General features: G+C 47.3%; 2 protein-coding genes and 1 non-coding gene across 3 annotated transcripts in view; 2 read left to right on the top strand and 1 right to left on the bottom strand.

Moving 5' to 3' along the window:
* Positions 1-43,525: 43,525 nt before the first annotated feature.
* Positions 43,526-62,220, bottom strand: LOC119456688 (cholinesterase 1). Its single transcript, XM_037718515.1, has 6 exons — positions 62,181-62,220; positions 58,112-58,265; positions 54,611-54,847; positions 48,301-48,753; positions 44,751-45,518; positions 43,526-43,694 (listed from the first exon to the last, which is right to left on the bottom strand). Exons 1-6 carry the CDS (start codon positions 62,218-62,220, stop codon positions 43,526-43,528), a joined length of 1,821 nt encoding a protein of 606 aa, XP_037574443.1.
* Positions 62,221-95,523: 33,303 nt separating this feature from the next.
* On the top strand, positions 95,524-95,607 carry Trnal-cag (transfer RNA leucine (anticodon CAG)). The gene has a single exon. It is a non-coding gene; the product is annotated as a tRNA-Leu (tRNA).
* A 48,353-nt stretch (positions 95,608-143,960) lies between these two features.
* The window catches only part of LOC119456686 (neprilysin-1), a 65,131-nt gene continuing 64,912 nt past the window's right edge, over positions 143,961-144,179 (top strand). The window contains exon 1 of the mRNA XM_049669023.1: positions 143,961-144,111. The gene's annotated coding sequence lies outside the window, so the exon portion shown is untranslated. The remainder of the gene's footprint in view (positions 144,112-144,179) is intronic.

The following is a 144,179-nucleotide window of genomic DNA, read 5'->3' as shown; positions in this document are numbered from 1 at the left end:
CGCTTTTGAAAAATGTAACGAGCTCTATCGAAACTCATCTCATTGATTCCCGTTAAGGATAGCTAGGATACCTGAAACAGTCTAATGAATGGTTTTGCAGCGAGTCTCACACTAATCCAATAGTGTTCCATTTCTTTAGCGCGACTGCAATGCATATATATTTCTAACTCTTTGTCAAGTTGATTCGAATCTGTGATGCCTAGCAACTCTTGAATTGTGCCTTTCGGCGCTATTCCCAACCATCTAAATGTGTTTCCCCTTGTCGATAGGTGGCGCCGCTGTCGAAATCATACCGCTACATCCATCAAACTTCGGGTCGTCCGTCACATGCCTGAGCACGATCACCTCTAGGAATTCGAGGTGTTAATAGCCTGGGAACAATGTGGACAAGAGTTCGTTAGTGTCGCGAAGACGAAAGAATTCCTGCAGAACCCATGTTAAGATGATTATCGAAGTTAATGCGATTAACATTCACAGAATCTAGCGAACAAGAACTGACACACCGTGTTAGCTAAGACACCTTTATTTAGAATCCGTAGCGTTTCTCCTGATGTTTCAAGTGATTCGGCTATATGTGGCCATACACTGTCTCCCTGATTGACCCGCTTTGTTATGACCATCGCTCGCCAATGTTACCTCACGATCGTAGAACAAGGACCACAGGGCGACGGTGCATGCAGTGACGACGATGGAATTACGAGGTAGGAATGATGTCGATAGAACGACGAAGGCATATAAGGACGACTGCATGACGACGATGAGATGATTCTGAACTGATGACGATAAATAATTGCTACGGAATACGATGCCATGACGCCGGTGTTCTAATCTCGATTGATTGACAATAATAGCGCAATACTAGCGGAATGAAATAGAAATTATGCTAATGGAACGTAAGGTGGTATGACGACCAAAGTATTTAGTAATTTTTAGCCAACCAGACACACTTCTGAATAAAATACCAGCCTTCTCCCTTTCTTTTCTCCTATTCTTTCCCAAGACGCTTTACAAACATATCCTCGGCCGTTGAGCTCAGTACGCCGGTGCTCTAGCTCATTAGGCCACGATCACACGTTTACAAACGTATCTTGCCAACAAGTATATTATTTAAGCTCGAACTTAGGGGGAACATTGACCTTGGGGCCTCCTATCGAAATACATGGGAAATCGGCAATAGTTTCTCAGAGCAACCGATGCACCAAATCTGATGAGTTATGTTCAATTTAGAAAAAAGTGTTAAAGTGTAGTGATTGCAGAAAGGGATATTTTGTTATAGGCTGTCTACTTTTCTTACGCCAAATTTTAAAGAATTGCCAAATTCGAAAAAGAAAACTACGTATAGAGCTATGTACCTCAGCAGCTATAAATGATATCGGAATTCTGTAAACTGCACCTAATAATACATCCAAAGCGGATAGAAATCAAATATCATACACCATCGTGAAATATACCATTATGTTGTGAATGTTGCATTTGCAAAACCCTTCCAAACATTACAACAAATTCACGTAAGTTTTGAGATATAGCAAAAAAAATTGTTCGCTTTTGATGCTCCAACGGGTGCAGTTTATAGAAATGCCATATTTGTTTTTAATGGCTGAGTTGCGGATTTGGAAACTTTATGTTTCTATTTTTTTTCAAATTTACGAACATCCTGCGATTCTTTGAAAACATTACACTATATAAACGAAAATTCTATTTGCTGCAGTCTCTGCAATTTAACTTTCCCTCTTAATGCAACACATTTCATTCAAATCCGTTCAGCGGTTTTCTCATAAAAGCATTCCTGCATTTTACGTGTATTTTAGAATCCGGCATCGAAGATAGGGCCCGAGCTAAAGCTTCCTCTTAAACAATGGATCACTCCAGTTCTATAGGAAACCCATGAAACAGAACCATATAGAAAGAAATTCAACAAGAGGGGACACTCGGCAAAAACTGGCAACAGGAAACACGTCACCATACGTCACGCTATACTTTTGACACCGAACTTTAGCTGTCGCGAGCATCGAAAAAAAAAAGAAAGTGAACTTAAGTTAACAGGCACTCATTTATTTTTTTTAATTCTTTGCCGCGAAAACTAAAACGTTTTGCGTATAAATGAACTTAAGCTTTGCGACTTATTTTCCTTGCCTTAACTAGCCACAGGTCAATGACGCGCCAGATACATGCGTCATCCGCCAGACACTCCCCCGAAGCCAGCGAGGATGGCTGCGCGCGCGTTTGAGCGCTCGCGCGCGGCGACCCGTCTGTCTCATTCGTTTTTTTCTTTTTTAAATGTAACCTGGTTTATTGGGCTCTCGGCGTATTCTTGCGTTCCTTCTGCACTGGGACAAGACACCACTGCACTATTGGACTACGGCAAGGTGAGAAATCTTGTTTCACAGTCTACGACGCAATTAGGCTTACGGCACGGGACCGAGACTTAAGACGCAGTTAGCGAAAAACAGCTCGGCCATCCTGGCGCAGTTAATTTGAGTAAATGATTCGAGCTGAGACATGTTTCCGACGCTTCCTAGGGGACTATTGTAACTTATTTCGGTTTTTGTGCCACACTGGCCGCACAGGGCGCCGTGTCGCAGTTAGCGAGAACTCAGCCGTGGTGTGTAGTCTAGTGCATCTTGCTAGGAGAAGTTTGTGCCGCTTTCTCTGACGCCAGACATTACTGAAAAGTAATTTCGTTACTTTCTGAGGTACTTTTGAGGTACGCTGGCCGCACAGCGCGCTGTGACGCAGTTAGCGATAAGCAGCTCGGCTGTGGTGATAAAATTTGGCGTGTAATGAATCTTAGAGGGACAAGTCTGAGACGTTTTTTGTGGCTCCGCAACAACATATACCTTCTTTCGGTACTCACGCCTGTTGAAAACGCGATGGGTGATTGCCAAGAGTGATAACATGGGGTGTGGTGCTGGCGCCGGCAGAACGCGCGAACGATGAACATAGGCTCTATTCTGGACACGCATGGCGGCTGCACGGCCGCCATTATCCACCATCTTGGCTCTCTCATTGGCTGTCGAGAGGTCACATGTTTTGAAATTTGTGCCGGGAAACGGAAGTTTTGCAAAATGCAATTTTGCGTTTTCATCAGAATGACGAAACGTGACGTGGAGCTGCAAATTTTATCGACTAATACCTTTTTGTGGTCCTTGGCACCTATATTGCGACTTTAGCGCTTTAAAAAGAAAGTGGACGGTAGCGTGCAGAAGCCCGTGGAATGCATCTGCAATTTCGCGAATATGTGGTGGTGTTCCAAGATAGCCGGCATGTCAGTTGTTGATTGGCTGAAAGAATATCCCGTGTAGAGCGTCACAGGAGGGGCCGTTTCGTAAACGTCAATTTGACGTTGCGTGACGTTGCGCTGGGCCGCCATTTCACAGATTTTCCGCCATAATTTGTGGTGCGACGAGCTGCGCGAATTATGGTAATGAGCAGCCATATGCAGTGTCAGTCAAGAGGCATACGTATCGCCGCATTTTCCCTGTCATTTGGGGCCATGAAAATCTTTTGTTCACAACACGTGCTCATAGCATTTGCATCGCTCTCGGGTGGTGTTGGCATTTGTGTTTTGAACCATCATTTCTATTAAAACACGTTTATTTGAAATAATATTGGTTGAAACTAGCAAACTTCTTGCGACTCTTTGCACTTTTCGCTACTGCGTTTGTATTGTAATCAATATTAATGTCTTTTAGCGTCATCAAAGGCTATGACAACGGTGACTTTTTAATTTATAAAAATAATTGTACGCAAGGCGGCGTCTTGAAGTTTCATCTCGCGTTGCGAGTAAGCAGCGAAGTGAACAAAAGATGGCAGTGCCGGCGCTTGCGTCGCGCAAGCGGATAGCTGTGGCGCGCGCAACGCTATCGATGATATTCGGCCGCTACTCAGCCAGACGAGTCGGGCTGAGTCACTTGCGGTTCACGAGATAGCGATAACGCGGCCTAGAGCGTACGCTGATTATCACTGGCAGGTCGCGTATGTTGTCTCAAGCTAGAAAGCAAGCGCGTGGGCGCCAATATACGATGACTCATTCCGTTTCCCGAGGACACGCATCCTAGCTAATGAAGCAGACGACAGCCTGCGTGCACGCAGACGACGGAAGCGAGAAACGATTTTGATGGAATAATCGTACGCTTTGAGCTAGCTGCTTTATTTTTACTGGGAGGAAAACTGTTTTCCTTTATCGATAACGCTAGGTTCAATGCCTACATTACAGCTTCTTAGGCGAAACGTCAAATTTGCGTCACGTTACGAAAGCGAAACGGGGCTATCAGCGCCATTTTGTAAGCGTCGCGCCTACGTCACGCCTCGAAGAAAATGGCGGAATGTCCAGAATAGCGGCTCATACCAGAAACTTGTAATTCGAAAATTACGTCTTCTAAAGGACTGAAAAAAGGCATTGCATCCACGCATTTGTCTTGAGTGCCTGTTGCGTCCGTCTCTGTGTATGTCGCGTACCGTCGCGTCGCCCGAGGCCAAGTTTTGGAAACGCGAAGTCGCTCGTGTATTTGTGCTGCCTAAGTGCTGGAAATAATACCCGGACATTGGGGAACGCTTGGAAATCAGATGTTTTCATATTTTGTGGTATTGTTTGGGATGAGTCGGGTGTTTTCTACGCCATGTATGTAAAAGCGAATTGCTTTTGTTTGTAATGCCGCCCATTCACCGCTTTCGCACGTTTCGCCTAGCAGTATTCCTATGTCTAAATGCCAAAATGACTCATGCTTGTAACATGCTGTTACGTGCTTGCAAATGTAACATGCTTGTAATTTACTTTTCTTTCAGCTGGTACCGTCCGGTGGAGCTTCATACAGGAACTACTGCCTTACCTGCTGGTGTCACAACGTTGGATGACCGCACAAAAAGCGCTTAACGAGCTTTTATATAGAGCAAAATAAATATTTCCTCATTGCACAAAAGGTCTTGCGTCTACTTTGTGAAATTGCACGTGGCACAGATTCGATGGGACTTTACGAGATCGTTCGCAATCATTTTTACTAAATAATAAACCGATTCTGCACGAAGAGCAAAAAAAAAAGGAAAAGGGGGGGCGCAGCCGGCGTGCTAGCTTGCGTTCAAAATACGCGCGCCCAAAACCGAAACCGGAAGTGATGTAAGTGATCGACACTGACCGCTTGGCACGCTGCAGTCAATTCGGCCGCTGGGCCCTATGGGAGTGTCCCCTCTTGTTGAATTCCTTTCTCTATGACAGAACCCTGACGTATATGCAAGACCGTGGCCACAGCTGTGCACAAATAAAAAGTCTGCTTAAGGAAAAATATATTCAACGGAAGCTTCGCGGGAGCCTTTATCTCGGCCAGACATCTCTCCAGCAGAATGCGGACGAGCTTTCTGGCCAGGTGTCTAGCAAAACCGTCGATTCATTGTCAGTAGAGCAAGTAGGCAAGTAGCTGGGCGTCTTCGAGATAACGCTGATACATAAGCGCGCTCGTTTCCAAGCACCGACGTGAAGAGACAGCTTCAGGGAGTGTTTCTTTTTATTGCGCTTTCTTTAGTTGTGCGTCATAGCATACGTCATAGCGGGAATTTCGAATTCCATAAGGTCGATACGCCACGTGGTGGCGAAAAAAAGGAAACTACGAAATGTCCCCAATTTCTGGTATTGCTACTTTTAAAGGCTACTAGGATATTTCGCGTTTTCTGAGATCCCGTGGACCGCAACATTTTTTGGTCGGTAAACACGTGTTACGTACTCCGAGGTGAAAGACCCAGACATTCCCTCTCCTCTCGCTCCTAACTCCTCTCCAACTGGTTTTTTAACGCTAAAGCGTTAAGGGCCCCCTGTAGCAGAAAATCCGGCTTCGGCGTCGGCGTTAAGCGTCGGCGTCTGGCGGAAATAATCATGCCGAACCCCATCATCCCGAACCACCCCGACCCCACACTTTCACTAACAGAAATTCAATTTCTGTTCAATAACGCCTTGCGTGGCGCAAGGCATTAGTGAAAATAAAATGAATTTCTCAAAGTAAAATCCGTTAGAAAAATTGTAAAGTACAACTTAACCACAACCTACAGGTGTGATAGCATCGGATTGCAATTTGAATATACGAAAAAAAAGCCTGCTAAGCAGGCAGAGATCTTTGAATGCTATCGCGTTCCACTCTTAAAGGCGAAGCTTAAGCGTCCTCGAATTCTGATGGCGTTTCGTTGTAATTTGGTTCTAGGTAACATTGAGGGGAATTTTGAAAACCGAGCCTTTCTAAATTTTGCACACGCGTGCGCCTAACGGCAACAGCAAGCAATTATTAAATAATAATAATAAAAAAGGTCCTGGGGCTTTCACCTTTTCATATAAGACGGCTTAAATTGCTCCTGTAAAAATGTCTTCCCCAGCAGTGCATTTGTGTTTAAAAGTGAAGCCGACTTTTAGGGGAAGTGTAAGCTTGGTCTTTGTAAGCTGGCGTTCACACGTTGTGTTGCAATGACCCCTACTCATAGAAAAAATGTGATGCGAACGGAGCCCGATAACGCTCTCGCGTTTCACTCTTACAGGCGAAGTTTAAGCGTCCTCCATTTTTTTTTCGTGCATGTGCACGGTTCCTGCGAAGGGCCCTCCTGGGCACGGACGGACGTTTCGCCTAGGCATATACAGCTTGGCTGTAAGAACTTTCACCGACGGTTACGATACTCCCTAATGCAAAATTTGAGCGCAGCTATATGTATGTTTTGATTTCGCGATATATTGGCTGGCGCGGACAATCTGTCTCGTGCGGAACGTTGCAAATGGAGCGAAGTATGTCGCGACTGCCTCGCTAATCAGGAGATCGCGAGGCAGCGCGTGGATGACGCGTGGGCACGATATGCAGCAGCCACCGCCGACAGACTTCCGATCATGCAGCGCTTTTGTTTCCATACTGACGACGCGCGCTACTCTGGCGCCATCTCGTAGCCATCTAGCTGCAAAGCCCGTCTTGCGCGGCCCCGAAGCATTTCTGCTGACGCTTTCCCCATACCCTCCTCCTCTGCTTTCTTCCTGGCGCTCGCTTCGCTATCACCATCTTTCACCTCCCGCTGCGCTCCGCGTTCGCTTTCATCCTTCGGTGTGCTCGTTCGCTCAGTTACGAGGGACAACGTCGACGCTCGCCGCAGGTACCCAAGAGCGGCGCTCTAAAACGAGTGCTTCTGCTGCCAGATAGTGAGAGTCTCAAATGGCAGCAACACAGCTCTCTCGTGCATACTTTGTTGTGTTCACAAGTTGTACACTAACCACTGAAGTTACTTATTTCGATGAAAGCTTCTGGGCTATTATAAGGCCAAAAGCAGTTTTTTTCTTTAACCACATCTTTCCTGAAATGCAAACAATGAGAATCCTAAAGTAAATTCAACATGCTACAAAGACATGCATTTGCCAAGGTGCCAAGTCTCGCCGTGTTGTTAGCTGTTCAGTGTGTAGAGCCACATTTCATCCTAAGTGTGTGAAACTAAAACGCACTCCAGAATTGTGGGTTTGCACGAAACGCCAAACTGACAGCCAGTCTTCTGATGAGTGAATGGAAGCACTCTAATTCTCAGCTTTTCTGGTGCTATGTTTGCCTGACGTGTACAATGAATGCAGTAAAATCTCTGCAATGTAATGAAAGTCGTGTTTAAAATGCAAAATAGTTAAATGTGGTACCCTGCCATGTTGACAACTGTTATTTCAAAGTGAGACAATACCAATGCATATATAACCAAGGAAATAGTGGAATGAAATATCATTTGCCTGGTATGTGGGTACATGTTGATTCCAATGACTGGCATAATCATGTCACTGTGCAGTGCTTCTGCACGCCAAAAATGGTCCATCACACAAAGCCAGCTGCTCAGGCTGCGTAAACAGTGCGAAACGAAGACAGGGCAAGAAAGAGCACACTGCAACACAGATGCTGTATTGCTGTATGCCCATTCTTTCCCTGTACTGGTTTCACACTGTTCATGTCATCTCTACAACCAACTTGCTCAACAAGCTTCAGTCTAGGCGTCTCTCTACAATAGGAGTTTGTAGACTGAGAAGACATGGTGCACAGGAATGGCGTAAAATGTAAAAAAAACAAGGAATGACATTGTTGAATTTACACCTTTCTTTTAATCATGTAAAAAATGCGGAAGCACGCCTTCAACTGAAGCTTTCTGTCTGCCATAATGATTCTTCAGTGCAATAAACACATGTGATAAACGAGTGAAGGAAAAGGGCAATATTCAACATGTTTAACCAAAAGTGGAAAAGCGTACCAATGCAATAAAATTGAAGAACGAAGTGGCTTCAATGCTTCATTCTTGAGTTGTATTCGACATAGTCTTGGTTTCACTTGGCATGTGATGTAGACCCAGTGTGTGCCATAAAAATGTTACTTCTCTCAAATTCCCAGTCTCCTACTCACTGAAAAAACATCACACCACAGGTACTTTCCATCAGGGTCGCATAACATTCACGAGGAGAATGTAGCAAGTGTTCATTCTGCTTCATGATTCATGGCAATGTCTTTGTCAAGGTTGATGATAGGAGTTTGCAGATCGACCAGCCCACTGCAGAAGACTAGCATCTTGTCGATTCTTGCACAGTCCACGTGAATTGATCTTTTAACAAAGCTCACCGGTAGCGCACATTGAAGCGATCTGAAAAGCTTCAGTCGCTGAATAGCTCTTTGAACATGGTTGCGAACCCGAGAGAGCTTTCTTGATGTTGTTACCTCTCCTCCTGAGAGCTGTGGTCGTTTTTTTGTCAAGGAGGACATCAGTATAGTTGCACATCGAGCAGCGAACGTCTCACATCGGAAGCCTCTGTCGACCAGAAAGCAATCCTCTTCCTCAACCATACCTAGCACTCCACTACGCAATGCGATATCTTTGTCACACGAACTTCCACCCCATGCCTTGGACAGGAAAGTTATTGAACATGAAGGCGAAATTACAACAAGTACCTTCACGGTATTGTGCTTGTAATTGGAATAGGTCTGACTCCGAGCTTCCGGAGCAGTTGGGCGCTGAATAAATATTTCTGTGCAGTCAATTTGTGGGGGTCTTCCCCAACCCGTAGCGCGTATAATCGCAGCTACGTAAGGTTCGGGCGAATAAGGCAACAAGCGAGTCAACGCAAGAACGTTTATTGCTGTGGGCAATGAAACACACTTGCATAGGGTAGTCCGCTCTGTATAATAATTAATAAAATAGGCTTGCCTCGTCGCGTGTGATAGTCACGCAAACGAGGTCACTCACGGGTTGCAGCGGGTATATCCGTATGGGCAGGTAGGTGTAGCGAGGTCAGACAGCCCCGGGGGTCTCTCGGTTGCGCTCTTTTATACCTTTTTACCTTCTCGCGAGGGGAATGTCCTCCTCGCCCGTCGGATACTTTCCCTCTTCCCGCGCAGGTTCGCGCGTCGCGAGAGGCGAGCGAGAACCTAGAGAGGGCAAAGTGCATCTCTCCCGTGTACGCCCGGCTCCCGCTGCGCGCGCTGCGTGCGCACGAGAACCACCAAATCAGGGGGTACAGGGTGACATGGGATGGACGTCATTCGAGGGCAGGGAAGCCAGCAGCAAGATAGAATTTGAGGAGCGATTGAGAGAAATGGCAGAAAAGCGGTGGGCAAGGAGAGTTTTCAGCTATTTGTACATGAGGAATGTTGATACAAAATGGAGGAAGCTGACCAGAAAACTGTCAATCAAATATTTGGACTGCAGGAGGGGTGGAAACCAGGAAACAGCAGTTAAGAAAAAGGTTAAGGAAACAGAGAGGGGTCTGTGGAAAACAGGGATGCAGACGAAATCAGCACTGGGAACATACCGAACTTTCAAGCAAGAAATTGCCAAAGAAAATATCTACGATAATTCTAGGGTAAGCTCTTTGTTGTAAGAAGCCAGGACGGGAGTATTGCGGACTAAGATGTACCGAGTCAAGTACCAAGGTATAGACACGTTGTGCTGTGCGTGTGGAGAAGAAGAGCAAACGGCTGAACACCTCATACTTTTCTGTAAAGGGCTTAACCCTACAGTGCAAGGCAACGGGGCTGATTTTTTCAAAGCATTGGGGTTTAGGGACAGTGAAGGCAAAATAGACTTTAAGCGGGTAGAAATAACCAAACAGAGGTTATCTGATTGGTGGATAAAATCAAGGCAGGGGTGAAATTTCACCCACCACAAAGTACAAAATATGTTAATAGTCATGGCTAGGTGATGTATGCCACCGCCCGGTTTAAAGGGTTCAGCCTCATCCATCCATCCATCCATCCAAGATGTCCGCCGACCGAGTGCGCTACGTGCGCAAGCGACGGCGAGCGCCCGCGGGAGAAGGTTGCGGCGTGTGCTCCCCACAGCCTCCTCATCTTAAGAAGGCCCCCGTACGTTGAGGCTGGCACCAAGGGACGTCCGTGAAAACAGCGACGACAGTCGTGCCCTTTCTCTCTTCGGCAGGCTGTTGACCTCTGACAAAAGTGGGTGCGCTGCCCCTTGCAACATCGCGGCACAATATTGTGCCACCGTCTCTCCATTGATTTCATCGCCTTTACCGATTGCTGTTTGCTCGCTCGGCTGTGGCTGGGTGTGGCCCGCTCGCGCCGCGCCCGGAGACTGGCGTGTCTCCGCAGGCACGGGCCCTTTTGAGAAACGCTTCAAAGCACCCGTTCCGTTCTCTCGGTAACCTCCGCTGGCGATGTCTATCAAAATACTCGACTTGGCGAGAAAGTATCGACCTAAAATAACAGGCACTGACAGACCGGGAAGATGTACGAGGTGTTGTCGCCTGACGCGTCTGTCCCAACGAATAACTAGCCTAGCTGCACCGCTCGATTGTGCTGTTCCGGAAGCAAGGCGGAAAGTGGTGTCACTATCTCTTAAGCGGATATTGTTCTCGCGGAGATGACGCAACACCTCGTCACCAAATAAAGAAGCGCTTGCCCCAGTATCCAATATAGCGGCAAACTTCTTCCGGGCTATCGTTAGCTCGATGAATGGCGCCTGCTAGTCCGCGACATCTCCTACGCGACAAGCCAAAGGCGCAAGTAAATCGAAATCACCGGTTGTGTTCGAGATCGCCGCCGAGGACCCAAGGTGGATCCCCAGCGGCCTCGCCCGTTTCCCGAACCACGTGCTCGACCTTGGCCCGGCGTGCTTGCGCAGTCACGGGCGATGTGCCCCAGTCCGCCGCATTGGTAGCAACGGCCACCGAAGCCTCGGTGGCGTGGGCGCCCGTCGCTCCAATCCGGCGGGCCGTAGCTTCCACGCTCGGCGGTCGGCATGTGCCGCTCCTCTGTTCTCGCATTAGTCGCAAGTTCCTGCCGCGGCGCACTGCGTGCCGCGTTATGCTGTGCTGTTTTCAACGCGTAGGCGCACGGGTCCAACATGCGGTCTGATAATTCCCAACCACGCTGGACCTGCTCGTCGGCGAACGATGCTGACGCGTCGACCCTAGAGGAATGTGAAGCGATCCCGCCGCCGTTCCACGCGCAGCGAGGCTCGAGTGACAGCGCGGCGTGTGGAGGCGGACGGTATGCTCGTGCCGCAAGGATGTCCCCTTGGATGCGCTTTGCTTCGGCGGCGAGCTCGTCTAGGTCTTTGAACCTATATCCCCTGAAGTAAGCCGCGAAAGTCGGGTGCGCTTGCCGTGTGACGCGCTCGACTTTCTCGGCGTCGGTGGCGAGAGGGCTCGCGAGACGATAAAGTTCGTCCATCGCTCGAACCTACTCCAGCAGGGACTCGTCCCGATGCTGGGTACGCAACTCTAACTCTCTCCCCAAACGCCACTCGTAGTTGGCCGGAAGAAAATACTCGCGGAAGTTCGCGCGGAACTCTTCTACCGTGCGGGCTCTGTGTCCGGCCAGTCGCAACCAACGAGCCGCCTGCTCAGTCAGTGAAGCAGGGACCACGCGCGCGAGATGTTCGGCGTCTGAAAGCCCTGTTGCTTGCTGATAACACTGCAGACGGTCGAGGTACTCGTTTGCACTAGTGCGATCGTGGTGCCCACTATAGGTAGGCATGTCTACCCTAATTCGTGGTCGCTCGCTCTGCGGCGGGGCCTGCATTGTGTTCTGCAGGCAGGGGCGGATCCAGGTTTTTTCTGAGGGGGGGGTCAGCTTTTGTCGGTGATGATGATGATGATGATGATGATAGTAGCTTCTCATTTACCGAAATTCACCGTTTCTGCTCACGATAAACCCGCGTTTCATACGGCTAGAACAACACCTGTAGCCCGCCGTGGTGGCTCAGTCAGCTCAGGCGTTGCGCAGCTGAGCACGAGATCGTGGGATCGAATCGCGGCCGCGGCGGCCGCATTTCGATAGAGGCAAAATGCAAAAACGCCCGTGTGCTTGCGTTGTAGGGCACGTTATAGAACCCCAGGTGGTCAAAATTAATTCGGATCCTTCCATTACGGCGTGCCTCATATTCAGAACTGGTTTTGGCATGTAAAACCCCAGAAAGATGAAGAAGCCCTATAGCGAAGCCAGGTATCGGTTTCTCCGAGCTTATAGGAAAATGACATTACCCAATACAGCCATGCGCTTGGCGCCTGTGCCTGATAATACAGGGTGTTCAAAACTAAGCTTGATGCTTTTCTTAAAATTAGGCACTGGGAGGCACGCGAAGGCCACCTGTGCAAATAAGTTATGTGGCCAGGGGGGCACAAAGTGAGATAATTATCGCTGTGTCGCTGTGTCCCAATTAACTAAAATTGAACAAGAATTTTTGACGACTGCAGTAAGTGGTTATGTTTGTATTGAAAACTTAGAGGCAGTCGTGTGTCTACACAGCATCAGTCGGGAGAATTATTCTAGCCGTGTTCGTGCTCCGAGATATCCCACTCCAAATTTCAATTGTACTGCGCAGAGTTATCGAGTTGACGCGAGAGCGGTTTATGCTTTGCATTGCTGTGGAAGGGAGGCATTTTGAACATTTTTAGGGCATTGACATCTTGATGGGTGAATTGTTGTCATGAAATTTGTGCATGACAACACCAAATTTAAAGCGGCAGTATGAAATATTCGTTAGCATAGCTAAAAAGGTTTCTGCTGTTGATGGTACCGTTGTTGCTTTTGATTTCAATAAAACTTACAATACTTAGAAATCAGCAGTCACTTTATTTGCGTAGCCCAAGCAAGGACCATGCCCGGTCGTCTAGTCACCATTACGCACGCGCACTGCCCTCCGGCTTCTCTGCGCGCGCCATTATCTCGGCATGGCAGCTGCCGCCATTTTTACAGGCTGCGCGGTCGCGTGTTACGACAGCGGTTACGGGTTCTTCGATTTTTTTTTTCGCCAGCCGTGAGGGGAAGGGGGACAGTTATTATCTTGCCAATGCCTCCGCCGCGTTGTCAGACTAAGCGCCGTACCCAACAGCCGCGGCACATCAGGGAGGAGCTTTGCGCCGATCCTCACTCTCTTGCATGCGTAATCATGCAAACGACAATTACAATTTGTAGTTGGATATCTCGGAGCATAGACACGCTATACTCGCGGACAACTTTCTGTGGCAGTGAAGGGCAAGCTACGGGCGCGTGGATGCTGCACATGTGTTACCGCGCCAAGTAGTCCGGCAGCGTTTGACAGTGCTTTTGGTTGCTCGGAACAGACGCTGAATCGACGCAACTTCCACGTGCGACGATTTCGCGTTTGCCCAGACGCGGAAGGGAACAGCCGCAAAATGAGTAAACTTTTACACTCAGTGGTGTGTTCTGTCTTATTTAACTGTTGCTAATAAGCTGTTTATGTTTACTCTTCGCCAACATAAACCAACGTGGATTAAAACGCGGGACTCTTTTCAGAAGCACCCTCACTTGTGAGCGCTTTGCCTCCGTAGCTTTCCCTTCATTGCCACAGAAAGTTGTCCGCGAGTAAAGAAGGATTCTTCGAAGTGAAACTGTGTAGAAACACGACTGCCTCTAACTTTTGAATACAAACATACACACTTACTGCAGTCAATAAAAAGTTAATTATTCAATTTTAGTCAATTCGGCTGCTGACTAGCGATAATTATCATCTCACTTTGTGTCCCCCTGGCCACATAACTTATTTGCGCAGGTGGTTTTCACGTGCCTCCCAGTGCCTCATTTTAAGAAAACCATAAAGCTTAATTTTGAACACCCGGTATATCTAGCCTGTATTGTTTCTTAAAATAAAATTTGGGATCATCTGTCGCAGTTTCGTTATAAACGTGTAAGCACGGGTCCATCTTCGGAGTTCTGTTGGGACACCTTGTTTTCCTTAAGGAGATTCTTGGCGTTCGGCTGAGACACCTTCGTTTGCTTTGGAGCTCCAACGCGGCAACCACTACGCTGGTTGTTTACGATATGCGAATCACCGCGTATGAAGGCTCACGACGCCACCTACAAGAAGAACGATGTGGTGTAGTAGCCGAGAGGGCGAGCCAGCGTCTTCATGTTTTGTTTCCCACGCGACGTCATCCTTTTACACAAGGCGCGCATCTGCTCCCGTTTCTCTAATCACGCGACGCCATCCTATGCCCGCGCGCTGGCGTTGGCCGCTGACGTCACGCTCCCCCATTTCGCAGGCGCTGCTCGAGGTTTCGCCCCGCTCCGCGAGCACGGCCACTCAGATAAACGGATCCGGCGGCTTTGAGCCTCCTATGCTTAATGTACGACAACTGCGAAATTACAATGAAAAACTTGTAGCATACGAACGGTACTGTGCTCGTACTGGATATTGTCAACGTGTAACTGTGATCACAATTGGTGCTACAGTTAAAAAAAAGTCGCCTATGCGTAGTCCTTAGTTTAGCTGTTAGTTGTTATGGTTTATATATGAACACTTCAGCGACAGATCTCTTTCATTAAGCAGGTTGGTCGCGGAACCGATGACAGCCAATGAGGCAACCGATGACACCCCGAGGGGGAACTAAGTTGATCAGGCGCGAAGGCGCTCGCGCAGACATCGGCATGCTTGGCAAAAGGGACGTCCCCTCGTTCATTCGACGCCACCGACGGTACGAGTAAGGCACGGCCGGCGCCAGGAGGTCCAAGGTGTGCATGAGAAAAAATAACTACGGCAACCTCGCGACACCACACCCCTACGGAATACAACTAAGCTTGTGAGCGAGCTAGCTTTACTTCTACGTGGCTGTTACCACTGGTACTCGCGAAAAATAATTTTGAAAAATGCTGGTGGCCATATTTTTTTGCGACAGGGCCATCCCCTTGTCAGCGAGGGGGCGATGCAGAAATCTGAGGGGGGGGTCAGGACATCCGGACATCCCCCCTGGATCCGCGCCTGTCTGCAGGCCGCCGGCTAAGCTCTGCATGACTTGCAGCGCATTCTGCAGCATTATTTCGCTCGACGGAATACTACCGCCCGAAGGTTCGGACGCATCCGCAGCTTGCGTCGAACTATTTGGAGGCATATGTGCCTCTGTGTCCGCGGGACGAAGCGGCGAGGCGCTCGGCGCGTTACGCCTACTTTCAGGCCTAAACCCTGCCAACGTGGCATTTCCGCGATCCTGACTGTTCCGCGTGAAACACTCAAAATCAAAGCTACCGGTTTGTTCGGAAGCTGCCGCCGCGTTAGAACTAGGTCTCTGATTATCTGCCGCTACATCCGACATGAACAAATCTGGAAAGTCAGACAAGCCCATCGCCATTGTTTGCTGTAACTTCATTAGTCCCAGCTCCAAAAAAAAAAAAAAACAGAAAAAGACTCGCCTTGTTGCCGAATTCGAACCACGTTGGTAGCGCCAAATGTGGGGGTCTTCCCCAACCCGTAGCGCGTATAATTGCAGCTACGTAGGGTTTGGGCGAATAAGGCAACAAGCGAGTCAACTCAACAACGTTTATTGCTGTGGGTAATAAAACACACTTGCAGAGGGAAGTCCGCTCTGTATATCAAGTAATAAAATAGGCTTGCCTCGTCGCGTGTGATAGTCACGCAAACGAGGTCACTCACCGGTTGCAGCGGGTATATCGGTATGGGCAGCAGGGGCGTAGCCAGAACTTTTGTTCGGGGGGGGGGGGGGGGGGGGCTCAGGTTGCAGCGCGGCCTCCTCTTTATAGAATTTGTCGAGGGATCAAATGCATGAATAATAACTGCATTGCCAATTTCATTGTATATTAGAAGCTGCAAACGAATTATTGAACGCTATGCATTGTCCATTAAAATATGTATGTTTTCATAACAGCATATATTCGTATTCCCCAAAAATTGTGGCAGAAATAACTGATATCAATGCTTCCGTGTTTTTTTTGCCTAATTAATAAGTAAAGAAAACATCACATGAACTTTAGAACTATTGACCCTTTTCACGGAGCAGTTTGTTTTAGAGAAACGAGATGGCGCTCACGGAGGCGCGCCATACCTTTCCTCAGCGACCGCGCACGAATACGAAACCATTACCGATTCTACCTTGCTTCTGGGTGATCAGCTGTCGGAAATGCGACTGAGTTTTCGCTAACACACTCTGCTCTAATCATGCTAGATTGAATAATGTGGATTGAAGACGTGTGCAGTAGTTGGCTGCAAAAATAGTGACTGGCATGTTAAGGAATAGAATGAATCTGTGTGGCGAAGTTCGCGGACCGCTGCTGCAACTGTCCGAACGTGTTACCGGCACTTCGTGATGTACGGCTTTCCTCGAGGATACAGAAATTTGCTCATCCGCAGCCTTGTATCGCTAACTTTCAAAGAAAGGGTTTCATCCCCAGAACGTCGGCAACAGTGAGTACCACTCGTTAAACAATGACAAAGGGAGTAGCGCCGCTTCCTGTCATAGTAAGTTTCGCGCACGTTATCTATACACATCTGTTCAAATGGCAGGAAAACTTACGCCCACTCTATCGCCGACGTATCAAGAATAAGCGAATGGGCGCACACTTGAATATATGCGCACTGTATACACACAATAAATGACGGACTACGCCTACGGCGCACCAATGGTCGAAGCTGAATGTTTCGTGACGGTCCACAAGAGTAAGCAAGTTACTAGCTGTAATATATATTTGCTACAAGGTATTAAAATGTACAAAACAGCTACGTTTCAAGCCTTGTGCGCAGCAAGAACAAATCTATCGGAGTCACAACTGAGTACACCCGCGAGCGATTAGGCAGAAAATAATCAGATAGTGGCCGCACCGAGGAACTTCACTGAGTCAGAAACTGACAAGCCACTGCTTCAAAATATTTGGCGAATAAAGAACAAAGAGCAAAACACACTAATCCTGACTGAATTCATAATAGCAAAGCTTGGAATGCATATTTAGCCCCGCTTTTAGAAGAAGCACCATATAAACTGCCTGCGCCGTTTGGACATAGCTTAATCAGCTCCGAAAGCGTTTTTGCATGTTCTCTGAAGCTGTGATCAAAGCTTCGTGTCGTCCACCTAGTCACCCTCTACGATATTTCCGAAAACAGAGGTTTTCTAAGCCGCGCCGGCGTCATACACTTCCATTGTAAACAAGGAGGCAACGGAGGCAGTTCAGGCAAGCAATGGACGCGTCACCACGTGATCAAATATGGCAGCGCCCACGGGATCGCCGCGAAAAGGGTCAATACCAGTTCGAAACCAGCAAAGCAGTGCATGCAGCTTATATGGAAAACGTAAAGGCCATGAAATGAATAAGTTGAGGACACATATTTTGATGAATCTTTGTCATTCAAGAACCTTGTTTACATTTTCGTACATATGCAACGGCCAGGAAGAAACCTCAATGACGCTATCCCTCGTTGAAATCGATTGCGCAGGAGCAGCTGTAATTACACCGAGATAATACTCGCAGCAGTGAGTACAAATAAAAAGTGGGAGTTCTGCAAAGTATATATATATTAGAAATGCGAAGATAGAATGGAATATACAAATGCGAAGATACAACTCGCTAAAGGGCAAAAAAAAGGAGTCGCTGGAAACGAAGTTCACTGCTTGTATACACAAAATCTCGCAGTAAGATATTTAAAAATACGTATGAGTCTCCAATAAATCTACGTATTTAAGCAAACGTCAGTGTATATAATGCATCAAATACGACAAATAAACATGTTGCTCAGTCACAGATAGTATACTTTGCGCACAGAAAGACAGATGATCCTGGCAAGAACATAACTATGATCGCAGAAATCGTGATTTGTACTTGGGCCATATGCAGCGTAGAGCACTGCACGGGCCGATTTTTGCGGCCCGGGTCCGGCCCGGGCCCGTTTTCACATTGGGCGGCCCGCCCGAGCCCGATCAAAACTTTAATGGCGAGACCCGGGTCCGAAATAATCTACGTTACCCGCCCAGCCCGGCCCGCCACCCCTTTACCATAAGCCCGAGCCCGGCCCGAGCCCGACTCGAAACCGGCCCGAACCCGGCCCGAGACCGAAAAATACATGTTTTTCAGAGTTGAAAAGCCCGAGAATAACTCTCAGAAATCCCGAGCCCGGCCCGGGCCCGCGTCAGAAAACCCGAGCCCGGCCCGAGCCCGGGTCAAAAAGCACACGCTGTGCCCGAGCCCGGCCCGAGCCCGTGAAAAATCTCCTCTACCCGGCCCGGCCCGGCCCACGGGCCGGGCCGGGCCCGGGCTTTCGGGTAAGCCCGAGCCCGTGCAGTGCTCTAATGCAGCGGTCGCGACAGTGCCATGTGGGTAGAATAATAGAGGAATAATGCATAAATCAGTACGAAAATGTGTAATTTAACTGCCTGCACAACACCAACAATTATTCTGCACCCAAAATTAAAGGAGGGTATTCCTTCGTTTCAAAAAAGAAATAAAAGCAGGTAGCTGAAAAGGAAAGAAAAGGACAAACGAAGGCCACAGATGATGCGGTAAGTTGAACTACCCAATATCCGAGTGTTTTTGGCGAACGCCGCGTGGGCCGGGCTTTCAATGAGCAAGGTTGGTCCAAATTGGTTACTGGTATCCGCGTAACTTTTGTATTCGCGTGATAATTGTGATCATGATGTTAACTGCTAGAATAAACGGCGAAAATTTCTGCGGTTTTAAAAGCTAATGAGCGGTCATACGTTTTCATAATTAAGAACTTATGGACCTGAAGGAACAGTGCTTTTTACTTGCATTGATTTTTGCTGCTTCGCTATCTAAAGGACAAACTTCTCTCGGCGGGAAAGTTGAGCGAAGCGGTCAATGACTTCGGACACGTTGATGCCGACGTCTCTGTGGGTGTATAGAAGCGCCAGCCTAACCATGCGTTCCACAGACATTGTAGAGTGCAAGTTGTTCTTTAGTAAATTCTTGTTAAAAAATATTATCTCTGCGCTGGCAGTGGTCACTGCAAGGGTGACTAGAAGCTGCAGCAGTATTTACACATTTACATAGAACCTGCTGTCGTAGTGAAAGATGGGCATGTATTCCGGTGCTAAAACCTAATACACTCCCTTGATGTCGTTGGCATACTTGTTTACGTACCTTGCAGAAACAGTAGGCTGTTCGATTCCAGCGATGTCCGTCGTTTCGTCAGGAAGAATGGAGAAGCAGCCTGCTTTTGAATCTAAGCTTTCTTTGATAATGTCACCACAAATTTCTATAATTTGGTTTTGTGCGTCTGGGCTTAAATACGAGGCAATACTGGGACAACTTTACAAATGGTTCTTCAGATATGTATCTCCACAATCAGCTCGCATGCGAAGAAGCACTCTCAAAATGCCTGTATTTTCAGCAGGGGCATTGCTTAAATCCATAGGGCCCCTGTCCCTGTGGCCACGGAGAGCCAGACCTTGTCGTTCGCAAAAAAAAAAAGAAAAAAAAATCCTCAATAATAGGCCGTTCACTTTCTTCTGTTTTCTCATATTTTACTTTGCCTGCCCTGGTCCAGCTGATCAATCACATTGGGCAGGCTCCCTGATAATGTTTGGAGAAAATTATCAGCTGCTAGCTGACAGTCACGGTGATATTTAGTATTTTCGTGTGTGTGGGAGATTGCGAGCGCGCGCTTCCATTTATGGAATGGCTTGGACACAAGCGTTCCAGTGCGCGCATGGTGGCCCAAGTTTATAAGAACATTAGCCCCATAAAGTTCTAGAATTGAAAATATTTTAAAGCATGCCTTCGGAAATGTCAGCGCACCTTTCGCCTCAAAAGTTTATGAGAACTTTATATCCATACAGTTTCGTAATTAAAATCCATGCGCTCCGTGTATTCGGCGGCCACTGCGAGATGCCGCAACGCGCCCGCTCGCTATCGAAAAGCCGTTGAAAGTTTGTGCTCGGATGGGGCTCCTTGCGTTACGTGACTCCATGTGCAAGGGCGTTGTCACGAAATCCAGCCCGAGTTCGCAATGTTCGTGCCGAAATGTCTTTTCGAGCGTGAAAAGGACATTGTAGACAAAATCCAGAACGATTGCCGGCGTCGGTAGTAGTTTTGGTCGGCGGTGCATGCCAGCACGAAAAAATTTTGGGGGGGGGGGGCTGAAGCCCCATCAGCCCCCCCCCCCCCCCCCCCCCCTGGCTACGCGCCTGATGGGCAGGTAGGTGTAGCGAGGTGAGACAGCCCTGAGGGTCTCTCGGTCACGCTCTTTTATTCCTTTTCCCCTTTTCGCGAGGGGAATGTTCTCCTCGCCCGTCGGATACTTTCCGTCTTCCCGCGCGGGCACGCGCGTCGCGAGAGGCGAGAGAGAACCGGGAGAGGGCAAAGTGTATCTCTCCCGTGTACGCCCGGCTCCCGCTGCGCGCGCTGCGCGCGCACGAGAAGATGTCCGCCGGCCGACCGAGTGTGCTACGTGCGCAAGCGACGGTGAGCGCCCGCGGGAGAAGGTGGCCGCGTGTGCTCCCCACAAATTATACCTCTTAGGTTGTCAAATAATGTGTCCTCAAAAGCTGGCAGGCGGTGAGATCTTAGTGCCAGTCGGGATGGCCAAATGATGAACTTCTTAAAGTTCTTGGCTGGAACATCAAGCCATGAGTGGAAAATGCCACTCACGGAACCTACTGAAATGTCGAATTGGCATGCAATATCATTGGTGAGCAGCCACAGCCGCAGCCTTATGAGAACCAGAAGCAGCTGCTGCTCTGCATCGAGGCATGTCCTGCCTGATGGTGCCCAAACAGACAACACAAACTGCAGCAGAGCCCTGAACATTGTAGCATATACTAGCCCTGTGTAAAACTTCAAAGTTTTATCAGACTGCATCACCGCGGTTCTTGTAATTTCTGGAAGGTTGGTTGCTTCTTTCTTCCAGCTGATTCTTTTCAGCGGGTTCAGATATGTGTTCCATATCTCTCAGACTTCGCTTCATCGCCTCATTTTCTTGGAGCAGAACTGCAATGACCTTTGTGGTGAATTGTTTGTGTTTCACCATCACGCATCTCTGGACGGTCACAGAGGCCAATAGCGTCACTTGTGGACGTTGAAGGGTAGGAAATGGAATCAGCACCATTGTCTGCTCGTTCTAAAAGACCTTTTATTTTAGCACGCTGAAACTTTACAATCTTCTGCCCAGAGTTTCCTTGTGTTCTGTACGGAAACACTGTAGGGGTGTAGTCCGGGTGATTTGGATCACAGAAACGGCTGGCCTGCAAAACAGGTGGAGCATGCTAGTGAGGACATGCAATGAACGCAGACTGTTGTCTTCAAGGCACGTAATGGGACTGCCGAAAACTAGAAAAATTTTAATGGCACTTTTATTGCTTCAAGCTGGAGGATGAAGTGGTAAGCCGTGCATGTGTACATGTACATGTTTTCTGCGTCATATGCCTTGTTTCTGCTTTTCAATATGCATTCACAAATAACTGTACATTCTCAAAAGTCATTTAGTGCAATACACCTAGGTCGACTGAAATCCAACTAACTTTAATGGTCATGAATTTACCTCACGTCTCACAAAAAACCCATAGTGTTGAGCACGAGAGTGCAATCCATAATTGGCCTCCGTTAATTCGTAAATGCTTTTAGAACGTTGCAGAAACTTCCCACATGCATGCACGGAAATCGATAGATTTTCTGCGATTCTGAGCTGCGTAAAATACCACCGATACGAATGGTCACATGCCGCCGTGGTGGCTCGGTGGTTACGGCACCCGGATGCTGACCCGAGAGACGCAGGTTGGGTCCCGGCCGTCGCATTTCGATCGAGGTGAAATGCTAGAGGCGCGCGTCCTGTGCGATGTCAGTGCACGTTAAAGAACCACAGGTGGTCGAAATTATCCGGAGCCCTCCACTGCGGCGTCCGTCATAGCCTGAGTCGCTTTGGGATGTTAAACATGATAAACTAATGCGCACATGTAGCTAGGCTAGTAAATATGCCGAAGTGGACACGGGGGGGGGGGGGGGGGTAGGGGGCAGACACGAAAACAATAAAATAAAACGGCAGCAGCATGGTATCCGCTAACAATAATTGAATTTCATGTGCGTAGCATGGCGTTCCACGCAGAGGCAAGAAACTGGACGAGCGGGCAAGCTCGGGGCGAGATTCGAGCTGCTCACGTGTGACTTGCGACATACGGCCAGAACAATCGCGCAGTAGTACTTTTATTATTCCGCATGATATCACTCGGGCTACTCCACGTAGTAACGTACCTTGGATGAAGTGAGCAGAGCAAATCTGGGAGCTCTTGGTAGGCTGCCACTTGTCCCGACGCACTGCTTCTATCCAGGCGTTTCTCCTGTCAGCCTCGATAGGGAACTTAGACGTTCGCACTTCCGAAAGAAGGTTGGTTCCTGAGCGAAGGCTGCACCCTGGCACGACACAACACAACCCACCCTTGAACGTTTCACAGGTGATTGCTTAGAAGAAGTATTCAAGCTCCTAGACTGGGAAGGCTTAGGAGTGAGGATCAACGGCGAATATCTCAGCAATCTTCGGTTTGCAGGTCACATTGTCCTATTTAGCAACAATGGGGACGAAAAAAACAAATGATTGAGGACCTTAACCGAGAAAGTGTAAGAGTGGGGTTAAAAATTAATATGCAGAAGACAAACATCATGTTCAATAGCCTGGCAAGGGAACGGTATTTCAGGATTACCAGTCAGCCTCTAGAGTCTGTAAAGGAGTACGTTTATCTAGGTCAATTACTCACAGAGGACCCTGATTATGAGAAGGGCATTTACAGAAGAATAAAATTGGATTGGAGTGCACACGGCAGGCTTTGCCAAATCCTGACTGGGAGCTTACCACTGTCGTTGAAAAAAAAAGTTGTACAATCATTGCATTCTACCAGAGCTAACATATGGGGCAGAAACTTGGTGATTAACAAAGACGCTCGGGAACAAGTTAGGGACCGCACAAAGAGCGATGGAACGAAAAAAAAAAATTTAGGCCTAACGTTAAGAGAGAGGAAGAGAGCGGTGCGGATCAGAGAACAAGCGGGGATAGCCGATATTCTAGTCGACATTTATAAAAGGAAAATATGGAGCTGGGCAGGCCATGTAATGCGTAGGATGGATAACGGGTGGACCATTAGAGTTACAGAATGGATATCAAGAGAAGGGAAGTGCAGTCGAGGACGGCAGAGCACTAGGTCGGGTGATGAAATTAGGAAATTTGCAGGCACAAATTGGAATCAGCTAGCGCAAGATAGGGGTAAATGGAGATCACAGGGAGAGGCCTTCGTCCTACAGTGGACATAAATATAGGCTGATGATGATGAAATTCGGCTTTATGAGAGAAACAGTATATATATATATAGTCCTAGCGGCGCGAAAACAAACCGCCGATCTCAATAAGTGCGACAAAACATACCTAATTAATGTACGTCAGCTTGAGATGACACTTAGCGATGACGAATTTTGCCGCGTGTTTCTTGCTAACAGGGCAGAGAGCGCGAATTCTCTCTCTCTCTCTCTCTCTATATGTATATATATATATATATATAAGAAAGTGTACTTAGTGTAGCAAGTTGGCCTTGGTGCGCTTTGTTTGTTTTAAATCCTGTTTGACGAATAATGCGAGTGGGAAGGAGTGTGGCGACGGCGCCTGTGCAAATGGCCAGCGCTTGGTTGGTCACAACGTCCCGCGCGTCGGAGGTGCCGGCGCGGCTGCAGCAGAGGTTGCGGCAGATGCGTGGGAAGTGCGGTGACTGCGGCGGCGCTTGTGTCAGCGTAGTGTGGTGCCGTATAATTTCATAATGTATGCAGCCTGAACAGCTTCGCTGGTAATCCATCCCGATATGAATGTTGGGGCCCCACGAATTTACGACTTTACGTAAAAGGATGCCAAGTCTTCCCTGTTGTGTGGGGGTGAGGTTTTGATAGGGAGCGTGGAAGGTCATCCATCTTCCTATTATACCGACGTTGAATATACGTAGAACATCCTCCTACCAAAGTCCACACCACCGGTTAGTAATGCGACAGATGCCGTGCGTGGTGTGGGCAATTTGTAGTTCTAAGAGGTTAGTGGCGTGGGTTGCCTTCAGGCTCCTTGATCGCCTGCACCACGATGGAGACCTGAACCGGTGTCCTTTTCTCCACCAAATTAATACTTCTACATCCACCCTAATTCCAAGTGAACTGTCGTTGCGCGAGAAGTAGCAAACACAAAGCAATGAACAAGACGACCGAGCCATTTAAGGTGTCAAGAGTATCAAGACATTTCACAATAAAAATGTATGGACATTTTCCTGCGTTCTATCTTGTTTTCACACTACCTACGGAGCAAGATCTTGCATACGAAAGTCCGAATTATGTTGAGACTAACTATACGATAAACTACGGTACATTAGTCAATTTGTTTAAACAAAGAATGAAGAAATTATGAGGAATTATTCACCTAGCTCTCAACGAAGATCAAAGCAGAGACAAACAAGCATGCTTTATTGAATTCGTGTTCATGTTGCCTTCACTTAATGCTATGCACATTTCATTGGGTATACTGACAGCCTATAGCTAAAATTTTATAGCAACGCCTTTTTGCGTTCGTGAGTGGTCAGACCAACGCGCCGCCACTCTGACCACTCACAAATGCAAAAAGCCATTAGTATCGGAAAAGGCATCGCTACAAAATCGCAGCCCTGAACTGTAAATACTGCCACATTCCTGAGATTCTGCAGCACATATTTTGTGACTCCCCTGACTACTTGTGAGAGAAGCAGACGCTGCTCTCGCATGTAGCCAAATCAAGCAACAAAGGCAAATATTATCAGAAGCCACAATTCTGGATGCTTACCGTCACAGCATGGCAGCAAAAATAGCTATAACTGCTGTTCTAGATTATTTGCAGAACACATGACTATACTCGAGGCTTTATAGAGACCCCTGCGTTATGTTATTATTGTGCACCTATGATCCTTTTTCCCTCAACATCTTTCAAGACTGTTCTTTTGTCCCCTTTCCGCCTTCCCCTGTGCACAGTAGCGTACATAAACATACTAGTTCAGGCTCGCCTCTGCTTTTCATTCCTATATGAGGAAAAAATTCCTTCTCAGTTGTAAGCTATGATAACATCGTTATTTGGTACAAATATCTGTGCCTCTGTAGCAGCTGCTGTTCATGGTCATTTCGGGTGTGAGGCGATTAGTATATTACATTTGATATAAACTGTTGCTGCATACATTTCTGGTTCGTAAGGCACTGCAAATAGGGCAGGCGTATGAAAATTAATCTGCCAGTATTTTTTTTTCAAGTGCTCGTAAGATGACAATTGTACTTGAAGCAATTCCGACTTTACAAAGGACATCAGCAGCTTTTCTCTGAATTAAATCAGTGACCAAGGTAAACTGTAAATCATACAATAAAGCATGCATACATCAGCCGCGTATACACCTTCGCGTTGTTTACATGTCATTCAAGACACGAACTCGCGTTCACATCCAGCCCAGATGCGCTAGTACTGGGGCGTTTGAAAGCATATGTCAGCCCGCGGCGATTCGGTGTCGCGGAAGCTAAACAATGCCAGGGTCATATGAAGCCACCATCGCAGTCTCTACTTCAATCGCACGCCGCAAAAAAGTACGGGTCGCATTGCACATGAATTTGCAGCGTTAATAAGCGGTGGTTTTCCAACTCACCATTCGCGTCAGCATTTTCAGGGTCGAAGCAGCTTACGTATCTTGATAGTGAAATGGCAGGGCCCACGTCGCGCAACAGCTGGAGGACAAAGGTATAAAATTAAAAAAGAAAAAAATGAAAATGCCTAGCCGCGCCGCCTTATGTAAAAAAAAAAAAGCAGCTTCAGCAGAGGTACTTTGAGGTCGCTGTCTTTCGTGGTAGTGCAGTCCAACGTCGTTCCCACCGGGAAATCTTGTCGGCAGCGTCTCATGTCCGGACGCTCTCGCGCAACGAGCAGCTCGTGTTCGGCCAGTGGGTGCTTCTAGGCACGCAGTGACTGGGGACATGGTAGACATGGCCGAGGACTAATTCCCTAGCTACTTTAGAGCCTGTCTACGCTCCAGCTCACAAGCTGGTTGCAGCATCGTCGTTGGTGGCTTTCATCCTGGCGATCGCGTTGTTTTGGAACGTGGCCTTCTCGTTGTTGGCGTTGGCCAGCAGCTTGAGAAACACAATAATCCGGGTGTATCTTGTGTAGCTGTATATTGTTCTGGGCCTAACTGGCTGATTACTAGCTACACTGGACAGTTTCATTTTTGCTCACTACATAGGACGGTACAGCGATACGTGACATGTTAGGGCCTTTGCGCATGCACGTCGTATACCGAGAATTACTGTGGCAGTTGCCCCCGGTAGCCATAATAGCCACCCTATCCGTGGCAACATGTCAGCGCCAGTACAGCGCCGACCACGCGCTTCGATCCGAATTCGCGCTCTCTGCCCTGTTAGCACGAAACACGCGGCAAAATTCGTCATCGCTAAGTGTCATCTCAAGCTGAGGTAAAATAATTAGGAATGTTTTGTCGCAATTATTGAGATCGGCTGTTTGTTTTCGCGCCGCTAGGACTACAGACACGGCACCGAGCAGTAAAACTGGTTTGATTTCTAGTTCGCAGATGGCGCCACAGCATTAGCATTGGTGATGCGTTGACAATGTCGAACACTATAAATTTACTACCCCGCTCTAGCATCGTACTTGATGACGGTAGACGGCGAGCGGACGCTGCATATCAGGTGAACATTTGGAAGCGCATTCGCCCGTACTACTTGCTAAGGAGGCTTCAAGGTAACTGCAAGGAAAGCGCACAGGTAAAGCGAAGCCCTGCTGTCGCAGGCATGTAAACGCAGCTTATGCTTACGGCGTCAAAACATTTTTTTTTGCGTCAACTTACCAACCATGGAGCATGTAGCAGGATGGCGAGCAGACGCTGAGCAGACGACGCGGCGCGGATGAGCACATCTCGAGAAGCATTCGGCCTTCCTATTGGCTAAGGATTCGTGTAGCTTCCACAGTGCAGCAACCAGCTTGCGAAATGAAGTATCTGACCCCACGTGATATGCGGTTTCGAGCCAAACCGGTGACAGCCGGCCTGCGTTGCGACCGTTGTGTCGCAGCCCGAGCATTGTCCGGTATTCCGGTAACCACAGGCGAGATCGGCGTCTTTACGGATGGGCGGAGGCTTAAACTAGAGCCCCTCCATACTACTACCGCTGTGACGAAGGAACTTTAGCGTGACGTACGTACTCGAGCGGCATGATCGGCCTGCGCGGTCCATGTCACCTGGTGGCGCAGAGCTTAACCAGCCAAACACGGAGCTAATATTTCTGTAGCCAAGTGTAAAACATCTAAAACATTTAAAAAGACAACGTCGCAGCTTGACGTGTCATCGATCGCTACATTTACAGCACACAACGTAACAAGGGCGATCCATGGTGCTCGCGAAAAGAAAGCTCGAGACCTAGAGTGACCGTGCAGCTCGCGTCAACATGGAGAACGTTGCAACACAAGCAGACGGCACTTGCTGTGTACCGGAGGCGCTTGAGTGTAGTAATAAATTGTCGGTGTGTATATTCTTTTTCAATTACTTATTTTTTATAGAAACCAATTAACCAACATTTCAACTATTACGAACAACATTTGTTTGCCATAAAGTTGGAAAATATCATCGATGGTGCGACCTCGGTAGCCAATCGGATAACTCGCCCAATTGACGTCATTCGGGCCAAACCTGTCAAATGGGATGTGACAGCTAAAAACTCAGGGGAGCGATGCTGCTGCAATTGGTAGCGATGCACAGTTTTAAATCCTTATAATAAATTACACGCTTTACGCGGAGCGCTTAAATGTGTCACCTAATGATCAGAAGGACCTTCCCTAATGGCTCAGTACGTTTGTACAGTATCATCAAAATCGTTTCAGGCTCCCTTTAAGAGGACGCTCAAGTTCTGGGGCTCCTATCTAAATACATGGTAGAGGAGAAACCGTTTTTCTCGGCAACCACTGCACCATATATTTGGCGAAGTGTGTTGTACTTACAAGAAAAAGTTAAAATCTAGCGACTGTTGGTAGCGAGCTTCTGATTTAGGTCGTCAATTTTTCAATACAAGTTGCCAGAAATCGCACATTTTCAGAAGCAAATTATGTTTACGACTCGTAACTCGGCAGTGAAAAGCGATATCACAATTCTGTGAATGGACCCTAATAGTATGGGTAAAGCGGAAAAATGGAAATATTATACATGGATTTTCAATAAACCACTAATATGTGAATAGAGCTTTTTAAGAACCTGTGTAAACAATGCAAAAAGTTCACGTAAGATGTAAATTGACATCTCAAATTTGTCCCACTTGATTGCTGTGATGGATGCAGCCTACACAACTTCGATATCTGTTCTTGGTACAGAGCTACAAATACGTAAACTTCGTGCTTCTATTTTTTATACTTACAAGTTTTTGAATATTGCTTTTAAAAAAATACGGACCTTAAATAGCAATGCTGCTTCCAACAGTCACTACATTTTAACTTTCTCTCTCACATGCAACAAATTCTCAGCAATTCTCAAATGCAACAATCTCAGAAAGGAGTTTCTGCGTTTTACATCTATTTAAACAGGCGGATCGGAGTTGGGCCTGAGTTAAAGCGTCCTTTAAGGGGACTTTGCCTCGTGAAATAGCTCCGGTGAAATACATACAAAAATGTTGCAGTGGCTTAGCTCGGCTATGCCAGGATATACATAGCGTTAGCAAAGGTTCAGCTGATTATTCTTAGCTTTCCTGGTTGTCTAGATTGTCAAGGATTAGCTTGATTGTCATGCTTACTGCTGCTCCAATGACACACACAAACGCCAGTCAGAAGCGCAGCGGCTCCAGCGCAGTGTCAGACGGCGACTGCACAGCGAGCGCGCGCCGGCGCCAGTGCGTCTACCACGGCTACGACGTCACTCCTCGAGAGGTGCCGGCTCCGGTGGCTCCGGTGCGCAAGCCGTGTGACATCACTGATCCTTGCGCATGCGCAGCACGGCTCTTGATGTGCCGCGCGAAACGGGCTTGGCTAGGCCAGTGTAGCTAACGCTACAAAATTCAGCACAGAATGGCAACAGGAACCGGCGCTTCGAGACTGGTTGATGGAAATTCCAGGTGACGCGACACAAGCTAAGTGCCGCTATCGCAAAGCAGAACGTTGTGCAAAGCACGATAATTTAGTCGTTCACGTTGCTACGGAGAAACACATGACGGCTGCTCAACTATTTTCGTCCGGTAGGCAAACAATACTGCAAGTGCCACAAAATAGGTCTCCGATGTCATGCGCTGCTGAAGGATCATGCTTTTGTGTCCACTCTGAAATTGTGACTTCCGACCACCTAAGTGATGAACTTTAAATGCTGCTTCAGTTACACGCTGGCCGGGCACGTTGTTGTGCCACGAGATGGGCACGATGGAGAAGTCGACGGGGCCAGCGATGGCAACGACCATAGACGTAGCCGCTCCCGCGAACAAATACACACAGAGGACGCGCGACCATACCAAAATAAGACAGGTGCCATTTTTCTCTCATTTTAATCACCCGGTAGTTCAACCTCCTTTCTGGCCAGTGATTGCTTCTTTTCTTTTAGTTTTATTTCGCTATACGTTTGCGCACATCACAGTCGAGTAAAAAGGCGCTCATGAATATTGATAATTAATATATTTTATTCCATTATGGGCGAACAGAAGCATACTTTTCTGCTGAGTTTAATTTCTTTCAACTCTGTTTTACGTAGACGCAATTAAATATATTTTGAACGTGATTCTATTTGTTGTCACTATTTAGCGGGTTTTCAGCGGCTTTTGGGGTCTCGTGTCGCGGATTTTAGAGCTTTTTTTTTGGCCGTTCATTTCAGGCGTGTAACTGAAGTAGCATTTATCGTTCAGAACTCAGGTGGCCCGAAGTCACAACCGCAGAGTGGGTGCACACGAGCATGCCGAGGCATCAGCGCATGACATCTGAGACTTATTTTGTGGTTTTTGAGACTATTAGATGGAAATTTCAGGTGAAATGAAGTGCGGAATTTCTATTTTGCGGTTATTTTTTAAAATTTCCAGTTAATAAGACTGGACTCGTGCCCTTTCCTGGCCGTCGCCGCAGAGGGCGAACGAACAAAGCGCGTTGTCTCTGCGCCTGGCGCTCCACATTCATTGTCACGGTGAAACGCAGCACGTCGAATGCAGTAGTTGATGAGATGCCACGTCTTGAACACACTTGCTAAGAAATGAACAAAAACTCGGACAAACCACCGCCTTCATGTGAGCAACGGCATTCCGCCCGAAATAATCTGTGCAGGCATAGCATATAGTCAGTGAGTTTCCCACTATAATGCCTAGAGGGAAATCTGGGGCCGCTGCGCAGTTGCAGACATGGGAATGCCGGGCTTCGGATTGGCATCGTTCTCGGGGAGCCAGGACACCTTGATGATGCGCCTGGCTTGAACCATTCTATTGGTCACAATGGTTCATTTTCTGAGTGATTGATGATTGGGTCTTTATGGCGCTAGGGCCAGTTCTGGCAAAAGAGCGCCAAACACATGATGCAATGAGTTGACAATGGTTCATGAAGTCACGGATGTAACATGGTTGTAAAGGTGCTCAAAGTCAGTCCCTTTATAACTGCGTATAAAAATTGGCTGTGGTTTAGCTCTGGGTAAACCTAGTCGAGTAGCGATAGCTACAGACCCCCGGCTGCGCTTAGGCTTCGCTTGAAGTTAGACATGTTGTTATTAAACTTAGTGGTTTTCCACTAGACTAAGATCCCGTGGTTTGTCGAGTCGTTCGGTACGCTCCTCCTCGGTCTCTTCGGCACGACGTTTCTTCAAAGTTTCAGCTGAAAATCGAGCAGAATTCATCATCAGAGGTCGGCGCTGTAGATTCATCGTTAGAGGCTAAGCGAGCCCGTATAGCGGCATCGCTTTCACGGCGTTTGGCCAACCGTTCGGCAGGCTCCTCTTGAGTCTCTTCAGCGCGCTGTCTCCTCTTCATTTCTACGGCGATCCCTGGGCTCCTTCAGGCTGGCCGACTTATCACCATCCATACTGCGGCCTCGACTACGGCTGCGGCGACGCGAGCTCTCCCCTTCTTTACTCCCGGTTATCAAAGCTGCGGAGCGCGGGGTGTGACGTCATACAGAGGGCGCCGCGAGCGCCCAACGGCTAAAGCCCCTTGATGTTAGAAAGTAGCGACACTCTCCCCCCCCCCGCGCGCTTTCCTCCTCAATTCTCCTCGGATTTCTCCCCCTCACCGGGCCGGCGCGGCGCTGAACCCTCCAGTTTCTCGCTGCAGCCGCATTAGAATCAATGCGCGCGCTGGTTTATTCGGCCCTTTGAAGCATTGTATGGGAATTTATCCCTTGTGAAACTGTCATGACGAAAGTATGTTTCCGATAGAACGTCGTGCCATTTTTTAGGACGCTTCGATAAATACAAGCGGAAGCGCTCCGAAAAAATGAGTACCAAGCAGTGGCTGAGCTGTTTACCTCTACGTCGCCACTTGGGTTGTCCGTAACGCGGAGGTGTATTGGGTGCATACAATATAAGCAGCGTAGAGTATAAACGAGAATTCGGTTCACAATCTTCGCTCTTAAAAGGCTCAGAGAAGGTAACCAAGAAGAAATGTGATAGTCTACTTAAAGTGAATTCGCCAAAATGAGTGGGCCAAAAGCCTTTGTACCAATGCCACTGTGCGAAATACGTGCTGTGTTTGCGAAACAGCCAACATAGAACTTTACACACGCGCCTGTATTCCGTCACTATGAAACGACGAGAAATTACATTCCATCACCTCTGGGAGTAACCTAAGTCTCTATCTCAAAAAAAGAAAGGGCTGATTGCTTACACGGAAACTGCTAAGACTGGCACTTGATAATCAACTTACAGACTTCTAGATGTCAAGTTTATCAGAATTGAGGGAGATTATCAGAAGCGCGTGGCTTGTACTTAATGAGCATGCGCGAATAATACATAATACCACTTATCTACCTATATATTGTGGTTATATATGCCTTCGCAACATAAAGTACATAAAGAAAAAAAATTCTCGCAGTATTGAACCTTTGCAAAGATACAATAAGCACGCAATAAGAGTAAAATAGTTCCTTGGCTTCACAAGTATCAGGCGCAAGAATCACACGCACACACACACGCGCGCACACACATACAAGCACACACATACACGCACACACGCACGCACACACACACGCACACAACTACAAAATATGAGTTACAGGCATTAACTCACAAATTACATACATTTGAAAACTGACGCACGCGCGAAAACACAAAAAGCTTTGTCACGGCTCGAAGAGTCAACGAAAATTTCAGTAGACTCACTTTTTAAAAAAAGTATATGCACAGTTATCAGTGCTCTGTATTAAACTGAACGAAGAGTCCGGCTATGCGAAGAGCATTGAAATCTCCATGCAACTTCATCCACAAATATGAGGAAAGCTGCAACATTCACCTCGCAAAGAACGGCGTGCTTAGAAGGCGCGAAATCCCTTCTCCCTATGTTATGGAGCCACTGCTTCCGACGCACGACATTCCGTTCCCCTCGGGGGATATAAAATAAGGCTTGCCCTTTCTCTGGCCTGCTGCTGCATTGAAACGCGCTGCAGCAAGACATTTTCACGGAGAACGAATCTCAGATTCCTACGAAAGGATGGAAAAACTTGGGAAACACACGTTCGGAGCGGCAGGGCGACCACCACTTGGACTGCTCATGGCGAGCGAGAGAAACTAAAGGCGCGCGAAAGTAAGTTTCGCGCCGTTTTCGTGACGTCAGTGTCACCTGACGGGGTAGTCTCGAGCGCCGCAGCCATTCAGCGTGGCGGATGCGCTGCCTCCGCGAAAGAGGGGGAGAAAAAGAGGAGGTTGACCGCGCCGGCGAGGGCGTTGCGGCGTAGATCAAAGCGTGTCGCTACTTTCTAACATCAAGGGGTTTTACCAACGGCTACCAACGCCAGGAGCGGTAGCCGCGCGGCGACCGCGACGAGCCGAGTTGCTGGAGAATCGAGGACCGTGATCTGACGTCACAGTGCGGCCACTGCTCAAAGTGCGGCGATGGCGAAGAGGCGAAAACCTGGCGTAACGTAGCTATCGCTACAATATATCGCTACGTTGCGGAAGTCACATGTAAATTGTATTTAAAATATTTACAAGCAAGGCAACAATGCACAAACAAGATGGCTGTCGAGACCAGTTTCACCTCAACGCGTCAAATCGTCTTCTTCAGATTTTCGCGTCAGTCTTTGTTGCGCCGTAGCCTAACCGCTGCCTGTAAAGGTGCCGTCTCGGTGGAGGAGAACTCGCGGCAAAGTAAGGCTTCAGCCGAGAGAGATGCACAACGTCAGTGCGGACACGCGGGTCAAGCGGAGCGATCTCGTTGTTAACATCGCCAAGCTGACGGAATATCGTGTAGGGCCCTGTGTAGCGCGACAACAGCTTTTCAGGCAAGGCGACGGGGCGACATGATGTCCATAGGAGGACAACGGAGCCATATGTAACGTACGTCCCGATTACAGTGCGCTGCCAATTCTCAATATTATTGCGATAGCAATTATATGGACACTCCAAGCGCATTTCTGCCGTCGGCGTCGCCATCATCGTCGCTGTCGCCGTGAGGTTCCGTATAAAGTCCAAGGGCGATAAAATCGTCGCCGCGCTCCGTATGTGCGAGTAAAAGCGCGCGAGGGACGCGCGCTTTCACTGGAGGCTAGCGGTAGCTCGCATCATGTTGGGCCCTCGCCTCAGCCGACTGCTCCTGCCCGACATACTCGGCAGTCGCCCTGCAGACGGCGTCTTCCAGCTAGCTAGGCCTGCTGCTTCGGCTGCCTTCGGAGCGCCTGCCAAGATGGCAGTCCTTGGTGGGGCTGCGGCTGCTGGGAGGGCACCTGCGCAATACTTTTTACCTCCAACTGTACACACATCGCTGTCGGCGAAGAACTGGGGGCGGGGAGGGGGAGGAGGGGAGACGAGAACGCCGCCCGTCCTGCCGAGGCCGTCGAGGACGCGGCCGTCAATGCCGCCCACTTTCCCGCCTCCCGTAGCCCTGGAAACACGTCAACAACAACAACAACAACAATGTGAAATGACGTTACTGTCAGAGCTCACCTCTTCCCGATCGCTGCCCTGGCAGCCTCTTTTTTGGCTTTGTGGGCCATCTTGGGCCAGTTATTCCACCAGCAGCTTGTTGTTTTCACCGCTGGCCCCTGTTCATTCAGAACTGCCGCTATCTCTCCTCATATACGTGGCAAGAGCTCTGTAGGCGCTCTCGCCATGTATGGATGCTGCTCGAGAATAGTGTACGATTAAGGGTTCTGACAGAGGCTAGCCGCGTCTACCCAAGTGACTCAGAGGCTAGTTGACCGAACGAATGCGCACACTTATTCGGTAACACCATATATATATATATATATATATATATATATATATATATATATAGAACGCATGGCGCGTAGCGCCCTCTACATCTATCCCCTGAGATATGCACACAAGAAACACCAAACACTTCCCAAGTCAAGTGTTCTCGGAGTCTTGACTCGACGCCCAAACCTGGTGACTCTCACGCCGCGATCATTGGAGACTTGGGGTGTCACTGTTACTGTGGCGTCCGTTACCGTGGTCGGCGCTTCGTGCTCCTCGCGGTTTTCACTCTGAGCTGGCTCATCGCTGGGTCTGCATAGGGCACTAGATGCATCCTATTACGCACAAGCACTGCGTTGGGTGTTTCCACAACGTACGAGCTGGGCTTGGAGGCTGGGCTAAGAACACATGCCATATCCTTGATGTCTCGAACCCAGACCATATCTCCTGGCTGCAGCGGAGGAAGGACGGTCGCGGCATGGCGGCGATCGAAGTCCTTCTTCTGCTGCCTTCTCACCTATTCGTCTTGGCACCTGACATCGTCTGGCGCCGGTCACTTCGGTTCCAGGCGATCCACTGTCTTGAGAAGCCTGGTTCGCAGACTGCGACCCAACAGAAGCAGCGCTGGGCTGAACCCTGTGACGCCTGAAGTGTCTCTGTACGACAGAAGAGCCAGAAAAGGATCGTCTGCTTTCGCAAACAATTCTTTGATCGCACGCACCATCCTTCCACTTCCCCAGTTGACTGCGGGTAGTTTCGACTTGAGGTGATGTGTTGGAACCCATAGCGCTTCGCAAAAGCTCCAAAGGCATGTGAAGCAATCTGCGGTCCATTATCACTTCGTACTACTGCGGGAATGACAAAACAAGCAAAAATGCTTTTGATTGCATTGATCGTTCGTGCTTCAGAGTTCGTGCTTCGCATGTAGATGACTTCAGGGTAGCGAGAACGATAATCAACTATTAGTAGGTAGTTGTGTCTGTTGTAACTAAACAAGTCCATTCCTACTTCTTGACACGGTTGCGCTAGAGTCTTCGTTACCACCAATGGCTCACTTCTTTGTGCTCATGTGACTGCATACTGCCAGCAGTGAGTGACTCTGTCCCGTGTTTGCTGCAAAAGTCCGTGCCACCACACGGAATCTTGGGCCCTTAGGCGGCAGTCGGTTAATTCCCTGGTGGCCTTCATGGATAAGTTCCAGCGTATTCTTTTGCAGCGAAGCCGGGATGACAGAGCGATTACCTTTTAGCAAGATGCCGTGGCACAGAGAAAGATCACCTCAATGGCTCCAGTACTTCTTGATGCGCTCCGGAAGCCTGTCTGGATGACGCCAGCCCTGAGTGCATTATTTGACGAGCTGGTTACATTCCCAGTCCAGCTCTTGGTGCCTGCGAACATCATCTACAGTAACCAGCTTCGTGTCTGTGACCGTAGCAACTTGAAATTTCATAAACTCCTCTACCACATTCAACAGACTGATTGACGGCTTCTCATCCGGAGCCCTTGAAAGAGTATCCGCAGTGGCTAGCTGTTTGCCAGGAACGTAGACCAGGCTAAATTGGTAGGCAATAAGTTTGATGTGAAACCTTTGAATACGTGGGGGCCACGTGTCCAAGTCAGGGTTACCAAGTAGTGTTAACAGCGACTGGTGATCGGTTTCTACCGTGAAATTTAAGCCACGCACGTATTGGTCAAAACGGTGCACTGCCCATGCTACCGCCAGCGCCTCTTTCTCTGGCTGTAGCGCTGTTCCGCTTCCGTAAGTGACCTGGATGCGAACGCTACCGCACGTCGCTCGCCGTATGGTTGTTCCTGCAGAAGAACGGTTCCCATCCTAATGAGCTCGCGTCGCATGAGACAATGGTATTACGACTGGGATGATATTTTGCGACGCACAGGTCTGATGTGAGCATCGCCTTTACTCGATTAAAAGCAGTCTCTTGAAGCGGTCCCCATTGCCATGCATTTTGCTCGCCTAGCAATGCGCGAATAGGGGTGGTTTGCCTGCGAAAGGTTGGGCAGGAAGCGAACAATATGATTAGCCATGCCGAGGAATCGCCTTACCCCAGGAACGTCCTTGAGTGGTTCCAAGTTGCACAGTGCTTCGAATTTGCTGGGATTTGGCGAGATACCGTTGGCGTCGATGACCACACCCAGAAACTCTACTTTGTCTTGACCGAAGCAGCATTTTGACTTGTGGAGTTTAACTCCGGCTCTCCTCAGACGTTCAAGAACCCCCACAAGTCGCTTGTCGTGCTCTTCTCGGTCTTTGACAAAAACCAGGATGTCGTCTATCAAGTTGACGACGTTCGGTTGCCCCTCCAGAATTCGAGCCATTTCTCTCTGAAAATACTCCGGTGCTTGTATCGAGCGTAATGCACACCGTGATCACCACACGAAGAAGCGTTTATTGAAGACACGGGAACGCATATATAGCCGCGCTTGCGCACAGCGTTGCTCTCCTTGTTCGCCCAGTGTTGCTGCCTTGGCTGGCCGTTGCATCCTCCTTTCTTTGAAGAATGAAAACACTGAAAACACAGATAGGACTGAAAGCATTGAAAGCACTGAAAGCACTGAAAGCACTCAACATCGATGCGTAGCAGTCGACACTCCTAGGCTGTTTCAGTCTGCTGGAACCCGTGCGTGTAGGCCAGGCGGTCTGGGGGTCTTCGCGGTCTGGTAGATCGTCGCAGTGAATCTGCAATGTTGGGCACTCCTGGTGTGCCATGCTGGTGGTCGGTCCTGTGTGGCCTGCGGAGGTTCTTGCCTCTGCTGTGTGACAGCGCTCGGAGATGAATCAGGGGCGTCGTCGCAGTCGTCCGCCTGGTAATGGATGGTTCGATAGAACGCTTCTGGTGTTTTGCGAAGGTGCTGTCTATTTCGACGGAAAATCCGGCCATCCTCAGTCAGAACGGTGTACGATCTCGGGGCCACGAGATCTTGGACTTGCGCTTTGATATCCCATCTACCATTTCGGAGGATTCGGACGACGTCTCCCTTCTGTAGCGGAGCTAGTGGTCTTCCTGAGGTCCTTGCCTGAACATGTTTTTGAACGAGACCTGAGGATGACGCTGAAAAATTTGGAAGTAGCGTTCTTAGACTTCGTCCCATTAGCAGTTCCGATGGTGAACGGCCATCTTCGAGAGGACACACCCTGTAGTTGAGAAGGCCCAAATAGAAGTCCTCTTTCTTGGTCTCAGTCTTGCCCAGAAGCCGCTTGACCACTTGTACGCCCTTCTCGGCGAGCCCATTGGACCTGGGAAAACGTGGACTTGAAATCGTATGCACAAAGTCATAACGAGCCGCAAAATCTTTAAACTCTTTTGACGCAAACTGCGGGCCGCCATCACTGCAAACTTCTAGTGGTATTCCATGCCTTGCAAAGATCTGACGTAGTTTATGAATGACAGTTGTTGCAGAGGTCTCCTTCAGGTGCTCGACTTCTGGAAAATTAGAGTAGGCATCATAGACAACCAAAAAATGCTTTCCGGCGTGTTGAAAAAGATCTGTACCAACTCTGGCCCATGGCATGTCTGGAACGGTGCGCTGGCACAGGGGCTCGTCAGGCTGTCGATAAGCAAACTTCTTGCAAACGTCACACCTGTCAATGAACTGGGCAATATCTGTTGACATTCCTGGCCAATACATCAACTTGCGAGCCCTCGATTTGCATTTTCCTAAGCCGAGATGCCCTTGGTGCACTCGTCGCAGCATCTCTGTTCGCATGCTTGCAGGCACGACTACTTTGGTTCCCTTGAGGAGTACTCCGTTGACTACAGAAAGTTCTTGTGTGAAGGACTTTAGCTCACCTTCTATAGGCATTGATGACTGCAGCCTGGAGATGACGTCTTGCGCCGTTGCATCACTGGCAGTTGCTACCTGCAGACGGGATAGGGTGGCTGGTCCGACGACGGCAGTCAGGGCGCCCACGGCATGAACTTCAACGTCCGTTGTGCCTTTTTCTGGTTGTTCCCGTGATGGGATTCGTGACAATGTGTCAGCAACAACCAATTTGCTGCCTGGAACATACTGCAACTCAAACTCGTACTTCAGCAGTCGAAGAAATAGTCGTTGCAGACGCGGTGGCATGTCGCCTATTTCCTTCTTTGAAATTGCCAATAATGGGTTGTGGTCGGTTTCGATAACGATATGTCTTCCTATGACATAATCATTGAACTTTTCACAGCCGAATGTTATGCCCAGGGCCTCTTTTTCTATTTGGGCGTACCTTCGCTCGGTTTCTGTGAGTGCACGCGACGCGTAGCCTACCGGGCGCCAGTCTCCTCCATGTTGTTGGAAAAGCACTGATCCGAGTGCAAATGCTGACGCATCCGTCGACAGTTTTGTGGGAAGCTCGGGATTAAAGATAGCCAGGACGGGCGCTTCCGTCAGCATCATCTTGAGCTGCGCCCACTCACGCTCGTGAACATGCGTCCATTCGAAAACTGTGTCCTTTCTAATCAGGCTGCGCAAGGCCTCAGTATGGGCTGACAACAGTGGCAAGTACTTGCCGAAATAGTTCACGGTACCAAGCAAGCGTTGAACGTCTTTCTTGGTCGTTGGCGGAGGGTGGTTTAAAACGCACTTTATCAGGTCGGGATCGGGCTCAATACCTTTGGAACTAATCTTATCACCCAAGAAGCTGATTTCAGTGCGTCCGAAAATGCACTTTTCTGCATTCAAAGTTAGGCCCTCTGCCTGTGCCCTTTCCAGCGCTTTGAACAGGCGTTCATCATGTTCCTTTTGCGTAGAACCCCACACTAGCACATCGTCAATGTACACACGTGTTCCCGGGAGGTCGTCAAATATCTGGCTCATTGTACGCTGGAAAACTTCGGGTGCAGATGCAATACCGAACGGCAGTCTGAGATACCGATACCGGCCAAACGGCGAACTGAATGTGCAGATTTCTGATGTGTTTTTGTCGAGAGGAATTTGATGAAAACCACTGTTGGCATCGAGTCTGCTGAAATACTTTGCATGCGCTAGATACCCTTCGATTTCTTCCCGACATGGCAACTGAAAGTGCTCTCTCTTCACCGCCCTATTAATTGCTCGCGGGTCCATGCATACTCTTAAGTCCCCATTTTTCTTCCTCACGATAACCAGGGGACTTACCCAGTCTGATGGTTCTTCCACCTTCTCGATGATGTTTGCAGCATTCATCCGGTCAAGTTCTTTCTTAAGTGGCTTCTTGAGGGCGAAAGTTACACGCCGGGTTGGCTGTACCACAGGGACAGCGTCCTCTCGAAGCACCATTTTGTACTCGCACCGCGTCCTGCCAATGCCGGTGAATAACCTCGGGAATGCCTGCTTTAGGCTTCCATATGCCTCGCTGCTGTCCACCGCGTTCACTCTGTTGACCAGACCAAGTTGCTCACTTGCCCCGAGGCCCAGAATGGCTTGCTTCTTCTTTACTATGAAGAACTCAAGTAGCACACGCCGTTTGTCTAACTGCACGGCGAGGCGAACCTTGCCACTGTGTGGTATTTCGCCACCCCCATAATGGCGCAGGATGCTCCTCGTGGGGTACGGCTGCTGCTTAGTTCCGAGCCTTTTGAACAGCGAACGCGGCAACAAGTTAGCCTGCGCTCCCGTATCGACCTTCAGCTGCACATCAGTTCCTTCAATGTTCGTTGTTATAATCCAGTCGCGACTTTCGGGGCCACGCTTACTTTCCGTCGTGTTGATCTCCAGAACGTCGAAGTCACTGTCACTCTCCGCTCCTTCGAACACGTCATCAACGGCTGCTCGCTTGCTTGTACAGCAGGCGGCGAAGTGATTAGGCTTCGTGCACTTGAACTTGTTGCATGTCTTGCCGAACGCCGGACACTTCCTTGGCGCGTGCGAGAAGTTGCAGTACCGGCATTTTTGGCGTCCGCGTTTCGCTTGCGTTCGTGAAACAGGTTCAATCTTGTTTTCCTCCATCCACGCCCTATTTTGCGATTCGGCAAGTTCCTCAGCTTTGCAGCATTCTACTGCTGTAACCAGCGTCAGGACTTTCTTTCGAAGAAGTTTTTCTCGCAGGGAAGTGCAGCAAATGCCATACACGATTTGGTCCCGCAGCATGGAATCTCGCAAATCCCCAAAGTTGCACGTTCTTGCTTTTAGTTGCAGATCCCGAAAGAACTGTTCAAATGGCTCTCCGTGTGCCTGACGACGCGAGCGGAACACATAGCGTTCGTAAGTCTCATTACGCTTAGGCAAGCAGTAGTTTTCAAACGCTTTAACCAACGCGTCGTAGTCATTAGCTTCCTCCGGTGATAGGTTCAGGGTATTAAACACGTCAATAGCTTCTTGACCCGCAACATGCAAAAAAATTGCAGCTTTCTGCTCCTTACTGCGTGGCTTCGTGGGCTCCGTTGCTATCAGGTACAGCTCGATGCGTTGCTTGAATGTCTGCCAGGACGCCGCTGCGTTGTCGCCCACTTGCAGTGGCTCAGGCGGGGGTAGGTCGGTCATGGTCCCGTGAGCGAGCTACACTTCTGACACCATGTATCGAGCGTAATGCACACAGTGATCACCACAAGAAGAAGCGTTTATTGAAAACACGGGAACGCATATATAGCCGCGCTTGCGCACAGCGTTGCTCTCCTTGTTCGCCCAGTATTGCTGCCTTGGCTGGCCGTTGCAGTAGTCAACACCTTGCGATAGCCAATCGATTGTCAATAAATAACTAATCAATAATCGATCAATAATCAATAAATTCCGAAAATGCTGCAGATGACATGGTGGTGCTTCATCATCATCCTAAATTTATGTCCACTGCAGGACGAAGGCCTCTCCCTGTGGTCTCCAATTACCCCTGCCTTGCGCTAGCTCATTCCAACTTGCGCCTGCAAATTTCCTAACTTCATCACCCCACCTAGTTTGCTGCCGTCCTCGACTGCGCCTCCCTTCTCTTGGTATCCATTCTGTAACTCTAATGGTCCACCGGTTATCCATCCTATGCATTACATAGCCTGCCCAGCTCCATTTTTTCCTCTTAATGTCAACTAGAATATCGGCTATCCCCGTTTGCTCTCTGATCCACACCGCTCTCTTCCTGTTCTTTAACGTTACGCCTAACATTTGTCGTTCATCGCTCTTTGTGCTGTCCTTAACTTGTTCTCGAGCTTCTTTGTTAACCTCCAAGTTTCTGCACCATATGTTAGCACCGGTAGAATGCAATGATTGTACACTTTTCTTTTCAACGACAGTGGTAAGCTCCCAGTCAGGATTTGGCAATGGCTGCCGTATGCACTCCAACCCAATTTTATTCTTATGTAGATTTCTTTCTCATGATCAGGGTCCCCTGTGAGTAATTGATGTAGATAAACGTACTCCTTTACAGATTCTGGTGGTGCTTAGTCTACCCCAAATACGTAGCCAATACCTTGCGACAGCCAATCGATAGCCAGTCAATAGCTAATCGATAATAGATCAACAATCAATAAATTCCGTAAAATGCTGGGGATGACTTGGTAGTGCTTAGCCTAGCCCGAAAGCCAGGACTAGCTAGGTGCCCATCAGCTTCGGTGTCTCTTAAGCATTGCGCCTCCAGTGCAAGCTACGCAAATTTTTTTAAGTACACTGGAGGAATAAGGCCTCTCCCTGCAATCTCCAATTGCCCCTGTCTTGCGCTACCTGATTCCAAGTTTTACCTAGTACGTGTACATATTATGTTGCCGCGGGCAATCCGCCGCGCCATTGTTTGGCATAAACCTGTACATTAGAATTGCGTGCGTATTTTTAAAGGTGCGCAAATTACTTTGCATACGTATGCTATTCAAAATGAGCGTAATAGAGAGGCCTGCTTCGAACATTCCGGATGACGTTAAGTGGGAAGCCAATCAAATCACTCGCCCGAGCGACATTATACTCGCCATTACTACACAAAATGTGCTAAGGCGGCTGAAAACGCGCCGCTGCAGTCATTCGCGATGCGGATTTTTTAATTTCTGTAGTAAATCACACACTTTACGCGAAGTACTTGAATCTGTCTGTTCATGATCAGGAGTACCATATATAGCCTACCGACTCAGTGAATTTGTACACAACCAGCAAAATCATTTCTCTGTCCCTTTAGGGTGATTAAAACCGGGATAACATATGTACCAGATATCTCTTGCGGGTAGTCTATTTTATTGAATTGAGTTCTGGAATTTTACGCGCCAAAACCGAGATTTGATTATAAGGCACGCCGTAGTGGGGGACTCCGAATCAATTTTGATCACCTGGGGATCTTTAACGTGCCCACAATGCACGGGACACAGGCGTTTTTGCATTTCGCCCCCGTCGAAATGCAGCGCTGCAGCCGCGATTTGGTCCCACGATCTCGTGCTTAGCAGCACAACACCATAGTCGCTAAACCACTATGGCAGGTAGTCTATTTTATTCCATTCTACATATGCACATCCCCCCTCATGTGAGCGTGCCTACTTGTGGCAAGAGTTCTGTAAATCGAGAAACGTCACTTAAATGAGACCGCAGCATTTATCGTGCCCCGCATTCGGTGCAATAATTCCGTTCAAACTAGTACTAAACACTTCATAATTGTGTTTCGGATATTGTGCAATATACCGCGCTTGTCAAATGAGCCATGTTTCATGACGTGACTATCTTACAATCGTTTCATAGATTTCAGGCACTTGTGCAGACATGACATCAAGTGTTAATGCAGGGGTGGTATATCTTTTAGATACTATAAGGTAGCTTCGTGCATGATCAAAATAAAGGAATATGACATTTCTGCCCCGAGCCATGGCTAATTAGTTAGCAGTCTAGCTAGAATGCTCACAGACCGTGTAGATTATAATGGTGAAGTCAAGCAAAGCAAGGGAAAAACAATCGTAGTACACCAGCAAACGATTCATATGGTCGAAATGTTTTGCCAAGTGACGTTACTCGTTACTTGTCTGCAACGTTAAAGCTGTAGAAAATTATCGCTCCTATCTGTCGCTTTGAAAACGTTCAAGCCGCCATGGCGAGCTCGCGCCAGCGACTGTGGGCCATCATAAAATTGCAGTGGCCGTCCTCCTCAATTCTCGCGGTGGAGACGTCGTCCATGGTGAAGCGCAGCAGGGATTTGCTCTGCGTGTCGTATTTGGGCCACGGCTCGTCGTCCCGGCTGGTCGGAGTCCTGCGCGAGAGGAGCGATGCGGTGACGTATCGCCGCAGTTCTGTCGTGCGCAACTTGTTAGTCCCATCAAAACTAAATATTTTTATCAGTAATGAATTTCAAGAACCTGCTTATACGCGCGAGCCCTTGCATTATGGGCGTTGGCATAGCTTGTATGAAGAATGCAAAATGATTCATTGATGCGTTGTTTATTTGATTCACATGAATCGGGGATAGGCTTGTGCTTCGCCGAATGAAGCGCGACAGAAGTTAAAAGAAGTGAACCCATAACTCCTGCATTATATCAAATGCGTTCCAGTAGTGTTTCCAATAGCGTTTTCTGCTCCTCAGAAACTGTCAATGTTGTGCAGCCGTATTTCTAAAACAAGTAAAAAACCAGATGCTGAAAAGAACCACGTGAAGGTTGTAGATTGTAGCGTCAGTGGTATATAAGATTCCGCTTTCATGTGGCAAAGTGTATGTAAGGCAGTCGGGCCACTGTGTTAACGAGCGCCTTAAACAACACGAGCGATCAATACCGACAGGTACAGGTTCCCATTTAGCGCAACATTGTATAAAATATGCAATGTGCAAGTACAAAGCTATGTTTCATGATACTACGATTTTGAAAAAGAGGCATGATACCACCACCCGAGAATTATCGGAAGCTTTTTTTCATACAGTCACTGGGTTCGCAGTGCATTATTTTGCCTTCTTTAGGCTTGTACAGCGCTGAATATTGTTCTCTTTTTTTGGATTCTGTGAGATGAGTGCGCTCTGGTGATCGGATGTTTAGGTGGGTGCTACGCATGGTGCTCACTGCGCATGTTCTTCTGGATTCTGCTCTCTGTAAAGGAGTGACGCAATAAAATGATGTCAGTTGAGAGTAGCGCCTTGTCCTGTCTAGTGTCCGTCATTTTGCGCTTAACAAAGTAATTATGGATCATCCCATGTCTTTAGAGCGAATGGTTCTCGCGATCCTCCTGGCCTCATGAAACCTGACACTGAGTAAAAAAAAAAAAAAATGCGCCGTTTCGCTTCCCGGACACGTACCCTGTTTTTGCGAACGTCGCCCACCTCCGCATCAGCCGCCTGCTTTGGGCCAGCACTTTTTCGGGCATCTTGCGGTCGCCGGCGAGCGCGCCACCCAGCGTCACGAAGGCGTCGAAGTAGTGCGTCGGGTGGCGGTAGAACCCGGTGGTGGTAGTGTTCTGCTGCTCGTCTTCGACGCGTGCCGTCCCGTTGGCCTCACCGTGCGGCAGCACGTCGTTCGCGGTGGCTTCGAGGACGTACCGGTACACGGTGCCCCCACGCCTCGTCACAAGGTCCGCCATTACCCCGGAAGGGCACGCCACTTTGACGTCGGCAAGGAACTCGGCCGCCTGGACGTAGCGATCGGCGCTGGAGTACCCGTTGCCGCTGAAGTAGAGCCTCCAGACGGGACCCAGCCTCGGTCTGGCGAAGAACTGTAGCACAAGGCGCTCGAGAAAGATGCGCACGAAGCCCCTGGGCCAGCGACCGACTTGAGCCAGGGACCAGTCCTTGAAGAATTGGGCCAGGTAGAATTCGCCTTCGTTCGTCGTGTGTCCGATCAGAAGTTGGGTCCCGTTCAGGGCAGGCAGCAGCTCTCGCGAGGGGTCGGCTTTCTGCGTGCCTTCTTCGGTGGCCGTTGGCATGCCGGCCACGAGCAGAGATCCCTTGCCCCAGGGCTCGTACATGGGGCCCAATTGTTTGCCGTTGATGCCGTCGAACGCTTCGAGGTCGTGAAGAAGAGCGAATGGCGAGGCCGCTCGCAGGCACTCGATCAGGGAGCCTGCGATGTCTTCGTCGTCCATGGAGTTGTTCCTGCGAATCGCCATGTTGGCCAAAAGGATGGCTGTCATGAAATTATGCGTGGTTAATATGAATGCAGAACTTTTGAGTAGAGATGTTGTGGTGTGAAACTTAAGAGTTTGTCTCAACACTTCAGAACTATTCGCACGCTAGTGATATCTCTTCGTATCTCGTTTTTCTTTTTTTTTTTGGGGGGGGGGGGCGAGGGGGGGGGGCGGGAGCGAGGTTGCTTTTTGGTAGGATGGTTTCATTTCCGTTGTAGATCTCTCGTAAACTAGAAACTAGAGACACGTACAAAATATTTCGCGAAAAGTGTCCGCACATGTGCAGCTGTCGCCATTACCTATGAAAACCAAATATGTTACGCCATGTACGACTTATTAAAAGGCTTTACTAAGTGCGTCACTAAATATCAGGTCATTACTTCCCGCAAGTGCTCTGACATAGGTTATTTACAGCCGGTGTGGTTTTTATATACGCAAATACACAAATGACTCCAGAGTACCAGAACCTTAAGTATAAAACATGTTCTGCGTATTTTAAGGCAAAAACGGTGTCTTTGAGTAACTGAGTGTTTCATTTTCAAACGAAGTGGGTGACACTGCTTGCCATTTACCCGCCACGGTGGCTCAGTTAGGTAAGGCGTTGCGCTGCTGAGCGCGTAAACGCGGGATCGAATCCCGGCCGCGGCAGGCGCATTTCGATGGGGCCGTGTGCTTGCGTTGTAGTGCACGTTAAAGAACCCCAGGTGGTCAAAATTATTCCAGAGCCCTCCACTACGGCGTGCCTCATAACCATAACTGGTTTGGCACGTAAAGCCCCAGAAAGAATTGCAACGAGAGACCACTTCCGCTAATTTCAAGCGGGAATTGCGGCGTTGAATGCCCAAAAGCAACACATGTATAAAAGACACCATAGTCGAAGGCTTCGGTAGAACTTCGACAAAGCGAGTTCTTTAAAGGGGCCCTGAACCACATTTTATCGAAGTGGAGAAAGACATTTAAAGTGAAAATATGCTATTTCAGAAATACTTTGCCGCAAAAAAGAACTTCAGTGCGTTCAGCAGAAGCGGTGTTATTGGCATTCAAACACGGCCTCCCCTTCTTCCTGCAATGCCTTGCACTGCGAAGGCTACGGCGGAGTGGGGCGGGGCCACAACGCTCCGCCTTCGTAATGTCACCGTGGAAAAGTCAATAGAAAATGTGTATTAGGAACCACCGGTACCTTGTAACATAATAAAACTTCTTCTTGGACAAGTTCGTGCGATTTGGAAAACATTTTAGGGCGCTAAGAAGACGCATGCAAGCTAGAAACACATACAGGGCGTCTGTGTGTCTGCGAGTGTTTCTCCCTTGCGTGTGTATTTTTAGCACCCTCAAATCATGTTTTCCAATCTACATCGTAACAATCCACTTCATTTTTATTTTCATGTTTAGTTATTCGCTCGGACTTTGTCGTGCCGCTGTTATCTGAGGTATCAGCTAGTCGGTATGACCGGTTAAAATAAAATTAAATTAACTAGATTGTCACAAGAATTACTAATAAATATGTCAATTTATAAGTACTTACATTGGATGGTCTACGAGCCCAAACCACGATCTGGTTATGAGGGACGCCGTAGTGGGGGGCTCCGGAATAATTTTGACCACCAGCGTTCTATACAGTCTTAAAACGTTTTGCACCCTTTGGGGCTCATCTTGTCCCACAAAAATTATCATCATCTATCTTGCGCGCCTCTCCTTTCTGCAAAGCTGCGCGCCCGACACTTCCAGGTCCTGAACGGAATGCGCGTTATGAACGTGATATAGCATTCCCGACAGGTAAGTAGTAGCGCAGAGATTTCAAAAAAATGAACGCCAGCAAGGCAAATTATGATTACGGTGGTCGGACAAGATAAGCCCCAGTGGGTGCAAACTTTTTTAAGAGTGTAACATGCACCCAATTAATTGTACGCTTGTGTTTCTTGCATTCCGGCCTCATCGGAATGCGGCCACCGTAGCCGCGATCCACGAGCCATATCCCCTGGGCTATCATGGCGTGGATTATGGGAAATCCAACGCACATGTTGGCACCTACGATAAGCGCAGCTTTCTTGAATCATTTCAATGAAATGCTGTGGAAGGAGGCACATGATGCGTGCTACGTACTGGATCTATTGATAACCTATGCAATTGTTTAACCGCGGCGCAGGTGCATGGGATACCCCCCGTTACCTGTATACTTGGCGACAGACACCAACGTCGAATCAGGAAGAAGACTAAAAATAACTATAGGTCCACATGCTACACCTGAGCGACTGTAATGCGCTAACATTATCAAGAACACCAGGGTTTCAGTGTTTCCAGGATTAGCGCGGGTTATAAACCACATTGAAACCCTCGCGAGAACATATAACTTCACTACGACTACGGGGTCCACCGAGATAACTCGGCAAAGCCCCACTACGTCAATCTCTGGGGTGGTATAATATAGGCAAAAAAAAAAAGTTTGCTCTCATTTTTCTTCTGGTGTATTACGTGGCGTTGATTATGAGGCACGCCGTATAGTGCGGGACAGCGGATTAATTTTGACCAATTGAGGTTCTTTAATGTGCACCCAACGCACGGTACACGGGCATATTTGCACTTCACGCCTATCTAAATGCAGCAGCCGCGACGGGGATTTGATCCCGTGAACTCGTGCTTAGCACCGCAAGGTCATAGCGGCCATAGCCCCTAAGCCACCACGGCCGTTCGCTCTAATACAGTCCGTGGACTCGGACGATATTTCACAGCAACTGCTAATAGATACTGACGTGCTGGCAGTTCTCCTTGCGTGAGCGCAGACAGCAGCCGCGTACTCTCGTATCTCCGGGGGGCCCGCGAACGGTACTCGCTCGGTCGCCTCGAACGGGCTTCCGCCCTGCATGACGACGCGGTGGAACAGCCGTTGGCTCGCCGGCATCAGCAGGTGCAGGCCGGCACTCACGGCGCCGCTATCCACTCCGACGAGCGTGACGGAGGCGTTGTTGCCGCCGAAAGCGGCCGCGTTCTTCGAGACCCACTCGAGCGCGGCGTGCTGGTCGCGCAAGCCCTGGTTTCCGGGCACGCTGAAGAACGGTGTTGTCAGGAAGCCGAACACGTTGAGCCGGTAGTTGGGTACGAACACCACGACGTCCTCGGTGGCCGCCATGTAGCGGGCGTCGTACAGCGCGTCGTCGTTCGAGCCCCGCTGGAACTCGCCGCCGTGCAGGATCACCAGCACCGACCTGGGAGATCGAGGTACCCCAGTCGAATCAGCTCACGCCGTTTATCGCTTGATGTGATCGTGCCAGTACAGCTTTTCTCAGGTTTAATTTTCTTCTAGGAATGGGGAAATGAAATGCGATGGCAGTTGTTCAAGTAATAGGTGATCCTGTTTTATTTTACCCTTTGTATTTTTACGACAGCTCCGACGGGCTCACTCTTCTATTGTTTTGATGTCCACCGCGCTGTCCGCCGGCGAGCAACGCAAAAATTTCAGTCGCCTATATTCCAAACTGGGCTACCGCCTGTGCGACATGCATTTACTGGACAGTATGGATAACAGGGCTGGGTGATTGATCGGTTAACCTTCCGGTTAATCGATTAAAGCTTTAAATTATTCGTGGCTTACTTATTTTGATCGCGTTTAATCGGTTAAGCTGACATGACCACAAAAAAGGCAACTTCCGGCATTGATGTCCCTGCTTATCGTGCTTCACAGAGAGGAAGGGAACGAGTTCCGGCTGCGCCCACACATGCGCACGGCACTTGCGGCAATACGTGATGAAATATTTTTAGTTTTCCTATCCCTCTTTGTGTGATGTAGCACACGTGTGTGCGTATTCTTTTCTTAGCCAGAAAATTAAAGATAACCACCGGCATCTCACTTTCCTTCGGTGCTTGAAGGCGGCAGGAGGCGGAGCGCAGAACGAAAACAGACGCCGCCTCTTCTGACTTTTTGACAAAGAGAGTTGATGAGGAGTTGACGCGCTAAAGGCGCCGGCAAAACGCAAGCCTGAACTCTTCCCGACGCTTGCAAGTTGTCTGTGTTCCTGTGTTGTAAGTTTCCAGCTAGGCTCAAGCTTGCAAAATCAAACAAATATAAAAGTAAATCTCGAAGGAAAGTTTGGATTCAAATTTGACTCTATAGGGGGGAAGTTAGTAGTCCTAGGCAAGTTCACTGCCTTATACGCAAAAAGGCATTTTTCGTGCCCAGTGGCACCACTGCACTTCACTATCACATGCGAGCGAAATATCCAGTTTTGTCGACGCAACAAGGGTTACCTGAGAAGAAAGCAGGCGACCAGATTGCTTTAGAGTCGGGAATTGATCAGAAAGTGGACGCCCTCTGCTCAGATAACGCGCGCAACATCTGCCCTGGAAGTGGAAAAGCCAACTTCCAGAACCTGAAACGTGGGGTGCACACGCTCCGAGTGTGGGTTCGCAAGCCGCTTCACCTGACTGGTGTGGACAGGTTGTTGGCTATCTGTCGGTGCGTTGTATCCCACTTTAAGCACAGCTCGAATCATCAGTCGTTCCTCGTTCCTTGCAAAGCAGGCAGCGGAGACTAGGTGCATCTAAAAAGAAGCTCCAGCAAGACGTTGTCACATGGTGGAACAGCACTAAGTGAATAATCGTAAACAGCCTGTTTGAACTTATGAAGTCATTGCGCCGCCTCATGGGTTAACAGAGTGGCAGCAAGCCTCCAAGCCTCACTGATGAGCAGCGGGACATGTTAGAGAAGCTGTGGGATGCTTCTGCTTGATGTGACGGAGCTCCTTGTGGAAGAAGCATATGTAACTCAGCTCGTTTTCATCCCGGCCTTAAAGCTACTCGAAAATTAGATGACGGGGAACGACTGCGATCCGGTGTTAATGTGCCGCTTCAAGGCGATGCTGGAAGATTTCGTTGATGCTAAAGTTGTCGCTTGAAAAATTACGATGTTAGCGAGCCGGCTGCTTGCCTCGATCCAACATTCAAGAGCCTGGCGTGCCTCGACAACTACCACCGGGAAAACATGTGGGAACGGCTTTTGAGGCTAGCGAATGGATGATCGGTCAAGCAGATCTCGTATAACCAGATGAAAGAACACAAGTACTCCTTTTCAGCGGAAAACGACGAGGAAACAGCTACAAGCCAGGTATTGTATCGCTCAATGATAAAAAGAAATGACGACTGGGACCCCTTGTAGCAGTCGCGAGCGCAGGGCTCCCTTCCACCGGACATAAGGCCGGTTGTAAAGACGGTCATGTGCCGTGTGCCTCCCGGAAACATCAGTGTCATGCGAGCTCAGCTTCTCTCCAGCTGGCATGACTGTTAATAAGCAAAGAAACTCAGGACGGTAACAAGCTTCTTTGCCTCCGCAACTGGACCTGAGATTGCGTTCAACTGAGCTTGGCATGCTTCAATGGCCATTTGCGCAATGTGTCGTTCAAGCAATAATAAAGGCAACTGGCCATTCCAATAGCACTGTTTACTTTAACACGAAAGTGTTTTATGCCGGAGTTCGCGATGAACTTCCTTTAGAGGATGTAACGGATGTGACGTTCGGTGCCAACGAGTAGATAAGTTTTAAGGCGAATGCCTTAGATCTCCGTTAGCGTTGTGAGGTACAGAATATATCACGTGACGATTAGCAAAGTAATTTAATCATTGATTAGTGATTGGATTGTATTATTGATTGATTGTATTAGGGTTGATTAAGGTGCACTAAGGAAGATTAAGGTGGATAGGCTGATTTAAGCTGGATTAGAGTGGATTCAGGTGGATTGAGGTAGATTAAGGTCTATGATTTAGTATTAAGGAGAATTAGGGGGGATTAGAGCAGAATAGGATAAATTAAGGTGAATTAAGGAGGATTAAGGTTGATTGGGGTGCATTACGGTGGATAAAGGTTGATTAAGGTGTATTTAGGTGGGTGAATCAATACGTTTATCGAGGTCAATTACTAAAAGGGACTCTCATCATGAGAAGGAAATTTACAGAAGAACAAAACTGGGTTGGAGTGCGTACGGCAGGTATTGCCAAATCCTGACTGCCAGCTTACCACTGTCGTCGAAAAGAAAAGTGTACAATCATTGCATTCTACCGGTGCTTACATATGGGGCAGAAACTTGGAGGTTAACAATAAAGCTCGACAACAAGTTAAGGACCGCGCAAAGAGGGATGGAACGAAAAATATTAGGCCTAACGTAAAGAGACAAGAACAGAGCGGTGTGGATCACAGAGCAAACGGGGATAGCCGATATTCTAATTGACATCAATATTTTAAAAATGGAGCTGGTCAGGCCGTGTAATGCGTAGGATGAATAACTGGTGGACCATTAGAGTTACAGAATGGGTACCAAGGGAAGGGAAGCGCAGTCGAGGACGACAGAAAACTAGGTGGGGTGATGAAGTTAGGAAATTTGCAGGCGCAAGTTGGAATCCGCTAGCGCAAGACAGGGATAAATGGAGATCGCAGGGAGAGGCCTTCGTCCTGCTTCGTCCTGCAGTGGTCATAAATATAGGGCGATGATGTATAATGATGATGAACGTGGGTGAAGGTGAATTAAGGTTGATTAGGGGGTATTAAGGGGGATTAAGGTGGGTTAAGGTGAATTACAGTAGGCTTTACGAGGCTTTCGCCTTCGCGTCTCTTAGGCAATAGCTAAGGACACTTTTGGCGTTTGTTTACAGGGATGGCGCCGCCATCTAGGAGTGGTGAAGCGAAGTACTGTATCGTGACAATAACGAGCGCCGATAGGGACCGCTACGGTAGTCACAGTGCAGCGGAGGCTCCAACGCGGTATAGCGTGGTCTCGGCACTTTGCACACATGGTTTGTCTTTCGCGTCGGATTAGCCTGTGGCACCTCGTCGCCTACGGAGTGTTGCTTCGACATGCATCAGCAGGGATTACACGTCGCCTACTGCTTCCCTTGTGATGCCAACAACTAAGAAAACTGCTGCGGTAAGCGGTGAAGAAAGGTAACGGCGTAGACGAGCGATTCTCGCTTTGGTCTAGCGAGAGACACATCAGCGTAAAGCAGAACGCCTTCGCGCGTTCGTGGCGCACGCTGCGAAGTCTGCCACCTGCATTCCTAAAGCTGAGCCCGTTGCAACTCAACCGGCTGCCTAAGACACTATGGAGTCGGACCAAAATGCTCGTACCGCCGCCGAAGCGATTCGGCAGCTGAGCGCCGCTCGCCAAAACGACGCCGCGCGCCACGCAAACCTGCCACACAGTCGCCGGCCCGCAAGTCATGCGCCTTTCGTTGCAGCGGACCGTGAGTTCACGAAGCAAACATGCAACAGCTTCTGTGAAGACACGTTTCACTTTCGTGTTGTACTGATTCCTTTGGAAGAGGGATCACCATAACCTTTTTGTTTCTTCAAAGTGTCTGTATCGGGACAAATCCCCAGCTTAGATTTTAGATTTTTTTCGCTTGTTTGAATAAATGGACAAATCTAATTGATGAATTAATGAATTAAAAGGTACCCAGTAATCGGCTTGAAATTTTTAATACACGCCCAGCCATAACGAATAACGTTCGAGAAGCTTCCGATACACTAGGCACGTCATCCGCCAAGCTTTAAGACAACAGCGAGCGTACACAGGAAAGAGGTCACCGGCAAAGACTTAAAACAAGTAAACGCATGCGAGGAAATATGCAAGCCTGTGCTGACTAATTGGATAATTAGATGTAGCAACCCAGAGCAACACTGATACGAGTGATATCACAGTCACTCGTAGTGAGAGGCTCCCGAAAATTTTCGACCACCTGCAGTCTGTCATCACACATTTAAAAAATGGTACATTAACATTTCTGCACTCCGCCGTGGCTGGGAATGAAATCTGCGACCGCGTCCTCCGCCGCAGAGCGCTGTAACCGCTGAGCTACAACGGCAGCTTTTAGCGTGTGTACTACGGTCAAAATCTTATGCACTATTAGTCGGAGACAACCTGAGAATAAAAAGTTAGGCGTACGCTGTCCAACTCAAACAAAATTATGCGCCAGCCAATTAGCTTTGCTTATTTTTCTGACTTCAAAGAGTTCTTCGTGTATAAGCGTGCATTTTTTTTTCATTCAGAACTTAGTTTTAGAGAGATAGCTCTACTACTCTAGGTACAAACCCAGAAAACGCATGGTTCCGTAAAACTGAACTTCAAGCTCAGCCAAGGCCAAGCTGATACTCAGCCTGCCACTACCGGTGGTTGCTGCATAGGCGGCGTGGGCGCCCATATCTTCAAAGCGATTTGCGATGTCAACAAAGTGCGCGGTCGCGCGGGCCTAATCTTCAAAGCGATCTGCGATGTGTACAAAGTGCGCTTAGTGCTTGTAGCTTCGTATGCGCTGTGCTTTCGACGCTTAGTTCGCGTTGAAGCGAGACACAGCATGAAAGTCAATTCGCTCGCTGCTGCCGCGCCGAGCAGCGTCCGTGTGTTGTCTTGTGGTGCAATTGTAGGTGCGGTAGTTGCTGACGACGCCGAGCAGCGTCTGTGTCTATTCGCAAAGCAAGCAAAGTCGTGCTATCGCTCGAAAAACTTGGTATGAACCGCGTTCAACCACGGCAATTTGTTTTTCTTGTTACTGGGTTTAGCATCAAACCTGAACGTCTGTGCAAATTCCTTGTGTGATTATCGATATCAGTGCTCAGCCAAAGCTAATATCGTAGTTTGAAACAATGACATTTCAGTTTCTAATTAGCCTAGCATTCCCATTAGCAGAGCCAAGTCATTAAGGTGCTAGTGGACTCCAGTTGGCTCGGCTATCTTTCAGAGGTGAAGGGCAGGTACGCTGCGATTTTGTGGGTGGAGATCGTACTGCGTCCTTAAGTTGTCACCGACTATAGACTATTTTACGGAAGCATTTAGGTGCCTCCGTCTTGGACTGTTAACGCTGTTGTTTTCTATCTTTAACGACCAAGTGTATGTTACAACAGTTGATTTGCAAGCATGAAAGTAGTTTTATAAATGCGCTCAGCGTTTCATGACCACGTTACGTGACTTCACTTCTCATAAAACTTGGAAATTGTTTGTGTAACAGCCCAAGATGGCGGCGCCCATGAATCGAATGTGAAATCACATACAGCTTCGCTTTGAAAGGAACCGCAGTCTTAACCTGTTCGTGGCTCCCTCCGGCGCGAACACGTTCACGTGAAGGCAGTTCTCGGCGCCGACGAATCCCTGCGGGTTGTTGTCGACCAGCGAGGGCAGGGCTGGCTGCACGCAGCGGTCGCGCACCCTCTCGGAGGCGTCGCGGTAGCCGCTCCATGGGGTGCCGGGAGACGGAGGCGAGAAGCGGTCGGCGCCCACTGGAGCGTCCGCGAACGGAATGCCGTAGAACACGGCCACGTCCCTGCGGGGGAGTCCCGGCACCCCCTTTATCGTTTGCCAGCGAATAGCGTCTAGGTTTCTTGAAATCAGCGGCATGCAAATTAGACAATAGGCGACGACTGAGAGAAAGAGAGACAGCCTCTCGTCTAACCTGATGCAACCAAAAATACCAGGAGGGAGGCGAACGAAACCGAAGGATGTACTTCGCATAATCTGCCAAGGAAATGACTTCGGAACATTACGCCTCCACGCATCTTGATTGAAATCTCGGGTAATGAGGAAGCTTTAGCTCGTAGACAAATAGCAGTCGAGCCCGGATATATGGAACCCGCACATAACGAATTATTGTGTATATGGAAAAGCTGTAAAATTCGCTTGATAATTCCTGTATAAAATTTTGATTTTATATATCGAATTACCTATATATCGAACTTTTTGTGATCCCCCTCAGATTCGATATATCCAGGATTCGAATGTAATATTTTCTAATAAGATTATGTGTAATACGCAGAAAGGCTCTCGTGAGACAACTGAAGCAACTGGAGGAAGCATAATGTTTGATATGTTTAGCAAAACTGACGAAAACAGGCAAGTAAAGACGAATAATTGAAGCACGAAGTTTACAAATCGGTAACGCTGCACCGAAAACAAATATCGCAATTCAGTCAGCCGCATTTGTAAGTTCACCTAAAGCTGACAAATTTGATGTAGGGTTGTAAAAGTGATGTACAGCTTGCGGGAAATTGTTGCAATGCTTACGAGGGTGTTGCTCAACTCCCACTCGCAGATTAGTGGCATACTTGAGAGCGGTGAATATCATAAGTGAATTTTCCCGCCTTAAATCTGTTAATAGAGGCAATTTACGAAATTTTCATATTGGTGTTATTACTGAGACTGGACACTGGCACTGGAAGCACGGCACTGGAGCTTTTTCTCACTTTAGAAATTTTCAACAATTTCTGTTGAAAATCATAATAAAGTCACAGCGTAAATAAAAACCCGCTTGCTGCGGTCACTAGATTTTGGCATTCTCGTGTAAATGCGACAAACCTCAACAAATTTGTGGTGCTGGGTGCATTGCGAAGCGCTTTCTCCCGTTCTCGGCAGTTTAGGGGCTCCCAAGGTTTAAGCTTCCTCTGAAGTGTATGAGCTTGACATGTACTCAGGTGTTTTAGCAAGGAATTTCGCCTATTTTTATTTGTATGGTATCTGGGCCGAAATAATTTTTGCTGGATTTGCCGATGCTCTCAGAGGCCTACAGAGTACAAAAGCCACTTTTTTCGTGCACCACCCTTGTTTGCATTCGATCCTCTCACGGTTATGCGAAGGTGAGACGAGGGCGTAAGACAGGATGAACACTGCTCGGTTTCTCATGAGTGTTCTACCACTACCGCTAAATAATAATAAAAAAAAGTTTCTGTTCTTTCTTTTTTTATATAGAGCGATAGTGCTTCTACACTCTGTAGCACGGTTTTCAATGTTCCCAGTGAGATCAAAGTTATTACCATCCTCGGAGATATTGTACCGTGCCTCTTTAACGGACAAAACTGCTGACTTATGCAGACTAGAATGGGACATTACCTCTAGCGTGATACTCGGTCCAAAAACCGAAGGGTGCCCAAACAAGTTCCATTAAACAATTAAACTCATTAAAAAAATCAAGAGGCTTGGCACGTGCCCAAGCACTGCAATTGTATCTTTACACACTCTCTATCGTTATAATACTCTTAATTTTGCAAAAAAGAAAAACGCAATGCACAGCGTACGGCATTGTATATGGCAAACACATTTTTCTGCAAATTTATTATACAGTGATTGATTTAAAAAATGTTCCGAAGGTATATCGAAATCACGTGCCCACAAGAAAAATGCACAATCTTTCTTAAAACCATGGAGGAAGGAAACCCCAGGAAAGGCCCTGGCCAGCACGAACGTATTGGAAAAGCTGTGGCGGAAGTCACGTGCTGTTTCTCGCAAAGCAGCACTGGGACGGGTACCCCAAATGTGAACGTTGCCATGGCAACCGCGCTCCTGAAGCTTTCGCTGCTGCTCGCGGTCTCTGAAAAGTGAGATACGATTTTTCCGCCGGTGTCTTTCCCGCAGCACCTTTTGTTCGCGAGAAAAGCCGACTTTGGAGTGCGGTGTGTAAGCTTGAAAGCTGTGTTTTGGGTCTGTGAGTGTGAGTGTTGGCCAGCAACAGATACACTCAAGCAATCACGGCGCGGATCTTCGTTGTCTTCTTCAATGTGCCACGGGAAAACACAGGAGCGCGTCTGCTTCACTAAACCTGCTACAGAAGTTTTGTAGGCTTTGTTTTGACGCGCGTCAGGAGCACACACTTCCGGCGGCTCGTAACAATGCAAGTTCAAAGTTCGCGCCCATCTGCTCCGGCGAGCTGCAGAACCCCTGATTGGAGGCGCATAGAAAGGTGGCACACCAACATGGCTGCACTTCCGGCTTCAAAAAAGTGACGTCAGGGCCTCTCCTGTTTTGTTTCCTTCCTCCATGCTTAAAACGGACAGGCTCATATTAGTAGCCTCGATCTTACATGCTTATTATAGTCCGCGGTACCTTCATTTCTTTAACGATAGTGCGTATGTGGGCGTTCATTTCGTAACATGAGTGGGCTCAAGTTCAGCTGCAGGTAAGCGCACATCAGGAACAATTTAGGCAGGACTGAAGGCGCAATACCAGGCCCTAATTGTACTCTATTCGAGTATTAAGCTTGCTTCAGCTCTTGAACCAGGACATGCTTGTCCGCCTCTACTTCCTCCGTTGCACCGAACCGCAAGAAATAATGGCAACAATACACCATAAAACCAAGTTTCGTACTTACACTGTGCCAATCGCCTGTCGTGTTCTTCCGTATATTACGGGGAAATGGTAAAGAGATATTCTTTATTTCATTTTTTTTTTTTGCGACAAGTCTAATTAGGGAAGCGCTTTCGGAAGGCACTTATGTAAGAAATATATTCGCTATTTTACTCCCCTAAAAGCATACTCTTATTTCTCAGCGCTAAATCTTAAAAAGGGGGAAAATGCAGATAGTGTATATGTTGAATACAGATTGCGTAGACATTAAACACAACTCCCGGGATCCGCATTAGCCACTAAGGATTAACTTTAGACGAGTACACTCGGTGTCCGCCTGCCTCAATAACACTTCTGTACAGAGGAAATCGAATTCCACAAACTTTCATTTCTAGAGAATGTAATAAACATTAAGATAAGGTCACGCGTGCTCTGCGCAGCCACAGGCACCTCAAGCCGCGTCATTAGAGCCTACCTGCCAAGCACAGAGACGCGTAGTCCAGTCACCGCTCCCAGGCTGGTCACCGCAGTCACTTCCCGGGGCCTTGTCAGCCGGTGGAACATGGCAGGAGGCGATGCGCTTAGCCAGTAGGCTACCAGAAGCGCCGCGCCTATAACCAACACGGCACCTGCATGAAGAACCAAGCACGCACGAAGTGAAATGATAGTGGCACATCGAGCGTCCTTCGTAACGTGATTGAATGAAAAAAAGGACAACCAATGATGTCTAGCTGTACGAACAATCTACCCTTGTGAACCACGGGACCTAAAGCACTGCACGGGCTCGGGCTTACCCGAAAGCCGTGCAGCTAGTTATCCTCGCGCGTCTCGACTCTGAAAAACACGTCTTTTTCGGTCTCGGGCCGGGTTCGGGCCGGTTTCGAGCCCGGCTCGGGCTGGGCTCGGGCCTAAGGTAAAGGGGTGGCGCGCCGGGCCGGGCGGGTGACGTAGATTATTTCCGGGCCCGGGCCGGGCCCGGGTCTCACCATAAAACTTTTGGTCGGGCTCGGGCGGGCAGCCCAACGTAAAAACGGGCCCGGGCCGGGCCCGGGCTGAAAACATTGGCCCGTGCGGTGCTCTAACGGGAGCTAAGCCACACTGGCCTTCGCCGCTGCTTTCAAAGAAGCAGCGGCGAAGGCCAGAACTAGTCAAACTACAGAACTAGTCAAACTTGCTGATTGGTTTGCTGCTAACAAGCTTATCATAAATCCCAATAAAACAAAATATATGGTATTCCACTCCCGAACTAAAACTACTCCACATAATGGCATGCTATTACGTATTAATAATTGTCCTATCGAACGTACTGGCTCTTTCTCTTACCTTGGTGTCCTTCTAGATAGCTGCTTAAATTGGCAGCTTCAGATAGATGCTGTCTGTTCTAAATTAGCTTCAAGCTGTTATGCCCTCGTGCAAGCCCGTGAATATTTTGACGCTTCAGTACTCCGCATTTTGTACTTTACTCTAGTGAACTGCCGCCTTTTGTACTGTGTAGAATCCTGGGGTTTGACATATAATTCCTACCTTGAACAAGTAAGACGTTTGCAAAAACGAGCTATACGTACGATAACTTTCTCGCGATACTATGAACCAAGCAAACCACTGTTCTCTATGCTAAAAATCCTGCCTCTTGATTTTGTACGGGAATTAAGATTAGCCACATGTATTAACAATGTTATAAGACACAACGAGCCGTTCCCCATTTCGTTACTCTGCACCCCACTACGCTACACCAGGAACCAAACTTTTGGTAACCTAATAATTCCGCCAATAAGAAACGCCTATGGCAAACGACTGCTACAGTACGCTGGTGAGAAAGTCTGGAATGGTATTCCGCACTATATAAAAAACTCGCAGAACTTGCTGAGAGCAATGAAAAATTACTACTTTGAAGTAATTCTCTCTGCTTCCTAAACTGATAGATATTTATGTTCTATTTTTGTTAGACCATGTATAACTATTATTTATCAAGGTTTTCATGTGTTTATTACGTAGTGACGTGATTTTCCTGTTCTCGTTGTTAACCTGTCGAATAGATTAATACTAATACCTACACAACATGTTCTTATTTCCGTGCTCACGTTGGTTTCGACGGGAATTCAGGGCGCAGGCTCCTTTCCCAAGCGTATCACCCCTGAAGGAAGCCGAACGCCAGGCCGGGGTACGCTTGTACCCTTTTGAACCAGTGGGTGCCCGGCGGCGGTGGGAATCGAACCCACAGCCTCCCGCAGCCGAGGCGGGCGTTCTACCACTAGGCTTTTTGTATATTTTGCGAAGTGTTGTATTTTCTTGTATTTTTTGTTAATCAAATTGACTATATCTATACCAAATTGTATGACAGTTTCTTATATGTATATTTCTAAATGGGCCCCGTACTAGCCATTGGCTATGGGACCATGCAGATTGTGCGTATCTTGTAAAATGGAAAGTATATGCGTAATAAAGAAAGAAAGAAAGAAAGAAAGAAAGAAAGAAAGAAAGAAAGAAAGAAAGAAAGAAAGAAAGAAAGAAAGAAAGAAAGGACTACCTGAAGAATTTGATCATAACCCCACCTATGCCTTAGCCAGTAATCACGTGTCCAGATTGAGCGCTCCAAGTTCTGTGTACAAGGCAGCTGACCCCCTCCTATCACCTCTAATGGGAAACTAAAGAGAACCTCTAGTTAAGTTTAGTGTAATAAACTACTCTCGTAGGAGAAGAAACATGTCATTAGAACTGCAGAATTTCTAAATTTTAACGAAGCGGAATGCAAAAACGTTCGTGTACCGTGCATTAGGTGCACGGGAAAGAACTCCACGTGGTCAAAATTAATCCAAAGTACCCCACTACCGCGTCCTCATTATCCACTGTGCATTTCCTGAACTTAAAAAGGCCAACTGCAATGAAATTTGACTTTGGCTAAGTTGGTTGTAAATGAGTGGTATATACATCTGAAGCAATCTTGGCAAACCCGCGAAGCTGATAATTGTATCATTTTCTTATTAGCAGCTTGTGACCAGCAGCTAAGCAGGCGAAGCGTGCATGTGGCAGTTAGCGATTATGACGTAAGGCCCAAGCACGTGGCCTCCGAGATTTTACTGCGCGCCGCGGGCAGGCATGTGCGTCGCTTTATTCTCTGAGGCTATGCCGAGGAGCCGCGCTTCTAGGTAGTGCGTCATTTCCGATGAGCGGTAATGGCAGCATTTCCTCCTGTTTCGGTATCAAAAACGGCCATTTTTCCTATCTTTTCTGGATGCTTCCACTCATATTTCAAAAGTAAATTTTTTGCGCCGAAGCTCCTTATACCTACACTATCTTACACTAGGCTTCTTACAAAGTCTAAAAATTTCGTTGTAGATGATCGTTAACCATTTCTGGCGCGAATTACGATGTACTACCGAAAAAAATTATCTCAAAGTCGCATCTTTTCAATGATGGTGCAGCAGAGTCTCTTGAATCAAAGCAAACATGGTAGGAGGATCCTCTCTGCATTTACTAGTGCATCCTCGCAATTTAAGAATATTTAAATTTTGACTTAGTGTAAGATCGGTAATGTCACATATCTTTCTTTTTTTTAATTAATCGTTGGCACAAACAACATGTAGAAGTCCATTATTGGCTGCATGTATAACGAATAAAAAGAAACTTACTAATTCGGCCAACACTGCACGTCGGGCTTCCCGTAAAATATTGTGGGGCCTCTAGTGAAACGGTCACGTGTAGCAATACTCTGCCTTCTGCAAACGAGTGACAACGTGGAGAAAAATACCGTGCGTTGCGACGGGGCGTTGGAGCGCTCCACTCTGCATGTACAGCCGTCAGCACGCTTAACACGAACGCTCCGCAGCGTGGCCTGGACCGGCTTAGACTGACGCCAGCGCCGCGAAGTGGTGTGCTCTGTTATCTCGGTATGTTTGCGGCGGCTTACGATAGCTGGAGCGCAGCTCGATTTGACGGCTGTACTGTTGTCGAAATCGATGCCCTTGAGCTTCGTAAGACATTATTGTCAACGCATGCTATTGATAACTTTCACGTGACGTCACGCACTCACCTTATCACCGTGTCGGAGCACCAGCATGGCGACTACGAGCACTTCAGTCAAATACATCTTTATTGAAAGCTTTCACGTGAAGCTTATCATCGTTTCGGTGCACCAACATGGCGGCTACAATGACGTCAGTGCAGGCCATCTATACTTTTTCAGCTGAGGTTCTCTACCCATATGTGAGAAAATGGGATATCCGTGCAGACATTTCCTGCCTTCAGTGAAACATTTTTAGTGAAGAAATGTTTTGCTTTGGGAGATTGGTGCGACACTGTGCTATGAATTAAAGTATACGAAATTCCCCTGACAAAATGTATTTAGGTGCTACGGTTTCGCATATGATATATGCACATGCATTGCGAGTGTACACGGTAGCAACGCTCTTCGATCCGGCGCTGTTAGGCCTCGCCAAGCGATGTCAGAAGAGCGATATCATGACTGTTCTCAGAGACGATGCAGAACCTATTTTTATCATTGTCTCACTGCACATGGCAAAGAAAAATAAAAATATAAAACTTACACACTAGAAAAATGATGATCTTCACGCTGGGGTCGGCCATGCTGGTTCCTTGTTCCTGGTGACTTTCCCGACCTGCGTAGCTTGCTTGCTTGCTTGCTTGCTTGCTTGCTTTCAAAAGTGGCTCGTGCCCACTATGGGGGATTGGCCAAGAATCGGGTGATTGAAGGAAAATAATTATTCGAGTCTAATAAGGATCACTTGTGAAAATTTTTGAATGACGAAAGGAATTTATTCATATAAAATTTAATAACTGAGTTCTTCTTTGTTATCGTCACTTTAACTCGATGATTATGATGATGATGATGCCTCAGTCAATGGCACAATCCACTGTGGGGGATAGGCAACGAGCCGGGTGGTATTATGACTGAAACTTAAAATAAATTAATTTAGAAATAAATAAGTAATAAAAAAGGAACATAAATGAATAATTGAAGATGAGAAGTGAACCGATAATAAAAGCAATAAAGTAGTCTATACTAAGTTAGTGAGCCCTGCCTAGATAGGAATAGTAATATGAACTTAATAATAAATTAAATACAGTAAAGGATAGACATAAATTTTGAATAATAATAGTAATAACATTATAAATTTGATTTTGGGACTTCACTTCTTGAATTTTCTAATTTATAATTTATTGAAGGATAAATCAATCAATCATGAAAAATGGGGAAATATTAATAAGGCAATCTTTTTGGGTCACAGAAAATTATACATGGCTCGGCAAACATTCCCGTGACTATATCCTAACACCGTGGCTGCAAGTGAGAGTATAACTGAACTGCTTAACGGCAGTCCTAGATATTGCGCAGTGGAATTTCCAAACATCGTTGTCAATTATGAGAAAACCACCGACACGATAATAAAAGTGGTCGATTGATTCTGGTTCATTGCAGAGGTAGCATAATGGGTATGCCGCCAGACCACATCTGTGCAAGTAAAAGTTAAGTTGTGGAACACCGCAGCACAGCCTTGTAAATGTTACTTCGAATTGCCGGTTAGGACACCACTGTCGGTTCCAAGAATAATTTAGATGTATAAAGTCTGTAGATTTTGCTAATGCGACGCTTTTGTTGTCTTTGGTCAAAGAAAACTGTCTATATATCTGGCTGCAGTGATATGCGCAGTTGCCGGCAGCACAGATATCGCCGGACTTTTTAAAGAAGCTCGCGCTAAACAATCAGCTATTTCATTAAGATTATTATCTCGGTGGCTGGGTACCTACACGAAATGAACTAAGCTTAAGTGGGGTGGATCTAATGTATAAAACGTGTTCAAAGCTGTCGAATATGTAGATGCTAGTGCGCCAAATTGAAACGGCCGGTCGTTCTTGTTCTTGCATCCAAACAATGGTTCATACCCACTTCGGAAGATTGACTAAGAAAGTGAATCGTTTACATGAGTTTTGATTCAAGTTGTAACCAAAATGAAATTTTGCATAGGGGAGAGAGCATGGCTGAAAGAAAAATAAATGTAGAAATGAGAAGAAAGGCGCAAAAATATTGAGATACAATAATTCAACATCAAGGAATAAAATGAAATAAATGGTTGACAATTTTATAAATTTACCAAGGTAAAATCGCTTTGTGTCCCCAATGTCGTAGTGTACTCATGTTCCCCTCTTTGTTTTCGAGTAAAACGACACTACTATGTTGGGGAATCATCGACAGTACGGCATGTAAATAAATGCACGAATGAACTTGACCAACTTTGGCAGTTTTTCCCGAAAGGCTAAGCAATGAAGGCGATAGCAATATGTATCGTTCATGACTCCCAGCCCTTGCGTTCAAGGGCCCTGTTGAGGCGCCAGTGCTTCTTTCGCTCGCACGTTTAGTACATCATCCCTTCGTAACGAAACATTTGTGGGCATAGCACACATCTACAGTCAATGTCATCACCTTAATACTTAAATATTTTACGCAAGATGCAGCGACCGATTTTAGGCCTTTCTACAGCAATGCTTCATCTATCATGTGCAGGTCATTTCTCCATTTCATACACGAAGCATTGACAACTAATCACGACGCGCATGTTACTCCTTGGCCATATCTGGCCCGTGCGCCATAAAACCCCACACGTAATCATTAAGGTGTACCGTTGTGCTGAAACTCCCTCTGACTATGTTCTAACAAAACGTGACGACATCATGTTGGCGCTACGCAGGACGCCGTAACTAGCATTTCATTAGAAGTTTCTATCATCTCGACGTTGCTAGCTGAAAGTTGTCGAAAGCGGGGCGGCATTTTGAAATATCATTTTAAAAATGATGCCCATTGAGTAACGCTGGTGCATTGCGGTGAAATTAGACGGCGGCAGGGACAATGTTCAAAGTTCATGGATATGGGTGCCATGTATAAACGCTTTATAGCAGTTTCGTGTCGAACGGGCTTCGCGAAGTGCTATCTTGTGTATTGCCTGGGGGTGCTTATATGAACAGAAATATTGCCATTGCTGCTTTATAAACGTATCACAGGAACGGAATGCTACTGTTGAGGAGTACTTCTTCTATACATTTTACTTAATTACTTCTTAATTACAAAACGCGCACTCGGGTGCGTTTTCGTCGTTAGCGCCGCCACTGCCGTCATGCTGTCACGTGATCGACGCGCATGCGCAGTCCGCGCGCGGAGAGTTAGGTCTCCACAGACCCGAAGTGCGTTTGACGGTAACTGTGACAAAGCCACGTCGACGCACCGTCAAGCTCTGCTCGATCGGCTCTGCCTGACAGCGAGGGCAGCGCTCAGGCGTGAGCGTTGTGTGCACACACATTTACGTTAACGCTGTACAGCTGTGTACATGCCCCACCGTGGTGCGTATACTTGTCCCAGTGAACCGGACGGTGAACGTCAAGTTAAACCTACCTAATCATTTCATTTGGCGCCGACAAACACTAACGTTTTTCTTACCGTCTCATCTCGTGCACTGGTCGACGAGCGACGCAGGTAACACCGCTTGACGGCATTCTTCATTAGTCAGCGTTGTGGCAGGCCTGGTATCATCCAGCTGTTTCTTCGGCGCAGCAACAGTTGTCCCTCGCACTGCGTTGCGCCATGTTGTCTCCGCGTACTGTTATACACCATTTCACGGAACCGTTTAGGTGCCGCCACATTGGGCTGATAACGCTTCTGTTTTCTGTCTTTAACAGCGAAGTTTACTGTACTACAATTGTTTCGCAAGCACGAAAACAGTTGTATAAATGCATTCAGCGTTTCATGACCATGTTACGTGACTTAACTTCTCATAAAACTAAGAAATTGTTGGTGTAACAGCCCAAGATGGCGGCGCCCATGAATAGAATATAAAATCGTCTATAGAACACTGGGCGAGGAGCTCGAGCGCAACGCTATACCACGCCGCTCTTTTCCTGTCTATTAACGCTACGCCTAACATTTTTCATTTCGTAGCTCACTGCGCTGCCCTTAACCTCTTCTCGAGTTTGTTTCTTAACCTCCAAGTTTCTAAGCCCCATATGTTAGCACCGGCAGAATGCAATGATAGTGCACTTTTCTTTCATCGACAGTAGTAATTTGCTTCCAGTCAGGATTTGATAACGACTGCTCCATGCAATCCAATCCATTTTTATTCTTCTCTAAATTTTCTTCTCATGATCAGGATCCCTTGTGAGTATTTGACCTAAATAAACGTAATCCTGCACAGACTCTAGAGGCTGACTGGCGATCATGAATTCTTGTTCCCTTGCCAGGCTATTTAACGTTATCTTTGTCTTTTGCATATTAATGCCTAACCTTACTATTACACTTTCCGGTTGAGATCTTCATCATTTGTTGTAATTCATCCCCGGTGTGGCTGAATAGGACAATGTCATCTGCAAACCGATGGCTGTTGAGAGATTCGCCTTTTATGCTGATCATATATATCACTTGTGGAATGTCCGCAATCCAATATATTACATGCCTAGTGATGCAAAATCAGTATGCTCCGCAGGAATTCGACTCGTATCTAAAAACGGGAAATGAACATTACGCCCGTCAAGATGAGGAAGCCGACGTTCTATCATATATAGCTTTCAAGCAGGTATGCGTGTACTACGAACGACCCACATTTGTTGTGGATGCGCCCGCCGCTGTTTGTTTGTCATATAGGTGCTGCCGCGTGGAATGGCACTGCACGTGACGCCCGCATTCCTGATTGCGCGCCTTCAATCGCCGCATTCAATCTCGACATTTCGCCTCGGGCCCACAGGCACGGCGACTGCCGCTTCGATCCACGCTAGCCCAGCACAGGCCGTGTGACAACGCTGCCGGAGACGGCTGTCTCTCGATCAAAGCGGGCACCGTTCGTCATTGCCTACGCAGCTTGACCTTTTAATCAACGAAGACGGGACGCCATTCAGTTGGACGAAAGCAAAGATCGAAAACGAGACCAGCGGGACAGGGAGTGGTCGTTGTTGTTGTTTCCTATCAAGTATGTGGCGGTGATCCCATTTTTAGCATCCAGGCGCGTTTCGATCTCGTCTTCATCAGAAGCTTGACAGCGACCCGGCCCACGAGTAGAAGTTGAACTGTGCCTCACTCGCGTGCCAAGGTTCCTCGCACCCTTCCAAGTGCAGGAGGATGTCTCTAAGGACATGCGCCCGGCTCCGGGGCAGTGTCGTTCTATTGCATGACACCAGGCCACGGTTTGGCTATGAGAACCGCATTTCGACGGAGGTGACCTGCAATAGCGACCCCTACGTACGCTTCGATTTTGGTGCAGGTTATATAAATTTAGGGGGTTAATAATAATGTGAAGCTCACCCGCTACGGTGCTTCTGATAGCCCCTCAGTCGTCTTTGGTCGTTAAACTACGCGTCGGGCAGTCGGACTGAAAGTAGTGAAACTGATTTTTATGACACGTAATTAAGCTCTTCACCATTGAAACTTTTAACTGATCGATGAAAGTATAGTTTACCAGTGCCATGTAATAAGTATTTCTATTTAGTTTCAGTTTGAAAGTAGCCATCCACTTGCAAAAATGATAACATATAAGAAGTCAGGAAGGCCCCCAAGAAAGCTGAGGTTTGACTGACTCACTCCATTATTATTCTGGTGAAGAAATTGGGACATCCGGGCCAAAAAGAAAGTCAATGTAGGCACAACGCGAAAGAAGTTGTGCTATATGTTGGATGCAAACGACGACCGCGACTTGCTCTTGGGTTTGATTGATTCATGGAGTTTAATGTCCAAAAGCACCAATGGGGCTTGGAATCACGCCGTAGTCGAGGACTCCAGATTAATTTTGACCAGCTGGGGTTATCGTTAATTAACGCGCACCTTTGTCTATGAACACGAGCGTTTTTGCATTTCGCGCCCATCGAAATGCGGCCACCCCGGTCTGGAATCGAACCCCCGAGCTTGTGCTCAGCAGCACTACGGTAATCAACAGGTGATTCCTCTTGGAAGAGTGAGAAATTTTTGTCTTTTGTCACACCTGGAGCCTCAGCTTGTAGTGCCCGTAAGGATTGTGCATCGCATGGAAGCCATTGCGCTGGCCCGATAGAGAGATAGAAAAAGGAGAGAGGAAAAGCAGCAAAGGGGACGTGCAGCATAAATACCGTTTAATTCTGCACCTACCGTATTTAATACATCAAGGAACTCTTGCACCAAATATGTTGATTGGCATAACTTTTATTGGGTGTTCTTCAGTTGACCTGGATATAACCTCGCTGTAGATCATAACATGTGCCCCGAGCAACGCATCGTCGTCACAATTCACATGGTACCAAAACTATGCAACTTAAAACCCGCTAGAGGAGTGAAAGAAGAGCCCAGTACCCAACGACGGCTCAATTTCACGACGTCACAACACGACAACATTAATGTCACCGCATTCTTCTAAGCCGGCATCGCACGACGCCCCCTTCCGTCTACGCAGGGCGCTCGAATCGACCTGCCACGAAGGCGCGGTCGGGCCCTTTTCGCGCTGGTCAGTCTTTGTCCCTCCACTCCGCCCAACGTCTCCTATGGTGATATGGCCGTGAACAAAAAAAGGCGCTCGCCCTTATGCCCGTTACTTGCTACATCTGCTTTCTTTCTTCCCTCTACCGCCTTCCCTCGCCTCGCATATTCTTGGTCCAAGTACTGTGGAGCCTCGAAATAGCTCACCTTGGCGGTACTCATCCGCAGAATCGCTGTAGTGCCTGCTTGATCGTTGAGAGTGAGGTGGGTGGGGAGGAATGAGGGGGGAAGAGAGAGGGGGAAGCCTGCCTAAAAGGTCGTCTTTTGCGATACAGTCATCTGCACCGAGGTATATTTATGAAGAGTAGCCGCTTCTTACTAGGCTCAGAATAAGAAGGAAACATAAACACAGGATATCCAAAGGAGGCAAGTTTTCGCTTGCCTGTCCGAGAACAATAGTGCGAAGATATTTTCCTTGCTTTATTTTCTCAACTCTCTCCACTACTTCGTCACCGCGGTAGCTGCCAACACATTTCGCTCTCTTTTGCACCCTTTATCCTCGCATGCGTATTGTTCTAGCCTAGCTCAGGCTTCTAGAAGAAATGTCACTGAATTGTTGACAGCTTGACATCGCCACTCTTTGGGTGGCCTCTCGCTACAAGGAACTGCTCTTGAACATGGGAAGCGCTGCGACAAACACTAACACAGAGGTCAGCTCGGGCCTATAACGCTGCTGGGAAAACATGCAGATAGGGGGACCGTGCTCCGGAAAAGCGTTGAACAAGGCATGCTGAACTCTGTCACTTCGACTTCCTCTGTGCCTTTCGTTTTAACTTTCTTTTTTGTACGCGTGTTTGGATGTTTGTATGGAGAGAGATAGAGATAGAACTGAGGAAAGAAAGCCGAGACAGGGTCGGCGCCGACAAGGGATCTTTGTGTACTTCCTCCTCGGCGTATTTCGCCTCCCCTTTTCTCACGCGGTCGGAAGGATACGGGGCGGTCGGAAGAACGCCCTACGGCAATCGCATACAGGCGCCCGGGGCAAGCGGAGCTGCCAATGCACGCCGCCACCCCTGCGGCAACCGGTCGAACACGCCTCGCTCCGCTGAGCAGCTTTCACTGTACCCTTTCCCTATCCATTGCTCTCTCTCCTTTTTCCTCTCTCTCTCTCTCTCCATACCGATCCCCTTGGCCGTGTGCTAACAAAGCCGAGGCGCGCTTAGCGCCAGGGGCTGTTTACAGAGCGTCCTTCCTGTACACTTGGCCTACCGTCAAATTCCTCGTTTTCTTTCTTTTTGTCATTCGGGGTTTACGCCTATGAACAAACAGAGGCACGGCGGGCAGCGCAGAGATGCCTGCCGGTAGCTTTGCGGCAAGCGATGGCTCAGCCCTCTACAGGAGCGACGCACGCGCTCATTTCGTATGCGGCGGATCCACCATTGCGTGGGCTTTCACGCGTTCGCACTCGGCTCACGGCTTCTGCGGGAAGATGGTTGCGCCGGACGAAACCAGAATATGTTGAGCTCAGAACATGGCGGCAGGCACCTGCGCTCCTCCCTCCCTGAGCTGCCGGAACGTTGCAACGGTTGAGTTTGATATGGGCGAGTTTGCTTTTATCTTGGCACTCTGGATGTGCCTGCTTGCTTCTTTAGCAGCACTTGGAGATGGGCATAGTGATTTTTTCGATTACTGTTGCTGTTGATGTACTCGAGCATAACTTTTTTTCTCTCTCTCTTTATGAAATGTCGTACGGGGGAAAACATTGCCATTTGGTTTATGTTTAAGCTAGTGGTCGTCATAGTTCTACCCTCACGTGGTTACTCCATGGCTATGAAGTACTAGCGTACCGAAAGCCGTGGGTTCGATTTTTGGCGGCCGCGTGCCGGCCGCATTGCGGTAGGGGGGGAATGAGAGAATATCCGCGTGCTTTGATTTAATATACACAGGCATTGCTCAAGAAATAAAGTGGAACAAAATGGGTTGCAATATAAAGCACGCCACCGCACACATCAATTGTCTGCATTTTTTCTCGAACATCTTTGTGCGCTATGTAGGTTTAAAACGTATTAGCAACTCGGGGGTGGGGGTGAGTACACGCCTTCTACGTACACGATAAAAGTACCGCACCGAGTTAACATTATTACCGACTTCTCGGCTACGGCCTCTCTGATACTTCAGGGGTTGATAGGGACCTTTCACCCTACAAATCATCAATCAGTCCTAAATAAACAGGCGCAATATTCCAAATAAAACAATTTATTCGGCCGTTATATGCTTCGCGATTTTTCTGTTTTCTTATCTAGAGAGAGAGTGAGAGAAATGGGGAGGGGGGAGGCAGCGTGTATGTGTGGAACACCGTGAGCAAGTTAGAGGTACTCTTTTTCACACAAACAGGTTTTTATATTCATTTATTCCACATACAACGAGCGACTGGAACCACCTTCTTGATGCTATCGTGTCAATCGAAGACAGCGCACTTTTCCGGCGAACCTTGTTTGCTTTTTTTTCAACTGTGATCATGCACGTGGCCACATGCGCTGTAATTGAGCAAGCGCTGACGTGCCATATTTTTTATTTTGTCCAGTTCATAAGTCGCTAGGTTTATATAATTTGAATATCATAGTATTCTTGCTATTTGATTTCTTAGTGATTCCGTCCACTGCACATGTCGTTTGCATTATATAAATTTGTAGTAATCGTTGTTATTGTTTTTCGCATGTACCCCACTTCCCTCTATAATGCCTTGGCGCTTGTGGGTATGTGAAATAAATAAATAAATAAATAAATAAATAAATAAATAAATAAATAATAATACTAATTAATAATAAATAAATAAGATACGTGTAAATGTATTCTCTGTAGCCGCACCACTAGGTATAGTGAGATGAAGGTGTCATTGTAAACTTGAAACACATTGTGTCGCTCTCTCGAAAGCGGGTTGTATGTGCTAGCTAAATATAAAAGAAATAAAAATAAGAAATGGAGGGTCTTTTTGTAGTATTGGACTCTTCACTCCTAAATGTTATTTCTTAATAAGTTGGCCTCTAATCAGATATTTTTAATAGTGACCGGAAGCCTACCCAAAATATAAATAGATATATGAAGGTGCATTGAAATGGGAAGTAGGCTCCCTTAACACCAGTCGTAACACCAGTCACCATATAATAGGCGCTCTGAGCTCTGATGACGTCAGAATAAACAAATGCAGTGAATGGTACCGTGTGATCCTAAGAAACTAATACACATTTTCTTCCCCGTTATGGCGGAGGAAGAGGAGCAGGAATAAACTTTATTTTAGTACAGCAGATTTGTGAGACCTAGGGGTCACTACCTAGATGACGGCATCGAGCCCTTGGGCTGTGGCGGCATCTTGGGCCTGCTGCATTGCCTTAAGTTGGTCTTCCAGTGCAGAGCTGAGCAGCGCGGTCTCCCACTGCTCTCTTGTCTTGTGTTTCTATTCAGTGGGTGTCCCAGGACAAGCCCAAACCATATGTTGTAAGTCCGCCCTTTGTTGACAGAATCTGCATCTATCGGTGTAAAGTTCTGGATAGTAACGGTGGTAGGCCACCTGGGTTCGGATATGAATATGTTTGTAACAAGCGACGTGCCGTAGCTTGCCGTCTACATAGTGAGGAGTGTGCCGGGGGAACCGGGCCCTTCCGAATTTATAGTGTTTTGTGATCTCGGTAAAGCTGGCCATCTGGTCTCTCTCCGTTCCCACTATTTGCGTGTCACCTGCTCGGTCCGTCAGTTCTCGAGTCAGGTTGTGCGCTATTTCATTTTCGGGAAGGGAGGAGTGTGCAGCTGCCAATATAATGTAAACATCTTGATCTTCACGAAAGTTGGCTAAAATTCTTAGCGCTTTCGGCGAGACTCTTCCTTTGGCATAGTTCTTCACGGCGGTCTTGGAGTCGCTGACTATGATGTTGGCCTCCGTGAAGGCCAACAACTGGATTCTACCTTCCGGTTAACCTCCCTGCCTTTTCCATCTCATTTATGTTTCTCTCTCTCTCCGTGGAGGCTGAAAGGTCTTCAATAACTAAATCCTTCCGTGATTCTCTTAAAACACTCCCGGATTGTTGTGATAGCGGCTGCTGGCTGAGTGCTGCTGCATATGCCCGAATAGCCCGCACCCAGGACAGCACTATACGTTCTTTTCTGCCCTTAAAGGTGTCGCGGCTGCTGGCCTTGTTTGCTACCGAATTACTCAGTGATGAAACAAATGATACCAACTTATTCTCATCTCAACAAGCATGCGTCATCAAGAGCACAATTTATTTAATAAAACAAGTCTTCCTAACTTTTATATGCCTACTTTCCGAACCATTCGGCCAGAATCGCGCCAACGCCAACTATCTATTTGAGAGGCTCGCCGCTTGTATTTGATGATGATGATAATGATGATGATGATGATGATGGTGGTGGTGGTGGTGATGGTGGTGGTGGTGGTGGTGGTGGTGGGTGTGGGTGATTCCCATTCTACGACAACGGGGGATGCCTAGAAGCGGGCAGTACATCTGAAATAATACAAAGACTGGGGAATCCCATTCTACGACAACGTGGGATGCCTAGAAGCGGGCAGTACATCTGAAATAAATAACAAAGACTGGGGAAATACTAGGCAATAGAAGAGTTGTCATAGCACGGCTGCACGAGAGCAAGCCAGTTCACTTTAGGCTAAAGACGCAGGAACAAAATGCGTCAATTTATAGCATTTCATTAACCACCTCACGAAAGCTTCACTTCACACATATTCCAAAATGTGCGCGGGATCTGCATATTTATTTTTCTTTCCGTCGTCAAAGTAAAATAGCAAATTTGCGATGACTATAACTGGGACCGCATTGACGAACCTCTTCGTTCGTAAGTTCTCTTTGCCATTGGCCGACCACATCCGCTAATCCGATGTCCAGCTTCCGGATTGGCAGTAATTCGCTCTTACGAACAATTCTAGCGTGATAGGGTTCTTGTGAATACGGCCCTGAAGAACAGGGAGTTGAGAATATCCAACATTCAAGATAGCAATCGCTCAATTATCATCCGTATATAATTGATCAAAAGTGTGCGAACAAGTCGCGTGCCGGAGCCAGCATTTCCATAAGCGGTTTTCCACCATTGTCGCCGGAAACGCAACTCCTCTTGTCAAAACGTTGGTTCCGTGTTGGGGAATCCTTTGGTCTCCGAACTCTTGATAACTCAACTGTTCCTCTTCTTCTGCCCGCTTTGTCTTGCTTGTCCATTCGTATAAGTATTCTGCTCGACAATTCGACATTACACTTTATTTTTTTCAATGCTGCGGTCGTCCTTGTTATACCGGCTTTCTGGAGTAATAAGAAGGTGCTCACACCATTGGGGAAAGCATCAATTGGTTTGGCTACCTGCGGGCCACTTAACGGGACACTGAAGGCAAAGATTAAATAAACATATTGTTAAAATACAATTTAGGAAATCTCGGCGCGCTATAGTTTCGTGCCAAGAAAACACTTATTCCCAGAAAAAATCGCTACCGAGTGGGCCGCAGTGCCCTAGCACAATTCCAATCGCCCGCCTCGAGTGAGCTGCTGTGACGCTGCATACGTCTTCACCGGCCATTACTGCCGTCGATATGAGTAAAGCGGCGCCCGAGAGCCGGCGCTAAGGTTCTTTCTCTCTCTCTCTATTCATTATTTCGTAAAATGCGAAAGCGCGACCAGAAACCTGCCAGAAACGTGACATGGACGCGGTATTTTCCACTGCTTGCAATTACTATTATCTTCGCGAGCCAGAAAATGCATTGCCGCACTCCACGATATCAAAACTACCTGAACGTGAGAGCGCGAGCGGAGCGGGCTCGAGCAATAACAAAATTCTTTGATCATCCGTGTCGTTGTCAAGTGTAACGTCAATGAGTTGTTTATTCTAAGAATCGAATAGAAGTGGTAAAGTAGCAGTTACTTCGTATTACAATAAAACGCAATGCTCTTTTTAGTATTAGTGGTTGAGTTCTTGGGATGCAATTATAATGAGGTGTTACGACGTCATCGTCCTAATACTAGAATGTCCCGGTAGAGTCTCAAATCGTGTCCTACATTTACCTCAATTTCTCGCTTACTAATACTCTGTAATCGGTAACATTGACGCCTTAACCGTTCTCTAGCTTGAATCTATTACTTTCGCTTGACCTAATACACGGTGTTTCATTTTAGCCCCACCAAATTTTTAAATATTGCCTGTGGAAGATAGCTCAATTACTATCCTTGATCTAAACTACTCGATGAGGCGGCCATTACTTCCACGAGAAATAGAAGCGCCTAATTTAAAAATTAACCTAATTACGGTAATTAACTTTTTAATTAATTATTTTACGGCACATCTTTCAATCTACGAATTATAGCCGCTGAGTTCGCAAGGTGTATCCACTTAGAACGAATTCTCAGGACTGAACCAGTTTCCGAGATATTAATTTTCAGTGTGTCCGACGAAATGCATGAGCGTTCCAGTTAACTTTGTGCTTCAATGCATAAAACAGCGTTTGCCTCAAAAAGTTAACTGAAACGCCCATGCATTTTGCCGGACACTTTGAAAATTAATATCTCGAAACTGGTTCAGCCCTGTGAATTCGTTCCAAGTGGATACGCCTTGCGAACTCAGCGGCTATAATTCGTAGATTGAAAGATGTGCGTAAAATAATTATTGAAACAGTTAATTAGCATAATTATCCTAATTATTCAATTAGGCGTTTTGATTTCTTGTGGAAGTAATGGCCGCCTCATCAAGTAGTTTAGATCAAGGATTTTAATTGTGCTATTTGCCACAAGCAATTTTCAAAGATTTCGTGCAGCTTAATGCACCCGCTGTATATCAACTGGTTGCGTACACCCGTAATATCAAATTCACAACAATTTCTTAGTAACTGCTATTAGAGGCATTGTAACTATAAGCGGCAGTTTCCGACCAGTACGTTTTCTCCAATATATTCGATGCCCCCATCCTCGTTATTTTTGTATTAGTTCATTTCCCGTATGCATTTCTCAGACTTTATTGTCTGTTTGCTGCATTTGGTTGTAAAGAAAAAAAAATCAAGCCTTTCGGTTACACTTACTTTCAAAATCATGTGTAGTTTTATCAAAGTTTCTCCCACTCGTTCTCTTCCCTGTGTATCCGAAATAGATAAGGCGCATTCAGTATACTATTGAATATTCGAAGGCAGCCTTTTCCGAACATCCTTCTTTCATCGAAAAATGGCACTATTTACGCATGCTTACAAAAGCAAACTAGTGATACCGTGCCATGCTTCTCTTGACTAGGGAAATTTTGGTCAAGGTAAAGCAAGCGGCCAGTCCGTGTCACAAGCCGAGCTCCTTTTCAAAGCCGGCCCCGCGCGCCTGAGGCTCCAAAGCATCTGCGTGAGAGTGAGGGACCGAGAGAGAGAGAGAAAGGCTCAAAAAGAAAGAAGGGGAGCAGATCCTACACAACCACAAAAGCCACTGGAACGCGAAGGTCTCTACTCTCTGTTTTGAGCCCCGGCAAGAGAGTCCAGGCCTCAAGCGGGAGCAGCAGCAGAAAGAACATCTCTGGGGTTCGATATCGATTCGCGCGTTCACGGGCTCCCACGAGCCGAGGGGAAGGCCACCGATGAGAGGACGCGCGCGAGCGGTATCTGCTCTGCAGCTCGGCGGTCAGGAAACGAGGTCACGTCGGCAGCCTCGGCAGCAGCACGGCGGCGAGAAAACAGATGCCGCCACCAACACTGGCGTGCACCCCGTACTCCTCCTCCCTCCAACCCTCCCTTCTCCGCACCGCCTCTTCCTCCTCCAACAGTCGTTCTCACCAGCGAGCTGTACCGTACGATCCGGGAGAGGCGGCTCCGTGCGCGCCAGTGCCGCTCCTCGTTTACGACCGGGGGTGGCTGAGGCATAGAAGGTGGTGCGGGAGCAGGGGGGGAGCGTTCGGTCAGGGCTCGGGCGTTGGATCGATATGTAGGGCGCGGGAGGGTTTGTGCTCGGAGAAGAAGAGTTGAGCAGGGCCGCGCCCGCGTAGGCTTACAGCACGTGGCCTCCAGTTTTTACAAGCGAGACCTCGAGTCGGGTGCGCTCCGCGTCCGGGTCGTAAAGCCAGCGACGACGACGCCTTCTCCTTTTCTCGCCCGCTCTCTCTCGCTTTCTCGCTGCTCTCAGCGGGGTTTATGGGCGAGCGAGCAGAGGCGGCACTTGGAATTGGCGCCCTTCCCCTACACTTTCACCCCTTTTCGCCCTTTCCGAGTACACCGAAGGCGCGTGCGGCTGCTGTTCTGGGCTTGCATGCAAAAGAGCTCGCTCGGGAACGTGCGTCCGACCGTCTCGATTTACGCGGGCCCTCTCGTGAGGCCCGCCAACCGGCGAGCTTTAGCTCGTTCTTTCGGATGCATTTTTTTTTTCACACGCATTTTGAGCTCGCAGCACACTCGGAACTCTGTCATCTCGCTTCTCCCCGAGCGCGGTCGTTTGCGCTCTGGATGCGTGTTCCGTTTCGGTTTGGCGAGTGTAAGGTAGAAAAAGCGTGATCAGAAAACAAAGGACAAAAGCAAATACATGGGATGGCCAAGCGTAGATCTATAACCATCGTTTCGGAATGCACGTGATTATGAAAGAAAGACTTTACTATTACTTTCTAATTATTTCCTATTTTCTTTAGCTTGATTAACACTGCGTGCGCTTCAAGTTCGTGTACGTAGACACACATCGCTCAAAACCTCGCTATTTTCATGGTCACAGTGCAGTGTTAGTGGTTGTTATGATGGTCGTGGCCCTTCCTACGCACGCTACCATTTTTCCGTGCCACCATTTCTCACGAATTTCCCGCACTTTTTCCTGACAGGAAGGTGTCGTCAGATACATATGGAAGTTCAAGATATTCAATATAACTGCCCCTTGGAATGATAACGGAAGAGAGACGACTCTTGCGGCCAATGTTTTAGTTTTGTAAGACACCCCTTACGTCACTGTGTAACAATCTCTAAAATTGATTCCATGACGAAAGCGACTGATCGGCATTGCCTTTATTTAGCGATACATTTTGTTATCATAGTCGAGCTGTGCATTAACGTAAAGGGCTTTTGGAGAGGATCCCGAGAGTAGTGTGAGCTATTGCATGCAATTTTACCTTCTAACTGTTTCCGCAGCATTGAGTGCAAGCGGTTCGCTGTGAGGCTCCACTGCTGTTAAAGCGCACATTCGTTCGTCAGATGCGGACCTCATAGAGCATCTTAAATGACGCCTTAACTTATTTAGTACAGCGTGAAACATTATAGAGAAAGCCCAGTCAATACATCTTATAAGATCTTAATCTTCAACTATAGAAAGGCATGCATGGGGCACGAAAAACCTGCCGGTCTAATTGCAACTGTCCAAAGGTGAGAAGCCCTTCACGTGCCCCAGTGCAAGTGCACAGCTCGCACTTGTGTCTCTGAAAGTGAAATATTTTCCGAGGAAACGAAACGAACCTGGAAGACACCCAGGCCTGCGAGGAAAACAGACTCAAAACATGATAAACTCAAAAATATTAAGCATACCCAAACAATAAAAACCAACTCAAACAATAAAAGCTTCCCATTACTTCATTTCAATGTTACTTACGGTAAACGCAGACGCAAAAAAAAAGCACCCGTTTCTTTCGTCCTTTACAGAATAAGCTAGACAAGCCAAATCGTCATCTATCAGCTATAGGTGCATCAGGTCATAAGAAGAAATTCATTTATGCACTACCTGTTCAAGAATTCACTTGATCGGCTCCATTTATAGGTTAAAGCCGCTGTACATTTAAATGACAGACTGAGAGCTTACCACTGCCGTTGAAAAGAAAGGTGTGCCATCACTGCATTCTACCGGCGTGAACGTATGGGGCATAAAGTTGGAGGTTTACAAAGAAGCTCGAGAATAACTGAAGGACGGGGCAAAGCGCGATGCAGCAAAAAGTGTTAGGCGTGAGGTTAATAGACGGGAAGATAGCGGTGAGGATCACAGAGCAAACGGGGATAGCCGATATTCTAATTGACATTGAGAGAAAGAAAAAAATGGAGCTGGGCAGGCCATGTAATGCGTAGCGTAGATACGCGGTGGACCATTAGTCTTACAGAATGGGTGCCAAGGGGAGGGAAGCGCACTCGAGGACGGCAGAAAACTAGGTGGGGTGATCAAGTTAGTAAATAGGGAGTTTTAGTATAGCGGAAAACGCTTACGTTAGCGTTAGCCTGCGACGCAACGCTAACGCAAAGAAATGCTGCACTGCGCGGTACAAGGTAGTGTTTTAGAATAGCGGAACGGATCAAAACGCTAACGCAAATACACTTGGGCGCCATCTCTAGGCGGATACAGCAAACATGAGCAAACATGAGAAAGCCCTCTCGTTAAGCCTACTCCGCCGCTAATCGAGAACGTTTATCGAAAAGAACGGTCACCTGTACGCCGCTGTCCGAAGCATCATCACACAAACCTAAAGCAGACACGAGCACTAGTGGGGAACGAATGAGCCGAACAGTGCAGGCTGACGACTCGATAGATCCGAAGTGGACGGCTCTCGCTTCAACAGGCGCCGCCATCTTGCCCTACGTACGGAATCCCTTGCGTGCGTTAGCGTTGAACGCTATAGACGTTTTCACGAGGGCGCTTCCGACGGTCTGGCGTGGAGAGTATGTGTCAGTGTTGCCTGTTCGGTCTGGACTGTGAGCTTGCCTTGCGCTTGCATTGCGGAGTGGTAGCTTTCCTTCGATGTTTCCGTTTATTTTTGTCACGAATGACTTACGCTCGTAAATAATGGCATATATACTCATCAAAAGGCTACAGGCCAGCACTGTGCAGTTTATGGGTGCACAAACAACCAGCGGAAAATAACGATTTAACGAAATAACAACACAGCACTCCGCGAGACCACTGCCGATGTGATATGTTCACGCTTCGCCGGTTTCCTGCATCACCTGAGGACTTGGCATTTCAGTCTAATGTGAACCAATGCACACATCAGTAAAATAACGCATTTTGGTAAACCTTTTTTGGCAAATTTCCCAATAGGTTGCGAGAATTGTCAGCTCTTCGATGCAATATTTTCTCGTATGTAGTGGCAGAGGCTACATTTGTTATTCTTTCAAACACGACTTCATTCCAGTGCCTAATACAGGGGTCCCACGGCGCACTTTTGATGGTGATCGAGGCCGATCTGGGTCGAATTTTTTGGTCGCGATTGGCTTCTTTGCTCAATGTGCGGAAGGGAGCAAATCGCGGTCGAACATTCTCGATCCAGATCGGTCTCGATCGCTATCAAAAGTGGCCGTGTGACACCGGTATAAGTTAAATTGAAGCACTCTGCGAGAGAACTAGTCGGTAAATACACTTCGCAACGAACTGGAAAAATCGTGTCCAATGGAAGATGTATGCAGACCCTGTGTCCACCAAAACATTGTCTCTGCGTTCACACGCACCCTGCGTGGCCCTGCCCATAAAGTTAATAACTTCAACAGTGCGGTGCTGCATCGCGCTCACCCATCTTTGAGCGTTGTCTATGTGCTTGGGCAGCAAGAGAATGCAAAAACTCACGTGTCAACCTCATCAGCGCGGCCTAGCTCCAGTGCTACAGTTCGAGAACCGTAATGCGCTATCTGTGCGTGGCGTAGAAACGCGCTAAATGAGCCCGCGCAAGTAAGAACGTAAAAAACGATATTCGCATGGTTACGCGGGCAATAGCATCATGCTTGCAAGAATAACAGTAACGAAAAAAATAAATTATTCGCACAGTCGATCAAGTGAAATACTTACGTGCGTGCAGTGACCGCTTCGCTGACCACTAAGCGCTTTTCGCTCACGGTCAGTAGTGGTTTACAGTCATATGCACATGTATTTATTCGACAATTTTTAAGACTCGACATTACTTTATTACGAACATAGCACAGTGAGACGGTGTAAGGGAAACAAGAGAAAGAGCAGAGATGGCCCTAACGCTGCAATATTATTGGCTTATTTCGCTTCAGAGATAGCGCACACGAACCATTCTTGCCGTACGCGATATCTTCAATACAAACTTCGCGCATGATCTACGTTAAAGTTAACCGTGAGCGAAGCTTGTTTCAAATTCAGACATTCGAAAGAAAAGCCATTCCAGGTAAACAAATATATCTTTATAACAAGTCCTGTTATAATCCCTATTGGGATTGACAGTATGTATAAATAAATAAATACTAAAAATAAAAATCTAGCACCTGGGCTGTATCAGTTGCGCTGGCATCTGTGATCACTGTCGCGCGTCGGTTCGCTGCAGGTACCGCGCTGCTCGATCGCCATGCTTATGCTTTCACATTTGGTTATAAGCACCCTGCACTGCACCAGATCCAATAAATTTTGCATGATTGAGCTGTTCAGTTGCGTCGGAAGCGTATGGAGTAACCACCGCATATCTCCAACCACTGACACGCGTCGTCGGGCCGCCGGCGTCTGGTTCCAAGCATTGCCCGACATCTACGTACGCGCCTGCTTTCGCTAAATGAGGCAACCCTCAACCGCGACACGTAATGGTGATCAGATTCAATCGACGATACGGTCACATGTGCCCAGCAATAACAATGTAATATACCGCTTATTAGCACGCCAGGTCTCGACGAAGCAGACGCGGCTGCCGCCGCTACCGACGACGAAACACCACATCCACTGGCTGGGCTTGCTGTTGCCATGGCACACCCCACTGAGCGCTCACGCGAGCACGTGAAACATGTAACAACTCAAGCGACACAAGACAAGCGAAGCGGAAGAAAACAATCGAAATAATGCGCGGTGAAGATCACACAACCGAAGTGCGGCCGGCCTGCTCTCACAAGGCTCACAGTCCAAAAGGGCGGCATAACATGTTCTGACGCTAGACGTCGCCCGTGTCGGGCAATGGCGGTACTCAAACGTCGGTTTGTGAAAAGGTCTGTAATCCTGAAATTATAACGCTATTATCCTGAAACGCTATCATCCTGAAACGCTATAATCCTGAACGTAAGAGTTCTGGCTACGTTTACTTTCTGCGCACGCGCAGTTTGCAGTACGCAAGCTAACGCTAAATCCTTGCGTTTGCTGTTTTCGGCTATGCTAAAGCTCCCTAATTTGCAGGCGCAAGTTGGAATTAGCTAGCGCAAGACAGGGGTAATTGGAGACAGGCCTTAGTCCTGCAGTGGACATAAAAATAGGCTGATAGTGATGATATATAAATCGGACCTCACCAGGATTCGTCACTGCAAACAGAAAGGCAGAGGGCGTAGACCATGAAGGAGCAATCGTTTCTGCAGAGTATTACACCCGTGTATGTCACGAATGCAGCTGAAAACTGAGGTCAGTGTTCACGTGCCCTCAGCAGATAAGATCCTATATGTCAAAATAACGATGACGACCATTACGACGATCATCATAACTGCAGAGTGGCCGAGAACAACTGACATATCATGATTTAAGGTGTGATGGTTGCGGTGGTGGTCGTGTTGTAAATGAGGGATCAGCCATCGCGACTTATGCATCTTTAGAAATTAATATTCTTATGGATCAGTTCATGTGGCTGTAGAAGCCGTTATTGTTCAGCTCTCCTCTTAGAAATTCTGCATTTAATTATTCTTCGGACATTTCTTTCTTTTCTCCCTCTGGCTCCTGACCTACATGTGTATGTATTACTTAGCTGGAGCCAGAGCAAACTAACGCTCAAGCCGACCTCTCTGCCTTTCTGCAAATAAACCTCTCTCTCTTAACTTGTTTCGTTCAAGCTCATTTTTTACGCCTGTGTTGATTCTTTTATTTTGTAGCGAGAGCTACACTGGCCGCATTCTCGCCGTTTCGCTGTGGCCGGTGGCCGCACCGCGAGCTGAGCCGTTGTCTAGCAACCGTCGCAGCTGGCAGCGCCGCTCGCCGCGCCATCTGGCGTCGTCTGCTCGAGTTACCATGGCGCGGCGACGAGCAGCCGCCGCCGCAGTTGTGTTGCAAGCGTTCGCCGCTTGCATCTGGCATGACGTCAGAGGAGTTGGTGAAACCGCGTTGCAACAACAGAGGAGGAGCCGGTGTTGCATCGTATATATAGAAGGGACGGCTCGATTGGATTCGTCGGTAGATATGGAAAGTGAGTAGGAGAGACTGAAAGAAGCCAGGCTTCGCCGTCGGAACGAAACCAAGCGGAGGCAGCGAGCCGAGGAGACGGGGTAGAACGAGCCGCACGCCTTGAGAAGCGTCGTAAGTACGAAGCGGCCAGGCGAGTGGATTCAGATGAGGATAGCACCCGAAACGTGTTCAAGTCACTGGACGACAACCCCTTATCCTCCCGCCTTACCAACCATCGGGCCGTCTTTGTGGCAATTGAGAAACAACAAGATGAAGCTACTCATAATGCCATTGATTGCCTCGTTACTGCTGCACCCTGATAAGAAGTGCTGGTATCGTTTCCGAGATTGCAAGGCGTGTTAGCTCGTGAAAGCTATATATAGTGCAGCAGAATCTAACACGAAAGAGCCCACGTATTTAGACCAGAGCAAAGAGTGAGTCTCAGCCAATATAGCCTTTCACGAAACCAGAGAAGAATCGCACGCACTCTGGCAACCTTTCATGAGATAATAATCGCGATCTACATAAGCGAGAACAATTTATGCGATCCACACATGTGATAAGAATCGAATGTTTTAATGAAGGGTGAAGTAAGGATCGCAAAAGAAATCGTGAGCAACTGCACGTGAAATTGCCATTTTATGAAGTATCTGAACCCCAACTTTCACTGAAAAGCACGATAAACCGGCGTTTCCAAATCACGCAGCAGAAGCTTTTACATATCCTCTTCTTTAAACACATCTTGTTCCGCTAGGCAGTTTCCCGTTCGTTTCGGGCGGTCTCTATTAAATCACGACGGAGATCTCAGGATAAAATGGATCTTTGTTCACGCATGCAAACACTACAGGCTTGGACGTCAAGGAAACTCACCTCCAGAGTTCTTCCTACTAGCTTATGCGCTTGTTCTACGCAGTCCAGACACTAAGTTTTCCATAGGAGAAGTGCGGGCGCGCATACAATCCAAAGAAACTTAGTAGCAACATCTTAAAGCACCCGCCTTTGTGATGAGCCGCCGTCGTACTTTTTCGTTACATTGATATACTTTAGAGAGTAGCTAAATTAAGAAAACAACCTGACATGTTTTTCAAGCTGACTAAGGTAGCTCTGCTGTTCTGCTTTCCTGACCCCGTGACCACAAGAACTAAAAGCGAACAAAGATGTAAGAAGAAAGAAAGAGACAGCGAGAGAATCAGTACACATATTCTGTTCCTGCTATCCCGACGCCGTAGAGGCCATCGCAGGGTGTAGACTTAATTTCGGAAACTCGCGCCACTTTAAAATTCAGAACGATGCGCGCAGAGGCAACCTTGATGACGTCTTCCTTTTCATGGTTGAGCGACGCGTCCCGCGTCAGGACGTTGAGAGGAGAAACGCGGCGGACATCTTTAGCCACGCACGTCCGAAACGTCTTCGCCGGGGGTTTCCCTCTCAGCGAGCGCGTCAGCTTGAGAGACAGGCAAGCCGAGACAGAAAAAAAGTAACAAAAAATGAAATAAAGTGGCTGCACGGCTTGTCGGTGTCCGTATCCCCTTTGCCCCGAATGAAGGCCTCCAGGAAACTAATTACAAAGCGTCCAGGGGATACTCTTCCGCTATTGCCTACCCAAGTCTTTCTCTTCTTTTTTTCTACATCCCTCCTTGCGCTTGTTTTGCGTATTTTATTCTATCTGCTAATGGCGTCCTGGTTCGGCGGTGCTTACGAAGACGTGATCGAGGCATCTCGTTTTGCTTCTTCTTGTTGTTGTGATTGTTTTCACATCATCGCCCAGTTTCGTCTGTCAATCTTCGATCGACGTCGTTCGCGCACGCCTGCCATTTGGCCTGTTCGCAACATTTGGGCGTACGGTAAAGAGCGCGCGTTTGCGGGCACCCTTCGCATTCGCGAACGACGTCGCGAATGCGATGAATGATGCACTTTTTGAGTCACACTTTTTCGTCGTTTGCTTTCGGGAACGACGAAAAAAAAAGTGTCTCGGTTACACTTCATGCATAACGAGCTGTTGGTATACACGGTAAATATCCTTAGGAATATTATAAATAATATTCGTAATAACTATAATAATAATAACAATAAAAGAAGATATAGTGTGGCGGAGCATCTTAAGCTGGCGTTTCTGTACTAGTCCTGCTGCCCTGTTTACAATAAGAAAGATTGCCTTCTGCATGATATCATTTTAAAATATTTTCGTCTACGAAATAAACCTGTATATATAGTTAACTTGAGGACATGACATATTATTTTGACGTTCAACTGAACAATGAAGCCACTTTTTTTTCATCGTTATTAACTCTCCGGACGGCACAGCTACAGCACATGAACCTTTCATAATACAGAAACCAGCTGGTATTAATTGTGACAAGTGGAGAGCACTTGTCACAACTGTTTGTGGGAAATGATACTTAGTATATTGTTGCGTGCTTTTTTGGCGTGATCAATTCAAGAAAGTCATCACACAAAAAAAAGAAAAATGGAGAGTGATTTATGGTGTGTGTTATTTGTACGCTGCATTTGTGAAAAAAAAGGGGGTAACATTTGGCAGCGAAACGCAGTTATGAAACAGCACAGCTAGTAATTGTTGAGCGTCGAGCCAGTCAAAGATTCACACTGATTTCTTTCTTTTTTTCGTCATCTCGTTTCGTTATGACGACAACGCACTGTCTTGCTTGTTGGTCCTTACGTGGTACATGCAGCACCCAACTGCGCCAAGAATAGCAGTTTTCAACCAGTAAGGCCTATCATTCACATTAGGCTCCCACCGTCCCGCTTTTCTTTTCTGAAAGTTCTCTTAGAAAAGAAGATATTGAGAGGATTCGGTAAACCAGAGAAGCCGTGAACTTGCAACTGAGCAGTGTTTAGGCTCACGGATGCAAATATCGTGTTGGTAATGTCTTAGAGCAATGTAGACTGAAAACATTGCAGAAGATAACTACGTTGACGTTGCAAATATTTACCACACCACGTTTGTCTCTCCCAGACGCCGCCGCGGGTCCTGCAGTTATACACGCGGTGGCAGGTGTAACTATACATGCATATGTCAATACGTCAGTCACTATACAGGGCGTTCTCGCCTTCAGCGCAAGTTCATTGGTCCCCTGTCCAGCTGCACCGCCTGCGTCACGATGGTGAAGGAAAGTAATTGGTTGCGCAAAAAGTAATAATACGCATCTCCACATTACGACGTCCTTCTTTGCCCTGGTGAGGGTTTCGCACAATAAAGCCACTGCGAAATTTGCTTTGTTCTTGCATGGCGTAAAGGACACTTTCTCGTAAAGAAATGCACGTGCTTCACTTCTTAAAACTGAGTGCGAGAAAATAAAAGAAGCATGACGATAGTTTTTTGTACAACTGACGGTAAAGTGGCAGGGGCAACAGCTGCTAATAGAAGCAGGCAGATTTGACATCCGGGCATCTAGGTGCAAATGCTGTAACACTTGCGTCGCCGACGTCTGGGAATAAATTTGAGCAGATAGGACATGCATGCCATGCAGAGCCCTCATGTTCTTAGTTATTGTATGCATTAACAGTTACCCAACTCCCTCGACGCAATAAATGTATTGGTCCTAGCAGAGGAAAACTGCGTCATTTCCTTCTTACCATGAACAATGCGCTGCGACCAAAGCGCTTGTCTTAGCTTCATGTGAGATTCTGTTCTCATACTGTCATATGCAGTAACATTGTAAACATGTGTTTTGTACAGTGAAAATTATTCATAGTTGGCAGTAGCGATACTTCCTGGTACCTACGCTCTTTGTCCTGAGAAGGTACGTACGGAATGATTACCAAAGTTCATCAACTAATCGCAAGCCTGGCACAGTGCTCTGTCAGGGTACTTAAAAAGTCTCTTAGCTCTCCCGTTTCCAAATTCAGGTATTTTTGAATCAGTTGAGGAGAGGTGCTGAAGTTTAAAATAGGAATGGAGATGCGATTGCCGGTGACAGTCACGAGGGTGTTAGGCACAGCGACGTTCTGCGCGAGCAGGACGTCTGTTACCGGGGATAGCACGTAATTGCCATCAGCGACAGGAGGGCGCGAGACCATGGAGATATACATGGCGGCATGCGGGGGCATGCGCACCTAATCGAGAGAGCAGAGATGGGCCGAAGGCGTGGTTGGAGCATCGGCTAGGTGAGGTATAGTTCGAGCTGCCGGAGGCCAGTCGCACAGTCAATTAGGGCAGAATGAGTTGTTAGAAAGTCCAGACCAAGTGTCACGTCATAAGGACATTGCTCAAGAACGGAAAATAAAACAGAAGTTGGGTAACCGGCGATGGTGATGTGGGTGGTGCACATTCCAAGGACGGTGGGAGTTCCTGCATCGGCCACTCGTACAACGCGGCATACAGCAGGTGTGACCACTTTCTTTAGGCGACGGGGAAGACCTGAGCTCATGACAGAAATATGAGCCCTGGTGTCGACAAGTGCCGAGACCATCACGCCATCAACGTCAACGCCCTGCATACATCGTCCAATCGGTTGAGTAACCAGAGGGTTTTGGGGCGGAGTCGTGGATGCAGCGGTACCTCCGGGCACTGAGTGAGTGAGACAACTTTAATAAATATCCTGCAAAATGATAGCCTGGGTCTAGGCCGCGCCGGGGGCAGCAGAGAGACTCTGTCTCTCGGTAGCTTCCCGGGCTTGCTGGATGGCCCAAAGTTGGTCCTGATGATCAGAGCTAGTCAGTGCGGTTCTCCACCGCGCCCTTAGTTCATCCGGGGGGACTGCAATTCTCCCCTGAACTATTTCGCAATCCTAGAGTATGTGTTCTAGGGTGGCTCCTCTATTATTACATATGTTAAATTTGACCTCAGGGTATAAATCCGGAAACATGCGGTTAAGATGTGCTGGGTTCGTGTAAGTTCTGGTTTGAAGTCACCTCCAGTCATCCACTTGAGACCTGTTTAATTTTGGGTTAGGAGGTGGACATATACACCTCGACTTTCTGTAGAATTGGGTAATGTCACTGAATGAGAAAAGTCTAGCCCTATCCATCCGTTCCATCTCCTCCTTCCACCATAGCCCCCCCCCCCCCCCTCCCTACTCGGGCGCGGTTAGTGAGTCCTCGCGCAACACGATAGGCAGACTCGTGAAGGTTTGGGTTGGCGGTGGATTCACAGTCTGTATGGGCTGGGAACCAGACGATTTCCTTGTTGTAACATTCCTCAGATGATATAAGTGTGGTTTCACTGTTTAGAATTTTTGCAGCTTCAACTGATATGCGTGCCTCTGACATAATTTCGTATAGCCGATTGAGAGTCGCTAACAATGTATCTATGTTTGGGAGAAGCGATAGCCAGAGCAATGGTAACCTCCTCCGCAACCTCAGAGACACCAACCTCAGAGTTTTGATTGAAGACGTGCGTACGCTTTCTTGCTTTGTATTAATTGCTACTGCTGTAAATGCTTGGTGATTTGAATATTCCGCGGCGTCCACGCCGCGGAATATTCAAATCACCAAGCATTTACAGCAGTAGCATTTAAACGATGCAGCGCCGGTCAGGGCAGGAGAACGAACAGAGCTAAAACTCTTCTCAAAGCCTATGGCAATGCTGAGCGCTTCCTTCAGCATTGCCATAGGCTTTGAGAAGAGTTTTAGCTCTGTTCGTTCTCCTGCCCTGATCGGAGCGCTGCATCGTTTAGTTTTCCGGAGTGAAGGAGCCATGGCGGCTCGGCGACGTCGTGCGGCGAGGTGGCGGGGAGGAGCGGGAGGACGGACGGCGGAATGGTTGCGAACGCGACTGGTGACCTCTAGGTGACGGCGACCGGCTGCACCACGTCGTGACAGCGTCAGGGTTGTAGGGGTGTGCCGCAGATAGTGGCTCAAAAGGGCTGCGATCAAGGCGGCGAGCATGGCCAAAGGATGGAGTACGTGGCGGGAACGACGAGCGGTTGTTACAGTAGTGAGCAACGTGCCCGACACGGTGACAGTTAAAGCAGATAGGCCTATCGTCTTCAGTTCTCCAATCAGTGGGGTTCCGAGATCGTAGAGTAAACCTTGGATACCGAGGGAACGATGTCGGGGCCCCAGAAGCGGACGTAGGACGGACCATGGCGCAAGCAGCGGGAACCCCGAGATTCGCGAGTTCGTTTCGCCCGATGGCGTGGATGAGTTAAACCGCTGATGTAATCGAGTCGCCGGCGTTATATCTGGTAAAAACGCTAGCTGGAGCCATTGCTTCGATTTCGCGGCGGACAATCATCGTCAATTCGGCCGAAGGTGGGGGAAGGTGAGACTGCGGCCGCTCTTCACACGAAGATATAGCCGCGATGTTGGGAATCCAATACGGCAATACGGAAGTTCAATACGGCGGCTCTTAGCCTGTTCGAAGCGCTGGCACTCCTCGATCATGGCATCGAGAGTAGCACAATTTATGCACATGAGCAGATTGAATGCGTCGTGGGGCAATCCCCTTCAGGACGTGGCCAACCTTGTCAGACTCTGACATTTCACTGTCAGCTTTACGGCACAGCGCCAGCACATCCTGGGCCGGTATTTTGTAGCGATGCCTTTCCGGTGCTAATGCCTTTTCGCGTTTGTCAGTGGTCAGAGCGACGGTCCGCTCACGTTATCAACGGGATCAGCCGGACGTGAGCGGTGGATGATAAGACTAGTATAGAATAAGTTATAAGGTATCGCTACAAAATACTGGCCCTGTATGTACGACAGGAATGACTGCGTGGACGTTTGGGCTCGAGTTGACAGCTGTTGCTTCACAGCAATTTTTCGACTGGAGGCCCTACCGAACAGGTCACGGAGCTTTTGTTTAACCCCACAAAGCCCAACGTATCATTTTTGATACGCTGAATTTGATGCCTAAAAATTCAAATTTATGTGCTCATGACCTAAACTAGAGCCCGCACTAGGGTTTTCGATGTTCTGGAGGACGTTTACAGTCGTGATAGTGCAGCAAATAACAAATTAATTACCGTACTAATCAATGTTTAGTAAATAACCTTTAATTATTTTCCATGTACCAATAAACATATCTTCCTGGCCAGAAATAAATGTAAAACACGCTGTCATAATTGTCTTTGATGTGCAATGGTGTTTGGGCTTTGTGGGGTTAAATGTATCCCAGCTCCCAAGGTCGGTCTCATGATTGTCATACCACAACTTCGCCATTCCACTAAGATAAAATACCACATTAGCCCGCATGACTGTCAGGTCCAGTGATTGTGATCGCTCACCCGTTCGTATTGCGTCAGCCACTCCTCAACGTCGATGCAATCGGTCCCGTTTAACGTTCCAGGGTCTCGAGGGTGGGCTAACACAATCGTGGTCCTCGGCGCAGAAGCAGATTCCGGTTGGTGTACCACGGTGGTTACACCGTAGCGCCGACCGCTTCGGAGCTCCGTCGTTTGGCGAGAATACTCCGCCACTCCACCAACGTGTGACGGGGCGTCACATAGATGAAAAGAGAAGCACCGGTCTAGAAACAGACTATTGACAGAGATGTTCAAGATGGCTGAACACGCGCAACCTCCCGGCGATCGTCGTCTTCTTCATTAATCCAAGGAGGTGGCTCGTAACAATATCAAACTTACTTTTTGCAGCACGACATTTACAGTGTGATTCAGAGGTTACTAGTGCGAAAACAAAAGTGGCTTCCTCAGCTCCTTCAACACACGTACGCACGCACGCACAGCACGCACGCACACACGCACACACACACACACACACACACACACACACTCTCTCTCTCTCTCTCTCTCTCTAAACGATGCAAGCAATGTAATATTTACAACTGTCATCAAGCCCTTTAGTTACGCTTACGTCTAACCGCCTCCGTTACTCGTTTATCATAATCGAGCCCCCATCTGACTCACGATTTTTGCGAACAGTCGTATCAAGCCGAATTTACGCATACCGTTGCCCATTATTTTCTTTTGAAGTCCTTTGTACTACATGTGTGCGGGTACGTAGAGCTTAAACGTGCGTAGACTCAGTATAGTTTAGCTCCTCGCTTCTCTGATAACGTCATGAAGGTTTCAAGACGGCGCTTAGATTTTAAAGCCTCTAATTTCCGAGTTAATATGCGCGCGATAAAATATTTCTTGCCTCGGACTTACGGCACTTACGCCGATCCTCAATATATATTTTGTCCAGCTTTAATGGATACACTGTAAGGCAATTAAAATTAAATTCTAGGGTGTTACGTGCCAAAACCATGATTCTGAGGCATGCCACAGAGGGGGACTCCAGATTCATTTTGACCAGCTGGTATTCTTTCACGTGCACCCAATGCATAGTAAACGGGGGTTTTGCCATTTCGCGCACATCAAAATACGGCCGCCGTGGCCGGGACTTGATCCCGCTCCCTCAGCAATTTGCAAGGCATCGCTAGCTGCTTTACAATTACTACTGACGAGTACTAATTAGTAATGAATTAGTAACGATGAGTTCAACTCCATATATAGAACTCGATCTGAGAATCAGGGGTTTGGTAGTTGCGCTCCAAACCAATTCTTTGGCGCGCAACGACGTCGTTTGCATGGCGTCATTAGTTTCAAATGTGTTGCCGGCAATGTTCGAAAACGCTGCGGTAGTTTGGAAGAAACAAGCTGAACGCCGCCCGCGTGCATTTTAGTTCACAAAATTTCCAAGAAAAAAAAATAAAATATGTGTTCTTATGCATTCTAAGATAGGCGCTCCATTTTTCTCATATTATCCTGCGGGGAATGTCCGCGAATACCGCAAATTAGGAGTGGACGTTACTGAAACGCCGCGGGGCTCCTACAAAAATACCAGCGCGCTGCCAAGGTTTGAAGACCTGCTCGGAACGAAGCGTTCGCTTTGGCGGGTGAGGAAATTCTCGGCGGCCTCGCCGCGGGAGATACTCCATTCGCCACGGCCGGCCGTGCGCAGAGTAGGAAGCGTTCCTAAGCACCCAGCCATGTCCAGTGGTCAGTACTGACTGTTGGCCCTCGTACGCCGTTTCGGCAGGATTTGCAAAACAAAGAGAAGTTTTGGCGGCGTCAGTGTTATTTTGCACTTTCTTAACCACAGTGACCCTGCTCTTTCATTCCACCGCGCTTTTATTTCTGTCATTGATAACGTGGAAAACTTTTTTTTCGCCTTTTTGGGCCTCTGAATAGGCGAACGAGGAAACTAAAAATGACTGCGCTATGGCCAGCCATAAAGCGCGGCAAATTATGGCGCCGTCCTTTACCCGTCTCCATAGAGGTGCGCGGAGAGGTTAAAATGCTTGTTTACGCTCATCTCCAGGATTCGTGATGCGTTTCGCGCATGATTCAAAAAAAAAAAAAAAAAAAGGTGTTAAGGGGCTGACGAAACAAAAACAAAAAGAAAGAAGAGAAAAAGAGAAAAATGGCGCGTGCGCTCCGGACTGCTGCAGAACTGCTGGCTTTGCGGACTGTTATCAGCTTTTCCTTGACGTTGTGCATTTGCGGAGCAGTTGCTGCTTTTGTGTCACTTTTTGCTCTTTATTTTTTACCCCCCCCCCCTCCCCTTCGGGGAATGGCATTCCTGGCGAAACGTTTCAGCGAAGGTGTTGGCGGTTTTACTGAAAGCATCTATTTGCGTCCTTCTAGTCACCTATTGCTCCTTCAGTCATGAATCAACACGCATGGTGAATAAATGTGTCAGACTTAAACTTATTTTGTGTCAGGGACTCCAAGCTCGCCGACTCCATTGGAAGAAGGAGTTCTAGGGTGATCCTTTGTCCATTTCCTATATAGTTCTCGTAATGACAGAGTAGATAATTTTCACTTGTCGCCGTCATGTCGCAATTTTTTTCATAAATGACATTTGCAATCACCGACCGAATCATCATAGAGAAGATAATTATTCGCTATAGTCCCTGTGATGAAGGCAGCACTGCACTTTCAGTATTGCTGACGAAGTAAACCTAGAGTCACAATAAGTAAGCAGAGAATTCAATGGAGCCGCAGCAGTCCGGAATTGTTTTTCTTTAGTCACTACTGGCGAAAATTGCCATAAAAGAGCCCGTACAGAAATTTGCACTTAGTGACCATATAAGGAGTGTTATATGGTGCTCAGTTAGATTTCTTCCCGTAATAACAAAAAAGGACGCAGACTGAAGTAGCAATATGTGGAACGCCTACAGCGCGTACCGGTGCTGACGCATTGACATTTGTGTTAGTGTCCTGATTTCTCCAAGTCTGACATATCAATGATTGCCGGTTTTCATTGCACTGACCACTGCGCATGACCAAAAGAAAATTAGGTCACCTTGTGGATTTTTATTTATTGGAACATTGCGCATGGTCGTGGAAAGTATAACCGCCCTGTTTGAGGAATCAAAAATTTTGTAAATGCTGGGTTTAACGGGCCAAAACCGCAATCTGACTATGAGGCATGCCATAATGTGAGGTCCCTGGTTAATTTTGACCACGCCGGGGTTCTTTAACATGTAACCAATATATGCTACACGGGCATTTTTGCATTCTGCCTCCATCGAAATGTGGTCGCCGCGGCTGGGATCGAACCCTGGGCCTCGAGCTCAGCAACGCAACGTTCAGGAACCAAGATGAAGAAACAATTATATTGGCATTACTGTTGCCTTGTGCAAGACCTGCGCCTGGTGAGTGGTAGATGTGCAATCTACCACTCACCAGGCGCAATCAAGCACAATATAGATCACAATTACCGAAGAGAATATATATATATATATACATTGAAGCGACAAGTATATATGCGGGCAGTTCAGGCGGATGCTGGGTTCGAACTTACACAGTAAAAATATCGGCAGTATTTGTTTAGATAGATTCCAAATTAGCAATAAGTGTATAAAAACGATAGCCATATATAAGTGAACGTTTCAGCCATGGAAAAATTGGCAGTCTTACAGGGTTTAAGGCTCGAGTTCTAACGCACCGATGGGGTCACTGCCGTTCCTGGTTGACTGGTTGACCGTGACAAAAAATAAAAAAAGAATAAAGGAAACAGGTATACCGTCATTCTCCCCTTTCTTCACTGCGAAAAGTGCTTCCTCGACGCAGGGTTGCTTCGACCGGCCGTTGCTTTGAGGCCTTGACCATAAATTGGTTATTGGGGAATGAGGCTAAGCATACACCGAGCTTTGGCGCTGAGTTTCTCGACACCACGTGAACTAAGTGACCTCTGTTATGACGGACAAGAAGCAACGTCGTTGGGACTAGACGTGGGTTTCGCGGCAATATACGGATTGTCTTAAGAACTCTTTCTAGCCTTTGCCGTCTTGTCCTTTGTAAACAGCGATGAAAATAGAGCCTTGTTCGCGTTTTTATAATTGAGGAAATAATTTCGAAGGAATGGGCATATCACGGGTAAAAGAAATATACCACCCGGCATTCTAAAGTTCTTTTTTTTTACTTTATCTTAATAATCATCTTCTCTATCAATGTGCCCCCAAAGTGAAGAAAAATTTGCATTCGCAGCTGGATGGGGAAAAGAAGACTTACGAGTGTGACGACCGCGGCGGCCGGGGAAGATTAAGACAATTTCACCTAATGTGAATTTTTGGCACCGACGACGTCAACTACGATAACTTTAGAAATAGGTCGTTATATGCTATGAAATTTTTTATGACAAGTTGGGTAGTCTACTCGCATATTGACACGTAGACGGAACCTGCTACTATGTTTCTAGTTGATGATTGTTCTCGCGAAATTTCACCCCCATTTCCTTCAGTCATGCTCTCGAGATACGGAGACGCTTTCCCGTTTCTTTTTTCCTTTTTTTTTTTTTTTGCTTGTGCCTACAGTTGATGGCTGGCAAGAATACAAGCAAGTAGTGCTGATTGTAAGTGATACCTTCTACCGCCGAAAATCGGCGCCACCGGTCACGTTCACACGTTTTAATGTTTAGAAACTTTGTTGTGATTAAAGAAGGTGTACCTGACAGCAATTTTTACGTGTTTCTCTCTAGCACAATTGCACACGGATGTCTACGGTTGTGTCAGAATAACTATTTTAAGCTATTCAGAAACTTACACGTCTACTTCTCAGGATGGTTTTGGTTATTTTTACTACACAGGGAATCGTCACTGACAGTTCAGCATTGGGGATGATTACTGGTGCCAGTTTTCAGTCTGCATCATCGTTGGTACCAATATCTCTTGCTGCAACTTTCCAGTTTTCGTTTCCTTTCTGTTCTTTCTTTTCTGTGTCTTTTCCCCTGTGGGACGCATAGTGGCGCAGTGAAGTATTAAACTATGGAACATTTGCCAGTAGTCTTTCAAATTTTGTTGCTTAAGGGGATAGTTATAAACCGCCTTCGGCACTATACCATTTAGCTGGGAAGTCGCATGTCGCAGCACATGCTCGTACAACTACTTGGTTTTGACTTTAAAGACCTTAATTAAATGCAGACTTTGATTGGGATGTTATACCAATCCAACGTGTCTTTTTTTAGGACAGCAACTATACTTACTATTGACAGTAGTGTTAGTCATGCCTTTTACATGAAATCGTAATAAATGCACAGACAGTAATCGTCGACTTCCGCTAACAGAAATATAGCAGCACGCTGCACACAAGAAAGAAATGGAGTGTGGATCGCAGCTATATTTACTGTAGTTTACAGCCGCGCTGTTCTTGGAAGCATTGAAACATGTTTTATCTTTTGAAATGAGGCAGTGCTGATTCCATCGCGATGGAAGGCGAGAGGGGAGGGGGAGAGATGCACCATTTAGAGAATTATTTACTTTCTTTCAGAATTTCATAGAAGCAGCTCAAAATTACAGTGGCGTCGCTTTTGATACTGAGGTACAGTGCATTGAACTGTACCTCAGTTCTTATTCTCAGTAATTATTATTATTCGCATGATTACGTCACTGTAGCCCGATTCATCAAAATAGGGTAACCGAGTATGCACACACAAAGAAAAAATAACTATAGGCACAGAACGTTTGTGGAAGGTTGTAACAAATTTATTACCTGCGTGTATCTCATCTAAGATAATAATTTAGATATCTATGTTTAAAAGCTTGACGGTATGTTTAAGGGTGTGCGGTGCGAGATTAGGTATTGGTTGGCCTTTGTATAATGAAAGTTGTGCACAGAGCTACCAATTTGAACGGCTATCGGACGCGTGCCCTTGTGAGAATTCAGTGAGCGCGGGATGCAACGTTGAAACTGAGTAAACTACGATAAAGATCTGACACACCAGTACATATTATCAGTATCCCTGATAGTGAAAATCGCACAGGTTTACCTTTTTTTTTATAAAAAATGCTACTTGAATGGTAACGTGCGCAAGGATTTCCTGCTATGCGTAGTGCGTACGTTTCTACGTAGGATATTGCCCCCTTTGCACTGTCCCTTTACGAAAGTACTTCCATCGAAAATCTATCTTACACTGTAGTGTCACACTTACACACGTACTCCGCTTGCTTGGATGGCATTTCGTGTGGTCGGGCTTCCGTCTGTCAGGATGGCCGAGCGGTCCAAGGCGCTGCGTTCAGGTCGCAGTCCGGTCTTCCGGGCGTGGGTTCGAATCCCACTTCTGACACAGTATTTTTTTATGTGGCGAGTGTGTTCGTTTTTTTTTTTCTTTTTTGGTGGAGGGGGTGGGTTGCACAATAACTGCATATAGATATATTTGACGCTTTATAACATACGTCATTCGCGATGTTCAAGCAATCGCGTCAAATTTACAAATGTAATGGGTTGGAACTTCCCGCATTACTACTACACTTTACGAAGGTAGTCTATTCTAACTTTTTAATGCTGTTTCGTAACATGAAAACAATAGTAAATGGTGATTAGTACTATCCACCATCATATCTAGAATGATCCTTGCATGAACCTGAAGGCAGTTTTGTTGCATAGAGAATGCGTTGCGCCTACTATCACAAGTACGAAATTGCGAACATAACAAATCGCGGTTGGCGGGGTGATAATTCTAGTCATACTTTCCATTTGAACTATTTTTTTGACTAAACTACACTTGTGAAGATGCAAGGTTACCAACAGTCACTTGTTCAATACAATACACAAGCCTCAGCGGCCGCATTTGCCTGGGCGCCAAATACAAGAGCGCTCGTGTATTCAGATTTATGTACGCATTACAAAGTAACGACGAAATTAGTCCGGATCCCTCCTATACGGCCTCTCTCGCAGTGCTGTTTATTTAAAGTGACTTAGTACACGTGACTTCTGATAAAGTGGGCTACACTTATATTTTCCACAGTTATCGAGATGTTCTTGCCATCGTGTTGCTTTTAGTGCGCGTAGTGTTTGTCCATCCTCTCGCGTATGCATATGTTTAGGCAGTGTTGCCAACTGTAGGGTAATTACCCTACTGTAGGATATTTTGATCGCTTTGACTGCTTGGTAGGGCCGTGGGGCCGTCCGGCAATTTTTCGATGATATGTCGACTAATTTCGTAATGGTATTTCCAACCACATAGGGTAAAAACCCTACTGTAGTCCTTTCAACATTTTGAACATTCAACCATCTAGGAGAGCTTGTACCGGAAGTTTTTCCGGACTGAACCATCGCAAAGCAAGTGCAGTACACAGCGAAAAATGCGCAGCGATAATAAAACAATGTCTTGGCGAAAAACAAGACCAACCAGCTCGCATTCGCACGCGGAGAAAAATCAGAAGTTGTCACATTCCGTCAATGACGGCCCCAATATGAGAGTTGCAGAAAGGTATATTGAACTGCATTGAAAGGAAACTTTATATAGAAACTTTATTTGACTAGAAAACATCTTACGGAGCGGTGGTCGGAGACCCTCATCCAGGGCGCCACTGGCCTCTGCCGCCTGCCTGACCTGGCTAATTAAGGACTTTTGTCCTGCCAAGTCGGAACGGGTGAGCTGTGCATCCCACTGCATTGACAGGAAGTGTACAGATGCAGATACACAACGGGGTGTTTTACAGCGAAGCTCTTAGCCTCTAGTTGGTCGTTATTTCTCGTGGCGAGCTCACCCAGAAAACGGCAACTGGAAAAGAGGTTTGAGTTTGAGTGTCCGCGTAACAGATTTGTTTTCTCGTATATTCAAATAACAATCCGAAGCTATCATGTCTGCAGGTTGTGTGCAAGTCGTAGTTTACGAATTTTCTAACGCAATTTACTTTTAAAGAATAATTTAACTAAAGGAAAAATGAGACATCCGCCCAAATGTAGCAATTGCTACAAAAGAAACCCATACGAATTCCTCGAAAGAAAGCCTCGCAGTTGAAGAAAAATTCGTCCGGGACCACCGCCTTTCCGGAGCAGCCGCTCTACCATCTGAGCTGAACAGGCGGCTAGCAGACGGCAGGGCGAAGTCGAATTTGTCAACAACTCGAAGCAAAGGCAAGTGTTTGACGTAATAGTTCAGCGGAAACCCGCTAGGTGGAGAGAAGTAACTAAAGGGAAAATGAGACATCCACCCAAATACTATTTTCCCTTTAGTTACTTCTCTCCACCTAGCGGGTTTCCGCTGAACTATATTACGTCAAAGATAATTTAGTTCAATAAGACACTTGCGCTTTGCGGACGGCCAAGAAGAATGAGCATGTATGCTGCCCTTCCCCACACGTGCTTGTGCGCGTGACGTATGTCGCTTGTGGTGGTGGTGCTTGTGCAACGTCATCTAACGACGGCATCAGCTTCGCTAGACATCCATTTTCACAGAGTGGAATGGAGGCGGATTTTTTTTACAGAGCTTAAACAGAAGTTTTTCACTTTCGTTGTCTGTTCATGTTCGTTATAGCTGTGCAAAACATCGCAATTTTAGGAATAGGGCGCTTATAAAATGCCTACTGGGCAGTGTCCTTTTTTACGGTACTGAAAAATCATTCGTTTTTATTCTTGCATTACAATCTTAGGCGTCGTTGCAGCTGTTTCTTCAAAGATTCAGTTTTTGCTATAAAAGACTGCTTGACAAACGTACTTGTGATGCATGTTATGAAGCTCACTTAGAAAATTGCTTGTTTCGATTACTTAAGGCTTTGGTCAATTATATTGGCGCCCAGGTATTCATTTGTAACATTCTTCTTGCTTAAATATTATATGTAATTATTTCAACACAAAATTAGTGCGTAGGGTTAAACGTGGGGTTTTGGCAAAGTGCACGTAGGGTAATATAGGGTGTACAACACTGCACGGACCGAGTTTTTTAGCCCAGGCACTGCCAGGCCCCGTTATCACGTTGGGCTGCCCGCCCGAGCCCGACCAAAAGCTTTATGGCGAGACCCGGGCCCGGCCCGGGCCCGGAAATAATCTACGTTACCCGCCTGGCCCGGCCCGCCACCCCTTTACTTTAGGCCCGAGCCCGGCCCGAGTCCGGCTCGAAAGCGGCCCGAGCCCGGCCCGAGACCGAAAAAGATCAACGAGCGGCATTAAAAATAAATTAAAATACAGGAGAAAATGACAGGAATTTATTCGTAAGGCATAAATACAAGTCATATGAAATTACGAACACCATTTGAGTGGCCTGAACGCAAATACCAGCGCGCAAAGTAGTACGAAGGACCCTGCCGAGCAGTATCACCTGCAGTTTCCAACGGCGTGACCTTGATGCGGCCCAATCCACTTCTATCACGGCGCCGCCACAGTATTTTTCCTACATCGGGTGCCTCACTGCAAAGCATGGGCCGCCCCAGCCGCTCGTCCCACTCAACCGTATTCTAGTACACTCTAGCCGAAGCGCAGCCACGACCGGTTGTGAGCGCAGCGCATGGATGCCGTAAATGGAGAAAGAAAGCTTCTCATTCCTCCATGGTGCAGCGTAACGCGCTGCTGCTAGGCGACCGATTGAGAACATGCGTGTAATCATGGATGGACGCAGTGCCATATTTCAGCCGCGTGATGCATTATCTTATCTTACCAGTCTTCGCTTTACCAACGTCGCGAACGCGCTTACACCGCGCTCAAAGCATTAATTACATTGATTTATGTAAGGAATACAATGGCATCCTTTGGTTTGAGGCGACTTCGGTCTTTCTGGGCTTCTACATTCTGTTCAAACACCGCAAAATACGACGGAAGATGAAAGTGGAAGTACACAGCAGTAGCACTGCTAGCTTCCAGCTTCGCCGGGGCAACAGGTTTTTCGGAGTCGAGACGCGCGAGGATAACTCGCTAAACGCTACATGCACACCACGAGAAAGTCCGAGCCCGGCCCGGGCCCGCGTCAAAAATACCCTAGCCCGGCCCGTGCCGGGGTCAAAAAGCACATGCCGTGCCCAAGCCCAGCCCGAGCCCGTGAAAAAAAAACTACCCGACCCGGCCCACGGGTCGGGCCGGGTCCGGGCTTTCGGGTAAGCCCGAGTCCGTACAGTGCTCTAATAGGGTGTTCAATTGTCGGGTAGGGTTTTATGAAATATTGGCTGGCAATACTGTCTATAGTGATTCATATGCGTGAGCTCAATGTGTTTCGTTCAGAGTTGTGCCCGCAACATATTTCAGAGTTCCAGCAACCAACTACCCCGTCTAATAGCATTAGCTACAATTCAGCGATGCGCATTTGCAACCTCGCTGCTCCACAAGTTCGGTAAACACAACAAATGATACACAAGTTGTGCCGGTTGTAGTCACGACTATACCGGCTGGAGCGTGTTCGACGTAAACGAGACCACAAATTCGTTTTAAAGGCTTAGTCAACCTAACATTCGTCAACGTTGACTGGTACCTACCTTGCGCGCCGAGCATTCAATGAATATTGAGTTCCGCGGTCTTCACCGGTGCGCGAGTCTGGAGCTTATCTTCAAAGAGGACACTCTGCCATCACGTATGAAGGCGGATTATGTAAGGCACCCGGTGTTTTCTTACGCCGACTGAGTGGTGCCATTCCGCAAGTGAACCTAAGCAATGTTAGTGCAGCCTGCGCAGGTCAGACGACAACCCCACAATCTGCAGGCAATCACGACCAAACCTCATGCAGACTACAGGTAACAAAATGCTAGAACTGCAACGGGCACAGAGACGCCCATGCTGGGTCAGCGCAATCTCCAGGGTGGCGGTGCAAGACAAAGGCCTAACGCATCATGGTCATGTGTGCCTTATCAAGCTTTTCGTAACATCCAACATTCTTTGCTAGAGTGTCCTTCATTTGACACGGAACTTAAAGTGTTGATAGATGTACTGAAGCGCAACATGGTCCCACACACAAGCGAAAGTGACATTATGCTTACCTCGAAAGAAGAATGGGAACCGAGGGGCTCGATTTTATTAGTCATAACCACATAAAGCCAACAGACAACGAAGCCAAGGAAAGAATCGGGGAAATTAAGTGTAGTTGAAATTGGAATGTAGAAAATAATGAAGGAAAGGGAAATGAAAGTGGACGAAAAGATAACTTGTCGCTGGCGGGAGCCGAACCCGCAACCTTCGCATTACGCGTGCGTTGCACTGCCAATTGTGCTACGGTGACGGCCATCAATTCGTCTCTAACTTGGGTATTTATTTACGTTTACTAGATCTAGCCCTAGGAGTGTTAGCCAGCGCCACTCAGAACCATGATGGGCGGATATGGAACATCCTTTTTTGGCCCGATGGCATCACGATACACGTGATATTGGGAGAGCAGGCACGTGGCTAACAAACCCTCGCATGCTACCTAATGACATCAAGGCTGCCAGATTCGAGACCCTCGTAATGAAATACGAAAGAAGAATGGGAACCGAGGGGCTCGATTTTATTAGTCATAACCACATAAGCCAATAGACAACGAAACCAAGGAAAGCATCGGGGAAATTAAGTGTAGTTGAAATTGGAATGTAGAAAATAATGAAGGAAATGGAAATGAAAGTGGACGAAAAGATAACTAACACTATGTTACCTCAGTGACATTGGATATTTCGGAGAGAGGTGCTTCATCGCAGAATTCCTCCGTGATTCAGAGGTATAGCTTGTGAGTGGTGAGCCATGTGGGTCAACGTGGCATAGATAATGCGCAGCCTATGGCATCCCGGTTTCAATCCATCTTTGCCATTAGTTTTTTCTTCTGTCACCAATTGCGGATGCGTCACCAGTTTCAGTGCGCAGTAAAGCACTTGATAAGTGGCGCTCCGACGGGGCAAATTCCAGCAACTCTTGCAAGGCTAGGTTGCAGTAAACATTCCTTCTCCTCCTCCTCATGCTCTTGAAAAGGTGATCAAAAATTCGAGAGAAGTTTTTTCAATAAGTATCAAACAGCAGCAAATGTAACGCACTGTACCAACGCATATTCGTGAGTCTGTGAGCTTTCAGGTGGCCCGGCGCCCCTTGCGAATGTGGTCACTTGGTAGCTGCTATATTACGTACAACTCAAAAGCAGCTTTCATGCAAAAAAAAAATAAAAATAAAAGAACGAAGCATCGCAATTACTGCGTTAAGCATCAAACACTAATGCTGCGGCCACGGCGGCCGCATTTAGATGGGGTCGAAATGCGAAAACACCCGTGTACTTAGATTTAGGTGCACGTTAAAGAACCGCAAGTGCTCCGAATTTCCGGAGTCCCCCACTACGGCGTGCCTCATAATCAGATCGTGGTTTTGGCCCGTAAAACCCCATAATTTAAACGCTAATCCTGCAACTCTTGAGCTTCCTCGGTGGTTTTATTCGGGAGTGCTAGAACAACAACAAAAGTCTAAAATGACCATTATTTGCTTCACGAAACAGTTCGGTGAGAGCGTCTTCGACTGTACACCAATTCATGACTTAGCGTACACTGGGGTGCTGTATACACTGGGGTGCTTAAATAGATCAGCAGATGGATGTCTATGAGTAAGCTACCTCTCACGTGGTCTGTTAGCGATTGCAGGTGACAATGGCGGCACTCGGTGCAAGTTGTGGGATTTATAAATACTGTAGGAGCATGCAGCAGTACGTGCCTGACGAATATGACACTGGTCAACTCGTCCATACGCGAGAAACCATTGCAAGGAGTCCCAACAGTATAACTGATGCTTCAGCATTCAGAGCTATTCAGTTCTAGTGGCGCCCAGTATACGCGATGCCTTAGCCGACTATACAGGAACATCTCATGCTTAACAGTACTTTCGTCACCGATAGAAGCAGGAAACGTTTATCTTGCCGTTCTTTCAGACTACTAGTATTCTGGCTATCGTACAAATAAAGGAACGAACTAAGATCTGTGTCGTCTATGTGAAAGATTAGCAATCGCATTATATGTACACATCCACATCTTTCGCGAAGCTTGATATTCTGGAAGGCGTTTGCAATGACAGCTTGAATTTTCCAATAGCTGGACACCGCACTTAATAGCCGAATGCAGTTTGGTTTGTGGTTTTGCATTCTGGGTGCGGCGAACCTGGAAGCACGGAGGCACCCGTATACTTTGACTGTCGCTCATCTATCGCTCCCGCTATCACTTGATGCAATTTTTCCTCGCGATTCATCTTCCTTTTCGTGGACCGGTTCCTCCTAGCTGTCTTGACGACGCATCTGAAGAGCAGTAGCGCGTGAGCTGCGCGAGCTTCAGCGTCAATTCATCGGCGTCCGATGAGGTAGAGAAAGTCACGCCACTGACCCCGCGATGGATGACCCCGCGAATCGATAAATAGGGGACACGACGCCACTTCGATTTCCTCTTCATTGCCTTACAATTCTTCGTCTTTATAAGTGACTCTGATTATATATATATACCAATCCGGAGGCCGAGGGTTCGATCCTCCGGCGCGGCTCATGGCGTTTTGACGTTCGGTGAAATGCCAACGTGTCTTCGGCTGGGACACTGGCACAATTGAAGGCTGCATCGTGACCCGCGTTTCTTCGGCGACCTCGCGTGTAGCCACTAAGTTTGATAGCGTATCGCGCGCATTGCGCTTCGTGATCAAGGTCTTGCGCGTTTGTTCAACTTGCTCGGCAAGACCATGTCTTTGCGAAGCCACCGACTCTGAGTGACCCAGGAGACACCGCACAATGCGAACTTGACCTCTGAGTGGCCGAGCTGCGGCAATTTGCGAAGGTCAATGTTGTAGTTGTCGGCTTTGTCTGGACTTCAAAAAGTGCACCCAAGCCAGAATCGCCAAATGCCCTTATAAAAACTGCAGAGAAACACAGGAGCACCTACGGGTGAAAATTTTATAGAACAGAACGAGTATAGTTCAACGCCATGGCTAAAAAAAAGGTAAAACAAGTTCATGAGGGAACGGGCCATACTTGATGAACATAGACTAGGCAAATATTGAGACATGTCATCTTTTTTTTTCTCCTTTGCGATATGCTTCTCAGTTTTATGAGGTTACTATTCGTCAGCACATACGTGATTCAGAGTACGCTCGTGCTGCATTAAGCATAAATTCTTCTGATCTTTAGTCCCGTCCATCATATGATGACCTAAAGGCTTATCGAATACCACTTTTACTTTGCATGGCATGTTGCTCTTGAGTTGCGCAGCGCATGAATCTATATATAATTTTTTTCTCCCGAAGATTTTAAGAGGCAGAGTTCATCGTTCTTCTTCATAACTGTCATGATAAAACATTAATTTTCTCACCAGTACAATAACAGCAAAGGCGATTATTGACCACTTCCCCGCGGTGTTCACTGCCTTCCTGCCCACTGCTTAAATGCTGTGCTACGCACATTTGATTCAAACAAATACGCCTACACAGACAAGTCGCTAAGCATCGGATGACGTTCATTTTGCAGATGTTTCCGCCCCCGCATCCCTCGCAAGTCGCCCGTGTGTGCGCACATGATCGAAACAGAAATTGGAAACTCGCTAGAGCTCGTCAATTCTATCCACTCAGACCAGTGAATAGCGCTTTCCTACACGCTACTGCGGACAAAAGGAGAGGGAAGAAAAATGCAAGAGAGCTCTCGTTGTGCGTCGTTACGTATAGCTATGTTATAATCTGTCTGGAGCAAGTTTTGTGGGGGGGTTTGAGAGCAGCTTTTTTTCTGTTGCAGCTACAACGCAGTGCACGTTTGCTCGCTTATTACGGCAAGCCACGCGCGCAGCGCGGCTCAACGCCGGCGGCGCACGCATGCATGGTTGCTATTCTCGTTCGCCGCGGAGAGGACCGGCCCCTCGACGTACTCGTCCCGCTCGAAAAAGCACAATAAACGCGCGCGGGCGGCCGCTTCAGGTCAAGAGCAGCCGTGCCTTAATTCGATCGGACGCGCCCGATGAACAAGCGCGTTCACGCCCGCTCTATTGTCAGTCACGATGACGGGCGCGACGCCGCATTTTCCCCCGAGATCCAGGAGAGACCGCGCGCGCGAGTCTTGACATTAAACGCTACGCGCCTTGTTACGCTTGTTTCTTTTGTCGTGGGGCGTTTCCTTTATTACTCGGCGTTCTTTTCTGCCAGCAACTTCGGCCGGGACTCGGCTCCCTCGACGTGGAAGTGCCGACGCCGAGGCGCTTGTCCGTCCGCTGGGACGACAAGCAGCAGAGTGCCGGCGCGCTTCCTGATGAAGGAGGCGCACTTACTTTCCCCCGCGGCGGTGGTACTCTTCCAGTTCCTTTGTTTACCACGCCGAAAGCCTAGAGACGCGAGAGACACAGGCATCTTGTGTAGTAGCTTGAAGCAGGCGAGCATCGGAGAAAGCCGCGCTGGCTATCACGGACCTCGGCCTTCCTGCTGCCAAGGTCGTAAAGGGGGAATATTTGGTTCGTTCTCTTTGCTTGGTTTGTTGACCCCCCCCCCCCCCCCCCCCCTACCGACTACGATGCGACCCGGGCTATCGGGGTTTCTGGCTATGGAGGCACCGCGAAGGCGCTATTTTCTCCCTCCCCTTTCCTGCCTAGATGCTCGTGGTGTCTTGAAGGGCCAGTAACGATGGAGGGAGAGGGAAGGGGGGGGGGGGACGACAATAGGAAACGCCCGACGCATGCCCGCCGATGACCCCTGAGGGAAGGGGGGGGGGACGGGAGAAGGGTGGGTGAGAGGTTTTCATGGCGGGTTTCCGCGGCGGAGCGCATCAACGTTGGCGACCACATGCGGGTCTGTCTGCCAAGAGCGTTCTCGCTCTTGCCGGTTCAGTGGGCGTGACAAGCTCGTCTTCGCTGCTGCCGCATCGAGGGGGCGAAAGGTTCCTCCCCCCAAAAGTTGGGGCCCCTCTCAGTCCATCAGAAGAAGAGGTCGCCGGAGGCAGGCGCACACACAGACACGTCTTTCTTTCTCGCGCGGCCCAAGACATCGAGCGCCTCGGACACGCTTCTTTCTTCGTGCCCGCCGGAGACTCACGGACACTCCTCAAGCTGCTGGAGGGGACGCTGAGAGAGGTTCTCCACATACGCCGCCAGTTCCCTGCGCTTCCAGAGCTTCCAGGAAGCGCGGAAACTTTCTCTTTTTTCTCTCTCTTCACCTACTGCACGGGAAGGAAGACCCTGCCCGGAGATCGTGGCCTCTCCAGTTGCCCGCGAAGGCGAGAACAACACGCGCTGTGTGAGAAGCGCACCGGCTATTTTTGGTGCCTACAGGGCTAAAGGAGACGAGGAGGGAGGCCAACGAGAAGAAGAAGGGGGTATCTTTCCAACGCGGTGGAGAGCCCCATTGAAGAAATCGCTATCCTGATTGATGAAGGAAACCGCAAGACCCTCCCCTGCGTGCCTCTGAATCTCCATTCCTCCTCGCCGCGCTAGCACAGTGGGACCCTTCCACCGCGCTGTGAATGGTGAAGTGCGTATAAAAGTGCCCCACGGCCGGCCAACGAGCGGTGTAGAACGCAAGAGACTCCGCGAAGAGGCGGTTAACTGACCAACGCGAAGACCGAGCCTACAGGTGCGGTCGGGCCGCGAATCCCGCTTGTCCCTTGCCGGCACCCGCTGTCCTCCCGGTGCTACGCAACAACAGCGGCGCCTGCACAATGCTGTCGCCTCGGAAAAGGACGTCGTCGAGAGCAACCTGGATGCTTCTACTAGTGGTCGTGCTCTTGATGGCCGGCGACCGCGCCGATGGCATCGAGAAGATCTACAAGATGAAGAAAGTCAAGAAGCTCGCCAAGCTCGCGCTCCTGGCCAAGATCCTCAAGCCGCACCTGTTGCCCATTCCGTTCCCGATCCTGGTGGAGAAGAAGCAGAGCGGCTGGGACATGATGGGCGGCTGGCCGATGATGGGAGGCGGTGGCGGTTGGGCCATGGGCGGAGGCGGCTGGGACTCCGGAGGCGGAGGTGGTGGTGGCGGCGGCGGCGGTGGTGGTGGTGGCTGGTGGTGAAAGTAGCCTTGTACGTTTAGAGAACTTCTGTTTCCGCTTCACGTTGTGCCAGAAGTGTCGTCGCGCGGACAAGCAGCAGCTTGTATTTGTCAGCCGTTTACTCGCGACAGGCCTCTTTAACTTGAATGGGCTCTTTGACTGTTTTCTGGTTAGAATACGGCATTATAGGTTTCTAACAAAGTATGCAACGGTTCGCACGAGGACGCTAATTTAGTTTCGCGCAGTAGTAAGGGTCATGTTGAAAAGTACAGCGACTGGCTCAGGGGGCATGATTCGGCTGGGCAAAATGGGTGTTTAGTCGTTCGACTTGCACTCTCAGCTCAATTGAGCGAGGTGAATATGTTATTAGGATTCTCGGCAGACCCGGCTTCGACATTGATTTTAACGCTAGGTGATCAGCGGAGCTTATTTTGCATGTTAGCGCTGGTGCGCAGCGTAAGTATGGTATTATTTTAAATTTAGTTTTGTATCGATCGCGTGCATACAACATTTATCGCAGCATTCAAATGTTGCTTACTGTCCAAGATTTATAAAACTTGGATCCTTGTCTAGGTTATTGTACTGTAACCCTCATCACAAATAGCACCATAACTCTATGTGCTAAATTCCCTGCAGGTACATAGACGTGTTTATGATTACCTTATCACGAGGTACTTTCCCGCCGAGCACCCATGAACAGTGACATTACCGCCTCATTACATGAACGCCGATACTCTGCATACATGTTCATCACTATCTCCAGGTCTCTAACCACTCCGCTTTCTTTGCCTCTGGGAGTCTCTGTTAACACGTTTCCTTGAGAACACTGGAGCCAACTAGGACATTCATAAATGAAAGATGTGACTGAATGACTTTTATCGTATATATGAGCGTTCTCACTAACACCTGTACACTTTTTGTACTGAATTTCTCAGGTTCGTGGCATATTCGCGTCGTTTATGTTCAGGTTTGTGTAAGTTCCGTACTCACCTCAACTTTCTCTGCCTTACATGCCAAAAGTGTAGTTTCCTCATTGCGATGGAAGAGCAAAAATATTTACCCTGACGCAAAATCGAATTCGACTGAAATCACGCTTGCTGTCTGTTGTGCAGCTTAATCCCGGTGTCAATTTTCTATTGTGTCTTGACGCAGCTGTGTCGTCTTCGCTTATTGTTTGAATGCCATCACACATAGCGTATATGTTCTTATTTTGTCCCCGTTATCGAAAGTTCTTAAACATTGAACTCTTGTTGAATGTTTGAGTGTTTGTTTGTTAGATTTGTCCAGCTTGTTGTCGTGTTGTTAAACGTTATTATTATGTGCAAATGTTTCCTTTTAAGAAGTTTATTGTGGTTGTTTTCTCAGATATTTACGATTTCAATAATAACATAAGCGTTCCCTTCAACTAATATATGTTGTTTGTTGCTTTAACCGGCTCGTTTGTGTTCGTAGCTGTGCAAACTGTTTTGACATGTTATGTCTGCTAGTCTACTCACAATTGTCTGTGTTGTTGAGTGTTGTCGTCCGTCTCCTGTTCAAGAGAGCAATTACTTTTTTGCCATCTTGTTTGTTCCTATTTGCGTATTGTGCATCAAAAACACGTCCTGTGATAAGTGTTTAGTCATGTCCCTTTTACGAATATAACAACATGCACAGTTCGTTTTTACTGTGCTCACAGCCTTCAGCTAGCATTTCGCTTGTATTCTTACTTACTGTGTGTAGCTACCATGTCATAAATGTTCACTTATTGTATATACCGCCGGTATAGTCACAAACTAGACAAATAAAACCTATGTGACGCAAGAATAAAAACTTTTCAGCGCTCCTAACTCAGTGTTGCTTTAATCCCTTTGCCTCCCCTCTCCTCACCGAGCTTCAAAAAGGCCCGAATTAAATTTACTTATTTTGCCTCGCAAAGAAAGGTCGTCGTTCAAGGTACACGAGGTAGGTGATATGGCTTGTTCTACAGCTTTTGTCGTTTTGTGTTTATACTGCCGCGTGAAAAAAGTTTACTCTTTCATTGCTGACATCGCTGTCACCGCATCATGTAAAGCGTCCTTATCATAAAGCATAACTTAAGCTCTGAATTAAAGTAAGGAACAAACACTGAAAACGCACTGAACAAGACAAGCACCTATTTTTCTACCTAAATAGTTAATGAGAGAATAATGAGCTAACATTTCTGCGAAAGTGCATACATGGCGTCACGGATGTTTGCGAACGTGTCTGTTTTTAGTAATTCGCAGCCATATCAAATATACGTAACGTTAGGTGGATATAAACTAAATGTAAATTTTGCGTACGCTGCTCTTATGTGGTGCATCTCTTCCAGTTTGTCGAATAGCGATGTGTTGTATTTGCCAACTGCACGAGTTTGACAATCTGCTCAGGTACTCAGTCATTTATTTACATATACCTATTTGCATACATATAAAGTATTATCTGGTGCACCGTGGTGAAGTGCGGTATATGCCCAAAGATTGTGCTAGTGTGCAAAGCTGAGAAATCTGAGAACGGAAATGCTCGTCTCACTAGGGTACTGTTTTGTTTTGTTTCCAGCCAATGTTGCAACAATGACTGATTGAATCAGCGAAGAGCACTTTCTGAGTACCAGAAAGCCTGCCGAGGGCTAAAGGAGTTAGGTGCCCATAATATGCTAGGGAGGGGGACAATAGCAACATATTTAGAATCGTGCGTTTCCTACAGAGCTAGCCCCGACATTCCTTTTCTAGCAAATTAGGCCTTTCAGTGCCTGTAAGGTAAGGTGATGCTGTTTTTTCTTGTACCAAGTGAACTAGTGAAACAGCGGAGGAGAATTATAGTGCACTGCTACGCACTTGTTTAGTGATGCTTAATAAATAAATTTACTTTCGAGTAAAACGCAGAACAATATTTCTTCGGGACGCAGCTCCCCTAAACCTCGAAGTTTTCTGCGCACTGAAAAAAGTGGCGAGTGGGATTTGGGAGCGCAGGTGTTGCCACAAAGCATCTTCTCAAGTCGATGAGAATAGCTATAAGGACGTGTTGATTTGGCATCTTCAACTTTGTAGACGACGACTTTCCAGAACATCTTTTCAAGGACTCTCACGTCACATACATTGGCTTCACGCATAGCCGGTCAACTTTAGCATAAAAAATAAATTATCCAACCTGCACGACATTGAAGATTGCCGCTGAATCAAAAGGAAGCTTCGAGACGACAAGGGCCTATAAATTGCTGCTATTAACGTTGATCTTGATGTAGCTTGAAGCTTTACCTAAATTAATTGACGTCGAAGGTCGAGAAAATGGTCTCGTTCGCAGAAGACCCAAGTTCGCAGCGACACAGAAGACACAAAGTAATATACCAGATAGTCATCGGTTTGCGCTGTGTGCCAGAACCTATACCGCTCTCAGAAGCACGCAGGACAGGCGCAAAATAGCCGCTCTACATTCCATTATTAGAGAGCTATCACAAGACACTTTGGTACATCAAGTACCTTCTCGACGACCTTAGCGGCCTTGCCTCTGTAGAATGGGAGAATCCAAAAGCGTTCACGTAAGTATGTGCGTCAGTACACTTCCCGCTTTGGCGGTGTCCGTCCTTTCAACTTCTTGCTGGAGAGGCACAAGTGTGACACAAAAAAAAAATGCATTGAAGTATTCGAGTGCGCAGATCCTCTTAATCTGAGTGGGAAATGTGCACGTGACGCTAGAGTAAGGAATATTGTATCCGTGGGTTCATTTTGATTGCGTACTTGTACCGTGACAGCAGCAGATGCAGCTGGTAACCCTCTGCAAACGTTTTACACTATTTGGGGCGTATCTTTGTCACGCAGCGATAATCGTCATCTGTCTTGCGTTCACTTCTTTTAAACTCTGGGGTGGCTACTATCCTGTCAAGAATGCTTTGTCACGTTGTCACGTGACATGAAAGTATCGGGCGCGCAGCCTTAAAAAAATGGAAAGGCATGCAAGATAAATGACGATTATTGTGGTGGGACAAAAACAACGTCCCAAAGCTTGAGAACTGTTTTTAGACTGTAAGTATTCCGGTTATGTGGCAAGGGTGTATAGCGCGCGAAGAAGCAGACGGGACAAGCACATTTTTTTTTCTTTCGTTACGGTTTATTGCAAAAATTCGGGGATTTATACAGGTTACGATAAAGTGGTACGCTACAGTTCCTACAGTTACTGCTTCGCGCTCTACAACATTGCAAGAAAACAACATAAGTGACGCCCTAAATGGGGTAACACATTAGCGCACCTTGTACGGGGTAGAATACTTCAGCGCGATCTTTCAATGAAAACTCGTTTTTACTGTCAATTCTGAAAATCTTTACACGTAGCATAATATGGACGGCTGCAGTTTCCACCTTCCCCACTTCAACAGAGAGACCTGAGCTTCCTTTAACTTCCTTTAACTCGGTTCGTGGCTATCGCGTTGTACTGCGGAACACGAGGTCACGGGTTCTAAACCCGGCCACGGCGATCGAATTCTCATGGAGGCCAAACGCAATATCCTGGTATCCCGCCAGCTCTGTATTAAGTTGAAACACCCCCAGATGGTTCAAATTAATTCAGAACACACTAATATACAGTGGGCAGCTCATCAATCGTCCCTTCAAGGCAGAAAGGCAAATTATACGAAAATGGTTAGGCTACGACACGTAATCGCACGTATTGTTGAGGCACACCGCTGTAACGCAGTTGACCTGTGCGGAAGCCGTTGCGAGTTTTCCTGGGGAAGAACTAGCGTAAGCGACGAAAGAAGACGAGAATAACAATTATTCATACGGTACCCTCATTTTGGGACACTGCGGCTTCACGCATGCGTGGCTCCCGCACAACCGTAATGGGAGAGAGAGCGAGAGAGAGAAAGAGCCGGAGTGGTCGAGTGGTATGACAAACGCAATGGCCAAAGCAAATAGGGACGCACGGACCAGCGCACAATGGACGGCAGCCGGCTCGATGGAGCGGAAACAATGAAGCCCCCCGCCGCAGGAGGTTGCCGAATACGCCTTGGAAGGCGTTACAGTGGGTACGCAGAATAGGAAACACGTGTGTCACTTGGACGTTACACATGTACTTCGAGGCAAGTCAGCCGGGGTATGTATGCCACGCCTCAATTAGAAACGCGAATACAATGTGCGGAAGAAGAGCGACGTAAAATGTTCCGTGCGGAAGGGAGCGACGAGAAAGTGAATGCGGGTGTGAAGAAATAAGGCGTTCGTAATAACAGGAAATGGTTACATTTATGTCTCTCGGAACTGTGAGATTATCCTGGTATCCCATTTTCTTGTTGCTGCCTCTGACCTCTTCAGGCACCCTTATTAAACCTTCTTCTGCAGCCTCGTTATTCGCAGCCTCTTGCTGGATTCGACTCCCGAACATAACAATCCACATATATTGGAGAAGCAACCAAAAACAATGCATAAAAATGGGTTCTATGTAAGTGCAATAATTAAAACGAAATCATTTATATTGGCTTTGGGCGAGGATGACTCTAATGAAAGCATGAAATACAGTCTTGTAGACGGTATTGAGCGGAAAAAAATTGAAGTGAGTCATCTTCTACATTCAAGAAAAGTATCAGCGTATCTGCGAGTAGGAAGTATGCCCGATATCTGCGAGTAGGAAGAAACTTTCTCGCCTCGAGTGCAGCTACGGGCACATCGATTGCTACATGTTACAGAGCGCCTCAGCACACGCCGCGGGAAATTTTAGGGGCGAAGCACCTTAGGGCCGAGCCTTGTCCCTCCCTCGTCGTCCGTAGCTCTGGTTTGCATGGAGTCCGCTAGGGGCGCTGTAAGAGCTATATAAGCGCTTGTTCCCGACGCGCGCTCTCTTTCTCTCTTCAGCCATGGATGATAATGGTCGCTTCTGATAAATGCGCGCCCGCTATGGATGAAAAGGCAAGAGTGGCGGCTCAACTGCAAGCGGAGTCGAGGGTTCGCAAAACTGCTGCAGCACGGCGACGCAGACAACAAGCGAACCCGGAGTCTAGGGCGCGGGAAGCTGCAGTAAAACGGCAACGCCGGAAATCGGACCCGGAGCTGAGCGCTCGCGAAGCTGCAGCAGCACGGCAACGCCGGAAAGCGGACCCGGAGCTGAGGGCTCGCAAAGCTGCAGCAGTACGGCAACGCCGGCAAGCGGACCCGGAGCTGAGGGCACGCGAAGCTCGCGCTTGAACCGAGCATCGGCGCCACCAACGTCAAGTAGAGAACGCTTCCGGCGTTTTGCCGCCGCTTCCCACGCTCTCGCCACCTCTGGGTCCGCTTGCCGGCGTCGCCGTGCTGCTGCACTGATCACAACGCCGTCCTAATGAAGGGAAAACGAAGTCAGCACCTCAATACCATATACGACCAATAAAACAACATTGTATATACTGTACACATGTGTTGTCACTCATTTGCATGTTCGAATGGGCAATGTACGGGAGATTCACGGCTACCCGAATGATCCCCCGGTGCTTCGCCCACTCATCATCATTCCCTTCGTGGATATGCGGCGATTCTTTTATACGGTTGACGCTATAAAACACCGGCTATAGACATTCTGCCTAAGAAATTATTCAAAATGATTAAGTAGTGAAGGAGATCGAAGCATAGGAAATGTTTTGTGGTGACGGTGAGGAGGCAGCCGATTCTCTCTGGTGCATCGATGCACCATGGTGCAGCCGATGCAGCCGATGGTGCAGCCGATGCTCTCTCCCGTTGGCACGAACCAGCAAGCGAAGCGACACAGGCCTCGGAAATTCCGCTGGTTTTTTGTCCACGCGAATTGCAGCGCCATCCATGAGGTGGAAGCGAAACCAAAGTCGCTTTACCTTTTGTTTTTCTTGTAAACCCTCTCTCAACTTTCTCGTTTCTCTCTCGCCTTCAACTATCGGCGGCGCGGCTGGCGCTGTCCGCGCTCGTCGTCGGCCATGCTGATAACGGCCAAAACGGCAGCAATCTTTTTTTCTGGAATTATGCGGTCAGTTTTGCGGTTTTCGCCTTCCGCGCTAGCAGTGTGGTCCGTGTGGTACCCTACCTGTTGCACGTTTGTCGGCTTTCCCCCGCAATGTCTCGCAGCTGTCGCTATTCGTGTGTGGTTCCATGGTGTGCGAACACATCAAGACGAAGTGAGCCATGCGTGCAATTCTACCGCATCCCTAAAGGCAACAGGTGAGCACTGTGCAGTTTACTTCCCGGTTTTTATATGTGATAGTAATTGTGCGCAGTCGTACGTGGCTGCCCGGTGGTGAGGCAGCAGCTCGCTGATTTGAAAACACCACAACGATGCAGTAAATCGTTATGTCAACAAGCAGCGAACATAAAGCTCCTTATAAATATAGTACAACCTGTGCGTATCGCAAGGAACACGTGTGTAGGTGTGCGCTTTGTACTTATTTCTAGCTAATTGTTCGCCATGGTTTAAAAATTCGTTTCTGAGAATTAAGGTTGACATATCACAACTAGTACTCTGCCGCGACGCGAAATGAGCTCAGTTTTGTATGTTCCAACTGCGATGCTACAATTTATGATCTTCACTGTTCTTTAGGATGGAAGCGTCTTCAACCTACACTGGAAGGATGGACCTAATGGGTTTGCCCAGAGACAAGGTCAACAACCGCAGAATATGCTCGGCGCACTTCACGGAGGTGGATTTTATGGACCGAGCAAGAAGCAGGCCATGAGAAGCTATATTCTAGGCATTAGCGATTGGAGCAATTACAATAAATGCTTTTTACATGTGCGTACATGAAACACCATCCGCATTTTGTTGCATTCTATAGTGTGTTGCACTGTCTGCTCCAATTCTGGTTTTCGCAAACGAACACAATAAAGGACTTCAAAGAACTGTTGTGTTGTAAGTGGAATTAATTTTAATACAATTTGGGCACATGCTTGCTTGATTGTAATAATGAACGCGACTGCGTGCATGAAAACGCAAAAAGAATTCCCTGCGCACAAGCACGCAGCACGAATGCACGAATCGCACGGCCGGACAGGAGAGGAGCGCGGAGCGCGCGCTTAGGTCCGGCGAAGCGCGCCTCTTCGTCTGATAACGCCCGCGACAAAAAAAAATAATAATAAATAAATAAATAACAAGCGCGCCGCGGACAGCTAAAGAAGTAAAAAAAAAAGAGCATTGCGCGAGGCATGAGGGGAGGGTGAGGCGAGGCATGGGAGAGGGATAAGGAAGTCAAAAGGGAAATTAGAAACGAGCGGAACAACGTTATCATACAAAAAGGAAGAAAAAAAAGTGCTATAACGAAAGGCGGGAGGGTAAAAAAAATCGCGAAGCTTCTCTATGTTTTTCTTGTTTTCGCGACCGTTGTACCGTCATCCATCCGCTAGGGCCTAACTGAAGTGCGCCTTGGCGCTAGCGTTGACTGAGCGTGTGCTATGGGAAAACCAGTTGGAGCTATAGGAAGATTCACCCCCGTGAGCGACATTCCTCTGCTGCCTTCTCTCACATCGAAGCCGAGGCCCACGTGGCCTTTACGTCACGACCCCCTCCTCCCATGTTTTCTCTTTCCCGTTGTTCATATGCGGCACATATCGAGCGGAAGTTTTGCGTTCTTTTCGTTTCAGTAGAATAACACAGCGCCATTTGTGCGTCGTAGGCGACATATCTCATGCGCCAGACGACATGTGCGGCGACTTTTCAGATAATGACGAACTCACTTATGAGATAACGACTAAGCACGGGCTTTCTCTGTTATCGCTCCTTTCGTGGCATACGCGGCGCTGCAGGCAATTATGTGCGTTCACCATAACCCGGGACCAACTCGCCCTCGAGCAAGCCCGATAGCGGGCACAATCGTCATCATGTGATCGGCGCACAAGAAGCTTGTTTCCAATGTCCAAACCTGGTGAAGGGTCTTTTAATACAGGTGGCAGCATTCTTAAATTGTCTGCTTTATTTGTAAGAACGTAGAAAGTACGTGCACGAGCTGTTCACAACCGAGCAAACCAAACAAATTTTAATATCAGGCCAGGTGCGAGCTACGACGTTCAAGGTACCGACTGTGTGTGGCACCCACGCCCATGTGGCTGCTGCCGTAATTTAAAAGCACTGCATCTCAAACGGCGCAGCAATATACAATTTTTTTTTGTTTGCGCTTTGAGCGCATTGCGCAGGTACAGTTAATAAAAGGCTGGACATCTATTAATTTTTTTTACAGCGACAGGCATCCATGCCATACTGTGCCTTCATTGTTCAACGAAATTGGTGGTTCAACGAAATATACTAGGTTTGGTTTCTTCGCACCACAAAAAACTATTTCCCTCTTGGGCTTTGGGCTAAGAAAGCCGCTAGATTCTTGCTACTACTACATCTTGAAATAGGGTATCGGCATAGTATTAGCTAATTTTCAACAGCCTGGTCACTCTTCCAACCACATTTGAAAATTTGCTTGCAAACATTTGTGGACATGATAGATCGCCATCATATCTGAGCTCGCAGTTGCAAAACATCTCTTGCATGAAGGTGTTTTTAGGGGCGAAGCATCTTAGGGCAGAGCCTTGTCCCCACCTCGTCGTCGTCGTCCGTAGCTCTGGTTTGCATGGAGTCCGCTAGGAGCGCTGCGGTGCACAAAGGCGTTCGTTCCCGACGCGTGCTCTCTTTCTCTCTTCAGCCATGGATGATAACGGTCGCTTCTGATAACGGCACGCCCGCTATGGATGAAAAGGCGAGAGTGGCGGCTCAACTGCAAGCGGAGTCGAGGGCTCGCAAAGCTGCAGCAGTACGGCAACGCTGGCAAGCGGACCCAGAGCTTAGGGCTCGCAAAGCTCGCGCTTGAACCGAGCATCGGCGCCACCAACCTCAGGTAGAGAACGCTTCCGGCGTTTTGCCGCCTCTGGGTCCGCTTGCCGGCGTCGGGGGATTCACGGTTACCCGAATTACAGTGTACTAGAAGGGGGCAGTGGGTTCACTCTCCGGCGGAGGCTATGCGATTTGGCGGCTCCACGAATGTCACCAATGTGAGCTTCTCCGATAGCCCGAGTGGCGGCGCTGGCGTCGGTTTCAATGGAACGTGGTGCGACGGCTGCGCTGCCCAGTGCCCGCCCAGTGCCCGATAATATTAGTTGTGGTTGGTGAGCTGCGTTGTTTTTTCTGTGGACGTCGTCGCGTGGGTTTTTTTTTTCCTTCAGTGTTTTTTTTTTCGCACATAGCCTGCAAGAGATTAGTATGCCTTGCAGTAACTGAGCCATGCCGCGGCATCGACAAAACCACTGTTACGCGCCTGGGTGCCAAACAGGCTGTGTTTATGTGAAGGATGGGGCGAAATTGTCTTTGTTTGGCGTCCTGAAGGATAAAAACAACCGGAAAGAGTGGGAAAAGAACCTCCACAGAGCTGAATGGCCCCTGGACGACACGAGCACAGTATGCGAGCTCCATTTCGAGCCACGTTTTGTGCTCAACTCCAACGCAGCGCAACTGTGAATTGTTTTTCTTTTTGTGGTCTAGTTAGGTCAGTTAGCGAAGGAAACTGCGAGGAAGGTACACTGGCCTCCCTACTGGAAGTTGCCTTTCGAAGCATCATGTGACAGAAATTAGTGCAGTCAAACTGCAGCTCGCGCTACTGCCACAGAGGCCACACAAAACGTGGTACCCCAGCATTGCACGGGCCTGCGGGTTTCAAACAACCACAACTAGCACGTGGCCAGAAGCGACTCGAGGCTCACTTACCACATTGCGGGCTATGTTGCGCGGAATTGTATTGTCAATTGCAGCACAAAATGCCAAGAATGCATAAAGCTGCTCAGTATGACGCCACCAGGCGAACGTTTTCAACTTGCCTGCGGCTAACAAACTTCTGTGACCGAGGAGGCCTCCTTTATTCCTCCAGTCAGCTGCACGGCTTTGTGAAAATTCTAGAGGATCTTTTCACAGAATGCTTCTCTCAGAGTGAGCTACACTCTGACAGCGTTATGGATATGCTGGCAGTTGTTGAGAGTAAGCTTTCCCTCGAAGTTGGCTGCAATGTGCACAGCTAAAATAATTTGTTTCTACATTGTCACACGTCTGCATTTTTATGTGAAAAGAATTAACTGTGATAAGGCAGGAAAGCGGCAGAGGGCCAAGCAGCTGAAGTTGAGCCGTTGCACATGAGTTGAAGTCCATGAAACAATGGCTTGCTGTACTTCTTGAAAATAAAAGCTTTGTGTCAGCAACAGCCCTGTTAACTTCATTTTGCTTGCCCTTATATAGCTGTACATAAGCATAGGCCTGAGCCTTTGTCAAGTGAACTAGTTTTCACTTTTTGTTCAGGCCTCCCTCCATTTCTTTATGGAAAAAAATAAACCTTTTTTGATTTAACAAATGTGTGCCGGCGTAATGATGGTGAGACGGTGATGAAGACGATGGTGAACTGAACACTTAGCGCTCACAATGATTAATAATAAACGCAGAAGGCTACTGTGAAGCATGGAACAACTGAAGTGGAACAATGAAATATTTTAGCCATATGTACAAATTAATTTTAGCGAAGCAAAGGCACAAACCTGGTTAGCATGCCTGATTTTTTTTTTTTTTTTGAGCCCAGCTGAAGTATGCGCGCACTGTTTTCTGGCTGAGAAAATTTTACATTAGGTCGACACGGCATGAAACCGTTTTCCGTTTTTTTTTTTTACGATTGCCCGATAATTCGGGAAATTTGAAGGCCCCTTCCGCATAAGCAAAATCAGTCAGCGACGACCTCTTTGTACAAAGGGTCTAAGAATTAGGATAGGCAGCAAATTGCCCAACAGTGGCCGTCTTCCTTTTCCAAAAGGCACTATTATGGCAAATATCATGTGGCCTAAACAAATATAGTGCTTGCTAAAGATATGTAACTACTCTCAAGTATGCCAAAATTAAAACAAATAAGAGTGTGAACTGCTTCGAACTGAAACCGACAGAAACGCAAGAAAAATGAAAGCTTCTGCAAGCAAAGCTTCCATTGAAGTTGCCAGTGGCGCCACCTCTTGGATGCGACGCTGACTGCGTCAGCGGAGCGGCAGAGTAAGCCCACTGCCCCCTTCTAGTACACTATACCCGAATGATCCCCCGGCGCTTCGCCCACTCATCATCATTCACTTCGTGCATATTTGATTGTACAGCTTTCTGGTACGCCCCACTCATAATAAGGATCGTTCTGATAGCAAGACGATCGCAGCGGCGATGACAAATCATGGATAGTGCTTAGATAAGAGAAGGTTTGTAAATACGCACATTAAAATTTTTATCAGTCCGGTTCACGTCGACTTTCTTATGACCCTCCCGCTTCCTTGGCGACATTACAGTGGAGCAGTCGGTGTCACGCTTCATATACCTTTGCAATTCAAGTTTTACTGACTGACCCACGCTTCCTCTATTTTTTCAATGTCAATGCAATCTCTCGCTCCGCAATGGGAATTGAATTGAATAAAACTTTATTTGACTATATACAGCGTGCTCTCCCTTGTCGGCGTCAGCACTCTGGTCGAAAAACACACTTGTAAAGAAAGGTGTATTCTTAAGCGGGTGAGCTTGTAGGGGCTGGACAGGGGATGACCACACTGCGCAAGGATTTGCGCCATATGTTCAGTCTGGCTCTGATGAGTGGATCTTCGAGTACTCAATTGGCGGTTTCCTGCATGTTTTGCGGTAGGTTTGGTAGCGTAGTTTGGGCTCTTGTTATAAAAGCGGCTCGAATTGACTTATGAATTGGGCATACCCAGAGGATATGCTCCGTGGTTGCTGGGGCTTGGCAGTAGGCACAATTGGGGTCGGGGTATTTAGTCAGGTACTGCTGGTGAAGTACTAGGATTGTAGCGAAGCTTCCAGTTTGTAGTCTTCATAGTATGACTTCGTAGGGGTGGGTGGACCTTATGAGGGGCTGTGCGTTTTGTTGCGTCTGCTAACTTAGCTCTTAATTCTCGCCGGCGGTGCACTTTCGCTCTGTAGTTGGCTTCATAAGCGTCACCTTCGATGGACGTTTCAGACTGCTTCGAACTGTCATCTTCGAGTTGTTCCTTGCTTTGATGCTGCAGGCTCGCTGATGAACTAGCTCGTCCCCCCGAATATTGGTGTGTCCAGGAATCCAATGGATTCTTACTCGGATGGATCGATTTTGTAGTCGGGAGTCTTGGCTGATGTACCTGGTCCATGCCGGTAACTTCCTTCGTGTTTGGAGTGTTTGTATTACTTGCTGAGAGTCTGTGAAGACGTGGTTAGCTTTTGGTGACTGTAGTAAGCTAATGCTTCCGCAATAGCGTACCCTTCGGCTGCTCCGGGTAGCAAGCATGGTTGTCCGATAGATAATGAGGATGCTTCACCTGTCCTGAAGTTTAAAAACGCCCAGTGTTGGACCCTTCCAGAGTACACGAGGCGTCCGTGTAGATAATTTCTTCTTCGGATAAGCTTTTGAGGTACTGCGTTTGCCTTTGAGCATAGTATTCCTTTCTCTCTTTGTCAGAGGCTTGATTCATATGCTTCGGAAGTGTGCGGTTGTCCGCCACAGTGATATCTTCCCATGGAGGAGTGGTGGGCAGAAATTTAGGTAGGTCTTCGTTACAAACACCTATGTCGCTTCGGATGGCTCTTGCTGCAAGGGTCAGTTTGAGGCGCTCATTCTGGGCTTGCAGTGTAGGTTTTACGCAGTCGCCTATTGGGAGAAGTAGACCTGTTCCGTAGAGATCTTCGACCTTTGCGTACTTCGGCAGCCCTGTAGCGATCCGGATGCATGTTTTGTTGATGCTTTCAGTTGTGTTGAGCTGGGTCGGTGTGATTGGAAGGAAAGGTAGGCCATAGAGGAACCTTGAGTGGACCAGCGCTTGTGCGAGCGATTTGATTTGACCTTCGTATAGGCCCCATGCACTGCTTGTTAGCTTTCGCAGCACCCTTGTTGTCTGTCTTGTGTGCAACGTTTTTTCTACCCATTGCGTGGACTTTGCGTTTTGTTGGTATATTATACCCATAATCTTGATGTGTTCATTGCGCTGGATGCTTGTGTTCCGAATATGAAGTTGAATTTTATCTGGAATAAATCGTTGGCTTTCTGTAGTTTGGAGGCTTAAAATCCACTACAAACTCAGTTTTTTCTGGTGAAACTTTGAGACCCTGTCTGTCAAGAAAATTGGTGATAACGTCTAACCCTCTCTGGAGCTGCTATTGTTGCAGAGGGATATCTCGTGCGTTAGACCATGTTGTAATATCGTCAGTGTAGATTTCTGCCGAGATGGAGTGTACTTATTTTCGAAGATATGCAAGTGGACGCATTGTTATATTAAACAACGTTAGGGAGATGCCAGCTCCCTGCGGAACTCCTATTTTTTTAGAATATGGTTCACTCGTAAATGAACCAATTTTTATAGCAGATGTTCTGTTCTGCAGAAAGCTTCGAACATAATTGTACAGCCTTCTGCCCACAGGTAGTCTAGCCAGCTCTTGGAGTACAGTCTCATGCGGCACCAAGTCAAAGGCCTTCTGTACGTCTATGCCTACAATAGTGCTCGGCCAATATGGTGAGGGGTCCTTTAGCACATCGAAGTGCAAGCGCCGAAGTGTGTCCTGCGTAGAAAGGTGGGGCCTAAAGCCAGTTTGGGTCCAATGATAATCTTCCATGTTCCAACACTTATGACAGGCACAAAGGCAATTATTTACCATGCCTTTGTGCCTGTCATATGTCATATGTCAATTATGTAAACCATGCCGTCAATCACCTTGCCAATAACAGAAGTTAATGATATGGGACGGAGGTCACTGGCACTTGTTGGAGGTTTGTTTGGTTTTGGGAGTGGTATTACACAGGAATGTTTCCACTCTGCAGGAAGTGCCCCCTCTTCCCAGGCATGGTTAATGATGGCAAGAACTGGAGTCAGTTGATCTCCTGTGAGCTGCTGCAATTGTTTGTACGTAATCGTATCTGGACCCTGTGCTGTTTTATTGTTTCACTCCTTCAGTGCTGTCATAAGCTCTTGGATCGTGAAAGGTGCATCCATTGCTTCATTGCTGTGTTTTTTCTCAGACCATTTTGGATATTCCAGATCTTTGACCGGTTGCGGGAAAAATGTGTTGGCACAAGTATTGGCAGTGGCACGGGCACGTGCTGTAGATTTGGACGCCAAACAAAGATTTTCAGCTGCTGTTCGAGTTCTGCTCCAACCTCCAATGATTTCACAATGTTCCATAACCTTTGATTATTTATCCGGTCGTGTAACTGTTTGCAGCAGTCCTGCCACTGCTGCCTGCGTAACTTGCACGCGTACTTCGATGCTTGTATCGTGAGGAGCTTAAGCTTCAGACGATTAAGAGTTGATTGGAAGCCGTTGGTGCGCCTTAGCTCAGTGAGTTGCCGCGATGTGACGCTACCCAGAAGGTATGACTGCTTGCGTGACGCGTGCGTCTGAGCGCGCGCCGCTGCCGTTTCAGAGGACAGGCGGTAGACGCTTCACGAGTCTGTCGGGATTACTTCCTCCGACAGCCGTCGTGAGGCGCCACCCAGTGGGTACTCTCCTCCACGACCGTAAAGCAGGCGCGAATGCTAGCCGTCGGGGGAGAGTAGGAAAGGGCGAAAGTTTATACATATATTGAGCTAATAAGTGGACTGTTAGTGAATATATAAAGCCAAATTGTTAAGTGTGTGTGCCAATTTGGGGTGAAACAAAAATTGCTATAACCTCATTTTAGGCCCATTTAGAGGAGTTACACGAAACGCTTTCAAACCTTTCTCATGGTGTTGACAAAACAAAAAAACGCCGAAATTTTGTATTTACCGGACCTAATTACTAATGTATTGATGATGTGTTCAGAAAGTTTCAAGCGTGTAAGATAATTATATGTTCTGAAATTAATTACTACATACTGGCCTTCTCACAATGCTTATGGGGTATACGAGTCAGACAGTTGATTTTTCTTGGTCTTCTCGGTGAAGTATGCGAGGCACATACTTTATATTTCGTTGAAGTATTAAGTATGTTATGATTGACTAACTATAAATGTTTCCTGTGTTGGTTAGTGGTAGCATATATGCAGGAAATTAATTATTGAAGCGTTTGAGTGTGCCATATACTATCGCTATCCGCAATGTTTCCCACCATCCTAAAATAAGTGTAGAAGACACCAAATTCTAATTCGAAGAAAATAGGTCGAATGCTGTTCCTGACCGAATTGAAAGCGTTTAAAATAATTGCCAAACCTTTGTGCATTCCTTATTTTAAAGCATCAAACTAGGTTCGTAGTTGATTTCTCCGGTGTCCTCCTTGAACTAAAGAAGGCACCTTGTTTGTATTTGGTGAACTTAAGGCACAAGTTATCGGTGATGTGTCGCCAAACTTCAAAGTGTGTGGACTAACTGTGGTTCCTGCAATAAATTACGTATTTTAGTGCTCCTGATCGTTATAAGATAGTTTTCAGAGTGGCTAAAAACTTAGCCCCGTTGCCCTGGCATCACTATGAATGCCACCGAATTCGAATCGAAGCGAACATGGGGGAACACTATGACAAACTTGTGAGCGAACCTAAATGCATACGGATCAAATACAACCTTTGTAAAACATTGTTTTCTGAAGATCTTGAAATAGTTATATGGCCATTTTATGCTATATGTTTCCTGGTGCCGCAAGGATACTCAACCTTAGACAAAATTTATATTTTGCACAAATAAGAGATACATAATGGGTTATATGTAGGCAAAATTCAAAGTATTTCAGTCAATTACGGCCTTTGCAATAAGTTACGTATTCAAATACTCCGGATCACACATGATGACTTTCACGAGCGGCGAAATATATCGCACGCAGTTTCAAACGAACGAGTGATATACGGGCAACGTTTTAAAGTATGTGATGTAATTACACGCAACTGAAGTTCTTCGTACAACTGCTCTGACGAAACAGCTTAGCTGGAAATTCAGTTCTGATTCTGCAAGGTCCCACAAGTATGCAGTCATTTTCTTTTGTTTTGCCGTCTTCCTTTCAGATTTCACTAGCGGATATGATGCCAAAGCTGACTCGCTCTTTTATACTTATTTTTGTAATAACTTATAACATGTGATGATAATATCATGTAAGCAGGCGCCCTCTATATAAGCTACTTACCCACAGATTCTCCGTTCTTTATGTCTAATTCCGGGAAGATGACTAATTTACAAATGTAATACAAATCGATGAGAGGGCATCGAACAAATAAGAAAAGAACAATATTGCTGCATCACATTACAATGAAATATGAACGATCGTGCGCCCTACAGTAGTAAACATCAGATTAGGAAGAAGCTTTACATTTTGGGGCTCCTCTTAAAACCGGCCCAGGGCAAGAATTATTTTGTTCGGCTTCTACTAAAGCAATTTCAATGATGAGAAAGTGAGGTAAATCTACCGGCTGTTGCGGGCAGACATTTACAGCCAAAGCGGTATATCGCTAAGCGAAACGAAAAACCGTTCGTCCCATGTTTCGCTAAACGTCTCCATTGGCTGCGCCGTCAGTTACGTCTTTCTCTACGTCTCACCCATGCGCGCGCGCCCTTGGTAGCGCCGTTAGTGACGTCGTTCTCTGCGTCGTACCTGCTCTGCCCGCAACGCCGGCTCGTCGGCTCGCCGTTGTCGCATGCGTTCGATATCTCGAGTTAGCTCGGCGTCGTGGTTAACAGCATCCGCCCGCCATTTGCGCTTGCGTTCCACTTCGCGATTTCAACGTGGACGTTTCGTCGCAGCCTAAGCCGAAGTGACGCTCGAGAAACTCCCGCCGAAAGCGTGCGTTGGCCCCGGCGAAGGCGTTCCCGTCATTGCCACGTTGACGCGGCTGAGCCCGCAACGCCGCCTCCTCGGCTGGCAGTTGTCGCATGCGTTGGATATCTCGAGTGTGCTCGGCGTCGTGGTTCGCAGCATATAACCACCATTGGCGCTTGCGTTCCACTAGAAACACAAACATGTAACCAATAATTGAGAAACGCTTCAATACAGCGTCGGGATTAAGCCACTGCTAAACACCAGGGCCACACGTTTCAGCCTCGCTGGTTAGCCATCTGTACGGAGTGGTTGGGCGGTGTCTTTCATAGATGTTGCCAATTTGAAAATGTTGCAGAAAATTGATATAGCTTTAAAATTATCGAACAGTAAGTGTATACTTCTTTAAAAAACTATTGAAAAGCCATAATGCAATTCTGTAAGCGGTATTTATTGGGTCGGGTAAAGCGAACAAAATTGATGTGTTATGCCCAACTGTGAAGTACACCGCTAAATTGGGAATGCGAGTTTGCAAAACTCGTTAAATTCTTTCAATAAATTCTCGTAAGTTGTAAACTAAAGCATAATGTTTGCCCACGTTGAACGAGCTAACACAGCTACAGCGTACATAATTGTGACAGGTGCTCTTGATGCGTAGTTGCGGTGTTGTAAACTATGCTTCAATTTTTTGTGTTTTATTTATTTACTTGGCTTTTGGCCGCATTTGTAAGACTTGTTTAGCCATATATCATATTTTGCGATGGTCAGTAGACAGATTTTTTTTTTTGAGTTAAAGTACTTCGATTCGAACTGGTTAACACGTTGTTTAAGGAGACAGTTTTCGCGTACGGGGAAATAGGACTTAACTGTGAGGAATGCTTGCTCTTAAGGGCTAAGCATGTCGTCCCACAAAGTATGCTACAGCTATGCTGGATGACGCGGGATGCCTGTCACGGAAACAAGTGAGCTTTCCTCAACCTTCCATGCTTCTACGTACCGGCGAAGCTGCATTTGTGCAGGCGAGGTGAGATCACGTGTCGCGGCGGCGAACGGAGCCGATCACCCTTTTACTGAATTCCTGCTGATTAGTTTTCTCCCGAACACTACTCAATGTTAGCTTTGCCGCATCACTCGGACGCTTAGCGGCTCAGCTCACTATACCTTAATGTACGGAATGTTAGAGGCTACATATCCTTCTTCGAAATTAAATTCTGGGGTTTTACACGCCAAACCACGATCTGATTATGGGGCAGGCCGTAGTGGGGGGCTCCGGATTAATATTGACCACCTGGGTTTCCTTAACGTGTACCCAATGCACGGTACACGGGCGTTTTTGCATTTCGCCCCCTTTGAAATACGGCTGCCGCGGCCGGGATTCGATCCCGCAACCTTGTGCTTATCAGCGCTACGCCGTAGCCGCTACGCCATCACGGTGGGTCACGTGTCGCTCTTTATATCTCTGTGACTGAGGTGCACGTGAGGACTCGTCATGTAAGGCCTAACACTTTCTGAAACTAACAATTGCACATAAGTTGCCCGTAAACTTACGCAAGCACCAGTGTTGTAAATTCCACGATTACTGATATATGTTCATCACCATCATCATCAAAGAAGCAGCAGCCTATTTGTATGTGCACTGTAGGACGAAGGCCTCTCCCAGCTATCTCCAATTACCCCTGTCTTGCGCCGGATGGCACCATCCTATGTCTGCAAGTTCCACAATTTCATAACACCAACTAGTTCTCTGCCGTCCTCGACATCCGACATCCTCGCATTCGCTCTATATTTGCAAAAGGGATTAACAACGCACGACTCTCAGTGAGCGAAAACTTGTGGTTACGATCAAATTTCTCCCGTTCCCTTGTGTTAAACTTCACAAGAAGCTAACAGTGCCACGATGATCTTCTGCTACTCGCGATAATTCCGCGATTTCGGTTGAGAATTCCGAACATTTACAGCTGAAAATGGCGGTGGGGCTCCTCTCGCTTCATCATCTCACGGCGAAGACAGCGCAGGAGTGTGAGGAAACATGTTCCTGTTCACAACTACCAGAACAGTGGCTGGCGCACATGCAAACATCTTGTGACTCCGTCAATGTTTTCGTACTTTACCGTGAAAGCACGAAAAGTGGACTTTATTTTTAGAAAGGCAGACCCGTGGGTGTTGTTGGGTTGGTACCATCTGGCACGAACGATGGGCTCGAATAAAATAGGTTTTATTTCGATGCTGTTCCTTTTCCCACTTCGTCTATGGTGCGAGTGGCGCCCCTCCACCGTTACCAGCGGGATCAGCTGGTCGTGAATGGTGGTTTTATAAGCAAGGCATAGTATCCGGCGAAAATAATTATCACATTACACCGGCACTGGCTGGATTATTTTGTGATGACTCAAACCTATTCTATTGCTTAGCGCTGCTGCCACCGCTATTCTCCTTTTTTTGCCAACCGGTAGTTTATTGATAGTTCTATTAAAGTCCTGCACTATTTTACTCACAACTGTGATACATACCGGGGTCCGTAGTCAGAAAAGGCTCTTACGCTACAATCATTCGTAAGAGCAAATTTCAGCCAATCCTTATGATGAACATGATTTTAGAAAAGGCGCCCGGCCAGTGGCGAAGACCACTTACGGAGAAACATTTTTGTGAATACGGGACCTGCCTTCGAAGTATATAACCGTGATCCTTTGCAGCCGACAGCACTTTACTCTTCTTGGTCGGCACCCACGAGGTGGCACTTGTGGTTATTTATAGGCATCTGCGATTGACAAAGTGTGAACAAGGAAGTGTTAAGCGTCCAACGTGAATGAAACAGAGTGAGGGACGATGCCATGAAGCTCGTTCGTACTTTCTCCCTTTCCACTGGGTGCTGCTCGAGCCCTCAAGCTTCATGGTTCGTGTAACAAGCCATCGAATCGTTAAATATTTTTATGCACAAACTTAAATTTAGATAAAAATAATGATTCATTCATTTCCGGTTCCCTTTCCATTGCTCCGGCAGTATTTCAATCAGTCAATGAATCGATCAATAATTATTTTGCCTATATCAGAAATTCAGAGAGAGCAGCCTGTGAAATAATCTGCTCATTGAGCATGACATGACATGTTCTCAGCTCTTAAAGCATTTCGGAACGGTAGATGCAAAAACAAATGTTGCAGTTTCACCGGAAAGGCGAAGCATCAATTGCGATAGCAAATTAGTAGAGAGATATACGGAGTAAGGATAGTAGTTTTATCAGCGGTATAAACTTGGACATGCAGCAGTACCAGCAACGCGCAGAACTGTTGTCGACACTGTCGGCGTTTTGCCCGCGTTCGCTCCGAACGCGCCCGGCGTTGGTGATTGTTGCCGGTGCCTCTGGGGGCGGCTCGAAGGTTTTCGACGAGATCAGAACGGGACACTCGTCGAGCAGGGTCGGAAGTCCGTACCACCTTCTCGCCTCGCAACGTTTTATTGCGATAGCAATTATATGGACACTCCAAAGCAGATTTCTGCCGTCGGCGTCGGCGTCGCCGTCGCCGTCGCCATCGCCGTGAGGTTCTGTATGACGTCAAAGGCGATGAAATCGTCGCCGCGCGCCGAACGTTGTATGTGCAAGTGAAAGGGCGCGAGGGACGCGCGCTTTCACGGGGAGTGAACGCACGGCGGAGAACAAACCCGCGTTCTGCGCCGTGCTCCCTTAAGGGCTGCAGAATTAAGCGTCTCTTTCCTCCTTTACAATCACCATATATGTAGAGCAAACGTGACTTCTTCAGACACGCGAAAGGCCGTGGGGGGGGGGGGGGGAGGGAAGGGGGAAGGGAGGCGACGTTTCGCTGCGGCACAAAATGCCTATTTATATAACGACGCTGCTCGACGAGTGTCCCGTTCTGATCTCGTCGAAAACCTCCGAGCCGCCCGCAGAGGCTCCGGCAACAGTCACCAACGCCGCGCGCGTTTTGTGCGAACGCGGGCAAAACGCCGATGGCGTCGACAACAGTTCTGTGTGTTGCCCGTGCTGCTGCATGTCCAAGTTTGTACAGCTGATAAAACTACTATCCTTACTACATATAGATAGATATCTACTAATTTGCTATCGCAATCGGTGCTTCGCCTTTCGGGTGAAACTGCGACAAAATTTTTTATATAAATACGCATTTGGTGCCGCAGCTAAACGTCGCCTCCCCTCCCTCCCTCCCCCCCCCCCCCCCCCCACGGCCTTTCGCGCAACGGAAGAAGTCGCGTTTGATCCATATATATGGTGATTGTAAAGGAGGAAAGAGACCCTTAATTCTGCAGCCCTTCAGGGAGCACGGAGCCGAACGCGCGTTTGCTCTTCGCCGTGCGTTCGCTCCCCGTGAAAGCGCGCTTTCACTCGCACATACAGCATACGGCGCGCGGTGACAATTTCATCGCCGTTTGACGTCATACAGAACCTCACGGCGATGGTAGAAATCTCATTTGAGTGTCCATGTATTTGCTATCGCAATAAAAAATCTTCTATTCGTAATAATATACTCTGCACAATGGGCTCACTCACATACCTCCACATTCCCTACAAAACCACATGCCTCGATCAGGCTAACTAGGTGGACATGTAGCTCTGGATTATTCCACGACATTCCAACAAAGGATTCGCGTAGGTATCATAAATGTTTACGTGCATAGGGCACGGATAGTTGCGCGAGCACATTCTCACTTTAAATCGCAGTTCTCAGACAACCTAATCTGGCTTCGAACAGTATGGCATTGTGACGAATTATATACCTAATACCTATTACGTCAACCTAATATACACGAATTTTACGCAACATCCCCCGCATGCTGCCTGTTCCCGTTGTTGTCTGTTGGCGAAGGGGCCAGCTGGGGCACCAAAAAATAAAGTCGAGAAGTAAAATTAAACCAGGGCCGCTATTTTGTAGCGATGCCTTTCCGATGCTAATGCCTTTTCGCGCTTTTCGCGCTTGGTCAGTGGTCAGAGCGACGGTCCGATCACGTTATCAACGGGATCAGCCGGCGTTGAGTGGTGGATGATAAGACTAGTATAGAATAAAGCATAAGGCATCGCTACAAAATACCGGTCCAGATGTTTTTCATAACGAAAGTACCTTCATCAGCTTTAAACGCAGCTTGCATCGTCCAAGACTGCACACAATGCCGGTTTTCGCTTTGCAGACTATGCACTCTGCAGACTATGCCACTTCCTGCGTTATTACAGTATTCGATACGAATCTGCATAGTTTCACTACATACATCATCTACAACATACCAGTCTACATGACTCATCAACATGAAAGAAATGTCAGCCCTTTGGTTTAGGACCGGTAAGTATCCGTGTTACTGCACTGAAATAAAGAGAGATTAGCGTGGAGTTTCCTCGACCCAACTGTTCAGCCAACCTCAGCATGTGAGGTTTACGCTTACATATTTGCAGGGGTCACTTTTTGAATGCAGAATAAAGGTTGCCTTTGATATTGGCTCAGAGTGTTCGCATGTACAAGATTACAGGCCTCTCTTCTCTAACCACCCATTGCGAGGACGCACCTTTTATTTTGTTGCCGCTGTTACGAAGTTCCGAGAGCGAATTCGGCGCCAGAAAAGCACTATGATACGCGTTTTTGAACTGGAATGAACAAGCGAAATAGTTGGATGATTAATGATTTCATGTTGTGGGGACGGTTGGTTTTCGAACTTTGTCCGGGCCCTCAGGAACTGCACCGAGAATATACAAACAGCCAAGGTTTAATCTTCCCGCGAAGCCAGGCTAGCTCTGCCAGCTGAGCATTCCTAACACACGCGCCGAGCCCGAACAATGCCGCACGCCACGGACATTAGTCTACCCAGCAGCCTGTGAATGGCGCCTCATAATATATACAGCTTTATCGTTCATGATTAGCTTTGTGCATCTCGACGAGCTTTATCTTATGTAGGTCAACCATCATGCCGGTACACGACCATCAACGGTACTGCGGCAGCATTGTTTTCAATCATAACACTATACTGTCGTAATAATCCTGCTCTATTCGAATGTGATGTGTTATGCAATGCCTTTCTCTTCTCTCTTTCTCTTCTTCTTTCCCTCATCTTTACCGATGTAGCCATAGAGCCCTTTTCAGGAGGCGATTACTAGCCAGATTATATTTCTCCTCTAGGTGGTGTCTAAATATTTTAATGTAATAAGAATAATAATAAAAGGAAGAGCATGCTTTCCGTGTCTATATATAAATCGTTGAATGAACCTGACTCATGTGTTTTTTTTTTAGATGTTGCCTTCAATCCAGCTTGTCTGACTATTAAACTGCAAATTTGTTCCAGTTTGACCTTCTCTAGTTCCTTCTTCGTTCCTGTAATTAGTGTTAGCATATCGCTAGCGCGCTATCTCGGGAAGTGCACCTTATGTAGTACGGGCGTGGGTTCGAATCTTACTTCTGAATTATGTTGTCGGCTGGTCGGTGAAGGAAGAAGACGTGTGTCAATGCTCTAAGTTTCATTCAGTCCGGTTATTAAATAATATGTTGCAAGATTTTGCTCCAGTATTTGAAGCTGAGCTCTTAGCAATGATTCTAGCTTTGCGGAAACTCCCTTTAAATGAATCCAGCGCGGTAATTATAACAGATTCCCTTTCTGTCTGTACTGCGCTTACAGCTTCAACAAATTCACCGGCTCTAAAGACGTTTCTGACACTAGTTCCCCCCCCCCCCCCCAGCTGAACCTTATAAAATTATTATGGGTACCAGGACACTGCGGATTACATTTAAATGAAATGGCCGATTCATTAGCGCGAGCATCCCTGAATGGACCGATATTATCGGTCCTTCCAGTGGTGGCACAAATAACAGCGATCAGATAACGAAAATATACAATTCGTAGAGATATCATGGAAACAATGACATCATGGACTGAATTTCAGCACCTAAAATTTCCGTGGAAGATTCATTGGTGTCCATCAAGACAATCGGAAGTCATCCTTTCAAAATTACGTTGCCGTGTCCCACCATTAAACCTATATTTGCACAGGGCTGGTCTGGCGATATCGCCACTGTGTCAATTCTGCCTAGAAATAGAAACCGTAGAACACTATTTTTTAATATGTCATCGGTATAAATTACAAAGAAAAAGACTTCTTGAAATACCGCTTGCTAAATTAGGGGTAAATTTAACATCAGAATCAGTACTCACTTTCGGTTCCTCGGTATTGGGCTTTAGCCACAGGGACGTATTTGATGCCGTTTGTGGTTTCATTCAATCAACAAAACGAAAAAAAATTTAAATCCCCACTTTTACAGTTCTCTGAGAAACATTTCAGTTTTAATTGATGGCATTATTATTATAAATTATGCAGTTCAGAAAAATTAATCTGTCTGTTGTTCTGATTACTAAATTGCACATTAACTGTAGTTTCAGAACGCATATCTAAAAGTTCAGGTGCTCAAATCTTGGCCAATCCCCCGAAGTGGGTACGAGCCATGTGCTGAGGACATCATCATCATCATCATCTCGGGGGAGTTCGCCGGTGTGGCGTAGTCTGCCTGTGTAGCTATGTTACATATTATTCAGCTATTAAGTACTACTATTCTACTACGACTTGTACCTCAGCCACCGACGGGAAGACAACATATAAGTGCGTAGAAATCTCCCGATTCCAGGCCCATTCACAACTGTTGGTATGCAGGCCATGTATTCAGGGATCATCATTACCACCGCAAAATGTTTCCGGGGTTTTGTAGTGAGAAGTAAATGCCATTATCTAATTTTGCACGAGCCTTGGCCAGTCCCTCATAGTAGGTATGCGTCGTCAGTACACGGGAAACAATAGAAGACAAACCAAATAAACTATTCCACCGCACCTGAATTGAGAGATAATCTTCATCACATGATCTCCTGACGGAAAGAAACGCAGCCCAGAATTGTACAACGTGACGCTTTTAGACAAACTATCATATACAAAGAAATATACAACTTGAAATACCTCAGATGAGGGTTACGAGTGTGTAAAGCGAACGGCTAAGTGTTCGCTATGGTGCGGGCTGGGCGTTTTCGCTCCTGATCTCAAGCACGGATTATAGTATGGAGTTATGAAGGTACTGTTTCCGCCATTACATTTCAGTGTAAAAAGTAAAGCCACTTCCATGAAGTGAAATCTGTCTAAAAAGCGGCGCTGGGCCGGGTTAAATGAATTAATTAAATTATGGGGTTTTACGTGCCAAAACCAGTTCTGATTATGAGGCACGCCGTAGTGGAGGACTCCGGAAATTTTGGATCACCTGGGGTTCTTTAACGTGCACCTAAATCTAAGTACACGGGTGTTTTCGCATTTCTGGGCCGGGTTATCTTCGTTTTGGTAGACTGTTCCTTGGTGTTGTGCTGTGGTTGTCTGCGTGTTGGGCTATCGTGTTTACGCTGTACGCGTGAGTGCTAGCGTGCGGCGGGAAGCCGGCAATCGCGGCTCGCGCACGCAAGCGCGCGTCCGCGCTTTACTGCGGCCGCGCGCTCCCGCCGGAAGGGGAAAGCCCCGGGGGGGGGGGGGGGGCGCTCTGCCCCGCGCACATCTAAAGCCCCTTGCACATCTGCCCGCGCGGCTCTCCAGCGCGCCTCTCCTCCTCTGCTGGTCACGTGGCACCTGCCCTCCCTCCGGCGCAGCTCTTGTCATCTATTGTCACGTGACCTGCGTAACACCTACGGCGGACGGCGAAGAGTCGACTGAGGACAGCTCCGCTGTGAAAAATGCTTTGCAACTTTCCCGTTTAAAATATTATATGCTGGAGTCCTCGCCGCCTTTCTAAGCACACAATGGCAGCCGGAGGCGCTGGACGAAAACAGCATTGTAATCAAAAGACAACCCTGAAATGATGGCGATGGTATAACAGCGACTGCGTGACGACGGTGGTATGTCGAGAATCGGATAACGAAGCTGGAATGACGGCGATCAAACGGCTACATCGCGAAGACGGCATATGACATCGAATGCCTAATGACGAATGTATGACAATGGCAAAAATGACAATTCTTAAATGACGATGATGGTATAACGGCGACCGCGTTACGACAACGCCATGAGGACAATGGGATAACGAGTGTATGACGATGACGGAGGGATGACCATTATATGACGACGACAATATGACGACCACGGCATACCACCTTCAGCTGGTATGCGTCACGTCAGCGAACAGTCGTCTCTGATCAATCGAAGAACCTTCTGGCGCCTCTTTCGCCTCTCTCACCACTCTCACTCCCTTGCCTAGCCGCGGATTGCCCCAATGGCATGAAACTCATCAACGAGATAAGATATAGATAGCGCTTTAAACATGCAATGCTTCCTGTAATTATTTGAATTCCAAGATAAAGTTTTCCCATCAAAATATCAACACTTTCGCGCTAATGGCTGACGAATATATCGCATCGCGGCCTTCCCTTTTACAAATAATTGCAAAAGAAAACAAAGAAAGCGGTGACTGACAATCCCCCATAGTGGGAATGAGCCATTCGTAGAGAAAAAAAAACAACATCCAACTGACATGGCGGCGGAGAAGGAGCAGGCTGAGTATGGTGCTGAGGAACAGGAGAAGGTAAGTTTTAAAATTAGCTTTGTTGACGTACCTTGGCGGCCAGGTATTTGAGTTGTACCAGCAAATGCGGGTAATTTCCCGGCATACTTGAGACGTTCATTGAATATCAGAGCAATACACCGCGCTGCGACCATACACTTGTAGATACTGGCATTTCTCTCCCTTGACGACAGAAACGTTTCATGTATTTCAGTCAAAAGCAGCGTTACAAATATGCAATATTTCCTTTCAGATTGGCAGTAAATTGAATACCATATTTCTGCATGCTATCCACAACAAAACCACAAACTAAAATCATTTAAATCATAAGAAGGAAAAGGGTACCATAGTTGTTAATTTTGATACGTTGAGTTTGTTATGGAGAATATAAAGAAAACAGCAACTGCGGCAACAACCTTCTTTCTGCGTGAATGGGCAATCATGCATCCAGCGCATGGATGCCCTTTAATCTGGAGGCAACAACTGCAAAAGGAAAAGCATTCTCTCAGGAGGACTATGGTGGATCGCTATGAAAATGTCTTCCGCCCTTTTCGGCTTTATATAGACAGTGTTTTCTTTCGTGTGCTTGTCTCGGCGATTTTTTGTTTCCGTCTTTGTTACGCCGCATTCGAGTATTCTATTTAGTATTAGTGCAGCCCCATACAATATTTTTAGTGCGATGTCATGTTCAGCCCGCTACTCATTTCTTGAACTCCCACAATGCTATAATTATGAAGCAAGTCTCCATAGAGCGATAAATATGCTGTGTTTGTATAACGGATAACTTTCCTGGTTGTGCTGTGAGCATTTTTTTTTCAGTTATTTTGGGTTGGTGTCGTCTACATAATGAGCAAATACTAAGGCTCGATTTGTATAACATGTATATTTGAGGTTCAGCACGACTGTTGAAATAAAACCCGCATCGAGTTATTTTACATTCTCCGGGCGCATGCAGTCAGAAGTTGTCTGGTAGAAAAGTTCTGCCTGGGGTGAGATGCGCGGTTTGTTGACCCTAACTAAAAGAACCGAGCTAATCAAAAAATGCAACACAGTATCGCACGATCGAATGCCACGTCCCTGCTTATTGTTTCTCGTTCAGTTATGCGTATGCACTGCGCTTCAAGTGGTTTTACAGACAGAGACGTTGCCCGTGCTGCTCATTAGACGAGCGCACGGACGCACTCGGACAAAATTCCACTCGAGGCAGACACTTAAGGCACTCGTTTGTAGGCCTCTCAGTATTGCTTAACGAAAAAAAACGTTGCACATTAAACGAGAAGGCTGCGGCAGGACTTCAAAATTTTATTTCTCACTTTTTCTCAGATTCCAAAGTGCTGTTGAAATTACACAGTGTCGTGTCGTTGTGCTATCACTAGAGCTCCTCTGTCTGTCTGTTTGTTTGTTTGCTTGCGTGCGTGTGTCTTCTACACATAATTTCATTTATGTCCTGCAGCGGACCTAAAATATGACTGATGATGATAAAAATGATGACGGTGATTACTTATTTACGCTTCTTCAGCTAATGATCAGTTATCGAGCCCGTTAATGCGCTTTTGGCAATTTCTAAAGCCACAAATGGTTGCTTCCGGAATCACCAGGCGCCACCATCTCTGGATTTGAAGTCGCTTTTTTTATTTGATTTAGTATGAAATAACCTTTCTCGGCGAATGCTTTATCCAAGTGTTACAACATTTGCTGCCTCCCAATGAAACAGGTTTACTTTTGCTTATTTATTTGGTTACTTGCTTGCGCGCATGCCTGAAATATTTCTTGCGTTTTGTCGCCTTCATCTGCGGGTTGACAGGAAGGAGATGAAGGCAGCTCCGATGACGTGCCGCCGGGAGCGACGGTGTTCGGAGTGCCCTTAAAGCGGGTGCAGTCCTGCGTCACCATACTGCTCATCGCCGGCCTGGGCATAGCGGCTTTCTTTTACTTCCAGCCGAAGGTAAGTGGGCGCATCCCTGCACGAAGCCAGCGTTTTTGCGTTGATGGTGTTCTGACGGCCCTGCCTTCGATAACCCTGGTCCCGCAAAGCGGCTGAACCAGCCACGGGTGAATTCGAAATTCTTTCACGTGATCATTATTCAGACTACTTTTATTCACCGTGGCCAATGGGACCAGCTTATGGGTTGAGAAAGTCTGACTTAGAACCCGTTACAGAGTCCCGCTTTCGCCGCTTTCACTCAGCGCAATTCAAGAGAAACAACATCTGTGTAGAGGCCAGAAAAAAAAAAGAACACGTCGCGACTAGATACTAAGAATAAGCAAGAGAGCGATGAAAAAATACGTTCAAATTGCTCGTGTATCAAAGATGTCGCGGGAATAATACTAATACCACACAGAACATTGGACTGCTAAGAAAACAAATTCTGGTCGAGATGCGACAAATGTATGACGGCAGAAGCAAGCAACGTAGTAATACCGTAGAGGCCTGGGCTAGTCGATACGTACTCGACAGGGGAACCGCGCAAAAAGAAACAAATACACGAAAGACAAGAACACACTTTTCCAACATCATGCAAATATTCTTATCGTCAACCTAAAACCAACTTAACGCTCTGGTCCTGGACAGGAACAGCGAAAAACAAAAAACAAAAAAACACACGAACGACAAGGATGTAAACACACACCAGCGCGGGTGTGTGTTTACATCCTTGTCGTTCGTGTGTTTTTTTTTTGTTTTTTTTTTCGCTGTTCCTCTGTCCAGGACCAGAGCGTTAAGTTGGTTTTAGGTTGACGATAAGAATATTTGCATGATGTTGGAAAAGATGGTCTGAAACGATTTCATCAAGTGAAGTGGTTTCGGAAGGCTGTTGGCTTAAGAAGCATGAAATTTGATGTACTACTCCTGGCGTGCCATAGCTAGTACTAGGTCTCATTTTATAGAATATGATATACATACACGCATGTAGACAACGCCTAATCGTATGACTAGTTATCCTTCGAATCCTTGTAAACAGTTTAGTACAGTAAAAAAAAAAGCAAGCATACGGCTGCGTTTTAAGTGCTTCGCTCTTCGCCGCTGCAATCTAGAATGTTCGCAATGTAAGGAATTAAACATTTGCGACGTCTAGTAATCTAGCCTGCAGCAAAAAATAAATGCAGTAGACTTTGTAAACAATTGTTTGCTGCGCAGAATGTGACGCAGCGCCCCCTCACCTTCATAATGTTCACTCTCTTTTCATCTCGGGATGCACTCATCTCCATTCTGATGTTGCTACTTTCCTATTTGTCACGACAACAACAAATGATTCATATTAGGTTTTAACATGCAATAGTGTACTAGCTCTAGGAGACATTTACAACGGACGGGTTGTGAGCTAATTGTGAGTAAGATATTCTTGCAATCACCTCAGTACTCCTGTCTAACATACTGTACCGGGGCTTTGCTCATTTGATAATTTGTATTAATATTAATTTATTTTAGCTCTTTGCACACTGTGCCTGTTCCGCATTTAGTGTAAAGAAAATTATTAATCTGTTTTGTGTAATTGCTATCTATCGTATTAAGAAATGGGAGGCAGTGTGTACTCGGGCTGCTTTCGAAAGTATCTGCCTCGAGTTTGTCGTTTACAAGCAGGGGCAATAGTAAAACATGGTTCCTTGAGTGTCTCGCAAATTATGAGCACAATTTAGGCCGCTTTTTTCATTTGTATGAGCTACGATAAAATGAGACGATAATTAACGCATAAATATGAAAGCTGCTTTTTCGCTCCATTTGCACGTTCTGTGGGTTTCTGCGAGGATCTGTTTAATGACGGTTTCCCTTAAAACTTGCGGGAGGATCCATAATTCTGCATAATAACACCGAAGCGACGATGACGTGCCATCTAGTACTACTTACAATTTTTCAAGATATCATCTCTTGGTTCGCCTTTGCGTTGAACTAACAAAATATATGCTACAAAGGAGTCTAACGAAAATGCAGCAAAACAATTTATAAAGCAATTGCACGTCAAAGTCAGAAGTGTTGTAGGTAAAAAAAATGTCACAGTTTCGCCCTAAGGGCGAAGCAATGAATGCGATAGCAACACAGCAATGTCATACGAAGTAAGGTGAGCGGCTTTGGTAGCAATATGAATTGTAGTAAACATGAGCTGATTAAGTAAGCAGGTGTGCTGCGGCGTAAGTAGACCGACATGAAGAGAGGCTCGATGACCACGAGAAGGCGCGTGTGAAACGGTGGTGTTGATGAGAAGCGCTTCCCGTGGGCAGCGCGTGCGAAGGGACACACCTGTAGCGCTGCACTGCCGATCCGGGCAGCATTGCATGTGTAGCGTGCGTTGGAAAATGTGACCCGACTATTACTAACTGAATGAACAAGCGTGGTGTGAGCGCGCACAAACAAACACGAATAGATCACACTGAATGACTGCAGACAACGACTGTCAAAACGCTGGCAGCAAGCATACGCCGCTGCGGGCGAAGGTATGTGCGGTCTATCGCTTCAACGCAAACTGAGCGGCGAATTCACGGCGCATAAAGGTCAGAGCCGTGTGGAGATAAGAGACGGTGCGGACAAGCGACGAGCGCGGTTGTTGGCGGAGTAGAAGTGCCCCCCCCCCCCCCCCCGCTCTTTCCGGCGCTGGCTTCCCGCTTCCTTGCTTGCGCGTGGGAGATTGAGTGCGTTCGCTCTCCGTGATAGCGCGCGTCCCCGCACGCTTCCGCTCGGGCATACGGCGCGCGGCGAAGATTTTATCTATAGGGAACCTCACGGCGACGGCGACGGCGACGACGACGGCGACGACGACGGCGACGCTGACGGCAGAAATTCGGTTGAAGTGTCCATATAGTTGCTATCACAATAAAAGAACATACCTTTTCCGAGAATTAGCTAACAGATAATATAATCGCAGTTATGAACAGACCCCTATTTCTTGACATGATAAAGAAACTAACCTAAAGTGCCTTCTGGAGACTGCAACTATCATTATTGATCAAAAATGCATCTGAATAGCACTACTCAAAATGGCAAAGTGCGCATCATGACAGAGAAATTTGATGCAGTCAGACCAAAGTTTGACATGCTCGCATGAAGCGGCGCCTCTTTTCTTGACATTTCCTTTCCTTTGGATCAATATAGTTCGGCGCATAACGCCCCCCGGTCTCGATTTCTCTCTTTTTCGTTGAAGCAAGTGCGGCCAATCGAGGCGATGCGCCGCAAGGAATGCGACACCGAGGGTTGCCGGCAGCTGCGACTGTTCCTGGAGTCCACTGTCAACAGGTCGGCCGATCCGTGCCGCGACTTCTTCAGCTTCACCTGCGCAGCCCCGCTGAAGAAGGAGAGGATGTCCAAAGTAAGCCGGAATACTTCCGTTATACAAAAAAAAGAAGTATTCTTCTATTGAATTTAGTCACCTGACAAAAATATACGTGTCACATCTAGCAATCAGTATTTTCGTCCCCTGGGTTGGTCGAAGAATTCCGATTTTTCTATTCGAACCCACTTGAAATGTTGAAATGCTCTCGTTAGGGAACCCCTGTTGAGAGTAGGTACATACGAGTATTGTTGAATGCCCTTCTTGTGAACGCACGTAATGCACACAATGTTGAAGTAAGAGTTGAAAGAAATCTTATAGGTGTTGTATAGCCGGTGAGCTTGCAAGGCATACCCACTTGAAACAGTTTCTAAGGATCACACAGGTTTCGAGATATGCGCAGTGAAACTTGCGGTGAAAATTCACCATTGTTCCGCTTGCATTTTTTTAAGAAACAACAACTTTATGCATTGAAGCACGAAAGTCACTGGAACGCCCCGCGTACTTCGTCGCACACTTTGGGAAATATTATGTCGCAACTGGCGCATCCTGAAAATTTCTTCCAAGTGGACGCGCCTTTAAAGTTCACCGGCTACAATTTTTAAATTTCAGTATGTGCCATAAAGTAATCAATAAAATAAGTTAATTAGCGTTTTTCCTAATTCGTCAATCAAGCATTACGATTTTTGGGGCGAGTGATGCCCACTTCTTTGAGCAATCCAGCTTAATGACAAAAAATATGCCATCTGCCACAAGCAATTTTGATGCGAAAGCATCAAATGGCTCATTGAGCGAAAACCCCGGCGTTTGTCTTATGTAGCAGCGAAACGGCACCTAAACTCGAATCGCCATTGGCTGCCGCGCCACGTGTCCAGCTGCGCCTCGACGGAGCAAAATGGGCGAAAGGGGACATCAGCTGCAACGATAGCGCAACAGGTGTGGAGTGAGGGGAGAGGGCACTGCTGCGACGCCACGTCACCCACGCTCTCGCTCTCGGCACGAGCGCTCCTCGACGGAGCAGAGCCAACGCCTCCTAGATAGCAGGTCTGTGCACTCTGCTTAATGACATCATGCTACTTAAACTGAAATTTCCACTGTGAAGCCCGGCGTAACGAAAACGTGGACGTCAAACTCACACCGCGGCTAACTCGGCAGCATCCCCCTTAGATTCTATGGCCATCGAGCAGGGTAGCATGACGTCATGGATTGAAGTGCACAGGCCTTGTGCTATCTAGGAGGCGTTGGCAAAGCGGGCGAAAGGGAACACCTGCTGCCACGCTAGCACTTCAGGTGATGCGTGAGAGGAGACGGCATCGCCGCGTCGGTGGCATGAGGCGTTGGTACCGCAGGTTGCTGCTACTTGCTGGCTCGGGCAGAACTTACCGCTTTGGTACATTAGTCCCAGCGCAAAACTCGAAGGACCACTCAGCGCCGTTCAATTGGACATTAATGCTTTCGCATTCACAACTCATAAGAAGTACGTGCTTAGGTGTCCTCGGATTTTCTTTCAATTATGTACGTCATTTTAAAAAGAAGACACCCGTTATACAGTAAGCTAGTGGATAAGTCATCGTTATTTTGTGTACAAAAGTTTCGCATAATATCTTATTCTAAGGTTTTTTTGGTCTATTATATGCGAGTGTATGGCGTAAATCTTGCCCAATTTGGGAGCTAATAGAACTCTACAGGGTGGGGATGTCTCTTGTTTTCTTTTTTATTTAACAGAGATCCAAGTTAAGGTGCAAACTCGATCCTTGTATTCTTACTAAATTTAGGAACTTATCAATTTTATGTAAACTCAAAATGTGCAATTAAGAAGTCACATTTCTTCTATCCCGCTCTGAACAATCTTTCAACAAGATGAAGAGCGCGTGTTCATTTATTGTAAGCAAAGTCTTTATTTCTTCGCGCTTTTCTAAACAAGCGTAGTTAAGCGTTACACTGAAGGCCATCTGGCAAAGAAGGTACAAATTAAAGCCCATCGTGCAACCCGCAGTGGTTGCTCATTGGCTATGGTGTTGGGCTGCTGAGCACGAGGTCGCGGTATTGAATCCCGGCCACGGCGGCCGCATTTCGATGGGGGCGAAATGCGAAAACACCCGTGTACTTATATTTAGGTGCACGTTAAAGAACCCCAGGTGGTCCAAATTTTCGGAGTCCCCCACTACGGCGTGCCTCATAACCAGATCGTGGTTTTGGCACGTAAAACCCCATAATTAATAAATAAATAAAAGTGCATCGTGCATTTGCCAAATGTAAATATTAACCATAAGATTCTGATATTTCTGGATGCATGCTGACTCCTTGATGTTGATGAATATTTACTGCTGTCGCTTACATTAGTGAAACGTTATCTGTCTGGTTTGATAAAGCTATAGCTGCGGCCATGAAAAGCTACGGTTGTGGCGATGTACTTGCAGATAAAGCAACCATGCGTGCCGCGTAAAAGACGCTCGAAGTAGTTATGCGATTGTAGGTGAGTTGTCGTTGGGTTGTCAACTTTCGTCGATATGCCTATGCAGGGTTCGCGTCAAATCAGGTGTCTAGTCTGGGACTGCAGTAACTTCGTGGTGGCGATGTCACCATGTTCCCTTCAGAAGCGGGTCGGCCTAGGGCGGGGGCATAGCAGAGCAGGAACATTTATATTCCGCCCAAATCGAAATACGGTCCTCTGCCCTCGGTAGTCTAACTCAAGACCTCGAAGCACACCGCCATGGACAGTCGAGAGACCCACGAAGGCGGGTCTCCCGCCGAAATAATTGATCACAACACTGCAGGGTCTGAGACGCAATAAATGACGAAACACGGCGCTAGAACTCTGCCCGACGTCACCATTGTCTCGCCCGCAGATGAACGACGACGTGCGCGCCAAGGTCATGGCCATGGTGTCCGCTGCAGACGTTCCCGATAGAGGTCAGAGTGCTTTCGAAAAGGCCGTGGCCATGTATCGGGCGTGCGTGTCGCTCTACTCCCAAAACCGGTCAGAAGCTGCGGACCTGCGCGGCTTCCTTTTCGGGCTCGGGCTCAACATCGCGGAGGCGAGCCGTTCCCGCGACCCGCTCGATGCCATGGTTCAGCTCAGCTTGGCCTGGAATTTACCGGCCATAGTATCCATCAATGAAGCCGGTGGCTCCAGGCTCGACTATCCGCACGAGGTGAGCAGAGCAGTATTTTGTCATTTTGCCATATACACTACCGACGGAGCGTTAAGGAGAGTGCAAAAGTTTCCCCTTGCTGACGACCCCGAATACGGTCCACATGCTGAAAAATTATTGTTTCTGCGGAAGACCATAAAATTTTCACTGTGACATATCGCCGCAGCAAAGATACAGCGAGTTTCAGCATTCGCAACTCCTTAATCCGTTACTTGTGCTGGCAACACTGCCCAAATGAACACAGATGGCAACGATAAATAAGGTCGCGGCGGCATGTTCGCATAGTGTTGTGCTGAAGTTTCTCAAATGGGGATGTCTAATTGAGGTGTTTCGACGAAGACGAGAGGGGCCTTGCGGTTGATCACCTTATATTGATCCATCTCGAGTATTTGAGCGACGAAACCGCGGAAATACTTTCAAATATCCAGCTTTAAAGCGAGCCGGCGGTTGAAGAAGTCAAGTGTTTGTGCGTAGCTGACCTCTTGAAAAGGTGCAAGCACTTATGCGTCGCGTTGCTCCCCTGCTACAGATAAAATACTTCACTGTTGTCGACCTTCATAAGGAGCCACGTACTGCGACACAAACGAGGCCACGTGCACAATGAGACGCCACCAGGGGACAAACATGAACGAGAGAAACCTTCCTGCAAATGAAATGTTGAAAAATATTTATTTGAAGGAGTGTCAGATAACGTTCCAATTTACAGTAGGCAATTTTGGCGTTAAAGAAACGCAAATTTACGTATACGTTGTTAGCGTTTTTCAAAATATTAGCTTGTTTTTAGCGACACCTGCACACCAGCGCTTCTGCCACACGAAATAGTGGACCTGCCCAAGCCGATGTACAGTCTGTTTCACATTTAGGGGAAATCTCGGAGCGCATTGCATCGCGATGCGGTGAGCGCTGGAGTCGGGTGCCGGAAACAGCTCGCGCAGTTTCTCACTTGAGCACGGCGGTACTGATCAATTCTGTTTCTTTTTTCATTTATTTTTCTTCTTTGCATGTTTGTTCAAGGCGTAGCATACAGCCATGAAATCGCGCCTGACTTAGAGCACGGTCTCTATAGTCAGATTAAGATTTCACCGCACACAATTCGTTATCGTGCAACTGCACGCTGCTGCGTTGGCCTCGCTGTGCCCTGCTGTGACGATGAAATCAGTGTGGTACGCGAAGAAACGCGGCGTGTTGTTTGTTCGCTCGCCTTAACAAGTTCTGCGCACACTACAGGCGCCAAGACTGGTAAGTCAAAATGCGTTCTAAATAGCAGTATGTTGCAATAGAGTGTAAAGCCGGGCGAAATGGGTGATCTTCATGGTAAACTAAACGCAAAAAAGACGGCACCACAAGACAGAGCCTCTCCGGCGTACTTCTCTGTCTTGTGTTGGCGCTATTTGTGCGCTGCCTTCACCAAGATGCAATATGGTGCAACGATGTCTTGTCTGATAACTGCCGGGGTGAGTACATGTAGTGTGTTTTTTTTTTTTCAACAGCGCAAAAAGGGACAACACACGAAGACGAAGAAGGCCACGGGACAATCGGTTGCCTTCTTCGTTTTTGTGCTTTGTTTTTCTTGCGCTGTTGTTAAAATGCAGCTACACCGACGCACCCAAGTTTCCTCCCTTGTGTCGCACTGAATTGTGAGTGCTTCAAGTTGCTACGAATACGTTTCCTATAGATTGGCGCATGGCGGCAATGCGTTAGTTATGCAATCTTTCATGTATTGAAACAAACATTGTGTTTTGTCCTGTAGATTGGGTGTATCACTGTAGGTTCACCAATATGAGCGGGCTTTGAAAACTTCTCTAGCATTGTCATTCATCACCACCCTATTCCCTCGTGTTCCTGAATAACACGCAGCAGCAGGTTTAGATTATAATATTCGAGTAAAGGGCGCTTAACATGAATGCACAGTTTCCGCTTCCAGTCGGGATGCCATTTTATTTCGTTTATTTTTCTTTGACAAAAAAAAAAAAGTTGGCCTTCCGACATTTGCGACACGGCGACATTTTCTGAAGATGTGGGATTATATGGAAGCTTCGCTACCATATTACATATACCTTAGTAGCCCTCCCAACTTAGCCTTGCGAGTCGTCTTCGTGTTGCGGTAGACTCGCTTCACTTCTCCCACTTAATTGTTATGACTCCGTGTTTTCGATTTTCAGATTATATTTAGTACGGACGAAAGCGAGTGGTACCAGGAGCGTCAAGAACGTGTCACCAACAAAACGTACGAGAGGTTCATCGAAGAGCATCTCCGCTTTCTCTTGCCAAACGAAGACTTGTCCTCTATTGAAGAGATTAAAGAAAACATCACTAGCACAGAAACCAAAGGTAGGACGTGCAACAGGACATAACGCGAATCTCTTTTGGAAGAAAAAGCCAGTAAACAAAATGGTGCA

Source organism: Dermacentor silvarum, chromosome 6, assembly GCF_013339745.2.
Source record: "Dermacentor silvarum isolate Dsil-2018 chromosome 6, BIME_Dsil_1.4, whole genome shotgun sequence".
Lineage (NCBI taxonomy): Eukaryota > Metazoa > Arthropoda > Arachnida > Ixodida > Ixodidae > Dermacentor > Dermacentor silvarum.
The sequence above is the reverse complement of the archived record's forward strand: the minus strand, read 5'-3'. Positions and strand labels throughout refer to the sequence as shown.

What these genes read in the sequence shown, in the direction of transcription:
- LOC119456688 (XM_037718515.1), bottom strand. Translation starts at nt 62,220, where the DNA reads ATGGCCGACCCCAGCGTGAAGATCATCATTTTTCTAGTGT. An exon ending in GATCATCATTTTTCTAGTGT is followed by an intron (nt 58,266 to 62,180) that starts GTAAGTTTTATA and finishes TTCTTCATGCAG; the next exon opens with GTGCCGTGTTGGTTATAGGC. An exon ending in GCAAGGAGAACTGCCAGCAC is followed by an intron (nt 45,519 to 48,300) that starts GTCAGTATCTAT and finishes GGCGATTCGCAG; the next exon opens with GAACAACTCCATGGACGACG.